This window comes from Balaenoptera musculus, chromosome 2 (assembly GCF_009873245.2).
Source record: "Balaenoptera musculus isolate JJ_BM4_2016_0621 chromosome 2, mBalMus1.pri.v3, whole genome shotgun sequence".
In the NCBI taxonomy this organism is placed as follows: domain Eukaryota; kingdom Metazoa; phylum Chordata; class Mammalia; order Artiodactyla; family Balaenopteridae; genus Balaenoptera; species Balaenoptera musculus.
This window is the reverse complement of record NC_045786.1, coordinates 174,341,528-174,485,706: the sequence shown is the minus strand read 5'-3', so window position 1 is coordinate 174,485,706 and position 144,179 is coordinate 174,341,528. Positions and strand designations below refer to the sequence as shown.

At 46.4% G+C, this 144,179-nt stretch overlaps 4 protein-coding genes and 1 non-coding gene across 18 annotated transcripts in view; 3 read left to right on the top strand and 2 right to left on the bottom strand.

The window, feature by feature from the left end:
* The window catches only part of ASPG (asparaginase), a 25,012-nt gene extending 12,837 nt beyond the window's left edge, over nt 1-12,175 (bottom strand). For 8 of the 10 annotated variants that reach the window (XM_036844245.1, XM_036844247.1, XM_036844246.1 and 5 more), the window contains exons 1-6: nt 12,072-12,175; nt 7,153-7,261; nt 6,417-6,537; nt 4,716-4,841; nt 3,119-3,202; nt 2,369-2,495 (exon numbers count right to left, since the gene is read on the bottom strand). In XM_036844245.1, coding sequence (XP_036700140.1) covers nt 2,369-2,495; nt 3,119-3,202; nt 4,716-4,841; nt 6,417-6,537; nt 7,153-7,261; nt 12,072-12,153 — 649 coding nt within the window. In that variant the 5' untranslated portion in view covers nt 12,154-12,175. Of the gene's footprint in view, nt 1-2,368; nt 2,496-3,118; nt 3,203-4,715; nt 4,842-6,416; nt 6,538-7,152; nt 7,262-7,663; nt 7,728-7,770; nt 9,489-12,071 lie in introns of those variants that run through there. The other 2 variants (XM_036844253.1, XM_036844249.1) reach the window with 2 other exon arrangements.
* Nucleotides 12,176-22,718: 10,543 nt separating this feature from the next.
* Nucleotides 22,719-22,825, top strand: LOC118891396. The gene has a single exon (XR_005018979.1). It is a non-coding gene; the product is annotated as a U6 spliceosomal RNA (small nuclear RNA).
* A 19,371-nt stretch (nt 22,826-42,196) lies between these two features.
* TDRD9 (tudor domain containing 9) lies at nt 42,197-117,423 on the bottom strand. Of its 4 annotated transcripts, XM_036844120.1 has the most exons (31): nt 117,068-117,418; nt 115,176-115,340; nt 109,055-109,158; nt 93,198-93,262; nt 91,384-91,438; nt 91,149-91,233; nt 89,715-89,772; nt 86,513-86,617; nt 81,351-81,448; nt 80,666-80,797; nt 79,533-79,698; nt 79,381-79,444; nt 79,241-79,304; nt 78,791-78,835; nt 78,054-78,107; nt 75,726-75,842; nt 74,078-74,185; nt 72,010-72,110; nt 67,927-68,100; nt 66,396-66,507; nt 65,101-65,313; nt 64,727-64,816; nt 63,968-64,228; nt 62,901-63,056; nt 61,023-61,093; nt 59,537-59,646; nt 58,876-58,972; nt 57,532-57,670; nt 52,408-52,526; nt 45,146-45,218; nt 42,197-43,870 (listed from the first exon to the last, which is right to left on the bottom strand). In XM_036844120.1, exons 1-31 carry the CDS (start codon nt 117,125-117,127, stop codon nt 43,769-43,771), a joined length of 3,363 nt encoding a protein of 1,120 aa, XP_036700015.1. In that variant the 5' UTR covers nt 117,128-117,418; the 3' UTR covers nt 42,197-43,768. The 4 variants fall into 4 exon arrangements, with proteins under 4 accessions (XP_036700015.1, XP_036700018.1, XP_036700017.1 ...); XM_036844123.1 differs by lacking the exon at nt 80,666-80,797; XM_036844122.1 differs by lacking the exon at nt 74,078-74,185 and having other exon boundaries at nt 117,068-117,417.
* Nucleotides 71,158-71,556, top strand: LOC118890815 (60S ribosomal protein L36a). The gene has a single exon (XM_036844127.1). The coding sequence runs from the start codon at nt 71,186-71,188 to the stop codon at nt 71,504-71,506; it is 321 nt and encodes a 106-aa protein (XP_036700022.1). The 5' UTR covers nt 71,158-71,185; the 3' UTR covers nt 71,507-71,556.
* Nucleotides 117,424-139,804: 22,381 nt separating the features above from the next.
* RD3L (retinal degeneration 3 like) lies at nt 139,805-142,000 on the top strand. Of its 2 annotated transcripts, XM_036844126.1 has the most exons (4): nt 139,805-139,980; nt 140,138-140,244; nt 140,629-140,934; nt 141,297-142,000. In XM_036844126.1, the coding sequence occupies exons 3-4, from the start codon at nt 140,636-140,638 to the stop codon at nt 141,592-141,594; spliced, it is 597 nt and encodes a 198-aa protein (XP_036700021.1). In that variant the 5' UTR covers nt 139,805-139,980; nt 140,138-140,244; nt 140,629-140,635; the 3' UTR covers nt 141,595-142,000. The 2 variants fall into 2 exon arrangements, with proteins under 2 accessions (XP_036700021.1, XP_036700020.1); XM_036844125.1 differs by having other exon boundaries at nt 139,805-140,244.
* The last annotated feature ends 2,179 nt before the right edge of the window (nt 142,001-144,179 follow it).

The window sequence follows — 144,179 nt, the reverse complement described above, 5'->3', positions numbered from 1 at the left end:
GGGGAAGGGCGGGGCCAGCACCCACCCCCCACCTCCCACCGTGCACCCCTCCTCACCCAGCACAGCTCCCGCTCCTGAGCCCCTCGCCCCTCGTCTGTAACGGCCTCACAGAGGGGAGGGAAAACACAACAAAAAGCAGTGAGAGGGCGCCGGCCGCCCCAGTGCTGGTGTCGGGCCCCCAGCTCCCCGCCTCCCCAGGGGCCCCGCCGGGCACACCCCGGGCAGAGGCTGGTGTTTCTCAGCGCCAGGTGCCGGGACCAGCCCGGGGCCCTCACACACCACACGGGCACCCTGGCTGGGGGGACACAATCCTCCTGGGATCGCGGGCTTGGGGGTCCAAGGGCGGCCTCTCCTCTCGGGGCCAGGCTCAGCCCCACGCCTGTCCAGCCGCCCGGCCCAGCCCACACCAGCGTGCCCTGCACCTCAAGGCCAGCCCGGGCTCGGCATGGCACAGGTAGGGGCCTGGGGATCCAGAAGAACTCCGCACCTGCCAGTGGGCTGCGTCCTGGGAGCTCCCCTCTGAGCCCCAGAGAAGGTGTGACTCAGCCCCCACGGGGGACGCAGGCTTGCACAGCGGCCGCCCCCTCCTTCCCGCCCACTCCTCCTTCCTCAGCTGGCTGGCACCAGGGCAGGAGGGGCTGAGTGCCACTGCCCACCACAGCAAGGAAGCGATCCATCTGCCAGCACCAGCACGTGGGCCACCTCCTCCAGGAAGCCTTCCTGACTCTGGCCCTCAGCAAGCACAGGGACCCCCGCCTGGCCCCCAGAACCCGGGCGTGCTATACACACCTTAGACGCACTGACCGTTCTGGGCCTTACCAACCCCCGGGGCGCTCCAGCAAGCAGGGTGGGTGGGCAGGGGGAGGGAAATGCAGGGTAAGACCCCCAGAATGAAGTCAGGGCTCGGGGCCGCAATGCCTCCCTGCATGGTCCTTCCCTCCTCCTGCTGTAGCCCCACAACCGCCTGGCAGAGGTCCTGCCCGCCACCACGCCTGGATGCCCGCGTCTCAAAGGCACAGGGCTGGGGCGGGGCTCTCGCGTTATAGGACCAGCCCCCCAACCCCAGAGAGGGCCTGCTCCTCCGGCTGCTCTCCAAGGACAGCTTGCGGCACCCCCCAGGGCCTCTCCAGGCTCTCAGTCCTCATCACCTTCCTAGGAAAGCCCCTGCGGGTCCCTGCCTGGCTCGGGACATTCCAGGAAGCCCTGCCCCTAGGAGGTCAAGGCCCCGGCTGCCCACAGCCTACCCTCCCCAGGGCTTGATCTGCGCTTCCTTTCGGGGTGGGAAGGGGCCTGCTACGCCAGAAGGCCTCTCATGCTGGCCTTCTGGAACTGCCCCCTCCAGGCTCCCACGGGTCCTGCCCGCATGGGCAAGGCCACGGCGCCCTCCTGAGGGGCCGGGACGACGCAGGCAGGCAGTCCAGGGAGAAGGGCTGCCTCGGTCCTGCCCTCTGTGTGGCGAGCCCGGCCCCGAGCAAGGCTTCGAGGGCCCTACATTCCCCCAAAGGAAGACGGGCTCTGCCAGGCCCTGGAGGCCCCCAGAAGGGTCCCGGGGCAGGATCCCACCGCTGGAGGGGTGCGGACAGGTGTCCAGGCCCAACACCTGCCCCAGGACCCCCCGGCTTGGTCAGGAGGAGACACGGGGGGCGAGGGGGCAGCATGTAGACGGCAGGGGCTGGGCGGACAGCAAGGCCACTGGAGCGAAGCCGTCACGCCGCCTCGCGGAGGGGCAGCCCGGTGCCGGGCGGGAGTCGGAGGGGTTGGCCACGCCCACGGCGGACCCGGAGCGGGGCCGGGGGGCCCCGGAGACACACAGGAGAGCGGACATCCCGGGTGGAGAGAGTCTCCACGGCCATGAGGGCGGCTGCGCCGGGTGAGGCCTGAGCACCAACCCAGCAGCGCTCGCCGAGGACTGGGCCGGAGACGGCTTCTCGGCAGGGCCAGCGTCGGCGGTTCCCCGGGGTGGGGGGCTCAGGGTCCACCACCCACGGGAGGCGTCGGGCAGCCCCACGACGGGGGCTGGGCGGCCTGCCAGGCCCAGGGCACGGAAACGCCCCTGAAAGTCCCCAGGACGAGGTCGCACTACCAGAACCACGTCCCCGGGAGGCCGAGGTGAGTGGCAGAGCCACTGACCGTCACTGAGGGACTCCTGGGCCACGTGGCCGGGGAAAGGCCCAGGAGGCTGATCGCCCGAACGCGGCCCCGCCTGGGACGGACCCCCGGCTCGGAGCCGGGCTTACCTGCGGGGGCCTCCCCACTCTGAGCAGCGCCCCCCGCCCCCGGCTTCTCCGCAGCCCAGGGCAGAGCCCCAGCCGTGCTCTCCCGCCCAGGAGCCCCGCGCAGTCCCCGCTGCAGCTCCCTGCTCGCTCACTCGTGACGTCAGCGCCCACGGTGGCCAGAGGCGGCAGGTGGGGGGAACAGAAGGCCGCGAATCTGCGCGTGTCCACCTTGGTCGCCCGGTTGCCCCGGAACAGCTGGTTCTGGAAGAACAGGCAGACCTGCGGGGGCGGGGTGCAGCTCAGCGCCGGGCAGCCCCTGCCCTGCTCAGGAGCTGTCCCCGTGGGGCGCGCTGGGCGCCTCGGCGGCGAGACAGGCCCCGACGGCGTTCCGTGAAGGCCCTCCCCAGGGCGGGCGACCCCCTCCCAGGGCTCCTCTCCCCGTCCCCTGAGCTGTGAGGGGGGATCTTGTAAATGTCTCCCTGCGTCACCACGTGACCGGGAAAGATGAGGAAAAAGAGCCGCTCCACAACCACGCCCGTACGACCTACTGATGGAAACGTACACACGCACGTATGTATGTAGTGTAAATAAACATATACCATATCATGGGTGTGAGACAACTTAAATACACGTAAACCACACACATATATATACATGACCCGGAGAAAATCCACCACGCTGCCAGCAGCAGACGTCTCGGGGGCTGAGAGGCAGTGACTGTTTCCTGCTGCCTTCTCTGTTTTCCCATGTTCTCTACGGTGACGGTGTACTTCACGTTCAAGGGGAAAGACAGATCTTTAAAGCCTGCCAGACGCCCCCCCACCGTGTGTCCCCGAGCACCACACCCCGAGCCCCGGGCCTGGGTCCCCAGGAGCACGCAGGGAGGAGGGAGGAGGCGGTACCTCGGGGATCACGTACTGGCCGGCTAGCAGCAGGGCACCCAGCAGGTTCTCCCGGCCGTCGTTCCACAGGGCATGGATGGGCACCTGGGGGGAGGCCACGGAGAGGAGAGGGGCTGAGGCTCCGGCAGCGTAGGAGGGACTCCGTGCGGAGCCCGGCAGGGTCCAGGAGAGGCGGCAGGCAGGCTCGGGGCGGTGGGGACCGCTGCTCGGGGAGCTGCCCCTGCTGGCCATGCCAGTCTGGCCCGCACCCCAGCGCCCTCTGCTCCCCGCAGGCCCCAGTGCCCGCTGCCGGAGGCCGGCCGATGGGCTCCTGCCCAGGGACCCGCCACTGCCCAGCCCAGCTCCCTGGCCCCGGGGCACAGAGGCCCTGCTCCCTCACTGCCCCGGCCAGTTCTGGACCGGGTGGGCAGAGGGTGGCCAAGAGCTGACCGTGGGTGGACGCGATGGCCAGAAGCCTCACGCGGGGCCTCCGAGCACCGGGTCCCAGACCTGCTCCCGTGTCTACGTGGAGACCAATGTCCCCAGGGCTGACTCTGACCCGTACCCAGATCCCCACCACTCCTGCCCAGGAAGGCAACAAAGGGCTGGACTGCTGCGGGGTGTGCAGACGGGCCGGCTGGGCAGGGGTGGGCCCAGGGCCTCCAGAGGAAGAGCCCTGGCCTGGGGCCACAGTCCTGGGCCCTCATAAGGGGTGTGGCAGCGGACCAGCAGCCCCGGGCCTTGAGCCTCAGTCTCCCCTGCGTTATAACAGGGACGCTCCGTCAGGGCCAGCGCGGGGGTTACAAGAGCACAAGCGCGATCCTTCCCGGGGCCAGCAGTGCTCATAATCCTGCCCTTCGTCCCTTGGGGGAGGCCTGATGGCGACCTACACCCAGGGGCTCAGGAGGGTCTGGGAAGAGCCAGGGTCAGCCTGCACCCCAACCCTCCACTCGAGCTCCGAGTGGGACGTGCTCGGCAGCAGTGGGGTGTGTGCGGTGCGGCCCTGGGCCTCCCCTGAGTGGGGCCGCCCCACTGTGACACCCGCAGGGACCGTGGACAGAGCAGGGCAGGCAGCTGGGTCGGCACCTGGCCACGGGATTTCCCGACCTCTGACCCCGGGGAAGGCTCTCCAGGGCCTTGGGGAGGGCTGGCCCGATGGCGCCACCGCAGGCAGCCTCTGACGCAGGCCCTGATGGGGGTCCAGGCTTCCCCCACCACTCCCCTTCAAATCCAGCAGTTTTCTAGAATATTCCACCTGTTGGCTTTGGGGGTTGTGCTGGGTCAGGGTGAGAGAGGAGGGGGTAGCATGTGCCCAGGTGCCCAGGGATGGCATCAGTGGGAACCACAGTGGGAAGAGGAGGACAGCGACAAAGGGAGGGCAGCTGGACAAGGCCGGCAGCAGGCTGTGGACCCACCCCCGGGGTGGCAGGGCTGGCACCAGGCAGGACCAGGGCATTGACCAGCGCCGGCCGGCTCAGGCAGCGCAGGAACCAGCCCGGGGAGCTGCCGGACCGAGCAAGGAGCCCGGGGACCCGCCTGGGCCCCCAGCAGCGCTGAACTGCCCTGTGGCCTCAGGAAGGCCCTGACCTTATGCCCACTGGGCAGCCCGGGGTGTTACCTGGGCACCAGTGAGGATGACAGTTTTCTGCAGGTTTTCCAGCATGAAGGAGAGCACAGAGGCGGCGAAGGCCATGGTGTCGGTGCCATGGATGACCACAAAGCCATGGTACTGCCCGTAGTGTCTCTGCAGGAGGGGCGGCGAGCTCAGGCAGGCCTGGCCTCCGGGGCCACCAGGAAAAGGAAGGTAAGGGCCCCACGTGCAGCTGGAGGGACCCGGGTCACCGCTGGCCGGGGAAGCCCACTGGAAATGGAGCTTCTGCCTGGAGTCCCGGCGCCCGTGCTCTCCTCGCGCCCAGGACAGCCTTCTCCCGTCCCTCGGGCCTCCCCGCGACACCCCTCGCCCACGAGAGAACTCAGGTCGGGGTCTCTGAACATTCTTATCTGAGGATGGGAAGGTCCCCCCCGTGCAATGCCCGGTCTGGGCTCCCGAGCACACTGGTCAGCTCAGTGCTCCTGGAGGGCCCCTTGCTCCGTGACCACTGCCCCTGGGGCAGCAGGGGCTGCGGGGTGAGCAAGCCCACCAGCCTCTTGGTCCAGTGGGAGGGCCAGGCGCGGACACAAGCGATGGGCACAAGGCACAGCCAGTGCTGGGAGCTGGATGTGACATGGGAGGTGGGAAGGATGCCGACAGGCAGACATGGGGAAGGTGCCTCCAGGCACACAGGCCACCTCTGCAGGGATGCACCCCCGGCCACCACCTCCTAGCGGGCAGCCACGGCTGGGCCTCAGTGGGCAGCTGGCCCGGGTTGTGGTTGCGAGGGGCACGGTCCCGGGAGACAAGGGGGCGTCAGGGGACCATCCCTCGTGGCCCATTGAAAGACCAAGCCAGGCTGGGCCCGTAGCTGCAGGGGAGCCGAGCCACGTGGCGGGCTGGGGCGCCCTCTGCTGGCCACACAGTGAATCTGCGCGCGGCTGGCTTCTGCAGCCAGGACAGCAGTCCTAGGCGTTCAGAGAAGCGGTCAGGCCCCAACTGTAGGATGCTGCGGGCCACAGAGCAGGGAGACTGCCCCAGGTCACGGCTACGGACATTCAGAGACACAGGGGCCGGGCCCAGGGCCTCACGCGGCCCCAGGCGCTCACCGTGAGAGGGGTGAGGCCCCGGAAGCCGCTCCGCCCCAGCAGAACGAGCCAAGTGTGGAACTGGGGCCAGCGCCCAGCTGCCAGGAAGGGGCAGGCTGTGTGACAAGCCTCTCTGCGGGCAGCGGGCTTTCTTAAGGGAGGAGGGTGAGAAATGGGCCTGGCGGGGGCCAGGCTTGGGCAGGAATGGGGGCTGGCACTGGTGGCCTGGGGAGGACGGGGAAGAAAGCTGATGGCGGGCGGCTCGGGCTGCAGGTAAGGCGTCCACACTGTGTGTAAACCACGAGGCCCGTGCAGGCTCCGTGCCCTTCTGTGGGCCCTAAATCCACGAAGACTATACGGTCTAGGGTGGGCGTGGGCACGGGGTGGACAGAGTAGGGGTGGGCCAGGCATGAAGTCTGCAGGGAAGCGCTGCACGTCTCGGCCCAGGACACCAACTGGGACAAACTGACGGAACAAATCGAGACGGCCACCCGGGCCACTTCCTCGCCGGGAAAGCGGACGCGGCCCTCGATGCCCACCCTCACGGGTGCAGGTAAAAGGGCCTCGGGAGCCTTGCAGCTGAGGTGCGACCCACTTGGCTCCTGGCCCCAGCCCCGCCCACACTCCCCCGTCACCTCACCTCGATGGTCTGGGCGATCTGAACCCACTCGGTGATGGTCATGTCACTGGAGTCGAAGAGAGGCTGGCACTCCAGCACCGTGTACATGACCCTCTGGTCGGGGCAGGCGGGGCTGGCGGGGCTGCAGGAGGTGGAAAGCAGGCTCGCACTCTGCGCCCGCTCGCGCGGCGGCCCCGCTCCCTTCTGCCCAGCCAGGCCCCCGCACCCAGGGCCGTGGCCGCGGGCTCTGCATCCCCACCGGCTCCCTTCCACTCGAGGCCCCAGGAGCAAGGACCGTGGTCCCCGGGAGGGGCCGAGGACAGGCCAGGCCAGGTTGCTCCAGAGCAGTGTCCCCTCCCCCTCGGTGAGCCAGGACGACCCTGGGAGGAGGGCTGCTGGCAGGAAGGAGGTCAGCGACCGCGAGGGCAACTCCCCGCTCAGCCGGCCAGCAGTGAAGAGCACCGGGCAGCCCGGGCCACGAACTGGGAAACAGAGGGACCTTCACGAGGAGGGGGCACCTGGGGCCAGCCCTTGCCTCTCCTGACGGGCTTGAGTCCCCACGGGTCTCCCTTGAAAGGGAGCTGTAGTCAGTTCTAGAGCCATCAAAGCGGGAGCCCGCAGGGCCGGCATCCTCTAGCAGCTCGCCATGGACACACTAAGAAGCCACAGCCTGGCAGGGGCCAGTCTCAGGGTGCCCCCCACCCCATGACAGCTGGCCACGGTCCCCGGCCGGGACCCCAGAGGAGCCGACACTCACGGCAGCACTAAGGTGTCCTCGGGGAGCCCACAGGCCCGGGCGTGGCCCTCGTCGTGGAACATGGGCAGCGTCCTCAGAACCGCGGCCAGGCCCCTCCCAGGGACGAGCACTGCAGGCAGAGTGGCGCGGGGAGGCGGGGTCAGAGGCGGGTGGCCACACCCCCAGCACCACCCCCCTCCCTCCTCACTGGGGGCCAGGCCCCGGCAGGGGTGGGGGGCTGGGAGCTGGCTGGGTGAGCTCTGGCCCGCAGGGAAGTCAGAGGCTGGGCAGACGGGCCTGCAGCTGCCCCGGGCCCTGGCAAGGATGGGCAGCTGCCCCATGTCGGGACTGCTACTCTCACCCAGACAGCCCCGGGGCTCTGCCACTGAGGCTCAGGGGGCCCTGGCCCTCTCACAACTCGGACACACGTGCCCACTCTTCTTTCCCCCCTTCCCAGAACGTCCACACTGCTCTGCCCATGGACACGCTGTTGGCTCTGCCTGGAAGTCCTCTGCTCCTTTCCGCTTCTCACCCGGCAGGTGCTTCATCCCAGCTCAGGATACCACTTCCAGGAAGCCCTCCTTGATGTCCAGATGCTGGTGCCATTCCCACACGCTCCCCGTTACCCTTTTTCCCTACCTGGACTGTGTGTGACACCTTCAGGGTCCAGCCCAGGCCCTCTGCCTGCAGCCTCCCTGTCTAGAAACCTGCATCTAAGGAGGCACTGGGCAGAAATGGTGTGTGTTCTAAGAAAACCCTAAGAAGTCACAAGTGTTTCCTGGAAACAAACAACTCCTCAGCAAAGGCTCCCAGAAGAACCTTTGCACTGGGGCCCTGGCTTTTTGTCCCACCCTGTTCCCTGCAAGCTCCGTGACCTTGGGCAAGTCGGCTAAACTTCTCCAGGCATATGCACCCCTCACTGAGGTTCTGTTGGGCGTCTCCCACGGGCCTGGCTGTCGAACACCTGGAAACAGAGGCGAGAACAGCAGGGTCCCCCCTCGAGAAGCACCCTTAGCTAAAACATGTAAGACCTTCAGGACCAGGGTCAGTGGTCACCCTGGGCGACGATATTGCTCCCAGCCTTCACCCTCTGCCCGGTGTATCAGTCTCCCGCTGCTGTGTAATAAACTGCCCCAAGTAAATCCCAGGCCCAGCTCGTGCCAACCCCCAGTGAACACAGTTGCGTTGGCCCAAGGATGTTCGTGGTGCCGTCTCCGCAGCCAGAGGAGACCCAAGGGGGAGCACCTTGAACAGCCCCCCCACCCAGGAAGCGCCCTTTAGGGGCTCCATATGCTTTGCTGCAGGAGTGACAAGGCTCAGTAGACAGAGGGGACATCCGTGTGTGACTGCCAGCCCGGCCACCCTCCCGAGATGCCTGAAGTGTGACCAGGCACACACTTGCCTCCACAAAGGTCTGGACTCGCCAGCCCTGACGGCAAGGAGGCCCGAACTCCAGACCCTGGGCGTTGAGGGAGGCTCAGGGCCGCCCACCCTTCTGCGGCAGGCCCCCAAAGGTGTGCCCTCCTGACCCCCAGGACCTGAAATGCGAAGTCTTTGCGGCCGTGACTGAGTTAGAGTCCTGGGATGATGAGATGATGCTGGCTTATGTGGGTGGGTGCTGAGTGCCACCACACGCATCCTTGTAAGACAGAGGCAGAAGAGAGCTGACACCCAGACAAGGCCGTGTAAGGACAGAGCAGAGACACGAACACAGCGGCCTGCAGGATGGAGCATCTCCCGAGAGATGCTTCTGCTGCTCTAGGCCCCCGTTTGTGGCCATGGGTCAGGGCGACCGCAGGAAGCCCGCACGCCACTCTTCACTCCAGCTGCCCTCCCAGTGGGTGGCACTGGGGTGTCCATGTAAACCTGGGGATCCACTGACGGGGCAGGTGATGTGCACGGTCACCTCCACCCAGAGCGAGGCCATTGCTAGTGGACGGTGGGGCACTGGCTTCCGGGGACACTCCACGCCTCGGGGCGGCAGGAAGGTGCAGGGCCAGCGAGCCCCACACGGCCCAGACCCTGGTGTCCCCGCCTGGGGAGCGTGTGGGTGGGCAGGCAAAACCAGCCCAAGAAAAGGCTAAACCCTCCTTCTGTTCTATTCGCTCTGTGCAAAATTCTGCCAACACATCATCACACGAAGCAGCCAAAAGTGTGGGGAAAACAGCCTTGAGGGAGGGTCAGGAAGTCAACAAACAAAAAATATTTTTCTGGGATTTGTAATGTTCTTGGCTTTTAAGAACTAGCAGTTTGTTGTGATTTCCTTCGTCATTCTAAATAAACACCTGTCCCCCCAAAAAAACAAAAAAAGGGGACTTCCCTGGCAATCCAGGGGTTAAGGCTTCCACTGCAGGGAGCGTGGGTTCGATCCCTGGTCAGGGAACTAAGATCCCACGTGCTGCGTGCTGCGTGCTGCAGCCAAAAAAACTAACAATGAAACAAACAAACAAATAAATAAACACCTGCTTTATCATCTAATTCTGATTTTGTAAATTGTATTCTCTCTCTTAGCACGGGCTGCCAAGCTTCAGGCCCTACAAAAGCAGAAGCCACCCTGCCGGGGCCCTGTCCCCAGGCCGTGCAGGCAGGGAGCTGAGTCACTGGCAGCGGCCCCATCAGACACACTCATCTGTAAGCGCCGTCCCAGGACAGCCGTCCCAGGACAGCTCAGGCTATAAAACGGTGAACTTGAGAGCGTGTGGCAACGTGCTCAGGAAGGGGGTCTAGGCCAAGGGCACAAGAAGCCATGGACGTCACCCCTGCGGATGAGGCTTGGCTGCCAGGCCCTCCGGTGGCCTCCTGGGATGTCCTGGCACCTTCAGCTGCCAGGCTCTGAGGCGCTACTCACCCTGCCACCCCCGCCAGGAGCCAGGCCCACGAGGCACGCCCAGGGCGTCAGGGCTCCTCAGCCGTCATGCTGCTCGGCCTTGGGCTTGGGGTTATCGGCTCATTTGGGATTCACGATGTCCCTTGACCAGTGACATCTTCCCCGAACTCAGAGAGGGGATGGGTGAGGGGCGTCCCTAGCTGCCACGGCCTCTGCCCTCCCCTCGCCGTCCTGACCTTTGGCAGGGCTCACGTGTGGGGCGTCGAGTGCCCTGCAGGCCACTGTTTACCAGCAGGCGCAGAAAGGCTCCCAACGGCGACAATCCAAACAGCTTTGCTGTGGCCGCCCCTCACCGCCCCCGCCTGGGCCGGAGCCCACATCAGCAGTGCCAGGCGAGTTAATCATTGACGCCCTCCGGATCAGAATTCCCGGGCAGGAAGGGCCTGGAGTGTCTGCGTCCCCCCAGCCCCCAGCCGGGCTCAGAGAGGGCAGAGGCCAGCAGAGCGCGGCGGCCCAGCGGGCCCAGGCCTGGTTCCTCCATCCACGTGGCTCCTTCCCCAGCCTGGGGTGCTGTCCTGAGGTCTCTTGGATGGCTCCTGCCTGTCTGGAAGGCGCTCCCACCGCACCCCATCTTTCTAGAGTCAGTCTCCAGGTCACCTTCCAGACGTGGGAGTTTACATCCTCCCTGGAAAATGCAGCGCCTGGGAGAGTGAGCCTAAGGGGCCCCGGGGAGCTGGGGTGCTGTGAGGGGACACGACGCAGTGCAGGTGGGATCCAGGTCAGAGCCTGCAGCCTGGACCCTGGAGAACAATGAGTCGAGCTCAGTGGAATCTCAGCAATCACAGTTGGCCAGGTGCCAAGGCTGGAGGGGCAGCGACAGGGGTGGGACGGGGCCCCAGACAGTCCAGGGATGCAGACAGGGCCGACCACTCCCCTCTCTCTGCCCCAGGCCTGGGGCAGCACGGGGCAGACTCCCCAGCAGCCCGGGAGGAGCAGCTGGGGGGCAGGGGGTGAGGGGGTGTGGAAACCACACTCCGCACCCCTGAGCCCCTCCCAGACAGGGCTCTATGGGGGTCTGAGTCCTGGGGCCCAGCACGGAGTGGGCCTCAAGAGACGTCTGTGAATTGGCAGCCGGGGTCGGGGGGTGGCACGAACAGGCCCAGAGGACCCAGAAGCAGTTGCTGGAGTGAGAAAGTGCTAGTGGCATCTGGGTAGCTGCTTCAGTGGAAACGGTGGCCAGGAGGAGAGGGCTGGGGAAGTGGCCCCAGGACCAAGGGCAAAGACGAACGTCCTGTTAGCACGGGGGGCGGCGGGGCGGAGGTGGGGCAGCTCTGGCAAGGCCCCCGCTATGGGGCTGGCAGAGGATCTGAGTAGGGGGACACTCCAGGGCCAGGTGTGAGGTTGCCCTGGGTGTGAGGACAGCCCGGACAGGCACCTGGGGCCAAGGAGGGAGCCCAGGGGGGCCTGTGTGGAGGGCACAGACAGTGTCCGCTCTCCCGGGAGTGCTGGAACATTCTGGAGGTGTGTGCAGTCCTCTTCCCACCCCTGCAGGGCCCCAGGCTCCCCAAACCCGGTCCCTGCCCGAAGGTGCTCTGCCGGGCCTGGGGGCACCCCTGCCCCAGCGGCCCGCAGAGCTCAGCGCCCGGCCCAGCAGTCACCGCCTCGCGGACCGACTCAGGCCAATGTCACAGGGGCAGAGAAGCGAAACGCCCAACCTGCCCGGACTCCTCGTGCACGTGAACACTTCCCAAAGGTGTCTGGTGCCCGCTGCCCGGCCGAGCCCGGGCTGGGAACAGCGGGGAACGGCTGGGGTCCCCTTGCAGCCGCTCGGTGGTCCCGAGTGAGGGGCCTCGGCAGACTCTGAACACCTGCTCACCGGCTTGTCTGTGCGGGGAAAGGCGCTCAGACAGACGCCACGGTGGTCGAGGCTCGGCCCCGGGAGGAGCCGGCGACAGCGCGGGGGAGAGGCTGTGCCCCCGGGGGGCTGACCGCCCACCGGGAGCGGCGGGGTCAGGTGCGCGGCACCGCGGGGCCTGGCGACCCCCGACAGGTCAGAGGGTGCGCGGACGACCCCCACCCCAGCCCCGGTGCCCGGACGCCGGCACCCACTCACCGCCGCGCTCGCTCCGCATGCCGATGGTGCCGCCGGTGTAGATGGCCAGGAGCCGCCGCTCGGGCCCCGTCGCGCGCGCCATGCCCGTGAGCCAGGGGACCGGGGACCGGGGGGACTGACGGAGGCGGCGGGGCGCGCAGAGGGCAGCCGGGGGGAGGGGCGGAGCCTGCCGGGGGCGGGGCGGGGGAGGGCGGGACCTGCGGGGGGTGTGGAGGGACCTGCCTGGGGGCGGATACGCGCCGGAGGGTCGGGGCCTGTCCCAGGATGGGGAGGGGAGGGGGAGGGGGAGGGGGGAGGGGCGGGGCGGGTCCGGTCCCGGGTTGGGGGATCGGGGACAGGTCCCGAGCCATCTCAGGCGATCCGATTTCAGTGCAGCGGGCCGGGGCGTTTCGAGTAGCTGTGAATTGTGGCTCAAAGGCCAGGTGCCTCCCGGACGGCGGTGCCCGAGGACCCCCCATGCGGAGCGGGGTCGCCCTCCCCTCCCAGGCAGTCCCCCCAGGCCCCGGCGCTCCAGCAGATCCAGCACTGTTGACCATGCCCTCGATGTCCAGTGTCTGGGATGGCGGGGGCAGGCAGAGACCCCAGCCGGCCCACTCACACCGTCCAGAAGGGCCCGAGGGGACCCCCTCCAGGGCTAGATAGAGCCCACCACCTTCAGTCCCAGGAGAGCCTACGGAGGGAAGGGAAGGGGGATGCAGGGTACCGGGAGGAACAAGCTGCTGGCTTCATCTCAGATGCATTGAGTCCGTGTTTCCCTCCCTGGGTGCCAGCACACCAAGGCCCTGTACCCTGACTGGCGGCGGTGGCGGGCTGGGGAAACGACAGGGACCACGACGTGGTTTGCTGGAAAACTGATTCCTCTCCAGAGAGAGCCCTTCCCGTACTTGATTTTGATTCCATGGAAGTGATGAAATAAAATTCCTATTTTCTGGGCTTCCCTGGTGGCGCAGTGGTTGAGAATCTGCCTGCCAATGCAGGGCACACGGGTTCGAGCCCTGGTCTGGGAAGATCCCACATGCCGCGGAGCAACTGGGCCCGTGAGCCACAGCTACTGAGCCTGCGCGTCTGGAGCCTGTGCTCCGCAACAAGAGAGGCCGCGATAGTGAGAGGCCCGCGCACCGCGATGAAGAGTGGCCCCCGCTTGCCGCAACTGGAGAAAGCCCTCGCACAGAAACGAAGACCCAACACAGCCAAAAATTAATTAATTAATTAATTAATTTTTTAAAAAATGTCTCAAAAGGGTCTCCATACTCAAAATGTGGGGAGCCTGTCCCACTGGAGGGAGATGTCCTCTGCGACCCTCACCTCCCTAAAAAAAAAAAAAAAATTCCTATTTTCTGGCAAGACAAGGGTAAAAATAATTCTGGCCTTAAGGGAACAAAATCTTCCTAAGAGGAACTTGCTTTTCTCCTATGCCTTTCAGATGTAAGTGTTCTACCTGGTCCTCTCTGGGAACTCTGATCCAGGCCGTCTTCTAAAAATGCAAATTTCAGGACAGTAACTCTTAACCTAAGAAAAAACAAGAGGGAGGGGAGGGATAGGTAATTTGGAACTTGACTTGTCAAGGACAGATACAAATGTCTTCTCCCTGTATATTAGTAAAAAGGGTTTAGCCATCTAAACAGGTGACCTTGATTTGTTCCATCTGCCAGAAACCCAATTTGAAGCCAACCCCTTTTGTAACTGATGAGATTTTTTGCGGGGGTAACTTTACCTTTTATTATTATTTTTTTTATTGCAATATAGTTGATGTAGATACTATATGTTATAGGTGTACAATATAGTGATTCACAGTTTTTAAAAGTTATGCTCTATTTATAGTTATGTGAAACAAAATTCATATTTTATGGCAAGACAAGAAAAATTTGAACATAAAACCTCTTCTCTGCCCTTTGGCCTCCTCACTCCCCGCACCGTGCATTGTGTGTCTGCATTAGGCACCGACCAGACCTCCCCCTCCCCCATCAGCAGGAATACCTGCTCAACCATAAAGAGGAACTTTCTCCCAGCATCGACAAGACAACTCCTCAAATGGTAACATTGCTTCTTGATCTTGTAAGGGGTCACATGACTCACCAGGATGACGCTTAGATCTGGATTATGTAAACTGTCAATAATACGTCATTTGATGTATAGAGCCTCCTGTCTCAAAAAATTTATACAACTGTGCCTTGACTTCTAATGGGCAGAAGAGTTCTCAGAGCTTTCTGAGATGCTCTTCCCAGGTTAGAGTCCTCAAATTTGGCTCAAATAAAATTTTCCATTTCTTTCTTAGATCAACTGATTGCTTTTTCATTGACAGTTATTATAAAATATTGGCTATATTCCCTGTGTTGTATGTAACTGATGGATTTTGTACTATTGTACCTGATTCATGGATGAACTTTTGGAATGGGAACTATGGGGTCTCTGTGTCTGTTTGTGTGTTGTATCTATATATATGTGTGTGTGTGTGTTGTAGATGTGTGGTGTTGCCAAATCTAACTAGTAAAAGAGCTCTATTTAACTGGCTTAAAGGGCATTAAGCGGTTCTATAAACACTCAAAAATATAAAATAAACTAACCCAAATGAATTTCAGGATCACGTTATCCAGATTAATTTTTAATGAATGAAAACAAGCTCAAGTTTGTTGGTTTAATTAATATAGACATGTCTTTAGGGTCATCAACATTAAGTATAATACTTTTATTATACCCAGGTTTACTAAAAGTCAAATAAGATCTATTTCCTGTTGGGACTTCCCTGGTGGTACAGTGGTTAAGAATCCGCCTGCCAATGCCGGGGACACGGGTTCAAGCCCTGGTCCGGGAAGATCCCACACACCGTGGAGCGACTAAGCCCTTGTGTCACAACTACTGAGCCTGCACTCTAGAGACCGCAAGCCACAACTACTGAGCCTGCGTGCCACAACTACTGAAGCACGCGCACCTAGAGCCCGTGCTCCGCAACAAGAGAAGCCACCGCAGTGAGAAGCCCGCGCACCGCAACGAAGACTAGCCCCCACTCGCCACAACTAGAGAAAGCCCGCTCGCAGCAACAAAGACCCAACGCAGCCAAAAATAAATAAATTTTTTTTAAAAATTTAGTTCCTTTAAAAACAAAAATCTTATTCCTGTTGCAAAATTTGTCAGCAAGAAAAATAACTTGATATGATGAAACTTTTAAGTAAATTAAATGTAAATAAGAGTTTCTAGGTGAATTCTTTAGGAATAAGTATGTTTTAGGACGGTCTACTTAAAAATAGTTTCTCCAGATTTTTGGTAACTTGAAACTGCTAAATTAAGTGATGGGAATTCATTGAATATCCATATCATTTCCAAATAAGATACTGAAACATTCATTGCTAAACAAGTCTAAGTTTACCTACTTTTGTCTTTTTTTTTTTAATTTATTTATTTTATTTTTGGCTGCATTAGGTCTTCATTGCTGCACATGGGCTTTCTCTAGTTGAGGCGAGCAGGGGCTACTCTTCATTGCGGTGGGTGGGCTTCTCATTGCAGTGGCTTCTCTTGTTGCGGAGCACAGGCTCTAGGCGCACGGGCTTCAATAGTTGTGGCTCGTGGGCTCTAGAGCGCAGGCTCAGTAGCTGTGGCGCATGGGCTTAGTTGCTCCGCGGCACGTGGGATCTTTCCGGACCAGGGCTCGAACCCGTGTCCCCTGAATTGGCAGGTGGATTCTTAACACTTGCACCACCAGGGAAGCCCTTACTTTTGTCTTCTTATTAGAGAAAAACTAAAGATGTTTTGTTCATTGGACAGGTCTTGTATCCCACTGAGGAAAGAAATTAGTTTCTAGACTATGTTCTTAAATTTGCCAATCAGGAAATGCTGGTATGATAAATAGTTCATAATTAACTTCTTCTTGGTTTTCACTAAGGTTTTTTAAGGTTTTAAAACTAAGGTTAAAATTGTAATTAAAATATGTAATCAAAAATTAATAAGGAAAGCACTACTGTATGCAAGGCAAAAGAAGGTAAAAGAAATGGAAATGTGTTTTTGTAAGGGAAAAGAAAGTAATTTTGTCCTAAAGCTGGTTATTTCTAAATGGTAAAGAAAATAAAGCACAAATTAATATGGATATAGAAAGTTGTAGAAGGTTTGCGGGGGGGAAAAAAAGATCTTTAGAAGGGAATTCTAGGGACTTCCTTGGTGGTCCAGTGGTTAAGAATCCACCTTCCAATGCAGGGGACGCAGGTTCGATCGCTGGTCAGAGAACTAAGATCCCACATGCCGCAGAGCAAGTAAGCCCACGTGCCACAACTACTGAGCCCGTGTGCTCTGGAGCCCCAGTGCCACAACTAGAGAGGAGCCCACGCACCACAATGAAGAACCCGCGCACCACAACAAAAGATCCTGCATGCCGCAACAAAGATCCCGTGTGCCACAACTAAGACCAGATGCAGCCAAATAAATAATTAATTAATTAATTTTTAAAAATAAAGGAATTCTACAGTGGTCAGGACTAAGATTAGATTGAATTTGAGTAAATGAATTTTGTTATTAAAAATAAGCTGGTGGGGGGCTTCCCTGGTGGCGCAGTGGTTGAGAATCTGCCTGCCAATGCAGGGGACACGCGTTCGAGCCCTGGTCTGGGAGGATCCCACATGCCGCGGAGCGACTAAGCCCGTGAGCCACAATTGCTGAGCCTGCGCGTCTGGAGCCTGTGCTCCGCAACGGGAGAGGCTGCGATAGTGAGAGGCCCGCGCACCGCGATGAAGAGTGGTCCCCACTTGCCGCAACTAGAGAAAGCCCTCACGCAGAAACGAAGACCCAACACAGCCATAAATAAATAAATAAATAAATAAATAAATAAATGAAAAAAAAAAAAAAAGCTGGTGGGAATTCCCTGGTGGTTCAGTGGTTAGGACTTGGCACTCTCACTGCTGGGGCCGTGAGTTCAATCCCCGGTTGGGGAACTAAGACCCCGCAAGCTGTGCGGCGAGAAAAAGAAAAAAAAAAAAAGGCTGGCGTAAAAATGGAGTATGATTTTCTCTTTGTTAAGAGAACAAAGTTTTCTTAGAATATCAATCTGCTTTTGATAACAGACTGTAAAGTTCCTTTACCTTTTAATTAATCTATTGTACCTTTATGTATATGCCTTTGAAATCTTTTATTGTCACTTGGTTAAGTGAATAAGTATTGTTTCACAGAGACCTATGATCCTATTTGACCAAGGGTTTTTAAAGACTTTTTGATATTTTTGACAAAGATCAAATTCTAATTGAAGTTTGTCTGACCTCTGACTAACTTTGAGGTTTCCCAAGGGCCCCCAGAACACCTCAAGAGAATTGTTTGCTCTTCTTATCAAAGAAGCGTATTAAACTAATTAGGCTTATTTGGTATGTTAAATAACAAGGGAAGCATCATCAAATGAGTGATAAACCTTCTTAGGTTATATTGTTTGGGTAAATTTTATTAAAACAGATAGTCTAGAAATTATACGGGGATGTCCCTGGTGGTGCAGGGGTTAAGAATCCGCCTGCCAATGCAGGGGACACAGGTTCAAGCCCTGGTCCGGGAAGATCCCACATGCTGCGGAGCAACTAAGCCCGTGCGCCACAACTACTGAGCCTGCACTCTAGAATCCACGAGCCACAACTACTGAGCCCACGTGCCACAAGTACTGAAGCCCGCACACTTAGAGCCTGTGCTCCTAAACAAAGGCAAGCCAACCCAATGAGAAGCCCGCACACTGCAACGAAGAGTAGCCCCTGTTCACCGCAACTAGAGAAAGCCCGCGTGCAGCAACGAAGACCCGACGCAGCCAAAATATAAATAAATAATAAATATTTATTTTAAAAAAAGAAATTATATGGAACTCCTAAAAATCGGGTATATCCTGATAAAATGTTATCAGTTATAATTCTAGTTAACATCTTAAAATGTTGTATGTCACAACAGTAACCAAGTTTGTCAATTGCATTGTAATCAGATCTTTAACCATGCCTTTTAAAGTCTTTTGTCATTTATAGATAGTTATTGTTTTACTCAGATGCTTTTGCAAAAATGCTCCATCTTCAAGAAGATTCATATAAAGGACTTTTGGACAAGTACAGGTTTCTGATCCTTTTCAGGTCATACTGCTGAGCTGGGTAAGAAATTAAAGAATTCTTTAACCTGGTGACTTCATAAAGCTGTTAAAAGAAGATTAAGGATTAGTCACATAGACTGAGCAACCTGATGAGTATGGTTATAATTTTTTGGGTTTTTGTCTGGAATATTACTGGTTTTTAATCTGTGTTTTCCAGATATAAGGAAACCCTTCCCCTTAAGCTACTTATGACTTAAATTTGGTAAATTATACCTTTGTAATTAGAACTGAAACATTTATCTTTTCTCTCTACCTGATCCCTCCAGAAACTGGAAACTCTTAAGTTCCCAGCAGCCTTTCCAGGTGAACAAGGAAGGCCACCTCCTGACAGGTGCAAGAATCTCAAGATATTTGTGGGACCTCTAGAAGAAAGGAATCCACCCAAATCTATAGCTATTACAGGCAGAATCTGATGACAAGACCTTGGCAAGGCTTTCCTGGCCTTGAGAGGTCTTTTAAAAGTTCAATTTGAGATTCTTTATAAAAAGTTCCAGCACAGCCATATTGTAAGAACCCGTATGATCAATTACACTTATGGAAATAATCAGGCCAAGTTTATGGAAACCAGACTATTTTGCAAATTAATTAGTCTTAATTTGGCTATATCTGGTAGAAATGAAGGTAACTTTAGAAAGAAAAATATTACATTTCAGTGAACATTAAGTTCTAGTGTTGTTGTCTTTAAGGGTGTTTTTGTTTTTGTTTTGTATTTACTACATAAGAATCACTTCCCAGATGGCTCCTTGTTGCTATGTTACATTAACGTAAAGTTTAACTGAATTATATTAAAAGGACATTCTAAGTTTGTTTCTGAATCTTATCACAATAATCTATCTTTGGATGAAGATCGGATGCCCCATGAACTTCGATCAGGAGATTACGCATACTGGAAAAGGCATCAGATAAAGGATTCTTTACAGCCAGGTTGGAAGGGACCCATCAGTCCTCCTCTCTTGAATGGACTACAGCTCCTGTTTCTGACACGCTACTTCAACTAACTAAGACCAGCACTACCAGACCAGCATGAGAAGACAACAAACATCTGAAGTAGACGCCTGACCCAAGATGGTATGCAAGACCAGGCTTGTATACCAATTACTTTGATAATTGTTCACACTTTTGCTTATGAACCCAATGTACTTCTCCCTTGGGCTCAAGGTCACCTATGGGTAGTTTTGGAGACAGTCCCTGCTGATCTGCCTGTAATGTGAGCACAACGGGTTTGATCAATTTTCCAATGGTATGACCATTTGGTGGCAATATTTGTTCCTTCACTTGGAATAGAATATAACATTAACCACAGATGCTTTAACAAAATTCACTCAGCAAGCTTTGAATGGTAGTAATCAAGCCATTAGCTTGCTTGATTCAGAAGTCTTCATGATGAGAAAATCAGTCCTGCAGAATCGTATAGCCCTAAATATTCTCTAACTGCTTTCCAAGAGGGAACTTGTGTTATGACGCATACTGAATATTGGGTTTTTATACCTGATGAGTCTTCTAACATAACTCATCTTAAGATACATATGAAGAATCAAATTTCAGCTCTGACGAATCCTCTTCCCAATTTAGAGGAGATACTAGGAAAATGGTATGGTTTAGCAGAATCTTTGCTTAAACCTTTACTAATGACATTATTACTGTTATTGTCAATTTTGATTACAGTTTGTATAACATAGAAAGTGATAGTTTCTTGGGACTTCCCTGGTGGTCCAGTAGCTAAGACTCAGGGCTCCCAATGCAAGGGGCCTGGGTTTGATCCCTGGTCAGGGAACTAGATCCCGCATGCATGCCGCAACTGAGAGTTTGCATGCTGCAACTAAGAAGTCTGCATGCCGCAACTAAGACCTGGAGCAGGCTAAATAAATAAATAAATAAATATTTTTTAAAAATAAAGTGATAGGGCTCCCCTGGTGGCGCAGTGGTTGAGAATCTGCCTGCCAATGCAGGGCACACGGGTTCGAGCCCTGGTCCAGGAAGATCCCACGTGCCGCGGAGCAACTGGGCCCGTGAGCCACAAATACTGAGCCTGCGCGTCTGGAGCCTGTGCTCCGCAACAAGAGAGGCCACGATAGTGAGAGGCCCACGCACCGCGATGAAGAGTGGCCCCCACTTGCCGCAACCAGAGAAAGCCCTCGCACAGAAAGGAAGACCCAACACAGCCAAAAATAAATCAATTAATCAATAAATTTAAAAAACCCCAAAAACAAAAAATAAAAAATAAAAAAAATAAAGTGATAGTTTCTTGTCTTTCGGTCTGTGTATCACCTACTTCCATTAAGATGATATCTAAACAACTTGAAACTATTGCTCACACCTATAGTTCTCTATAAATTAATGAACATGCACAATGCACATGCAAGGTAAAATTGGCATAAGTCCTATTGGACAAATTGGAATTCACCATTAGTCCTTGCCAAATATCTTACTAGTGCAACCCCTAAAGGGAAAGAAAGAACTGGGTTTACTAAGACCCAACATTGAGGGACATGATGGACTCAGGGCAGGTAAGCAGCCGCCCTGATATTGAGGGACCAAATATTTGACCACCTAATGCTTTCTATCAAAAGATTAATGATCAAAAGGGGGAAATTGATGAAATAAAATTCATATTTTATGGCAAGACAAGAAAAATTTAAACATAAAAATTTTCTCTGCCTGTTTGGGTTTCCTCCCTCCCCCATAGTGTGCATTGTGCATCTGCATTAACCAGACCTCCTTAGTAGATAACATTCCTTCTTAATCTTGTAAAGGTCAAAATGACCCACCACATTCTTAACTTCTTAGGAGATAAGCTTCCGTCTTAATCCTGTAAGGGGTCATGATGACCCACTACTCACTTTGAACATGCAGATCTGAATTGTGTAAACTGTCAATATGTCCTTTGACATATAACCTTTTTTCTCAAAAAAACTTACATAACTGTGTTTTGACCTCTAACAGACAGAACAGTCCTCAGAGCTTTATGAAAGACTGTCTCCCAGATTATAATCCTCAGGTTGGTTCAAATAAAATTTTCCACCTGTTTCTTAGATTGATTGTTGATTAATTTTTTTCATTGACAGAAGTTATTTTTGATAACTGACAACAATGCAAAAGTAATTCTTGTCTACACACAAGCAAATGAACCTGTCCAGTGAGTGTTTGTGTTAATCTGCTCAGGCTGTCACAACAAAGTACCACAGACTGGGTGGTTTAAACAACAGAAGTTTATTTTCTCACAGCTCCGGAGGCTGGAAGTTCCAGGTCAAGCTGAGCAGGGTGGGTTTCTTCTGAGGCCTCTCCTTGGTGAGTGGATGGCTCTCTGCACACACATCTGTCTCTTTGAGTGAAAAAATTTCCTCTTCTTAAAAGAACACCAGTCAGATTGGATTAGGACCCACCCTAATGGCCACATTTTTTTAAATTTTCACCTAATCATCTCTTTCAAGGTCCTGTCTCCAAATACAGCCAGTCACATTCTGAGATGCTGAAGAGTCAGGGCTTCACTGTGTTAATACAGGGGGAGACACAGTTCAGCCCCTCCACTCAGAAAGCCCAGTTTTGCATCTGTTTGCCCATTCACATCACCGTTCCTGCTTTATATGTGTGTCTGTCATTGGGCTTCTCCCCGGAGCGGGTCCTAACACCTGCCTGGGCCCCTGCCTGTGGGGTAAATAGACTCTTTCATACGTGCTCCTCTGTCTGTATGAGCCACAATTCACCTTGGGAAGCTGTTCCTTTACAACCCACTGGTTAACCGTAAGTCCCAGGAAACCAAGTTTGTATGTCGGGCAGGGCTTTTCTGGTGATATCGTAACAGTGGCTTCTCTTTCAGGGTGTGTGACTGAATGTCATTTGCAGACACCGTCTTTAGGCAGCTCAGCTCCTCTGCCAGCCTTCTTCACTGTTCTGCTTTGATTGTATTTTTGCTTATGGTTACCTATGTCTAAATGTTCTCTTACATAACTGTTTATGTGACACGTGTGTGGGTGCTGCTGTGTGCCAGGTGCTTCTCTAGGCCCTGGGGACTCAGCCCCTGTCCTCCTGGAGCACACCTTCTAGTGGGGAGGGGCAGCAACAGACGACCCTCCCCCAGTGTCAGGTGATGACAAGTGTTGTGAGGAACAGCAGGGGGCAGAGTGATAGATGGTCCTGTTCCCAACAGGGTGGCAAGGGACAGTCTCTCTGAAGGCTGATGTTTGAGCAGAGCCTAAGCAGAGAGTAAGCATGCCAGGCAGAAAGAGGCAGGTGCCAGGCCCCCAGGCAGGCACAAGCCTGGGAGTCTGAACAATGCCCAGGAGGTCAGATGCTGGCTGAGGGGCCGTGAGGCCAGGTAAATACCCTGGGTTTAACCCTAAATGTGACTGTCAGCCCCCAGAGGGCTGGCTGGTGCGTCTTAAGCTCTGCTGTGAGGACAGAGGCAGACAGGAGGGGTCAGGAGAGCCGCTGAGGGCTGTGCGGTCAGGGTCCCGCAGAAGGGTGACAGTGGCTGGGGAGGAAGTGAGACGTGGTCATCCCGGGAGCATGTTTTGAAGCTTGGGGTGTGAGGCAAAGACAAGACTCAGGGACAACTCGTGCTCGCTCTGGCAGCACATATACGAAGACTGAAACAATACAGAGAAGATTACCGTGGTCTCTGCACAAAGATGACACGCAAATTCGCGAAGTGTTCCATATATTTGGGGGAATATAGCCAATATTTTGTAATAACTGTAAATGGAAAGTGACCTTTAAAATTGTATAAAAGGGACTTCCCTGGTGGCGCAGTGGTTGGGAATCCACCTGCCAATGCAGGGGACACGGGTTCGAGCCCTGGTCCAGGGGGATCCCACATGCTGCGGAGCAGCTAGGCCTGTGCACCACAGATGCTGAGGCCCGTGCGCCTAGAGTCCGTGCTCCGCAGCAAGGGAAGCTACCACAGTGAGAGGCCCGCGCACCGTGGCGAGGAGTGGCCCCCGCTCGCCGCAGCTGGAGAGGGCTGGTGCACAGCAGTGGAGACCCAACGCAGCCAAAAATAAATAAATAAATAAATTTATTTAAAAATACAATAAAATAAAATTGTATAAAAATAAAAATCACTATAAAATTTTTTTAAAAACACACCACTGGACAATGGATTAATGCGAAAGTGGAAAACAGTGACCCATGGACCAAATCTGACCCACCACTTGGGCCAGTTCCAATAAAGTTTTTTTTTTAGTAAATTTATTTACTTATTTATTTATTTATATTTGGCTGCACTGGGTCTTTGTTGCTGTGCGTGGGCTTTCTCTAGTTGTGGCGAGTGGGGTCTACTCTTCATTGCAGTGCGTGGGCTTCTCATTGCGGTGGCTTCTCTTGTTGCAGAGCACGGGCTCTAGGTGCGTAGGCTTCAGTAGTTGTGGCTCACAGGCTCAGTAGTTGTGGCGCACGGGCTTTCTTGCTCCGCGGCACATAGGATCTTCCCGGACCAGAGCCCGAACCTGTGTCCCCTGCATTGGCAGGCAGATTCTTAACCACTGCACCACCAGGGGAGTCCCCCAATAAAGTTTTTTTTTTTTTTAACATTTTTATTGGAGTATAATTGCTTTACAATGGTGTGTTAGTTTCTGCTTTACAACAAAGTGAATCAGTTATACATATACATATATCCCCATCTCCAATAAAGTTTTATTGGAACACTAAAAAAAAAAACAGGGACGACTCAGGTTTGGACCAGAGCAGCACCTCTGATGGAGATGTTCTTTCCCAAGTCCAGAAAGCCTGGGGCAGGAACTGGGGCCATACTGGGTGCCTTATGTTTGAGATGCCACCTGGAAAGCCCAAAGGAAACAACAGCTGTATATTCTAGAGTCAAGAGCACAGGGATGACATTTAAAGTCATGGCAACAAGGTGTCTCGGAATGGAAGCAGGGAGACCGAGGCCCAGCCTGAGCTTGGCATTGCAGCTGTGAAGCCAGGAAAAGGGAAGCCAGGAGAGTCAGGGGTGAAGGTGGGGTCCACATGCCAACACCAGGGCTTGAGTGTGTGTGTTGGGGGGTGCCCAGACCCTGAGCAAGATGAAGGCCCTGGGCAACCTGACCCCCGGTCGTGGAGCAGAGGGGACAAACGACCCCTGGAGGGCTGCTTCAGTGCCCATCGTGCCCCTGCCGGCCGATCTGGCTCCTCCCACAGGGATTGGGCTCCCCGACTCTGTGGTTGGGGGGATGACATGTGGAGCCCTCTCCCTGGGGCAGGGAGCTGTCCCCAATCCTCTCTCTCTCCCTGGGGGCAGGGAGCTGTCCCAGACCCTCTCCCTGGAGTAAAGAGCTTCCAGGATCCCTCAAGGCTCCTCCGCTGGTCAAGCCTTGCCAGTGGTGCCCAGACTGGGAGGGGGGTTTGGAGGACCTGGGCAGGGCCATCAGTTCTCCTCAAGGTCACCCCAACCCCTGCCTTTATCTGTTTTACTTCTCAAGTTGTTCAGAGGAACTTGTTTCTTGGACCCCCAGGGATCCCTCGTACCCTCTTTTCTCTCTCTCTTCCCGTCCACACCCTTGCTAGAGCCAGTCCCTGCACCCGGCGCAGGGGTGCTCATGGTCAGAACCCCTCCTGGGGCATTTATAAAATATGAGGCCCGGCCCCAGCCCAGACAGCGGGATCACAGTGGGCGAGGCATGTCTGGGGCTTGGAAGCTCCAGGCTGGTCCCGATGCACCCACAGCCCCATCTACTTGCTCCCTGCCCACCCGGCACTCGTACCCGTCTTCCGGAGCAGGGCTCTCAAAGCCAGCCCTGGTCTAGAGCCTCACCTGGAACTTGGAAACGCACACTTGCCAGACGGCCTGACTCAGAAACCCGGGGGTGGACCCCGACAATCTATGCTCCGATGCCCCCGTGGGGGGACAACGACGCAAGCACAAGTCTGAGAACCACGGGCCTAGACCAGGGGCCGCAAACCATGACTCAGGGGCCAAATGTGGCCCAGCTGTCCCCGCAAATGAAGCGTTACGGGGACAGTCACGTCCACACACTCATGTACGGTGTGGGGAGCGGCCGGCGGAGAACCGGTGGCCACGTGGTAGCTGGCCTTCCGGTGGCAGATGGGGACCCCCCTCCACTCAGCCCGCCCACTGGGGCAGGCTTTCGTCCCTGGTTGTCACCTCCGCCCTCACGGGTCTCGAGCAGCGGTCTGAGGGCCCGGCCTCTGCAGACAGACACGTGGGGACTCCATGGGGGCAGAGCAGCCGCGGGTCCTGAAGGTTCGGTGGGCGCCGGGGAGGCAGCCCCCCACCAGTCCTCTGGGAAAAGCACGCCCCCCTCTCGCCTGAGGCCCTGGCAGACACCGGGGGGCCACAGGCTCCCTCAGCTTCGCCCCCTTTAACAAACCCACCCGAGGGGCCAGGCACTGCGGGACACCCTCACGAACACGACTCCTTCGGCCTGGGACGCCCCTGTGTGTCAGATGAGAGCCCTGAGGCTCCGAGAGGCTCCCGTGGCCAGTGGGCAGCGGGCGGGCCCGTGGACAGCACGTGGGGCGGCAGCCCCTGTACGGGGGCCGGGGGCACCGGCTCAAATGGCTCAGTGCAGACTGAGGGCCGCCAGGCGGGAATGATGACATAAGGTGATTTTTAAGGCAAGAAAAGAAAACTGTAACGTAAAATTTTCTCTGCCGTTGGCCCCCTTCTGCGCGCCCTGTGTGTCTGCATCACACACTAACTAGACATCCCCCCACCCCACCCCACGAGACACAGGAATGCCCGCTCGCCAAAAAGGCCGTTTCCCCTGGCGCCAGCAAGGTCACTCCTTAGGAGATAACGTTCCTTTCTCAATCCCGCAAGGGGTCACGATGACCCACCACTCCCCTTGCTGGACTCTGTAAAGTGTCCACACGTTACCTTGACGTGTAACCCTTTGTCTCAAAAACATATACAACTGTGCTTTGACCTCTACGGGGAGGGACAGTCCTCAGAGCTTCTGAAAGTCTGTCCCCCGCGTTAGAATCCTCAGGTTGGCTCGAATAAAATTTTCCATTTTTTCTTAGGTTGACTATGGATGAATGTTTTTGTCAACAGGAGGCTGGAGAACAGAGCAGGGAGAAGAGCCGCACCTGGGACACGGGGAGAGGCGCGGGGAGGGAGAGGCCCCGAAGAAGCCCTCCCGGTGGGGATGGGAACCGAGGAGAAGAACGGGGCACATCCTCGGCTAAGCCCAAACGGCCCCCCGAGCTCAGAGACCCAGCTCGGGCCTTCCTCCCCGGACGCCGCGGCTCCACACGCCCGCCGTGGACACGCTCCTGCCTGGGCCCGGTCACTGCGGGGAGTGGCTGCTTCCCCCCTGGGACTCAGCCCCGGGAGGGTGGCAGCAGGCCACCCGGCATGCCCGCCAGGCCGCTGGTAACTGCACGCCAGACCCAGGCCTTGCCTCTCACGGCCTCGGGCCACTCTGAGCTGTCACAGGGCAGGCCACTGCTCCGGGGATAAAGGGCGGTGTGGAGGACGAGGGACAGGGTAGAAGGGACCCAGGGTGACCCGGGCGCCAGGCTGAGCCTTTCTGAGCCGTGCAGGGGGTGGTGTCGGGCTGCAGGGCAGGTCCCTGCGGGGTGTGGCTTGCAGAGAGATGCGACTCTTCCTTTCACTTGAACTCTTAGGGGCCTTTGTAGGGGGATTAATTGGTCTGATTTCGTGCTGTCATGCCGCAGGGGATGGGGAGGCCCTGGGGGGAGAAGCGGGGGAAGGGGGGGACGGCCGGTCGGCGGAGCAGTCAGAACACTGGCACGTGCATCCACCAAGGTTGCCGGCTGACGTGGGTGCAGTTCAAGGCACCCCAAAACAATGACAACGTAACTTCAAAGATCACAGGTCACCATAACAAATACGGTAATAATAATAAAGTTTGCAATACTGAGAGAATTACCAAAACGTGACATAGAGACACAAAGTGAGCAAATGCTGCCGGGAAAACAGTGCCAATGGACGTGCGCGACGCAAGGTCACCACAAAGCTTCAGCTTGGAGAAACACACGGTATCTGCAAAGGGCAACAGCGCAGCGGCGGCCTGCAGTGTCCGCCCGGGAGCTGCACTGACGTGAGTGGTCCGTGATGAGGGCGCCCCCTCTGGCCGCCTGACCCCCTTTTAGTGAGGTTTCCCTCCATGAATTTTCACACCCCTTTTGGACTAATCTGGTAACCTAGGACGCACCATGTTTCCCTGAGTTCTGTGAGCCGCTTTAGCAAATTAATTGAACCTGAGGAGGGGGTCACGGACACTCTGATCTACAGACGGTCGGTCAGAAGCCCAGGTGACAACCGAGCCTTGTGACTGGGGTCTGACGTGTGTGTGTGTGAGGTGGGGGGACCATCCTGCAGGGCTGGTCCCTGGACGTGAGGGCTGACGGGACGTCCCAGGCACCTGCTGGGGCCCAGGGATTGCTTGCTGGAGGTGAGGGGGACACACCCCGACTGGACCTGGGACAAGGAAGCGGAAGGGACCAAATGGATGCCTTGCACGCGAAGACGGTGCCACGCGTGTGACCAGGGGCTCTGGGACGCGTAGGCCGCTGCTGCCCTCCCTCTCCCCGGAGGGTCCGGGCGCCCTGCAGGAGCCCCACCCCTGCCCCCAGTCGAGGAGGTGTGGGGCGTGGCCGGGCCCCGGGGGAGGCTGACTGGGGGGGCTCTTGGGACGCAGCCCTGCAGGGGAGGGAGGTCCAGCCCCAGGGAGACCCTGGCCAGCCCAGGGCCTCGGGGCCGGCCTGCACAGCTGTCTGGAGTCGGAGGGAAGGTGCTTTCAAGCCCTGGATGGATCGGTCACTGGTCACACACTTCCTCTGGAGGAAAGTGTGATCTTGGGGAGCAGGGGAGGGCAGGGCTTCTTCAGCAAAAAACGTCCCCAGAGAGAACTGCCAGCCGAGGGCCCCTGGCAGCCGGAGGAGAACACCTGTCACCTTGAGGGGAAGCCCGTGGAACATGGCAGCATCTCCTGCAGCATCCAACAGGCTGGGGAGGTCTGCTGCAGTAGAGCCTCCGAGGGAAAAATATCCTCCGCCCCGATCTCACCCCACACAGGAGTTAATCTGACATGCGTCACAAACCCAAATACAAATGCTAAAACTGTAACATTTCTAGAAGAGAACACAGAAGAATTTCTCTGTGACTTGGGGTTAGACAAAGATTTCTTAGGAAACTCAGAGGAACTAATCATAAAATAAAAATTTTAAATTAATAGAATAAACATCAAAATCCCAAACTACTGTTCATCTCAAGACACTGTTAAAAATTGAATAGACCACATATAATAAATAACTCAAAACGGCTAAAAGACCTAAACGTAAGACCTAAAACTATAAAACTCCTAGAAGAAAACATGGGGGAAAGCTTCATGACACTGGACTTGGCAATAATTTCTTGGATGTGACACCAAAAGCACAGGCAACAAAAGAAAAGACAGACAAATGGGACTAGATTAAACTTTAAAACGTTTGTGCATCAAAGGACACAATAAACAAAGTGAAAAGCAACCTACAGAATCAAAGAAAATATTTGCAAATCATGTACCTGATAAGGGGTTAATAGAACATATAAAGGATTCCTACAAATCGACAAAAATCAAATAACTCACTTTAAAAATGAGCAAAGGACTTGGATAGACATTTCTCTAGATTATATACAAATGACCAATAAGCGCCTGAAGAGATGCTCAACATGACTAATCATCAGAGAAATGCAAATAAAACCACAATGAGATATCACCTTATACCCAACAGTGTGGCTACTATAAAAACAACAACAACAGAAAACAACAAATATTGGTGAGAAGGTAGAGAAATTGGAAGCTTTGTGCACTGCTGGCAGGATATTAAAATGGTGCAGGCACTATGGAAAACAGTACGGAGGGTTCTCAAAAAATTAAAACTAGAACTACCATATGATCCATCAATCCCACTTCTGGGTATTCATCCAAAAGAATTAAAAGCAGTGGCTTGAGGACATCTCTGCACACCCATGCTCATAGCAGCGCTACTCACAATAGCCAAGAGGTGCGGGCCACCCAAGTGTCCATGGATGGATGAACGGAAAAGCCTAATGTCCATCCACACAATGGACTATTACTCAGTCTTCAAAAGGAAGGAAGTTCTGGCACAGGCTGCAACACAGGTGAGTCTTGAGAACATTACACTAAATGGAATAAGCCAGTCACAAAAAGACAAATACTGCATGAACCTACTTACGTGAGGTAAGACAGAAAGGAGAGTGGTGGGCGTCAGGAGCTGAAGGAGGAGGGGGGGTGCTCTTCAGGGGGGACAGAGTTTCAGATTCACAAGACGAAAAAGCCCTGGAGACGGGTTTCACAGCAATGTAAATATATTTAACATTTTGTAATGGTAACTGTTTTGTGTTTTTACTACAATAAAACGAATAGGCAAGGATAGACTAGGATAAAAATTTCGCAAAACATATACCTGACACAGCACTAATATCCTGAATAAAGAACTCCTACAACTCAGGAATAAAAACACCAACCCCCAAAATGAGGCATAAGACTTGAGCAAATACTTCACTAAGGAAGATACAGGTAAAATTTAATACAAAGAACAATTAATAAGAGGGAATTAACTACTTTAGTTTAGTGGGGTAGACAGAATTCTCAAGACTACAGGAAGAGAAGGCTCAAAGCAACCACCACTTCGGAAAGTTTGGTCATTCCTTATAAAGTCAAACCACCATCTGCTCTATGACCCAGTAATCCCACCACTCCTAGGTATTTATCCGAGAGACATGAAAACATGTATCTATAAGGACTTGTTATATGTCCTTGTCTTTTTTTTTTGATGTGGACCATTTTTTTTTAAATTTTATTTATTTATTTTTTTAATTTATGGCTGTGTTGGGTCTTCGTTTCTGTGCAAGGGCTTTCTCTAGTTGTGGCAAGCGGGGGGCCACTCACTATCGCGGCCTCTCTTGTTGCAGAGCACAGGCTCCAGACGCACAGGCTCAGTAATTGTGGCTCACAGGCCCAGTTGCTCCGCGGCATGTGGGATCTTCCCAGACCAGGGCTCGAACCCGTGTCGTCTGCATTGGCAGGCAGATTCTCAACCACTGCGCCACCAGGGAAGCCCCTGTCCTTGTCTTATAAAGGACAGCAGCTTTATTCATAATAGGCCCAAAGTGAAAACAATCCACATGCCCATCAGTAGGAGAATGGATGAATAAACTGGCGTTTTCGTACAATGGATAATAAAAGAACAAATTACTGATTTATACAACAACATGAATGAACCTCAAAAATATTATGTTGAGCAAAAAGCAGCCTGACCCAAAGAGTACATTCCGCTGTAGGATTGCACTTACATGAACTTCCACCACAGTCAAGACTGCAGTGAAGGAGGTCAGAACGGTGCTTGCTGTGCATGTGGAAGCTTCAGCGCTGATGGAAACACCCTGTCCTCTTAGTAGAGGTGCGGCTGCATGAATTCATCAGCATTCGCTGAACTATGACTCAGATCCACACACTCCCTGTGTGTAAACTATGCCTCAATTTTTAAAAAAGGCAAAAATAACCACTGATTTAGAGCTATATGAAAAAAGGAGAGAACATAAAAAGACCGGGCAATATCTTTTTTTGTTTTATGCTCTCCCAAATCAAGTCACTTTGTAATAAGCCCAAGCCACCAATAATATACAAACAATAACACTTATATAACGCTCCATATTGTTTATAAAAATGTTTCCACAAAGTTGGAAGAAGTTCTGCTTTCTGGTCATGATTTCTCAACAGTACTTCCAATTTTTTTTTCAACTATGAGGTAGTCCCTACCATTACCAGTTTGCAAGCTAACATTCAGAAAACCTTCAAAAGCATTGCCTATGAAGACGGACAGCTGCTGAGGCAAAACCTGCAGTTCTAGGAAAGAGCAGCCAGAGGGCAGTGCTGCTATTCTGATGTTTCTCGACTTCCGAGGAAAAAAAATGTTCCCCACACTGGAATTGGTTTCCTGAAACCCAAGTATAAGTAGCTCATTATGAAATGTAATTTAAGCAAGAAAATATTATGTAAGAGATAACACGCCTCTCTCTAATTGCAGGTCTTCAAAAGCACAGTCTAATTTGATTCCTCTGAAGTCTTTGCCTATCATCTTTCAACATTATACTACTTCTCTGAGGTTATAATGCCATTTTTCTCTTTTGTTTAAAAGAAAAATCTTTTCCAGTTAATGTTCTAAAACTACTGTTCCAATTCAAACACAAATCCAGGGAATAATCCATAACATGTCAGAAAGCGGAGCACTGTATTCTGCAGCACTTCCTCACGTGGTATTTAATTGCACTCTCTCAGCCATTGTTCTCTAGTTTCTAGGGAGTCTTAACTTGCCATCAGGGACTGGATCAGATCCATCTTTTGCATTCCTTAATGTACAGAGTAACTTCATGGTGGAGAGAGAAGATGCTTAGTAGAAGATGCTTTACTCACTTGGATTCTGGCAATTTGGATACTGTCTATGCTTCTAAAAGGAAGCCTGGACTTTTCAGAGTGGGAAGCAGGTGGTCAAGAGTTACTTTGAATTCAGCCAAGTCAGAATGTATAGCCTGGAAGCAAATATCCATGACTGCACTGAATCTAGACGATATCCATTTGCCTTGGTCTCTTCTTGTGATTTTTAATACTCCTCCTGTAACTGAGCACTTTGTTGATTGAACGTGTATTCTTTTACTTTTTAAGGTTTTTTTTTTTCAGTAGATATTGTATCAAACAGGAACTATGTTCGGCTGCTTGTAACACAGACCAAAAATAACAGAGAGTTTAAAAAGTTAATTTCCCTCTCACATAAAAGAAGTCTAGACGTAGGCAGTCCAGGGCTAGTGGGATGGCTGTGGTTGACAGGAACCCAGATTCTGCCATTGTATATGGGTGGTTTCCACTATCAAGGTCATCTCAAGGTTGAAGATGGCTGCTGAAGCACCAGCCATCAGGTCTGTGTTCCAGGAGAGCAACACGAAGAAATCTAAAAGGGCCCATCCTATCCCAGATGACAGAGGTCATTATCTAGAATGTATCCTTCCACATTTTTCTCTGTGCTCTTAGTCCCTTCCAGACAAGCATAAGCACAAATACACACACGTGTACGTGTAACATGGTTACTTATTTTTGGAATGAGATAATATGCACATTTCCACACCTCTCTGTTCCCACTCGCCCTTCCTTGTGGAATCCCTTCAGGGAGCAGCTCTAAGTCTCAGCTCACTCTTCATACGGCTGCAACTATTCCCTAACGGCGGCGGCCGGATCTTTTTAAAAGTGCTGTATCATTTTAAAAGTTGCTGATGTGGAGGTGGAAGGGAAAATATATATATATTGCTGGTAAAATATGAAGTGTTTTAGCTTCTTTGGAAATCAGTCTGGCAACATCTGTGAACATTGAAAACAGGCCTCTCCTTTAACTTTGATATGTCAGGCAGCTGTACAGTGTAAGGCAGAAGAGAAGTGGTGACTACCCGTCAACGTCAGGGAAGAGTTGCAGCTGTATGATACAGCGCTTTAAAACATCTTGCCCACCAGTCTGTGGGTATAAAGCTCGCTGGTTTCTATTTCCCTTACTCCTAAGGATTTTGAGCATTTTCATGTTTCTGGCCATTAAGATTTGCTCTTCTCTAGACCTTCTATTCATATAATTGTTGTTTTTCTGTTTGATTGTTGCTCTTTCCTGACGGGTTTTTTTTAAGGTTTTTGTATAGTATATATTAGCCCTTTGTCATCCACATCACAAATATTTTCCATTCTACCCGTTGATGGGTTATGGTGTCTTTTGCCATACGTTTTTCAGCGTTAATCAAATATGTTTGTATCTCCTTTTATAGCTTCTGATTTTCCCATCTAGGTTAATAAGGGGCTCCCCATACCTCAAGCAGGATTCTATCCTTGGGCATTTACTCATCCACATACATTTTAAGATATTTTCATCCAAATCCAGAAAGATACCTCATTGGGATTCTTGCTGGAATTGTACTATATTTGCATATTAACGACATCTTTCATGATGTAAAATCTTCCCAAGTATGCTTTTTCATCTGTTCAGATTTTGTTTCTGTCTTTCAAGACAATCTCAGTTTTCTTCATGAGGGTATAGATCCTCCACCTTTACTCTGAAGCATGTTTTTTCAGGATGTACATGGAAGGCCTTCTAGGCTCTCATTGCCATGGAAACTAATGACTTTTGTATACCTAGCATGCATCTAGAAGCCTTACCAAAGGATCTTGTTGTTGCAGAGCTCACACAGCAGGCACGATACTGGACTCCTGGAAAGGCCTGCTCGCAGGGCTGGCCTTTGCCTGGCATCTGGGAGCTTAGATTTCAGGAGGGTTCCCGCCGTTCTCTAACTGATAAGGGTGCCTCACTGAGCCTAAACCCTTTGCATAAACGCTGAGGTTTATGCTGAACTGGGAGACTGGCACTGCAGCACATGCGGGGCAGAGGAGGCCTAGGTGGCCAGCCTCCAAGACGACCGACCCCTGGGCCCTGAGGCTCTGAGGAGCTTCCTGGTGGACAACACTTCACACAAGCTGTCACAGCTCGTTGCTGGGCAGGTTAATGTGTGTGGCTTCCCTGGGAGAGCACTCTCGGAAGTTTGCACCTGGTGTTTTCATGGACTCTGCCCACGTGCCTACTTCCTTTGCTGATTTTACTTCGTATCCTTTTGCTGTCGTAACTCTTAGCTGTGAGTCCTGCTAGTGAATCACCAGAACTGGAGGAGGTCTTAGGGACCCCAACACATAGATTATACATCATATCAGCAAAAAAGAGCTTTATCTATGTCTAATGTTGTATCAGTTATTCCATCTTTCTAGGTTTACTGCATTTGCTAGAACCTTCAAGTCATTTTTTAATTAATTTTTTATAAATTTATTTATTTGTTTTTATTTTTGGCTGTGTTGGGTCTTCGTTGCTGCACGTGGGCTTTCTCTAGTTGAGGCGAGCCGGGGCTACTCTTTGTTGCGGTGCGCGGGCTTCTCATTGTGGTGGCTTCTCTTGTTGCGGAGCATGGGCTGTAGGCGCGCGGGCTTCAGCAGTCGTGGCGCACGGGCTTAGTTGCTCCGCAGCATGTGGGATCTTCCCGGACCAGGGCACGAACCCATGTCTCCTGCATTGGCAGGCGGATTCTTAACCACTGTGCCATCAGGGAAGCCCCTTCAAGTCGTTTTAAACAATAGCGACAGGAGACATCCCCGTCCAGTTCCTAATTTTAACTGAATGGTCTGAATGCTTTGTCACTGAAGAGAACACTTACTGTGGATCTTGGGCTTTCATTCCTTTTCAGGAGCACCAGCCTCCCAACAACTCGGTTTAGACCCCAGTCCCTGCAGCGTGGTGACAGTGAGCAACTGCGCCCAGGACGAGCCGGGCGCGCGCTGAGCTCCTCCGTCCACAGGCACGCAAGGAACAGGTGCGCAGCGCGAGCGGGGACCACTCACGGCGTTTCTCCCGAAGTCCGCCGGTCCCTGATCACCGAGTGTGTTATTTCACTCACACACAAACTGCAAAGTCTGTAGGGACGTCGCCTCCTTGCCTCACCAGAGACAAACTCACATGATGTCTTACAAAAACGGACACTTGAAAGAGGAAATCGGCCAATAAAGGTGAAAGTGAAGCAAAGATACGAAAAGCGCTGATAACACTGGCAGTGAAATCGGAGTGGACCCTAACGGCCCTAGAAGAGAGACTGCCGGGGGGACGCGGGCCCTGCGGCTGCCCTGGGGCTGGAGGTGCGCGGCCTGGGACCTGGGGCATCGGGGAGGAGGACGCCGAGGGAGCGGGGCCAGCTTCCCGGCAAGAAGGCGGTGCTGGAGGCTCGTCCCAACCTAGGAAGGGCTGTGCCAGTTCACACCGCGGAGAAGAGGTTCCGCACCAAAAGTTACAGGGTGAAAAGAGGGAAGCGCTGTTCAAACCACTGTTTTTTCACTTTCTCAGTGTTTCTAATCTTAAATTAGAGTGTACGACATGCACTAGATTGACTATTCTTTTCATTATTCTCTGTATTTGAAGCAGACAGTGTTCCACTGTTCTGACCAAGCATCTCACAGGACAGCTTCGCAGACTCAGTCTGCATTTTCGCCGCCCCGCCTGCTGTGCAAGCAAGAACTGCCTGCAACTCTCTCCTGTTTCTACTTTACTTCACTTTTTTCTTTTGACTTAGAAATGGATGCTAAATTTCATGAAATGCCTTTTCAGCATCCATTGAATAGAACCACACACTTTTCCTCCTGTATTTACGTGGGACTTGACTGATGGTTCTTGACATGAAACTTCTCTTATGTTCCTGGAATAGGCCTTGCTTGGTCAGTTATTTTTTTTTAACATCACTGGATTCCATTTGGTGATAATTTAGTTTTTTCTGTCTGTATTCCTAAGCGGGCTCTGTGTGTAGTGACATTAAAGTCACACGCCACCTTCTTCAGATGAACTGAAGGTGGCTTGAGAGAGATTAGTCAGCATTTGGGTCATCTGTTCTCTGCAGGCTGCGAGCCAAGCTGATGCCAGACCCTTTTTTAGTGGTGGAATTTTACTTCATTTAGCCTGTTTTGCTCCCGTTCTTATTTTTTCTCTTAGACTTGTGAAGGGCTTATCTATTTTTATGAAATCAGCTTTTGGATTTATTTATTCTGATTAATTTCTATTTCCTGATTTTATATCTTTACTATATTTCTCTTCCAAGCAATTAAAAAAAATTTTTTTTAATATTTTATTTATTTTGGCTGCGACGGGTCTTCATTTTGGCATGCAGGCTCTTCAGTTGCGGCATGCGAACTCTTAGGTGTGGCATGTGGGATCTAGTTCCCCGATCAGGGATCAAACCTAGGCTCCCTGCACTGGGAGCACAGAGTCTTACCCACTGGACCACCAGGGAAGTCCCAGCAATTGCTTTTCTTTGTCTAATTTCTTAAGAATACTTAGTTCCTTTTTCTTTTAGCCTGAGAATTGTACACATTTCAGTATAGAGCATCTTTTCATTGCATTCTTGGCAGTTTGTAATTTTTCTTTTTTCTTTTTTTAAAGGAATTCCTTTATTTTTATTATTTATTTATTCATTCTTGGCTGTGTTGGGTCTTCGTCTCTGTGCAAGGGCTTTCTCTAGTTGCGGCAAGCGGGGGCCACTCTTCATCGTGGTGCGTGGGCCTCTCACTATCGCGGCCTCTCTTGTTGCGGAGCACAAGCTCCAGACACGCAGGCTCAGTAGTTCTGGCTCACGGGCCCAGTCGCTCCGCGGCATGTGGGATCTTCCCGGACCAGGGCTCGAACCCGCGTTCCCTGCATCGGCAGGCGGATTCTCAACCACTGCGCCACCAGGGAAGCCCTGTAATTTTTCTTTTAATTTCTTCTTTTGATCCAAGAGTTATATAGGGGCATCTTCTTTTTCTAATTTCCAAGCAGTTAAAATTTGGAAAGGAGGGAGACACCTTTTTATTATTTATGTCCAACTTTAATGGATTATAACCAAAAACATGTGGCCTTTAAATTCTCTGATTTAAAAAAAATTGTTTCTTTGTGGTCACGTACACGATCTATTTTTGTAAACATTTCACAAACCTAAGGGAAAGGATACTTTAAATGTGAGGGATGCTGGATTCTACATACATATTATATCAGCTTTATTGGCTGTATGATTTAATTTCTATATCTTAATTGGTCAATTAGAATGCTCAGGAGTGAACCCAGGTGTGCCAAGATCACCCATTAGCACTGTATTTGCATGAAACTCTCCCAGCATTTCCAGAAACTTTCTGTTCACGCTACTCATCACTATGCTGCTTGGTGCACACGTGTTCCTAACACACCATTAATTGTGCCTTTGACATTACATAACATTCCTCTTAATTCCACACACTTGACCTTAAACATCACTTCGTCTGATGTTAACTGCACATTCTGCTTTTTGTTCTCATTTATCTGGTATCTTTGCCCTCGTCTTTATTTTCAACTTTCACCACTTTAAGTGTGTTCTCTTAAAACACTTAAAGCTGTGTTAGCTGTGTAGCGTAGAGCTGGGTTTTGTTTATTTCTCAGCTCTACATAGGCGCTTGTCCTTTGGTGGGAAAATTCAGTCCACGTAATAACTAACATACTTGATTCTGTTCCCTTCACCTTCACGTTTATTACTCATCACGAAGGGACCGCCTCTGACCACTCCCTCCCCAGTTTCCTGGTCTGCCCAGGTTGCAGCCACTGCATCTCTCCCCTTGCTTGTTTGGAAGTCCCCATTCAGGGCTCCCTCCCTTCCACGGCCCTTGTGACCATGGCCACCACGTGAAGACTAGTGTCCAAGTACTTCCCACGCCAAGATGTTTTCTTCCCCCATCTCCCCAACGCACTAACCCTGGCCCAGGAGGTCTGTGGAACACTGACGTTTATGATCGGATCCCTACTTCTAAAAGGAAGAATGGGCAGAAGGGGAGGAGAAACAGCAGCCACGGAGAGACTGGGTGAGGAAGTTACTGGATCAGAGATGCTGGTGGCCACCAAGATGGTGACACATGATGGAATTGCAGATGTGTTTTGGAAATTAAATTCTAAGAGAAAACATAAAATAGTTCAGTGACCACCTATAAATTGCTCCATCCAAGACCCTTCCCTCCACCCAGATGCCTCTCCTGACCTCCAGACGCCTCACGGCTTCTTATACATCTTTGCTCAACTACCCACGGGTGCTTCAAGCTCAAATCCATAATCTTCCCCATTCCACCAAATCTGTTCTTTATTTTCCTGGCAAAAGATGTCACCATTGACCCAATTATCTAAATTAAACCCTAAAGGTCACCCCAGAAGACTGTTCATCACTCACTTATACATCAAGCCTACCTCCTTCAGGGGTCTGAAAATCCATTCTTCTCTCTCTCCCCAGCTCCACTGCCTGCCTCGGTCCTGGAAGGTCCCCTCCTCCTGCCCGAGCAGCTGTTCTCCCAGGCTTTGGTCTCACCATTTTCTGCTCCTATTCATTCCATCTATCCATCACCCTGAAGCCGGAATTCTCTGAAGTTCAGACGTTGTCGTGACACTGCTCTGCTTAACACCCCTCACTGGCAGGCACTGCCTTCATTATAAAGCCCCACACTCCACTGTCTGCTGGCATTCTCTCAGACAAAACCCCAACCTGAACCAGCCTACCTGTCAGGCAGAGTTTATTATTAGACTTCTGGACGGTGTCATGGAACCCAGGGGCAGGACTGAGGCCAGAACAAAGGACTCAGATGTCCTTCAAGCTCCCCTGCCCCTCCCATCCCTGCTTCTCTGGACATGATGGCTTCAGCCATCACTCAGGCAGCAGGCTGGCCTTCTCCCCACAGAAGAGAACTCCAGAGCTTCAGGCCTTCTCGTTTCGGCCACTCGAGAGTGGCCTGAGGCCCTGATCGCCAATTTAAAAACCTGACGGGCACAGTGGTCCAGTGAAGGCAGGTGCCCACTTCTGGATCAATATGGGGCCCACCACACAGATGGCCTGGGAGGAGAAGCAATACTCAGAAGGGGTGTCCAGTGTCAGGAGTTCTCAGAACAGGGCTGGGGAGGTACTGCAGGGCAGACAGAACAACAGCTGCTCTCCGCCCCTTCAGTCTCCCCTCGGGCTAGTTTCCCTGCCTTCGATCCTACACCTGAGTCTTCCGGAACCTTCCAGAACCGCTCAGCCTCCAGACCGTGCAGGCGCTCCAGCGTCTTCACACAGCTGCCCCTCCGTGCCCCAAACACTTTCCTCATCAGACTCTCCACCTGCCCTCAAAGCTCAGAAGAAACGCCGAGTTCGGGGAGACTCCCCCCATGCCCACCTGCACCAGGCTAAGGCCCGCCCTCGACAAGAGCCCCCCTGCGGCCCAGGCTGCCCCGTGACAACACAGACTGCGCCCCTCCTGAACGCTGTCTCCTCACTGAACCACGAGCTCTTGCGGGCAGGAAGCCTCCTTTACTTCTATCTGTAGCGCCCTGGGCCTGGTGCCAGCAGGCATTCACCTGTTCAGAAAGCTGCCTCTTCCTAAAACTATTTACGTTGATAATCTCCTTCTGCACTTCTAAGTCAGAACTGCTGTGATTCACTAATCCACTTCACATTTAGCAAGTCGCTCCTACATCTGAACACAGCACTTTGACGTCTCCATGGCAATAAGCCCTGTGACAGGAGGCGGCTTTGCCAGCTGCCTTGAGACACGTGCACTGGCCAGCGCCATCAGGTCTCCCCGCCAGAGAAGCCCGGCCAGGGAGGAGCACCGTCTTGGTGCGTGCCCGTGGCCCTCCTGCTCCTCTAAACACAGGGCCACCCCTCAGCCCCTCTCCTCCTGACAGTATGCCGATGCCCCACTCCCTCCCCAGACTGTGGCGGGTTCTGTTCAAACCGTATTTGAATACCAAGTAGGTGCCAGGTATTTCAGATTCAGAAATTAATACAGATTCTACCCTTAAGAGACATATAATGTGAAACCCTTCTCTTAGCATTTACTAAGGGGCGGGGTCATTTAACCCTAACCCCCCAAAAGGCAATCCAAAAATGCTTGCGGAATAAATGAACTACTTAATTCTGGTAGCATAAGCAGATGCTTGGACCACCCAGGAAACGGGATACTTAATTCTGTCCAGAGACTTACAGACAGCTTTGCAGTACAAGGGGCACCGCTGGGGGTGTACAGAGGAAGAGGAGGAATTCACCAGGGGCAAGCAGGGGCAGAAATCAGTCCAAGCGGAAGGAACACTGTGTGCACGGAGACAATGTCCAAGTACATGCAATGCTCAGGAAATGATGAGAAATAGCCCCGTGGCACTGGGACCCGGGCTGCAAGGTCGTGTGGTGACACGACAGCCAAAGGCGCGCCCAGGCTGGACCAGAGGCATCTGAGCGCTGAGGTGACGTGCATGCCACAGGGTGGAGGATGGGAGGAGGGGCAGCAACTAGACATCAGGCAGGAAGCTTCAGCTACAAGGCATTCGCCTGCCATTCTGACACCATTCTGACAAAGTGTTTGTGAATCTAAAACACATTAATTAGCATTACATCAACGATGAAAATTTTCACTGAAAGAAGTATTTTCTGGAATGAATTCCACTAAATCGGTACAATTCCCTGCTCAATTTTCTAAACAGAGAATGTTTGGGGAGGTGTGTTCCATCTACAGTTGTATTAGTCAGAGCTTCTGTCACTGTGGGATTTCTTTGGAGCCATTTTTTCCCGTGTTAGATCTTATAAAGATGACGGTTGTGTCCCATTTTTTAGCTTTCTGTGGCTGCTGTAACACACTGGGGGGCTTGACACGACAGAAGTGGATTCTACAGCTCTGGAGGCCAGGGGTCTGAGAGCAAGGGGCCAGCAGGGCCCCACCCTTCCCACAGCTCTAGGGGAGGCTCCCGCTGCCTCTTCCAGCCTCTGGTGGCTCCGGGCGGTCCTTGCCTCGTGACCACATCGCTCCAACCTCCGCCTCCATCTTCACGCGGCCTCTTCCCTCTGGGTCCTCTATGTGTCTTTTATAAGGATGCTGGTTAACGGCATTAGGGCCTACCCTAAATCCAGGGTGATCTTCTCATCTCAAGATCCTTAACTTACCTAATCAGATCCTTTCTCCAAGTAAGATCACATTTACAGAGAGTCCCAGGGGTCAAGATGTGGACACAGATTTGAGGAGAAGTTCAGCCCACTACACTGGTGTCCCAAGAACATTCTTCCTCTCTGATTTTTCGAATCCAACCCTCCTCCCTCGTGTCCCTTCCCCTCTGGAACACACCCCAGTCCGGCCACCTGCTCTCAGCACCAGTGTCTCTCCCTGGGCCTTACCTGCGGTGGTCTCAACCCTGTGCCCCATGAAGCAGCCAGGATGGTCTTTCTCAGAAAATCAGTTGAGGCACGATACTATGCTCAAGCCCCTCTGTAAGCCCGCCACCTCACTCAGAATAAAAGCTGGACTCTGCCCCACGGTCCCAGACCTGGCTTCTGTCTAATGTCCCCTCCTAGCCATCCTTGCCCCAGCCTCCTGGCTGGCTGTCCAAATACACCAAGCATGTGCTCCCTCCACAGGGCCTGGGCACATTTTCCTCTGCCCAGAACACCTTTTTCCCAGATATCCCCAGATGGGATCTCTACTTGCTGTCCCCTCATCACAAAGGCTTTCCCTGACCGCTGTCTACAGGACAGTGTCACTGCCCTGCACCTGCCCCTGCCCTCTACTACAGGGTCAGCAAACCACAACCATGGTCTGACACTTGTTTTTATAAATAAAGCTTTTCTGGAATGCAGCCTCACTTATTTGTTTAAGTATCACCTACGACAACTTCTGAGCTACGACTGCAGAGCTGACGAGCAGCACAGACACTACGTGGCCCACAGAGCCCAGGACATTTACCACCGGGCCCTTTACAGACAGCAGGCACCTTCTGCCCCATCCCTTCGGTCCCTTCAACTGACTTCGCAGCTCTTACCACTGCCTGCCTGGTTGCCCGTCCTTTGCCTATACCCACTCTGAGGTCAGCACCGTGAGGGTGTCAGTGTCCGTAAGCACCTGCCCCGGTGCCTGGGGCACAGTATGTGCTCAATAAACACCCGCTGAAGGACTGTGCAAATGAAGAAACCACAGCCGCCTCAGAGGAGAGCTCGGTGCTGGTGGGATGGGAAGACAGACTTTTCCTACCTGCCCTTTAAAACCTTTTCATTTCACATCATGGATATGTGTTACTTACTAAGTAACTTTTTAAATAAAGTTACTTACTTAGCAAGTAATACATAACATTTTAAAAATAAACAACTGTTTAAAAATGTGTGACTAGAGAATTATGCACATGAAAAGCAAGGCGATCACCCTCTAAAGTGATGTGGAAGGAGATGCCACCAAATACACTACCTGGTTTGCAGAAAATAATATTTACAAAGTTAATGTTATAAAGACCGATGACTGATTTAACCAGCAATACTGACGTGACTGTATGGGGGATGGGGGAAATAAGGTACAGAATGATGGAAAGAGCTCCATCTTCATCTATTATAACAGCAATTAATTAATGACTAAAGCAGAAATCATGAAAAAGCATAATTTACTTAATAAAGTACTTATCAAGATGGAGGCAATTCCAAAAAAAACAGGTAAGAGTTAGAATGGTTTTCTTTGAGGGTGAGAACCAGAGAAATCAAAAAACTGGATTTCTTTTTTTTCTTTTTAAACAAGCCTTTTGGTACTATTTAATTTTTTAACCATTCACAGAACTTTTCTTCAAAAGCTAACAAGCAGAACGGGTGCTCGACGGCTCAGGTCCGTCCTCCTGCACTGCTAACCCCACGGTGCGCTCACTCTGCAGACACGGGCTAACCGCTCCCACCCGGCAAAGCAAAGCGCAAACAGCAGGGTCGAAATATCCTGCTTCTTTTCACAGGGCAGGTGAACTCTTAGCCTTAAAGTTGAACAAAGGACGGTGTGTTGCTAGCTTGGTAGCACCACCTCCTGCGTAAGGTGGGAAGCGTGTTCCCCAGAAACCCCCCACTGGAATGCTTCTGCTCTGAGCTGCCTCAGAAGCAGCTGAGCAAGACTGGGGCACAGGTGAAGTGGGGGCCGTGTGCTCAGAAGGTCGCATCGGGCGCAGCCGCTGCTGCTGGCACACTCAGCATCCAGCGGGCTTCCTGGCTGCCGCCCCAGCACAGCACTTGGCCGGGCCCCCAGTTTACAGAAGCTCCCTTAGACGGGGTGGTTTTCGAGTTCTCTACATGAGCTCCTGGTCATGATCCCACGTTGCTGACCAAATATGTGTGCTCTCACAAGCCTCAAACTGTCCGCCTGTAAGCAGCCGGCTCAGGTGGACCATTTCTCCGATCCGCCCACTGGCCCTTCCAGACCTTCACTCCAGCTTCTGTCACGCTCGTGTAAGAGCTAACTCAGATCTCATTTACTGCTGCATTTACAGTGGCTCTGCTTTTCTGGTGAAACCCTGCCTGACAAAAGTTGACTTTTAAAACGAAGTCTATATTCCTTTATCAGTTTTAGAAATTTGGATTTTTTTCAGAATGAAATACCTTTTAATATCCTCTGACTAATAACTGTCAGAAACAAACTTAGTCTAATGCTTTTATTGTTTTAACATAGATATACTAGTGACCAGGTAATCTCTCTAATTTCCAAAATGTGGACTACGAATTTAACTTAAGTAGAAACCTAAAATATACAAAACTGAAGTAGTTTTACCAAAATTAGGTATTTTCCCTCATGGAAAAAAAATTAGAAAATGCCATGTGGCTTTGGAAAAAACACACAGCTTTCTCCTTGTGGTAAACTGGGAGCCCTGGTTCTCCTGTGCCCCAGGTTTAAATCACTGTAACAAAATAGAACATACAAGCATGTTCTGGAACCTCACATGAAAGATTAGCTACTTATATTTACCTTAGTAAATTGAAAGCAAAATACAGCTCTTTTTCCAAATGAAGTCTTCTTTCAAAATAATTTTTCCCAAAATGTTTATTAATACAGTGATCTTCTGTTTCTAGAAAAGACAAGACTTTTCCCAATCTTCCACTTGAACAGAAATACCACTCTCCAGCCACCACCTGAAGAGGAAAGGAACCGGGACCGAGAAGGCCTTTCAGACCGAGTGGACAAAGGGAGGCAGCCCGCGGGTGGAGCCTTTAACAGGCCTCCGTGGCCCCCAGGAGGGCTGGGTACAGCCTGCGTCCCGTCTAGGAACTGAGGACAATCAGTTTGTGCAGCTGGTACAGAAAGGCGTTCTTCCCTCTGCTGCTCTCCCGGTCCGCCTGCTCCATCACCAGCTTCAGATCAACCTATCGGGGCAAAAGGACCAGTCAGGCTCTGCAATGGGACTTTTCTAGACATAAAGTAAAACAAATAAAACTATACACACACATATACATAGACACGTAAGATGGCAGAAACTACTCTTTTAATTTTCCAAAAATATTTACAGAATGCTTCTCTATTCTCACAACAATAAATACTATATATCTGCTATTTCATCTTTAAATTCATCCTAATAATATGGCAATCTTTACCCAGAAATCTCCCATACATTCCTTCCTATGTAATTGTGAACAGTGAACGTGAACAGAGGCATTAAAGCATGTAAGTTTTCTAAACCACATCAACCTCAGAATGAAATTCTGCTTTGAAATTAAGCCCTGCTATTAGCTTCAAACACCCCATGGAGGCTCTAGGAGAGGGGGCTGGGGCACAGCTCTGTGCACATGACGGAGCTGGCTCCAGGGACTGGTCCTCAGGGCTCTAACGGGGAAACCAGTCATGGAGCACATGGAGAGAAGGAACATTCTGCAGCAGAAGTAACTTCCAGACTCAGAGTGGGAAAACACCATCTCCAGGGGCGGTAGCCTACTTCCACTGCCAAAGGGATGAGGAACTAGTGCCCCAGCTGGTGTATTTATAAAGACATCCTTGGCTCTAGGATTAAAGCTTCAAATTCCTCCCTGAGTTCCTTTCCTGAAATCACATTTTACTCTAAATCTTACAGATAGGAAATGTCAAGGTGCCCAATATGGGCCGTGCTCTACTTCACAACTGCTATGGACTGAATTGTGTCTTCCAAATCCCCAATGTGATGATATTTGGAGATGAGGCCTTTGCAGAGGTTATTCAGGTTAGATGAGGTCATGAGGGTGGGGCTCCCATGATGGGATTAGGATGGGATTAGTACCCGTATAAGAAGAGACACCAGAGAGACACCACTCTCTCTGCCATGTGAGGGCACAGTGAGAAGGTGGACGTCTCCAAGCCACTCCAACCACCACCGATGTACCCTAAAAGCTATCCAGACATTCATACCTGTTTTATCCAAAATTAAAGGATAATTAGCCTGAGGTCTAATTTTTCACCAAGACATTACATAGAGTATACCATCCAGAAACAGCCTGTGTGGTCTGTGACCCCACCCCGTTAACCGAAGAACCACGCGCTTCGCCGCCAGGCTTCCTCTGCTCCCCGGGCGCCCTCCACCAACCCTGCTGGAGCCCCTGAACCCATCAAGAGTTCTGTTCCCATCAATCCTGGTGGCAGGCTGCTCACATGGCCACCTATTTCTCACTCACCTGATTCCACTCATATGGCTTTTCATGCCACTTAGGAACAATCTTCTCTCTTGGTTTCAATGGACAGAACAAACTAAAATTTAAAAAAAGAGAGTTTAAGTCACCTTAATTATATGTTAGTAATTGAAAACACTACTGTGATTTTCAAAAAGAGATTTAAATCCTATGTACTTTCCCTCAGAATTGTAACTCCAATAAGTTTCTTAAAGGTCAAAATTTATGTAATTATGATCAGAGAATATTTTAACCCCCTATACATTCAAAAACAAAAAAAAAATGGAGCAACGTGGGTCTATAAGACTGACCCTTGTTTTCTGTGTTCCCCTAGTAACCAGCGGAGGCTGCTCCGTTACCACACATCACCTGGGTTACTGAGTCAAGTTCTAGGAAATGTAAGAGGATCTTTTATACCATTTATTCTTAAGCAGCCATGACAAGTTGGAAATGTCATCAGCTTAAAAAGGCAGAGATAGAGAATTCTAGCAATAATGTAAAGAAGTCTGCAAATCTTCTTGCACCCCCCCCCCAAACAACTATAAAACTAGACAAAATCGTCCAAAAAACATGCCTGAAGACTCTGGATATTAACCAAACGCAAATAAGTTCAGAGGCATTCATTCACAAAAAACTGCTGAACTCCAGGTAACAAGAGTGGAGTCTGTGGAATTCGTGCCTGGGGCTACTCCCACCCACCACTCACGCCCACCCCACCAGCTCAACCTGGCACCCTAGTGTTCCCAGGGTGAAAACAGGCATCTTCACTGCCAGACTGAATTCACTTGATTTGGAGCAGAGGGTAAAAACCCTCATGCCTGGCAGCACTGTCAGTAAAAATGGCAACCTCAGTAGGAAATAAATGGAGAAAGCCCACAGCTCTGGCAGCCTTCGGCCCTGGTCCTGCTTGGGGCCAGCAGCAGACCAGCTGACAATCCAGAAATGCAAGAGGGAGACCCTGGAAACGGGTGCCGCAGAGGCTAGCCGGGCTCCCCACACATTCCCTAGCTGACGGAGAAGCGGCACACACACGTGCAGCGGAGACCTACGGAGGCCCCTGGCCTGCCACACAGCCCTGGCCGACTGGAAGGTGGCATGCACGCACACGAAAGCCCTGGCTAGAAATAAAAGCCAGATTTCAAAACTGCCTGAACTTTGGATGTACTACCTGACCCACACAGAGACCCACCGGCAGAGGGCAGAAGCCTTAACGACTTAGGTATTTAAGCACAACTTCTCACTAATCATTGGCTGAGCACTAAGCAATGCAGACACAAGGATGACCCCTAACAAGCCAGGCTGAAAAATAAAAAGGAGAATTAAAAAAACAGGCATTGGGGCTTCCCTGGTGGCGCAGTGGTTAAAAATCTGCCTGCCAATGCAGGGGACACGGGTTCGAGGCCTGGTCTGGGAAGATCCCACATGCCGCGGAGCAACTGGGCCCGTGAGCCACAATTACTGAGCCTGCGCGTCTGGAGCCTGTGCTCCGCAACGGGAGAGGCCGCGATAGTGAGAGGCCTGCGCACCGCGATGAAGAGTGGCCCCCGCTTGCCGCAACTAGAGAAGGCCCTCGCACGGAAACGAAGACCCAACACAGCCATAAAAATAAATAAATAAATAAAAGAGCAATGTACATACCTTAAAAAAAAAAAACAAAACAGGCATTAGTGGCCTTACAACATGGTGGGGAAACTGATTCTGCAGGATTCTGCAGGGAGTATTCAAAACCCTACATTAATATACTACATTATCTAAAATGCCCAATTTTCAGCAAAAATTATGAGATATTTTGTGAAGAAACAGGAATGTGTGACCCATACTCAGGAATAAAAAAACGAACAGCCAACAGAAGCTGACGGAGTGGACTCAGATGTGGTTTTAGCATGTAAGACTTTAAAGAAGTCACTGCAAGTATATACAAAGAATTAAAGCAAACTATGTATAAAGAAATAGAGGAAAATATGATGGTAATGACTCAAAGGTAATCTCAATAAAAATTTAAAACTATACACAGAACCAAAGAGAAATCTTAGAGTTGAAAGGTACAATAACTAAAATGGAAAATTCCTTACGTAGGAGACCAAAATCTGTAGGTGTGAGATGGACGAATAAAGAATCAGTAAACTTAAGGATAGATCAATAGAAGTTAACTAATCTGAACAACAGAGAGAAAAAGGACTGAAGAAAAATGACCAGAGCCTCAGAGACCAGTGGGACAACATCAACTGTACACAAACACATGTAAAATGGGAGTCCCAAAGGAGAGGAGAGCAGGAATAGGGCAGAAAAATCATTTTTAAAAATTCAAAGATGCAAATAGGTTATAAGTGAAAGGATAGGAAAAGATATGCCATGCAAACAGTAACAAAACCAAGCCAAAGTAGCTATATTAATATCAGACAAAATAGACTTTAAAACAAGAAATATTACTAGAATAAAAAGAGAGATTTCATAATGACAAAAGGGCTAATACATCAGAAAGATACAAAAATTATAAACATAAACGTGTCTAATAGAGCCCCAAAAGACATAAAAGAAAAGCTGACAGACTTGAAAAAAGAAATAACTCAATAATTAGTTAGAAATTTTAATATCCCAGTTTCAACATTCATAGAACTAGAGAGAAAACCAGTAAAGACAGTGAGTCCTAGAACACCAACTCAATCCACCCAACATCTACAAAACACCCCACCCAACAACAGACATGCATTCTTCTCAAGTGAACATGGACCATTTTCCAGGAAAGACTGTATGTCAGGCCATAAAACAAGTCTCAATAAATTTTAAAAGAAATTCTGAAAGACTGAAATCATTCAAAGTATGTATAATACCTACACAGAAATAAATTATATATCAACATTTTAAAAACTTGAAAAATCCCAAAATACTTGAAAATTAAACAATATACTTCTAAATAACCCATCAAAGAAGAAATCACAAGGGAAACTAGAGAATATTTTAAAAAGAATAAAAATCAAAATACAACAAATCAAGAAGTATGGGATGCAGCAAAAACAGTAATGGAGAGAAATGTATAGCTTTAAATGTCTGTAACAGAAAAGAAGGTCTCAAAACAATAATTAAGCTTCTAAGTTATGAAACTAGAAAAAGAGCATGCTAAACCCAAGGCAATCAGAAGTAAGGGAATAATAATTATGAGAGTGAACATCAATGAAACAGAAAAAAAGATAAACACTAGGGGGAAAAAAATCAACAAAACCAAAAGTTAGTTCTTTAAAGAGGTCAACAGAATTAATAAACTTTAGCTAAGCTAAACTGACTTAAGAAGAAAGAGAAAATCTGAATAGACCTAAAACACAAGAAATTTAATTAGTAATTTAAAATCTCCCCACAAAGAGAAGTCCAAGCTCAAATGATTTCATTAGTAAATTCTATCAAATATTTGAAGAAATAATATCAATCTTATATAAACTCTTTCAGAAAATAGCAGGAAACACCTCTTAACTCATTCTATGAAGCCAGTACTACTCTGATACCAAATCAAAGATATCACAAGAAAACTACAAACCAATAACCCTCATGAACACAAATGAAAACTCTTTAGCAAAAACCTATTAAAAACCTTTAACTTGTTTGCTATAAAACAAGTTTATAGGGACTTCCCTCATGGCGCAGAGGTTAAGAATCCGCCTGCCAATGCAGGGGACACGGGTTTGAGCCCTGGTCCGGGAAGATCCCACATGCCGTGGAGCAACTAGGCCCGTGTGCCACAACTACTGAGCCTGCACGCCTAGAGCTCCGCAACAAGAGAAGCCACCGCAGTGAGAAGCCTGCGCACTGCAACGAAGAGTAGCCCCCGCTTGCTGCAACTAGAGAAAGCCCGCGCGCAACAACAAAGACCCAACACAGCCAAAAATAAAAATAAATTAAAAAAATAAAAAATAAAACAAGTTTATAAAAAGAATTACACACTATGTGGAATTCATCCCAGGAATGCAGGCTAGTTTTAACAACCAAAAAGCAATTAATGTAATATACCATACAAATCAAATAAAAGAAAAAAAAACCATGATTATCTCACAGACACAGAAAAGGCATTTGGCAAAATGTGACATCCTTTCCTGATAAAAGCTCTCAGCAAACTAGGAATAGAAAGGAACTCCTTCAACCTGATAAAGAGCCTCTACAAAAACCCTGCAGCTAACATCATACTTAGTAGTGAAAGACGATGCTTTCTCCCCAAAACTGGGAACAAGGCAAAGATGTATATTCAGCTCAATACAGAGGGTTCTAGCCAGTATAATAAAACAGGAAAAAGAAATTAAGAGCATACAGATTGGAAAGGAAGAAGTAAAACTGTCTTTATTCATAGATATGATCCTGTATGTAGGAAATCCTAAAGAATCTACAAAAACTACTGGCACTAACAAACAGGTTTAACAAGGTCACAGGATAAAAGATCAATATACAAAAATCAATTGTTCATTTCTAGCAATGAACAATGCAAAAATAAAGAAAACAATTTAAACTCAAAATAGCATCAAAAAGACTAAAATAGAAATAATTTAACAAAATTCTGCACACTTGAAAACCATAAAAAGTGTTAAGAGAAATTAAAGGATATCTAACAGACATTCCAGCTCAGTGCATTGGACAACTCAATAATGTTAAGATGGCAATTCTCCTCAAACTGATCTACAGATTCAATACAATCCCCATCACAACCCCTGCAAGGTTTGTTGTAGAAATGGACAAGCCGATCTTAAATTTTATATGGAAAGGAAAAGGATCTAAAATAGTAAAAAAACAACTTTGAAAAAGAAGAACAGAATATGAGGACTAACACTACCCAATTTCAAGAATTACTATTAAAGACAGACATAAATCAACAGAACAAAATAGGAAGTTCAAAAATAAACCTTTACATTTATGGCCAGTTGATTTTTGACAGGTGCCAAGGCAATTCAGAGGGGGAAAAGACAGTTCTTCAGCAAATGATGTTATAACAACTGGATGTTCATATGTGAAAAAATGAACTTAAGACTCTTACACGTCACACCATATACAAATATCACCTCAAAATGTATCAAAGACCTCAGTACCATAAGTAAATATAAGAATTAGAGGAAAACAGAGGAGAAAACTTCTGTGACCTTGGGTTTAGCAAAGATTTTTCAGATATAACACCAAAAGCATAAACCATAAAAAAAATTTAAAAAAAGCTAGAGTGGACACCATCAAAATTAAAAACATGTGTTCTTCAGGATATGCCATTAAGAAAATAAAAAGACAAGCTATGCGATGGGGAAAATATCTGCAAATTGCATATTCGGAAGAGACTTTCAGCTAGCATTTATAAAGAATTTCTACAACTCAATAAGACGACAATCAAACCAATTAAAAAACAGGGAAAAGATCTGAAGCTACTTCACCAGAAAAGGTGTATGACTGGTTAATAAGGATATAAAAAGATCCTTTATATCATCAGTTATTAAGGAAATGCAAATTAAAACCATAATAAGATACTACCGTAACTCCACTAGATTAAATACAATAAAAAATACACTGACAATGCCAAGTGCAGGCAAGGACGTGAAGAGACTGGAACTATCATATGTTGCTGGTGGGAATGTAATATGCGAGTCACTTTGGAAAACAGTTTGTCCATTTCTTAAAAAATTAACATAAACTTACTATACAACCTACCAATTCTACTCCTAGATATCTACCCAAGAGAGGAGAAAATATATGTTCACTCAAAGACTTTACATGACTTTCCAGAGTAGCATTATTCGTAACAGCCAAATACTGGAAACAATCCAAACATTTCATCAACTGGGGAATGGATAAAGGAAATGTGGCATACACAAACAGTGGAGTATTATTCAGTCGTTAAAAAGGACACACGTTACAACACGGATGAACCTTAAACATATTATGCTCAATGAAAGAAGCCAGATTAAAAAAATAAAACATTGTGCCATGTATATAAAATTTTCAGAGAAGGCCAATCTATGGAGACCAAGAGCAGCTCAGTGGCTGCCTGGAGTGGGGGTAGGAACAGGAGTTGCTGACAAACTAAGAACTTGTGTTTCTAAAAACAGCTTTATTGAGGTACGTACCATGAACTAATTAATTTTAAGTACACAATTTAATAATTTTAGTAAATTTATAGATTTGTGTGACTGTTCTAAGGTATTTATAAGCGAACTTTTGGGGATGACAGAACTGTTGTAGAGCTGAGTTGTGGTGATGGTTAGCACAAGTCCGCAAGCTTACTAAAACCACTGAACTGCTACCCTAACCCCCACCTACCCAGAGCACAGCAAGTCAGGACACGGCCACCCTCGTCGGGGGTGGAGAGAGAGAGGGGCGTAGGGAGAATCAAAGGAGCACCAGGTGGCTGGTCCTTCCTGACGAGAAGGCATCCTGTGCTGTCGGGAGCAGAGCTGTGTAAGAACAGGGAGCATCTGCCAACGTGGTGACCTGCCGCTCCTTCCCATATGCATCTTGGGTGATTCCTTTTAGCTTTATGAGTACTTCGAATGTTTTATAGCACGGTTTCCCTCAGCTGCTGTCACGTGGCACATTCACTGTGTGCAAACACACTGAGATGACCCGTGCACTGTATGTATGTTAAACTTCAACACAAAGTTCACGTGAAAATATTTTCAGCCTTTATCGCAATGGCTAAGGCAACTCTGTTCATCTAACAGCTTTCTGAAAGGTGCGCACTGCTCCCTGTTCTCACGCAGGGCTGGATGTGCTGGGAGCCTTCTGTTTGCTCCTCCCCCGTGACTGTCCTCCCTCCTCGGCCTCCTCTGAGCTGTCCAGGCTGACCTGGGCTCATGGCTGCACCAACGAGGGCCCCTGTCCTAGGGACTCGGGTTGGGTTTGGCCAACGGGGAGCCCAGCAAGTGGCGGAGGGGGAGGGGGAGGCCAGGATGCTTATCCTGGGGGAAGCGTGACAGCAGGGCCCACTCCTGTAAGTTGGTCCTCTCCACACAGCCTCTCAGCCTCCACAGCCCAGACCCCCTCTTCCCTCCCTTTGCCCGAGGTGCCCACTGTGGTTTCCCTCCGACCTGCCTGTGCTATTTGAAAGGGTCTCTTTATCACATATTCTTAAGCCGCCCCTACTTGCTGCCTGGCTCCTGGCTGACAATCAGGACACAGGTGGCTGGTGCCTCCGTCTGGCACCTCTAGATGCCACCCCGCGTCAGAGGATCAATCTATCACGTCTCATAAACGATTCAAGGTGTTCACAATCTAGACAGCTAAGAAAGAAACCTCGTCGTCACACAACTCACCCTAAAAGTTTCTGCCGAGCATTATCCTGCAACTGTGTGATTCTTTCTGGCCCAAGACGCATCGATCCATTTGGTCCATCACACGCTAGCTTGTTTATAGCGGCTCTGAGAATATTAATCTGTAAATAAATGGCAACGTAAATACTCATATGGTTCTTCTATAATTGAATTCCACTCCACATTCAAATAATTCATAAGCATTCAGAGTTCATATTTTCATGATTATCGTCAGTATGGTTTCTGGAAGAAATTATCAAAACGACACAAATAACACCAATAACCACTATCAATAATTTAAGAAACAATAACAAAAGAAAAAAAACAGCAAGGAAGGTTCAGACTTTTCAGTGTAAGCACACTTTTTAAACTTCTATTCTAAAATTTAATAGTTTAACCCATGGGGTTACAATGTTCAAAATCTACTTGTATCACATACACAGTAAGCCCTCTGTATCTGTGGATTCAACCAACCTTGGATCAAAAACATTCAGGAAAAAAAAAAATTCCACGAAGTTCCAAAAATCAAAACCTGAATTTGCCATACACTGGCAACTATCTACATAGGGTTTACATTGTATTAGGTATTATAAGTAATCCAGAAATCATCTAAAGTATATGGGTGGTGTGCACAGGTTATATGCAAATACTACACCATTTTATATAAGGGACTTGAGCTTCTGTGGATTTTGGTATCTGAGGGGGGTCTTGGAACCAATCTCCCACAGATACCGAGGGAGGACCATATGTTCCTCTCACTTAGTGTGTGTCTTTTCTTTTTTTCTTTTTAATATTTATTTATTTGGCTGCATCAGGTCTTAGTTGAGGCACGTGGGGTCTTTCGCTGCGGCACGGGCTTCTCTCTAGCTGTGGCACACGGGCTCCAGAGCATGTGAGCTCAGTAGTTGTGGCGCGCAGGCTCTAGAGCGCGTGGGCTTAGTTGCCCCGCGGCATGTGGGATCTTAGTTCCCCGACCAGGGGTTGAATCCACGTCCCCTGCATTGGAAGGAGGATTCTTAACCACTGGACCACCAGGAAAGTCCCTTGTGTGCGTTTTTTCAATTGAGGTACAATTGGTACATGACAGTATGTTAGTTGCAGGGGTACAACAGAATAATTCGGTGCTTGTATACACTGCACGGTAAGTCCAGTTACCATCGGTCACCATGTACCTGACCCCTTCACCCTTTCAGCCCCTCTCGGCCCCTGCTGTCGCCCTGTTTGCAACGTTCCCACAGAAGCCTGAGGAGTGCCCCCAGAGCAACAACGCGCCATACTTTGTTCCAGCCTGTGCCACAGTGTTTAATGAACTTTCTGCTTTGAGTAATCTGAAATTTAGGAAGAGCAGCAAAGACAGAACAGACGTTCCGTGCACCCCTCTCCGACGCGAGCGCCTTCCACCCGCGGTCCATCTGTCACTACTGAGAGGCTGACCTGGGCACGTCACTATTAACTAGAGTCCAGGCTCCATGTGGATTTGACCACCTTTTCCACTCACGTCCTCTTTCTGTCCCCGGACCCAATCCAGGGCACCACACTGCACGTCTTGTCACGTCTCCCCGGTCTCCTTTGGTCCAGGGCAGTTTCTTAGCCTTTTCCTGTTTTTTGAGACCTTGACAGTTCTGATTTCTGGTCAGGTGTTTTGTGAGATGCCCCTTAGTCTGGGCTTATGTGACGTCTTTCTCATGATTAGGTTGGGGTGGTGAGTTCTGGGGAGAACCCCACAGAGGTGGGGGCCCTTCTCATCCCGTCCCGTCAGGATGTGTGTGCCATCGCCAAGACGGATCACCGGTGATGCTGGCCTTGGCCACTTAGCCGAGGCAGCATCTGCCAGGCTCAGTGGAAGCCAGTCACTAAGTCTAGTCCACTCTCGAAGCGGGGAGGAGGGAACAGGGGAGGTTTAAGCTCCATTTCCTGGGTACTGTTGGGAATTCTCCTGAGTGGAAGATTTGTCTCCTCTTCCCCATTTGTTTATTCAATCACTTGTTTACACCCTTTGGACACTGTGAGTTATAACCCAATACCCCATGATTTATTTTGTTGCTCTGTTCCAACCTTGGCCACTGGGATCCCATGTCCCTGTGACAGGCTGCATCCTTTTGTTTCTTGAGTGCTTCTTTACTTCCTGGCTCTACAAGAAGCTCCAGGCTCATCCTGTGTTTCCTCTGCCCATTTCTCCAAGGAGCCCTGGTTCCTTTTATCGGAAAATCCTATCAGAAACCGCAATCTGGGCCCTGGGTTTGTTCATGGCTACTGGGGTGTCATCGTTTCTTGAGCTCAGAGAGCTAGGTTATCGGTGCGTGCGTACGAAATCATGTATACACACGTAACTTACTTGCATGCAGTAAATTAAACATGAATTCCTACTGAACCATGTCTCTCAGTCACCCTGTCCCACAGGGTGTGTTCTAGCCTTCCTTTCTAAGTCCATCTCTAAGTCTAGTAATAAGAAACCTGGCTCCCGCGTTCGTTTACTCCGTTGCTCAACCCCAGTAACACGCGGTTTCAGAATTAACTTGCACTCCATGAGAAACAACTTTACCAAGAAGAAGACAGTGTATATGTGCAGTTTCTTTTTGTCTGTAGCCTTACCATTTCCAGTCAAAAGTGTTTTCCAAAGCTCCTTTTCCCCTCACCCCCTTCAATGCAATTATCCCCCAAATCCTAGTCGGTGTTGGGGTGTGTGTGTGTTCGTGTGTGGATTGCATATATCAGAGTTCCACTCTTTCATGGGGCACGGACTATGTTTTTTTTTTTTTAATATTTATTTATTTTTTCACTTATTTGGTTGCACCAGGTCTTAGCTGCAGCAGGTGGACTCCTTAGTTGCAGCACATGGGCTCCTTAGTTGTGGCAGGCAAACTCTTAGCTGCGGCATGCACGTGGGATCTAGTTCCCTGACCAGGGATCGAACCCGGGCCCCCTGCACTGGGAGCGTGGAGTCTTAACCACTGCGCCAACAGGGAAGCCCCAGACTACGGGATTTTTTGTGTTTTTTTTTGTTTTTTTTTTTTAACATCTTTATTGGAGTATAATTGCTTTACAATGTTGTGTTAGTTTCTGCTGTATAACAAAGTGAATCAGCTATACGTATACATATATCCCCATATCCCCTCCCTCTTGCGTCTCCCTCCCACCCTCCCCATCCCACCCCTCTAGGTGGTCACAAAGCACCGAGCTGCTCTCCCTGTGCTGTGCGGCTGCTTCCCACTAGCTATCTGTTTTCCATTTGGTGGTCAGACCACGGGTTCTGACGAGCACACGGAGCCGTGCACCCACCCCCGCAGCACACACAGCGCAGCTCCTTCCCTCTCCAGTCCCTGTGGTACCCTTGTGGTCCATCACTCCTCCGCCCCCAGGAACCACGAAATCTGTTTTCCGTCCCTATAGTCTGGCCTTTTCCAGGATGTCATATGAATAGAATCATACCATCTGTAGCCCCCGAGTCCTGGCTTCTCTCACTTAATAACATGCATTTAAGATTCACTCACGTTGTTGCATGAATCAACTGCTCACTCCTTTTTATTGCTGAAGAGTACTCCATTGTATGGCTATGCCACAGTTTGTCCATTCCCCTGCTGAAGGACATCTTGACTGCTTCCAGTTTTTAGCTACCATGAATTATGAATGCTGCAATCCATATTCACAAACAGGTCTTGTGTGGATGTAAGTTTTCAAATCTCTTTGATAAGTACTTAAAAGTAGGACTCCTGGGTCTTATGGCAGGTGTATGTTTAACTTTTAAGAACCTTCCCTTCTACAAAGCACTGGCTTCACTCCGCATTCCCACCAGCAGTGACAGTGTTCCTGTTGCTCCACGTCCTTGCCAGCACTGGGTATTTTCAGGTTTTTGGATTTTAGCCATTCTAATAGGGCTGCAGAGGTATGTCACTGAGATCTTAACTTGCATTTTCCTAGTGACATATGATGTTGAACACCTTTTCATTGGTTTATTGCCATCCATATTTAATTTTGTTGCTTATTTTATTGAGTTTTAAGAGTTCATTACACATTATGAACGAAAGTCCTTCCTTAGATACATATTTGCAAATATTTCCTCCTCGTGTGTAGCTTGTCTTTTCATCCTCTTAACAGGGTCTTTTGCAGAGCAGGTTTTAATTTGATAAAGTCCAACGTATCAATTTTTTCTATCACAGGTTATGCTTCGTTGCATCTACAAACTCACTGCCAAGCCCAAGGTCATATAGATTTTCTCCTGTATTTACTTCTAGAAGTTTTACAGCTTCACATTTCACGACTAGGTCTATGATCTAAGGAGTACTTTTAAGCCCCAAAGCCCCTTTACATGAAAGGGCAGTCAAGTTCAATCAACAAAGCCACATGCCCCCTGGAGAAAGGACCAGCCCGCAGGCCTCGCCCAGCGCCCCTCCCTCACCCGCTCCTGCACAGCTACGCCAACCTCAGCGACGCCATGGAACTTCCAGCACTCTGGAAGAGTGCTTCCAAACTAGCTGTCCTGAAAGACCAGCTTTGTTTCTCATTTTGTAAAATGCAAGAGAACTGAGTTACTACAACAATGAAATACAAAACAAAAGCATATAAAACATAAGCCCAAATTTTTCATTATTAAATTCAAAAGCTATAAAATTACTTTTGTCACCCAAGTCTCTAAATGGTCAGCCTTAACTTGTGCACTGATCTGGTCCCAGACCAGCACAGGTACTTCCGCTGCAGAGTCGAGTTTGCACCCAAGGGTCAGCCCAGCAAGCCCCTGACCGTGTGTGTGGGAAGGACCGAGTGGGGCAGGACCTTCCTCAGTTCCCAACAGGAACTGGCGAGGATGTCCAGCTGGTCCTGGCCAGGGGTGCGGCCTGGGTAGACACGCACGGCAGTCCTGCTGCCTGCTGCTCAGTTCTACCGCCCAGGAAGGCTTACTGTGCCAGGAGGGACCTAATGAGAAATTCAGAGAGCACCACCTGCCAGGAAACTACTTCGCACAGAAAAGTGAAACAGGCAGGTCAAGGGAGAGCGAGCGCCTCCAGGACCAGAGGCGTGCGCCTGCACTGTAAGCACGGTGTCAGACTCAGCTCCTGTTGCTGAACGGCTGTACCAGCACAACGAGAGTGAGAAGTAGCTCCCACCCTATGATGCCCTCAGCGGCCTTACCTCTATGACATCCTCCACGCTGAACTGCACGTCAAACGCGAGCTCCATGTCATGCTCCGGCAGGACAGGGGCCCCTGTAGTCGGATTCCACCCCAAACCACAGAGGACTCCAGTATAGCATCTGCCATCTCGATCAACTCTAAATGAAAAGTTTTGAGAAAAGTTAATATTTCAAAATTGTTAAGCCACTGGGTTTTTTGTTTTTGTTTTTTTTGAATGGGCAGCCTGAGTTTATTTTATATATATAGATAGTATATATGTATTTATTTATTTATTGAAGTATAGTTGATTTACAATATTGTGTTAGTTTCAGGTGTACAGCACAGCAATTTGGATATATATACGTATGTATGTGCATATATCCCTCTTCAGACTCTTTTCCCTTATAGGTTATTAGAAAATATTGAGGGGCTTCCCTGGTGGCGCAGTGGTTAAGAATCCACCTGCCAGTGCAGGGGACACAGGTTCGAGCCCTGGTCCGGGAAGATCCCACATGCCGCGGAGCAACTGGGCCTCATGCGCCACAACTACTGAGCCTGCGCTCTAGAGCCCGCAAGCCACAACAACTGAGCCCGTGTGTCACAACTACTGAAGCCTGCGCTCTAGAGCCCGTGAGCCACAACTACTGAGTCTACATGCCGCAACTACTGAAGCCCGCGTGCCTAGAGCCCGTGCTCCACAACAAGAGAAGCCACCCCAATGAGCAGCCCACGCACTGCAACGAAGAGTAGTCCCCGCTTGCCACAACTAGAGAAAGCCCGCGGGCAGCAACGAAGACCCAATGCAGCCAAAAATAAATTAATTAATTAATTAAAAAAAAAAATGCGAGCCCTGCTCACTGACACGCTTCTCTTTACTAAAGCCTCTAGGAGTTCCTGTCTGATCTTGGCACGAGAAAGAGCCACAGCTGCAGTCTTACCTCGCGGCACCATTGTGAGTGGGACGGGCACGGTTTCCCACTGATGACCATTGCCAGGAGACTTGGCACCACATCCACAGCCCGTTAACAACAGGACGTCCATCAGCGTGGTGCTGATGCAGGGCCTCAACTCCACCTCCACTTTGATCCCTTTTGCCCCACTTCAACTCGCGCTCCCGTGTGAGGCTGCGTGTCTGTCAGCTCTGTGAGCTTCTTTCTAAACTGAGTCTCAGTGTAGCTCCGCAAATCACCATAAAGCCTCCCTCAATCACACTGAAGCCGGGGGAGGCGCGGCCGGCCTCCAGACCTGCCAAGGGCACTTTTCCATCAGCGCTTTCTCTCCAAAAGGAAGCAGGGGCCCCGTTTCTCCCACTGGGTTCGCATCTTACCGAAGCCTGGGGACAAGACAAGTGAGCGCCCCATACCTGAGCTCCATGACTGGTGCAAACAGCATGCTGAGGAGCGCCGGAAGGCCGGGGATGTGCGGCATCAGCGAGGTCTCCCGCAGCAGCACGGTGGACCCTGCAGACAGTCACGGCCAAGGGCAGCGCTGGGCGCGTCGTCACGCGTGTGACACCTTCCCGCCCCACAACTCCTCCTTGTCCTCAGGCCTCCCTCCCTGTGTTGAGTCTGTCCCCACAGATGTGCCCCAGCAGACAAGTGCTCCCTGGTGTGGGTCCCCACAGCACCCCAAGAGGAACCCCTAATCCTAAGGCTCAAGCTTTGACCCCGTTTGGGGACCCGTCCTGTCTGGTTACTCTTGCCTTTCCTTTCTCCTCCTCAGGCTACCGGGTTTGCCCCTGGGCCAAGCTCTTGGATTTGCTCTCCTTTGCGGCCAAGCACAGTGGAATGCATGGATGATCAAGGAGTCAATCCACGCACCCCTGCACAGCGGGAGAGGTGACGATGCTCCAGTTCTTAAACCCCCACCAGCCAATGCACTCGGGAAACAGTCTAAAACACGGCACACAGGCGCGAGGCTGCTCACTGATCATAGGACAAACTGTTCCGGAGCCAAGGGGACAAACTGGAGCCAAGGGGAAGAAGAGAAGAGCGACACCGAAGGGACAGCAGGCCTTCACTCACCGGTGGCGTTAACCGAAAGGGAAGCTGCAACCAGCATCCTCTGGTGGAGGTCCTCGGGGCTGTCGCTGATGATGACAGAGTTGATGCTCTCCTTCTCAATCCAAACGCGCCTAAAAGGAGAGCTGTCGGGAGACGGCTGCTCCTCCGCCCGCGAGGCAGTGAGTGATGCCAAACCCGCGAGGAACACATTTCAAAGACAGTCCAACGCGCAAACACAGGCCCAACAAGTGCAATACACCACAGCCCAGTCTGCGCTAGGCTTCCTCACGCGGGAGTCCTGGGGCCGGTCCTCCACCCGCTTCGCTCTTCCGCTCCTCGTGTGATCCCGGGCCACTCCCTGGACCCACGTGCTGACCCTGCCCAAACCTCTACCTCCACCCCAGACCTCTGTCCCGTGGCCCACCCACCCCCTTCCACCTCTCAGCAGAGCCCCAGCAGGGCACCCTCCACTCCTGCTCCTCCCCCATCATCAACTCTCATCAAGCACCGGCCCGTTGGGTCCACACCGAAAGCTCTCACAAAGCTGCCCATTTCTGCGCCTCCTGTCGTGGACTCGGCACGGCCCGCGGTGGTCCTGCTCTGGAGCACAGTGAGAGCAGCCTCAGAGGTCTGCACCTGCCCGAGCACCCTTCACGCTGGGGCTCTGCACACTTTAAAGTGCTCACAGAGCACTTGGACACCTTGTGAAAACGCAGGTTCGAAAGGTCTGGGTGGGGCTGAGCCCTGTATCTCTCACAAGCTCTTGGGGACGCATCTGCTGCTGGCCCTGGAGGAGACTTTGAGAAGCCAGGGTCTACCCTGTAGCCGAAGTGACCATTTGAAGTGCACACAGTGAGGCTTCCCACGCGGCTCGTGAGGCTCTGCGGCCCCCGCACTCCCCCTCCACTTCCTCAGAGGTGACCCAAGGCCCACATGCCTGCTGCTGGGACCCTCCCCGCCAGCCCTCGCCCTGCCTGCCCTGACGGCTGGACTTCTCCTGGTCTAACTCCTCTGCAGGCTTCAGGTCTCAGATTTCCCTGGAAAATCTCGATGGCCTTCCGACTGTGGACAGGGGCCCCTCTCAGATGCCTTCGTGATGCTCCATGGCCCCTGACAAGACCCTCGTCCACCTATCGTGAACTAAGTGGCTTTCTCTGTCCTACCCTCTGCCCGCTGGACCCGTCACCTAGGGGAGGACACCGACTGTCCCCCAGCTGCTCCCAGGACACAGGCGGCACGCACAGACCTGCTGAACGTACAACAACTGCAGTAAGCACAGAAAAAACGACGGCTGTGAGGAAAGACACTCCAACATGTCTTATACAGAATGGCTTTCATGTAAGAGAGAACAGCAACCGCAGATTTGGAGCTAGTGGAGAAGCTGGAAGGAGTTAGAAAAAGTACCACATTCCTACAGGTTAGGTATAAAAAAGGTTAGTTTCTGATGAGCTCTGTAAAAAGAGGACCAGAGAAAAAAAACTTCATGGGAAACTTAAGTTAATCATACCTGAACTTGGATATTCTGGTCAGACTATGACACTTCAGTTCATAAGGGTTAAAAGGCCCATGAAGTATTGCCTGTACATGTAAAATATACAAGATGTTACCAGTAAGTAAAATGTCACTTCACATACATTTTAAAAATCCAAAAGCCAGCTCATAGTTTAAAAAAAGAAAAAAGCTACACCTTCGTCAGTCATAACATCTTCAAGATTTAATGGGAGGAAAATGCCTTAAAGGAGGTATTTTTCTGGGATGCAACTGATTCCATGGTTTCGCTAACCTTCCTCTCTCTCTATATATATAAATACATACACATACTTTGGTCAAAAAAAGGAAGGAAACACTGCCAAATACTTCAGTAAAAGTGTTCTTTTCATGGCAGCAGACTATTCCAGTTAAATAAGCAGGTCTACGACCACACAGCCAAAGGCTGGGGCAGTAGAAGAGTGAGTCCCTGTCAGCCTTCCTCCAAACGGGCCGAGCGACTGGAGCACCTCCACGGGACGAAGCTAAGCCTTGACGCTGGTTCCCAAAAGCCCACACACTGTGCTTCCCCTCGTTCTGATGGGCAAGCACTGGTCGCCGTGACTGGAGAATGCTGCCTGCCATCCGACTGCCTAGTTTTTGTTGCAAAATTCCTGTACCTCCTGGCTCCTTCTTCACCTCCTCGGAGCAGAGTCCCTCAGAGCTACCTGAGAGGCTGCCTCCTGGGCTTCAAGTCCTCAGAAAGTCTGCCGAATAAAACATAATCCTCAACTTTCAGGCTGGGCATTTTTTTCACTCGACATCGCCTTTGGAAAGGTTAGTTTTAAAAAAGAACTAGTCATGGGACTTCGCTGGTGGTCCACTGGCTAAGACTCCGCGCTCCCAATGCAGGGGGCCCAGGTTCGAGCCTGCTCAGGAAACTAGATCCCCCATGCTGCAACTAAGACCCGGAACAGCTAGCTAGCTAGCTAGCTAAATAATTAATAAATAAATAAATAAATTTTTGGGGGGGGGGAAGAAAAGAAGAACTAGTCAAAGCACTGCGCTATACTAAACCCTGGGTTTTGGTCTTATTTTTTTTTTTTTAATTTTTATTTATTTATTTATTTATTATTTTTGGCTGTGTTGGGTCTTCGTTTCTGTGCAAGGGCTTTCTCTAGTTGCGGCGAGTGGGAGCCACTCTTCATCGCGGTGCGCGGGCCTCTCACTGTCGCGGCCTCTCTTGTTGCGGAGCACAGGCTCCAGACGCGCAGGCTCAGTAGTTGTGGCTCACGGGTCTAGTTCCTCCGCAGCATGTGGGATCTTCCCAGACCAGGCCTCGAACCCGTGTCCCCTGCATTGGCAGGCAGATTCTCAACCACTGCGCCACCAGGGAAGCCCTGGTCTTATTAATATAGGCTCCATTGTGAGAAAAGTAACAGTTAAAAACCAGTAAAGAGGGACTTCCCTGGTTGTGCAGTGGTTAAGACTCCGCCTGCCAATGCAGGGGAAACAAGTTCGAGCCCTGGTCCGGGAAGATCCCACATGCCGCAGAGCAACTAAGCCCGTGTGCCACAACTACTGAGCCTGCGCTCTAGAGCCCGCGAGCCACAGCTACTGAAGCCCACGTGCCACAACTACTGAAGTCTCGTGCCTAGAGCCCGTGCTCTGCAACGAGAAGCCACCGCAATGAGAAGCCCGCGCACCACAACGAAGAGCAGCCCCCGCTTGCCAGAACTAGACAAAGCCCACGCACAGCAACGAAAAACCCAACGCAGCCAAAGATAAATTAATTAATTAATTTAAAAAAAAACAGTAAAGAAAAAACCATCATGACTACTAGCTGCAACTCAGCTTATAAATGTACAATGATTTTTTAAAAATTTAACTGTATTTTAAAATAACTCCTATAAATTACCTTGCAGTTTGGGTTACCCAGTTTATTGGAAGAAAAGCTCTCTAACAAAATCCGGATCACATACTTTTCGTCGTCTTTCAGGGGGGATGACACGGACATGTCTGTCACATATTCTACTGATTTGGAAAAGAGACCCTTGAGAACTTCATGGCTTTGCTGAACAAAATAAGAAAAGTTCATTTTGCTAAAACGAAAACCAGTATTAAAAGCACTTTATTCCAAACTAATCAAAGTACTTCATAGGCATGACCTTATTCTTAGGTGGTCTCTAGATTATTAAGATGTCAAAAGATAATTTTCTCAAGTACATTTTAAAATTCAAACAAAAGAAATAAAACAGAATTCATTAAAGGCTCAATTCATTAGCCTTTACGACCTTTCAGCCATCAGAGAACTGAAAAGAGCGAGAAGAAGAATTTTCTGTATACACAATGTCAGTTTCATACTGGGACTATTACCAGGATCCCTGGAAGCATTTCCCACATGGAAACACAAACCCAGCCAGCTCTACAGGGACGTTTCCTGCTTGTTTGTCCCTTGCCCAACTCAGCACCTCATCCCCAGCAGAAATTATAGAAGGAAAAACAAACCACCTTCAACATGAGCCTCAATGTGGCATCTCAAACCTTCAGATCAAGAAAAATAGCTTCAGAACTGATTTTGAAAGAGACAGTTGAAAGACATTTTGAAATGTTCAAAATACTTGAAACTAATATTTTATAATTACTTTCCTTAGGGAGATAAATCTTGGAATCCATTTTTAAAAAACTCCCCAAACAGAGAACACTTTCACAGCTAATCTTCATTCCAAGAAGAAGAAAAAAACACAGCTCCATAATCAGAAACCAACAAGAACGGCACTTGACCACCATAATTTGGTCTCGAAGAAACTAGAAGCCATTGACGAGGGCACCACAGACCTTAACACGCTGAACACTGTCCAGCTCTTCACCCCCCAACACCCTGAGAGGGGAAAAGGGCCCCCCTTCTCTCTCACTCCCCCGCCCCCTGCACACACACACTCAGACACACACACACGCTCCTCAAGGGAGGACGGAAGCGCGCACCTTGGACTCATAGGGCTCCTCGGCCAGCTCGGCACAGCCCTCCTTGACGAGGACGTCTCGCACGTTGATGGCGCCCTGCAGCGCCGAGGAGAGGTAGGCGTCCACGTGTAGGACGCCGTGCACCACGGAGAAGACCTTCACGAGGAGGGCACGGCCGCTGACCAGCGAGGAGAAGCGCCGGCTGGCCCTGCCACTCCAGTGCTCGCCGCACACCAGACACCTTGCGGATGGGCGCATCTTGCAAATCTTAAACTCCAAAGCCTACGGGACAGAAGCGCACAGCTGAGCCAGTTTATAAATGTGCGAGACACTCACCCCAAATACCACTGAAAAGTGACCCTGGTGCAGGGATCCTCTCCAGTGATCTCCTACAAATCCTACTGAAAACAGTTTCAGGGTAAGTGAGGATTTCATAGGTAAAAAAAACTTGGTTTTCCTTTTCGACAACAAAAAAAGTTTAGAATAACTTTTAGAAAGTGCATGTGGGAAAGCATTAGAAATTACTGCTGAATTAAAACTACTTTTTTTGCTAAGTGTGAAACACTCCATATATTTTAATTTGCTCCAAAAGCAGTACTAGCAAAAATATCTACAGCAATCTATTTTTGGGAAAAAGCAGAAACCAAATTCGGAGAGCATGACAAAACGAGTGCCAGCCCTCTGGGCCTTGGCCCTGTCCATAAGCTGAGGGGCGACCACATGACCTCCAGAATCCTTCTAGCTTTACGCTCTCAGACCACAGGAGCGTCTCGACCTTACCTGAAAGGGAAGTTCAAGAAACTGACAGGGAATCTCCATTAAGACGTCCAGAGCTACGTGCGCTCTGTTTCCATAGTCTACAAAGAACACCTAGAGGATGAGGAAAGTGCCTCAGTTAGTACAGGCCCAGGCAAACATCGTGCGCCACCAACCATGGCCACGCAACCATCCATCCCAGCTCCGTCATCACAGGATTCCTAGGGACTGGGGCTTAAATCCTCACCTCACTGAGGGAAGTAACTTTTCTGCTAGACCACTTTTCTAACTGTAATTATTTTATATTTAATTTCCACTTGAAATTAGAAAAGACTTTCTATCAACTGCTATAAGTCTGTCTCATTTCCCTTTCAGTGATTTGTTACAGAAAAACATACCTCAGCAGAATTTCCAGAAACATAAAGGATCTGTGCTCTAAAGTAGCTTTCTTTATCAAAATCAGCAAAAGGAGCCAGACAGACCAAGTCTGGATGTGGGTGAACCGGCAAGGGCACCAACTTCAGACGGCTGATTTCAGCAGTAAGCTTTTCCAGAATCTCTGAGCTTTTTTCATCAATCCTATATCCCCAGAAGTGCCCCACTTCAACCACCTAAAAAGGAGGAAGAGCAGAGATGAACTCTAGAAAGGATTTCTGTCAAGAGGGACAGAAACTCAAACTGCAGCCCTGGCACACCACCCTACTACAAGTCACAAACCAGATTCCCCGGTCGCTAAGTATTCTACGGGGGAGGGGGTGCCCGGCTTGAGCGAGGTGAGGAACGGTGTCTGGAGGCACAAGACTTGCGGGCACACAAGCACTGTAGGCTCTGGGGGGCACGTGGGAACGGGGCTGTTCCATCCCTGACCAGAGCCCAGGGCCCCCAGGTGCCCTCTGGGTGGCGAGGGCCGGGTGCAGGGTGAACGCACAGCCCCCTGGAAGAGCAGTGGGGGGACGGGGGAGTGGATGTCCTCGCCTGCTGCCGCTGCAAGACGGCCAGGGCCGCACTGCTGGAGCTCTCCGGTCTCCTGGCATCCAGGTTTCTATGGGAAGTCTTCCAGTGAAGGGTAACTACAGATTTACCAGGAAGCCCGATGCATTTTAACTGAAATTTTATTTTGAAGAAGTAAAAACTACACCCCAATGAATAATGGTGCCAATGCTAGTTTTGTGGATATAAACTGAATTACACAAGCAAATAGCACTATGCCAATTAACATTTTTACATGTATCTTGTCGCCAAAACTGATTTTAAAATGTACTAACATTTTAAAAATTAAACTTTGACTCTAGAATGAATATTTGTGTTTACACATTTGTGTTACAGCCACATTTCAATTCAGCAAGCGAGAGTAATTCAAGCTCACCCAGATTTGCTACAGGTAACCCTTAAACAAGGCAGGTTTGTTCTGCGAGGGTCCGCTTACCCGGATACTTTTCAACAGTAAAGACTACAGGACTGCATGGTCCGTGGCTGGTCGAATCTGAGGATGCGGCGGGACCACGGATACGGAGGGCCGACAGTGAGTTACCCATGGATTAGCCCCACATTGTTCAAGGGTCCAGTGTAGATGACTAAGGTACACAGGCTGTGGGCGAGGGTCTCTATACATCCACTATCTCATGTATACAACACGACAGTTCTAGGCTAAGAAGACAGAAAAGCTCTAATGATTGGATCACACCATTCTTACCTCTGTAACATCAATTGTTAAGAGGAGATCTGTAATCATCTGGGATCTGTCTAACGTGTTAAATGAGACTTGCGCAGGATCAACTGTCTGCTTCTGGAAGTCCACATTCACCCTATTGAACACAATTTATTTTAAAAGGCAATAAAAGTATTACAAAGAAAACATGTTTACATATATGAAGTTACTGCTTGAACTATTCCACTGTTTCTATAAGAAAAGAACATTTTAATAAAATACCTAAAGCCAGAGATGATGAAGTCAATCTTATCTGAAATGTGTTTCTGATGGCTTCCTGAGCTGCCTTGGGGGAGGGTGTGTACCCCAGTAGTTACATACTACCCTTCAGGAATATATTCTAAAGGTCAAGACTGTTATGGAATATCTACTCTTAAGGATATAAATTCTAAATCTAGGACCTGCAATGTTTCCTAACTTGTGGTTTCAGAGGTGAGTGACTCTGACCTTTAGAAAACTACAAGAATCCAAGCCTATTTAATGTTGTTAGGAAACACATACATGATTTTCTAATAAACCTAAGAATTATCATTCATCCCTTGAAGCAATAATATAATAAATGCTAAAATTCCAGGAGATGAAATATAAATTGATAAAAAGTTTCCTTTCCTAATAATTTTATTCTTAAATGAAGAGGAAGAATTATAAGAGATCTGATCCACCTCTCTTCCCAATTTTCCATCCCATTTATTAAATAAGAGTGACTCAGGCTAAGTTACCCAGCAGGACAGGCCTACTCCACGTTGTTACAGACTGAACCCACTCAACTCCCAAACTCGCAGAATCAAACCATCCCACACTGGATGAAACTCTATGGAACTTACTTCCCTACCTCATCAATTCCTCAAATCCCTGTCAAATTCCTCATGGGGTTAAAAAGATGACAAACAAGAAAAGGTGCAGGAGAATTCTACACACAGCACTGTGTGAATATGACCGAAAGGCCAAGTAATCTGTCAGAAACACTGAAGGGCGATTTAATCGGGTCCAAGAGAAGCCAGCCTGCAAAGTGCACGGCAGCTGCCTGGGGGCCGAGCAGACCCGTGCAGGCAGCCCCCCCCCCCCCCCGCTCAACAGGGACGGGTGGCCTGTGCCGGCAAGCAGCGGGCCGCCGCCAACTGCGCCTGCGTCTTGTCCCGCTGCTGGCTCCGCTCAGGGCGAGGGAGACCCTACTCTGCTTAGGACGAGAAAGGCGGTAACTGTAAGGAGGAAGAAAGGAAACTAACGTCAGGGTCAACCCCTTCGATTTAAACTGAAAATGACACAAATGGCTCTACCCAATCCTCCAAACAGCCTTGTACAATAGGTACCATAGCTATTAAACATATGAAAACACTGAGGTTCAGAGAGGTCAAGTAACGTGCCCAAGCACACACAGCTAGAAGACGATGAAACCAGGCTACCACGCCAGTGCTTTTAGTGTGAACTTAAGCAAGGTTAAACAGCTGTTTAAAAATAATACTGAGAATGTGAAAGCAGGTGGACAGAGTTGTGCCTGCCTCCCTTCTGAAAATACCTTGTGTTCCTGAGCTTGGAAACAGCCCCTCCTTGCACCTTCCCTTCAATCTCCTCTGCAGAATGAACACTGAGTTCAAGGGAAACTTTCAGCTGAGACATCTTAATGGCCATATACACCGCAGGAAGAGTTTTAAACCTCTCTGTTGGATTGCGTGAAAACTCCACAAAGGCTCTGTTCCACAAATGTAAATAAAAAAATAAGTTTATGAGGCATGTTAATTTCTCTCAAGTTTAGAGATTTTCAGTAACATCTCTCTTCAAAACACCAGCAACTCTTCCTTCTGTTAATTAATCAAGAAGATGTATTTAAGGGAAAATTATTCACTTAAGAGAAATAAAAGTTACAATGACGTACCATTAAATTAAAACCAAGTATCATCCTCATGTATTACTCAGTATAATGCAGAATAAAGATTAAGTTCAAAAGGAATTTTCGGCTAAGAAATCTTAATTCTCATTAGAACAAAGTGACAGATTTGGGTTTTTGTTTTCCTCTATTTTATTGTAAAATAAAAATCAGACAGAGAAAAGCACACAACTGAGAAGTTCAGTGATCTTTCTGATCTCCCTCCAAAAAACCACCCAGTTTATCACCCAGTAATGTTGAGGCACGCCCCACCTTAAGACCCACCCACGTCGCAGTGTCCTATTATCACATCCCTCCCTCTTGGGGAATAAGAATCAAACATGCAGTAAGGGGACTTCCCTGGTGGCGCAGTGGTTAAGACTCTGCCTGCCAATGCAGGGGACACAGGTTCGAGCCCTGGTCCGGGAAGTTCCCACATGCTGCGGAGCAACTAAGCCCGTGCACCACAACTACTGAGCCTGCGCTCTAGAGCCCATGAGCCACAACTACTGAGCCCGTGTGCCACAACTACTGAAACCCGTGCACCTAGAGCCCGTGCTCCGCAACAAGAGAAGCCATGGCAATGGGAAGCCCATGCACCGCAACGAAGAGTAGCCCCCGCTCGTTGCAACTAGAGAAGGCCCGTGCACAGCAACGAAGACCCAACGCAGCCAAAAAATAAATTAATTTAAAAAAAAAACATGCAGTAAGGGTGCCTGCCAGACACTTCCTGGTAAAAAGGAAAAAAGCTTCAAGTTTACATTTGTTTATATATGCATGTCAAAATCTCCCGGAGCAAAACATCATACTCAGAAAAACAGACTTATGACCGCTTCAACTACTGCCATGGAAATGCGTGATTTTGGGTGACCTGGAAGGACCCTGAGCTGATGAAAAGCGGCCTGTCGCGTCCCACCCCGTCCCGTCCTCTGGCCTCTCTGCAGCCTCCTGTCTCCACTGCACTGTCCCCTTGCCCTCGGCTCCCTTTCAACCCTCCTCCACCGACCCTGGGTGAGCTCACAAGTGAGCACGTGCAGTCTCCTCCTGTCCTCAGCTCCCTTTATTCACTTCCATTTCTGCCATCTTTCTCTAGAAGGAGCCTAAGTCTCTCCTTAGAAATAACTTCTTTCAAATGCTCTAGAGCACATTTCCAAGACTCTCGTCTTCCCTGAGTACTTTCAACTCAGCACGTGGAGAGAGCCAAGCCCGTGACATTCCCCGCGCGCGCCCAGCCCCCGGCCCTGCCCTCCCGCCCCCCCCCCCCCCCCCCCCGCTGAAGTCCTGGCCCTCGCTGGCTCCTCGCCCGTCTTCGTCCTCCACAGGCCATCAACAGCCGAGTCCAAGAGCTCTTCCCTCCCATCCGCTGCCTCCTTTTCATGTCAAAAGTCACCTCGGCTTGGACAACTGCCAAGTTTAGCTGGACGGCTTCTGCTCCTCTTCATCACTCCCCGATTAAGTTCTACAAAACACAGTTCTAGTCAGAACACTCAGGGCTCTCTAAATACCCACTACTGACGTTCATACTCGTCAGCTGGTTACAAATACCATCCGAAAGACAGCGCCTGATGCCCACTCTTCAGACTCAATCTGACACAAAACCAGCTCCTGGCAAGAGGGCTCTGGCTGTGCCTGGCACAAATCCTACGCTTTCCCAAACCACAGCTCCGCTCACACTGGGCTCCTGCCCCACCTGCCAGGGCTGCCTCCCCTCCAGGCCCCTCCAACTCCTCCAGAGGCAGGCCCAGGTGAATGTCACTGCTCCTACTCTGAGCCTCAGATACAATATCTTCTTCCAACCCCCCAGGCCTCTCCCAGGACACTTCACGATGGGCAAACATCTGTGAAACTGATTTTACTCTCCACGCCGACCACTAATTTGAAAACGTCTCACAGGAGGAAACCGTGCGCCCACGTACGACCTGTGCTCCAGTGCCCTTGGCCCTGCACACAGCAGGCCCTGCTGGATCCCAAGGCGGAGGACAGTCTTGACTCAATAACTATTTTATGTCATTCTCTGCCTTTAATATTTGATGCACAGAACTGATAACCAGAAGAACACTGTTACATTCCCAAGTAATTGGTAAGACATTGGTATTACGACTGAACACCAGAAATCTATGAGGAATCGAGTAAAATATAATTAAAATACCTATATAGATATCCCTGACAGCAAGAAGAAGAAACGAACACCGAACACAATCCAGCAGTAAGGATTAAGGAAAGAGGCCGCTGCAAGCTTAGTGAGAGCCCAGACAGCACCATCCAAATCAGTCCAAAGAGCACCCACGCACACAGAACTGGAGTCTCAGTGAGGCAAACGGACTTTCCATATTCAAGAAAGATGGTTTAGCTACGAGAATCCAATTTTAAGTAAGTAATTTTGTATATGTGATTAAGAATTTGACTGCTAATTTATATTAGAATATTTAAGAAAACTTGAGACACTGTAAGTTTAATTAAATCTGTAACGGTTGTTAGCAGCACCTAGAAAGACTTTACTTATTACAGTTATATATTTGCCATGTGAGGCCTTTACATGCTTACAAAGAAAATCAATATATTAATCACAGGAATGGAACTTAAAATGTGTGAGGCAATTAATCCAAAATTTAAGCAGAATGAATATGCTCAACTTGAGCTATTGGACATTAATCAAAGAAAAACTAAAAGTATTTCTTATTTACTAGATTTACAAAGCTTTGTAAATTAAATAAAATGTGTAGGACACGAGAAAATTTTTTCCAATTTTAAAAATTAAAAATCAATTTAAAAACCGTAATAGCCTTTTCTGTGCATAAGCATTCTCTCTTGGAAATGAAAACTCAAAGTGATACTCCAAAACCACTTACTTCTTATCTGCAATTAAAATAGGCCAAATGGCTCTTTCCGTGCCGATAGCGCTCTCGCAAACATGGTGAACGTTCCTAAAACCCGCCGGACTTTCTGTAAGAAGTGTGGCAAGCACCAACCCCACAAAGTGACACAGTACAAGAAGGGCAAGGATTCGCTGTATGCCCAGGGAAAGCGGCGGTATGACAGGAAGCAGAGTGGCTATGGTGGGCAGACTAAGCCGATTTTCCGGAAAAAGGCTAAAACTACAAAGAAGATTGTGCTGAGGCTTGAATGTGTTGAGCCGAACTGCAGATCTAAGAGAATGCTGGCTATTAAGAGATGCAAGCATTTTGAGCTGGGAGGAGATAAGAAGAGAAAGGGCCAAGTGATCCAGTTCTGAGCTTCATATTTTGTTTTGTTATGAAGACAATAAACATTTGAGATTGTTTACTTAAAAAAATAAAAAAATAAAAAAAATAAAATAGGCCAAATGTAACTGAGTTTTACAATATTTGTCTTCCAAAAATATTTAGAACATGTAAGTTCTAAATGACTATCAGCAGATAAACTCTCCTGCAGGCATCTCTGGCGGCCGGCGACTTACTGTGAAATCTCGGATGGACGCGCCCGAGTGCAGCGCACTTCCAGAGCGCCAACCCTGTACCTCATCACGCTACTGAACCTTCTCAGCATCAGACGTCCTTTAGGAGGAACGTGGTTGAAAGAGAAGATAAATTGCTCCTGACAACAAGATAAACCACAGCCACGCTTTAAGAGCTGTCCTCAGCAGCCCTTCTGACGACCCATTTCCACACGCCCCCAGTTGAAAGAATCGGCCCCTGTAAACATAACATCTCGTGGTTCTTTCGTAATTGCAGTGGATTACAAAAATACACTACTTACTTTGCACCATCAAACACGATGGATCTGACTTGGCCGCACTGTCTAAAGAGAGACTGCAGTTGTTTATAGTAGAGAAATCCATAGGGAGGAACATGCTTCAGCTGTAAAACACCACACTGCATTAACAGGAGCAGACAGAGCTCACAGTCATAATGTTCACAAAAACAGAGCACGCTGTCTTTAAGCACAAGACATAGACCCGACAGCAGGGTATTTAAGGACTAATGACTTTTAAATTATAATTAAGTTTTAATAATACATGTTAAACAAAGGCTAATTCTTCCCCTGTTAGAAGAATCCAAAAGTCTGAAACAGAAAAGTTAAGACTTATTTTTCATTTTTACCTTAAAATAACCAAGCTGACTAAATACATCTTTTTAAAACATAGTATTTCTATATAGGCAGCAGCGGGAACTTAAACGTTAAAGGTTAATGCACCACTTGGTGGAGGAGGGGGTGCGTCCTCACCCCGCAGGCAGCGCTAACCGGACAGGAGCTGCAGCAACCCCTCCCTGTCCGTGCGCTTTCTCCCTCCCATCAGGGCGATCTGTGTTCCGAGCTCCGGCGCGAAACTGGGAGTCCCCTGCCCCGTGACCTGCTTATCTCAGGGCCCAGCACAGCTCCATGAGAGGCAGTGGGTGGCTGAAAAGCAAGGGCTGGGGACTCAGGTCTGAGCTCCTGTCCTGGCCTGTCAGGGTTCTGCAGGCAAAAAGTTACGGAGCCACCCCAGGACCCAACAGCCACATCCCTTATTAAGGGGGACAATAAGTCCCCGACTCAGAGAGTCAACGTGAAGCTCAGAGAAGAATGCGTAAAAAGCACTCGACAAAGGCCCTCTCAGGTGATAAGCACTATGTAAGCACCAGCCACACTTAGTTTTTATAACGCACACAGCAGGTGACTTTCTGGCCCCCAGAGTGCAAGGTGAACAGGCTGCCTGGTGGCTGAAGGAGGCAAGCACAGCCCACGTCTGAGGAAACGTGCTGTGGGGCCCCCCCCACCCCGCTGCACAGGTCGGGAGGGAGTACCACCAAGGCGTGAGAGGAAGCCAACCAGAAGGGCTTGCTCCGCCATGAAGGTCAGTACGAGCAGAGGCCCGGCCACACTTCCTCGAGAGCAATAAGGAGCTAATGACCGCCCCTTCAGGTAAAACCCGTCCCCAGGTACAAACTGCATCTCAGCTGCCTCTCGTCCCCAGTGTGAGCACCAGCGCCTCTCCAGTGCTCTGCAGAGACCCTCTCCCTCGTGAACTCTTACTTCTTCAGTAACAGTGTGATGGAAACAGCAAGAGGAGTAAGAGCTGGCAATGACGGCATGTTTACTTTAGGCCAGGAACTCTGCCAAGTGCTCTACACCCCCTTTATTAGATATAGGCCGGTAATGGAACCCAGGGTCCGATAAAAGCCCAATTCCCAAATGCTTTATGCCAGTTGCCTACCCTGAAGTGATCCTGTGCTCAGGTTTAAACAAAGGGTCCACAAATGTTGATCTGATAGTCAGTGCCTGGGACTGACTATCAGATTTGCCCAAAGCTCATGTTAAACACTAATTTCCAGGCCACACTTTCTAGTTCAGATTCTGTGCCACGGGGCCTCAAATCTGAATTTCAAAATAAACAAACACTCTCTAGGTGATTCTATTAAGCATGAATGGGGATCAGAGTTTAAATCACAGTACAAAGGTGCCAACCAAATAACTCTTTACTTTGTGTAAAATGAAGTTGTCAATTAACTAAATGTTCTTAAATTTATGGAGAAGTATCTTAAATCCTTCAAAATGGGACATGAGCAGTCAAGGTTAGCCATGAATACCTAACTCTGCAAGGCTTTCTTTTTTAAGGCCAGGTCTGCAAAACAGGAAGCGAGACTGAGGAACTAGTGGATGCATGTGAAAAGGTCAGACAAGCCATGAAATTCACTTTAGGGGAAAAAATCCACTTAGTACTTATAAAAAATAGAGACAAGTGGGGAAATAAGATGTTCCGTGTTCGCCACATTGGAACGAAGCTCATCCGACAACTGGGCACCCGGCCCCCACCCCAGAGCAGGCTGCCCATCTCTCCACCTACCACAACGGTTGTCTTTGGGTCTTTGCCTGCCAGCTCCCTCACTGCCATCTCTTCGTCAGGCTGCCCAAAAGTAAAGTAATTTGGATAAAAAGCACCTGCCAATACAACCTGGAAGAGAAACTTATTTTCATGAAGTAACAGCATTATTTTATCACTTTATCTCACCAATATACTAATCTCATCCCAGAATGACATCTACACTATAAAAGATGAGTTCAATGCTAAAAAAAACACAGAAACACTGGACCTTTAAACCAATCAAGCAGAAAGTCACAATTCTGGTTACTTCACCATAACCGAAACACTTTCTACATGTCTTTCCTCCAAGGAGCCTGAGTTCTTCTCAGAATGAGGTTTAGAAAAGAGTGGTGAGTTGAACAAGGATACAAATGATTGTACACACAGAGCCCTGGGGGTTAGCCAACTTCTTCTACATTTTCCCTGACACACTTACTTCTGTGGGTCAGGCCCTTTCCCAAATGTTTAGATAAAATTACAATTAAGACACTTCAATTTAGAGCAGCAGGCTTGCATCCAATATTCACTTCTAAAAGCATGCTGCGAAGAGTCCCTTCTTCAATAAAAATAAACCATGTGAAACATACACCCATGGAAGACTCTCTCCTGAACTTCAAGTAATTTTACATCCAGAGAAACACTCCATTTCCCAGCATCCCCCAGTTTACAGGATCCACCTAGAACCCAATTCTGTATGCGTCAGCCAACACACGGACACATATAAGAGGTACTCCTCCTCTGAGCCCCTACATCAGAAGCACTGGTCACCTTTCTAGGACACACTTCCCTCTACACAATGCCTAGAAGGTTCCATCCAACAAGCTAATTTGATCATGGCCTCCAAAGTTAAAATAATTTTTCAGTGCAAGGGAAGAGCCACATAATAATATTAAGAGCATTTTTACTTTCTTAAAAGCCAAAACAAAAGGATCTCTCCAGAAGCAGTAATAGCATTTCGCAGTCTTGAGAAACACTCCTCCAGAGATTAGAAATGGGTCTGGATCAGCAACTCAATGACATGGAAAACCTGAACTAGGTAAGACCAGAGTTCTTCCTGGTGCCCAAACACAGCATGAACACTACGGACCTAAAATCTCCTGTGAGGCATGATTTGTATCAGAAAGGGGAAATAGGGCTTCCCTGCTGGCGCAGTGGTTAAGAATCTGCCTGCCAATGCAGGGGACATGGGTTCGAGCCCTGGTCCGGGAAGATCCCACATGCCGTGGAGCAACTAAGCCCGTGCACCACAACTACTGAGCCTACGCTCTAGAGCCCGCAAGCCACAACTACTGAGCCCGCGAGCCACAACTACTGAAGCCCGTGCGCCTAGAGCCCGTGCTCCGCAACAGGAGGAGCCACTGCACTGAGAAGCCCGCACACCGCAACGAAGAGTAGCCCCCGCTTGCCGCAACTAGAGAAAGCCAGGGCGCAGCAACAAAGACCCAACGCAGCCAAAAATAAGTAAATTAATTAAATAATAATAAAAAAGGCCATCAGATTTCTAATTAATAACTGTAAGCTTTCCAAATCATTAAAAAAAAAAAAAAAGGAGGAAATAAGCACTGTCAAAACCACGAGACCTAATAAGAAGAAAGAACCAGGAAGAGACATCCAGGAAACTCCAGAGTACCTGCAGGATGAATCGTTGCTTATATGTATACTCTTGGTCCATGACAGGCCGCCGGGAATCAACATACATGTTGAACTGTGAGATTCTAGTCTTCAATTCTTCATATAATTCAGCCACCTAAGAAAAACACATTGGGAGATGATGTCTCCAAGTGATTATGTTATTCAGAATAGCAAACGCACTAGAAAAGCAGTACATAATGGGGAAAGAATTAGTATGTCTATGGGATGGAACACTGCAGCTATTAAGAACCATATTATTAGGACTTCCCTGGTGGCGCAGTGGTTAAGAATCCGCCTGCCAATGCAGGGGACATGGGTTCGAGCCCTGGTCTGGGAAGATCCCACATGCTGTGGAGCAACTAAGCCCGTGTACCACAACTACTGAGCCTGAGAGCCGCAAGTACTGAGCCCACGCACCACATCTACTGAAGCCCGCATGCTCTAGAGCCTGTGCTCCGCAACAAGAGAAGCCAACACAATGAGAAGCCCGCGCACTGCAACAAAGACCCAATGCAGCCAAAAAATAAATGAAAAAATTTTAAAACTCATTTAAAGAACCATCTTATTAAAGATTAATTAATAAAGAATGGAAAGGATGCTTAATACAATATTAACAGAAAATACCAGGATACAAAGCTGTATATGCTTCATGATCCCAGTTTATAAACACACACGCACACACAGGAAACCACTGCAAATGCACAAACACAGTCATCTACAGGTGTCAGAGGAACAGGAGACCATGATCACAGCCTTTGCTTTAAGTCCTTTAAACACTTCCGAAACCTCTGCCATAAACGTATACTTCCTTTGTGATTAAAAACAAGCTAACAGGGGACTTCCCTGGTGGTGCAGTGATTAAGAATCTCCCTGCCATCGCAGGAGACACGGGTTTGAGCCCTGGTTCGGGAAGATCCCACATGCCATGGAGCAACTAAGCCCGTGCGCCACATCTACTGAGCCTGCGCTCTAGAGCCTGCGAGCCACAACTACTGAGCCCGTGCACCTTGAGCCCGTGCTCCGCAACAAGAGAAGCCACCTCAATAAAGAGTAGCCCCCGCTCATCGCAACTAGAGAAAGCCCACGTGCAGCAACAAAGACCCAACGCAGACAAAAATAAATAAATAATTCTATTAAAAAAAAAAATCGAAAAAAAAAAAATCTTCCGTAAGGCTGTAGTATTGATACATACAACTTCTCTAATTAAAAATCAACTAAAAATTATGCAAGTCACTTTCTCTGATCAAAATGCAATAAAAACAAAAATATTAACAAAAAAACAAGATACCTAAAAATATTTCTTTCTACCTGGAAACTCAAATATTCTTCTAAAAACTCTGAATCAAGGAGGAAACCGACACTAAAATAAGTTACAGACAGGGATAACAATGAGATCCCTACATGTCACAAATCAATGAGATGTGCCCCAAACTGTGCTCACAAGAAAATTCACAGCTTTAAATACTTTTAATTAGAAAGCGTGAAAGTATTAATAAATTAAATTCTCATCTCAGTAAGACTAAAAACGTAAACCAAGAAACACAGAAAAACTAAATTAATGGAAAAAATTAAAAATCAATTCTTTGAAATCCTCCACCTTCCCCCTCCCCTCAAAACACCTGCACAATAAAACTGACAAACCAAACCAAGAGTAAGTTCTCTGAAAATAAAAGTAAAACAGACAGATTATCTTGCAAACTGTGCAGTAAAGGATTAAGTCAGCAGGCCCAGGTGTCCACACCTTGGACATTCCAAAGAAAGGTTTGGCTCCTGGCAGTTCACCTCCAGGCCCTTGGAATATCCCGCCTTGTAAGAGTGACTTTGTTTACCTGAGGCCTTGGACACAACAAGCAGTTCATGGTAGCAATGTGACCTTTGTATGGTGGGGCCATACAGTATCAGTAACCTCTGGAGGGGCTAAAAACTAAGGAAGTTAAGGTCAGCCATGTGGGCACCCCACACTTATGTAACCAACCCTCAATAAAACCTTGGACGCCAAGGCTCGGGACAGCCTCCCTGGCTTGCGGTACTTCACGGGGGTTGTCACGCATCGTGCTGCCCAGACGACTCCACCGGGAGAGGACAGCTGCAAGCTGGCCCCTGGTCTCTCCTGGCTCCTCCCCACCCGCCTCTTACCTTTGCTGACCTTAATCTGTGTCCTTCAGCTGTAGTCAACTGTAACCATGAATGTTAACACATAAATTCTACCAAAGTTGGAAACGAGGATGTACTTCTTGGAATACTCTCTGCTACCCTGGGTATTGCTGGTACTTGATAAACATTTGATAAGTCATCTTTACTTGTATTCAAAGAATTTATAACTTACCTCTCTAATTCTCTTGATTTGAATGTAATTTAACCGTCCCCAGTCAAGTTCATCCTTTAAATACATAAAAGGATAATATTCAATATTAATGTAACAAGTTACAGCTAATTTGGCTACTGTAATACATGTATCTCAGCTAAAAGTATATCCCAAAAAGAATATATACCAGCAAGAAAAATAATATGGCTGACTCTGTAAGAGGTGGCTTTCACGAGTAACTCATGTAGTTATTTTAAGGATACATCTAGGCATGGCAAATTTAAACACACAGACCTATCAACCATCTTTTGAACCTAGTCAGTTTAGAAGGAGAAGAACAACATGCAACCGCGCCCACCCAAAAAAATGAAGGCTAACAGGTTGGTTTTTTCAAGCCCATTATCTAAAACTTCGCTGAAAACAGCAGAAGGAAAAGCTTCGGGTTTCTCAGTTTTGAGCCAACACGCCGAGGCACGTCCCACAGGTATTTAGTGCTGGCAGCTAAGAGGCTCCTGACACAGGAAGGGTCACTACTACCCAGGGGTGGGCGAAAGGCAGCGTGGCTGCCTCTGGGAAGTGACTACAGCTGAAGGTGGGCCCAGGAGCTGCCCTGGCCTGCGGGCTCTGAGGACCGTCCACAGTGACCTCCGCTCAGGCTGAACGCTGCCAGTTCACACACAGCGCTGAGGCTGAGCTAGAGAAGGCTCGGGAAGCTTCCATGACATGGGCAGCCATCCACAAAGAAACAGCTCACTGACCTTCGGATGCCGCAGCTCTCCTCTATGTCTGCAAGTCTGCCAAGCCTAAAAACAAATGAACCAGAGTTTCAAAATACTTTATTCGCTAACCGAATTTTTTTAAGTCCAATTTCAACACATTTTGACCACAGAAAATTTACAAATTTAATTTTTCCAATCTACTTCATAGAATTGGACTCCCACCCTCATCTTCTTCTCCCAACACAATTTTTTTTTTTTGTCTGTGCCGCGAGGCTCGCAGGATCTCAGCTCCCCGACCAGGGATGGCACCTGCGCCCCCTGCAGTGGAAGCGTGCAGTCCTAACCACTGGACCGCCAGGGAAGTCCCCATCTCCCAACACACTTTGCTTACTACTGGACATCGGCACCCCTCACGGCGCTTCCGGTGGAGACGGCGTGTGCTGACAAGCGGTGGCAGCCGCCTTCACAGCTCGCACTGGGAAAACCTACCCTGAACGCTTCGACAAGCGCAGCACAGTCACTCTTACTGTTGCCACAGAAATCCACTTTGTTCCTGTAAACAGACGACAAAGAGTGTCACTGGACACCATTAAAACACTATGACTTTTAAAAATATGAATGTTAAATACCTATATCCATCAAGATGCTGCCTAAAAGGCATCACAAAAAAATTCTTCAAAGAAAGAGATGCCGCTAACAAGAGAAAAAACAAAGAGAAGGTAAGACTGTTGGAGCAGCCTTACATTACCCTCCATTACCGCTTCTCGGCTCCCACACTCACCTATAATAACACACTCATCTAGACATCCAAACACATGTCCGAGGACTATGAGTTTACCGAGCTGCTGATTAACAGGAAGTTGGGCTAAAACTCTTCCTAAGAAGGTCAATTCACCATCATGGGGGTTTTCATCTTCTCTCTGCCTGCTCACCGCAAGTGCTCCAACCTTTATAAAATAAATTAGTGCGATTAGCAAGCACTGATTTATTCACACTCTTTTCTTCCTTAAGGCAGGGAGTTTAAAACAGGAAACGACCAAATTTTGGTGAATAAGGTTCTAAAAGATACCTAAGTCAACTTATGAAAGATTGATACTGAAGTTTTTTAATTCGTTTTTTGATACTCAGAACACATTTTATTATTTTTTAATGCTGGGAGGTGACGCTCAAGCTACCCCCACAAAAGTCTACTTAAGTCCCAGATTTAACGAACATGGCACGCACAGCACTAAACCAAACCTCCAACCACCACGTCACGTGGTCACTCACAGCCAAAACGTACAGACTGTGCACAGAAAACGACGTCCTCAACTTGACTAAGTGTATTTTACGGACGCCCAAGCAGGTACCCAAGGTATCAGAGGCAGCCCCAGCTCTGAGGGCCCGAGGCAGAATGTCCACAGCCCCAACAGGTGGCGGCGCCCAGGCCGGGGCACTGGGCACTCACTGCAAGCAGCGAGAGCGGAGCGCGGGTCGGAGGAGAGTCAGAGAACGCGCAGCAGCAGAGCAGGGCTCCCAGCAACAGGAAGAGGAGAGGCCAGCACGAGGGTGAAGAGCAGAACCAGAAGGCAAGTGGGGAGGAGGCTGGCGGAGCCAGGGCGGGAGAGCAGAGCTCCACGGCTGCATCTCCCATCCAGCGCTTCTCAGCCCCGCCAACAAACCGCAATCCCTCGTCGGGGGGCGGGGTGGGGGGTGAGAGAGTAGGAGCTTCAGCTTCAGACAACTAACAAAGCTGGTCTGAACAACATATATAAAATCTGGAATCAAAAATTAGTCATGACATGCTTTTCCAAGCAAATGCTGATTACTTACAACTGTCAAAATACCTTAAAGATATACACAGTATGAAGCTTTTAAAATTCACCCAAAAAATCTTAGCTTTTCCTAACACGAACAAGTATCAGATGGTCCCACCTCCTTTAGCAGAAGAATGGTGCGTTCAATGTCACTCAGGCTAGGTGGAGAAAGGGCTGTTGCCAGCAGAGCCCTCGGTTCACCCATATCAAGTAATTTCACTTTCAATATTGTGCTTCCTAATGGACAACGCTGAAAAGAACAAAACTTAAATTTAGAAACAGTAAAAATAAGTAAATCAATTAACCTATTCACATGACTAGTACTTTAGAGAGAGAAGGAGAGAAAAAGAAGAAAGGAAAACAGAAAGGGGTGGGAGAAGAAGAGAGAGAAATGGGAGATGAAGAGATGGGGGAAGAGAAGGAGAGGGAGAGAGATAAAGAAGGCAAGATGGAAAAGGGAAAGTGTGAGAAAGAAAGGAGAGGAAGCGGGAGAGAGGGAGAGAAAGGAGAGAGAGGCAGGAGAGGAAAGACAGAAGCCAGTTCCACAGCACGAACTATAAAAGCACACAGCAGCAGCGTCTGTGGACAGTCCTCCTATGGGGCCAGAAACGTGACATGGGTGTCAAGTCCCTCACTGGTGCTTAGTGAACAGAAGTCAGTTCTGTGATTAAAGACAAGTTTGATCAGAACTAATTTTTCTGGGATCAAAATCACATGACACTCAAAATTATATTACTTAAACTATTCAGCAAAACTGTCTACAAAAAACAAACTATGTCATAAAGATGACCAAAGTTTATTACCAGCATCTCAGGAATGACATGGTCGGGGATGGAGCTGTCCCAGAAATCCTTGTATATGAGTCTGTAACAGTATCCTTTAGACACTCGTCCAGCACGGCCTGCAAAGGAGAAACATTCAAACTGTGGCATTAATTACTTTAACACTAGCATAAAGATATATTTAAGAATAACCATTAAATATTAAGAAAAACTTCCGTTATCTTCTACCAAACCAGGTCAGTTTGGTAAAAACTTCAGTATAAGTCAGTGTTAGAAGTGATCTTCTATATACAGATTAAGTGCTGACTCCTACTCAGTGATGTATAGTGGAAAATCCAATGCATATTTCTAAAGAGAACCACCTTGGCCCCAAGATACAATGCCAATCAAAACATTTAAAATACCACACATCTCCTGCAAATGCATAGTTCATACTGGTAAAAATACAGAGATCACCAAACGAAAGTAATCAAGTTGGCAAGAGAAGCCCCAGTGAAACGGCTGGTTGTTACCCATCCCAACACCTCTGCAAAGGCGTCCTTCAAGACAATGGCTTCATATGAAATGAGTGATCACATGCAAACAGCTCAAAACCAGGCCTGGACCACGGAGACCATCCTATAAACGACTGTTCTCTTGTGATGGTATTGCTTGTGCAATGGAAACTCCTTTATCCCCAAACATAATAAAATCTGAGAGAGAGGAGACAGGTGGGGAGGGGGAATCCTTCACAAATACTCAGCTTTTAAAAAACGGGGCAGCCCAGGGAGGAGCTTTCCTTCCCCACCTGTGGAGCCTGGACCCCTGCCCCCTTCGGCCCCCACCCACCTGTCCTGACACAGGAGACTGAGTGCAGAGTCCAGACTGCTGCCTCCGCCACCATCTACCCGCCGTATCTTCAAATGACAGGACTGTCTAAATGGAAAATCCCAAGGTAATGACAAAACCAAAGTCAACTCCTAGAACTAATCGGTGAAATCAGCAAGTCACAGGGCACAATACCAACACACAAAAATCAATCACATTTCTATACACTAGAAAGGAACATGTGAAAACCGGAATTAAAAATGCCATCACAATCATTATAATCCCTCCAAATTAAACTGAATACTTAGGTGTAAATCTAGCAAAACATATACAGGGATCTGTATGCTGAAAATAACACAATGCTGATTAAACAAATCAAAGACGACCTAAATAAAGGGAGACACACTATGTTCAGGGATACGCAGCTTCATCATAGCAAATATATCAATTCTCCACAAACTGATGTACAGGTTAACACAATTCCTAGCAAAATCACAGGAGGCTTTTTTTGTGTGTGAATATAGACAAGATTATTCTAAAGTCTATATGGAAAGGCAAAGTAGAATAGCTAAAACAATTCTGAAAATGAAGAATAAAGTGGGAGGAATCCATCTGTTTCGTGATAAGTCTTACTATACAGTGATCAAGACAGTGTGGTATTGGTGGAGAGAAAAACACACAAATAATAGAACATAATGAAGAATCAGAAATAAACCCAGACAAGTACACCCAAGCGATGTTTCACAAAGGTACAGAAGCCTTCAATGGGAGGAGAACAGTGGTGCAGGAACAACTGGGCATCCATAAGCAAACCTCACACCATCTACAAAAGTTAATTCAAATGGATCACAGATACAAATGCAAAACATATCTATGAAATATCTAGAAGAAAACACAGGAGAAAAACCTTTGCAACCTAGGGCTAGGTGAAGAGTTTTACACATGACACCAGAGGCATGATACATAAAATGAGAAACTGATAAATTAGACCACACCAAAATTTAAAACTTTTTCTCTATGAAATACCCTGTTAAGAGGATTAAAGGACAAAATATAGACTGGGGGAAATATTTGGAAACCACCTATCTAATAAAGGACTATATCTAGTATATATAATATAAAGAACTCCCAAAACTCAACAATAAAAATACAAACAATCCAGTTAGAAAATGGGCCAAAGACTTGAACAGACATTTCACTGAAGAGATACAAAAGACAAATAAGCATAAGAAAAGATATTTAACCTCATTAGCATTAAGGAAATGCAAATTAGAATTGCAACGAGATATTATTATGTACCTTTTAGAATGGCTAAAATAAAAAATAGTGGTATACCAAATGCTGGCAAGGATGTGAAAAAAACAGATCTCACACATTGCTGGTAGAACTGTAAAATGGTACAGCCACCATGGAGATAGTTTGGGGCAGTTTCTTATAAAAGCAAACATACACTTACCATACCACCCAGTAATTGCACTCCTGGGCTTTTATCCCAAAGAAATGAAATTTTATGTCCACACAAAAACTTGTACATCAATATTCACAGTGGCTTTATTTGTAATCGCCAAGAACTAAAAACAGCTCAAATGTCCCTCAACAGGTGAATGGTACTGTTGACCTTAAAAATAAAATAATAATTGGGACTTCCCTGGTGGTCCAGTGGTTAAGACTCCACGCTCCCAATGCAGGGGGCCTGGGTTCGATCCCTGGTCAGGGAACTAGATCCTGCATGCCACAACTAAAAGATCCCAAGTGCCCCAACTAAAAGATCCCGAGTACCGCAACTAAGACCTGGCGCAGCCAAATAAATAAATAAATAAATAAATAGTCTAAATAAATAAATAAATAAATAAAAACAGTAATTTTACCAGCAAAAATGGGTTTATTCAGAAATAGCAGAGAATTGCAATTTGGGACAAGCAAGCTATGGTAAAAACCATAGGCAAGTCCTATATAAAGAAGAGGAACATTATTTTATAGAGAAAAAGGAGGAAGCTGGGAGGGGTTGTTTTGAACACAAGTCCACTGGAGAAAAGCGAGAGTTCAGGGTGGGGACAGTTTCTCATTGGCCGAGTTGCTGGGGCAGATGATTTCTTGTAGGAGATACAAGGCACAGGTTTTCCTGTTGGGGCCTATAACTGATGCTTCTTTCCTGTTGCTGGTTCTTGTTGGCTTCTGAAGTTGACAACTCTTCCTGTAATTGAGCTCCAGTGGTACTTCAGGTGGTACTGCACAAGAGCGCCCCCTTCTGACCTCCCCCCTCCATTTTAGTGAGGTTTCCCTTTACTAATTTTCAAAATACAATGGAATATTATTCAGCAATAAAAAGGAAACTTTTGACACATGCAGCAACTTGGATGGAGCTTAAGGACACTACAGATAGTGAAGGAAGCCAATCTTAAAAGGTTACATGCGGTATGATTCCACCTAATAATGTCCTTGAAAGGCCGCAGCTACGGCTATGAAGAAGGGGTTTGAGGTCGGCAGAGAGTGGCAGGGGACAGTGTGACTAAAGATGCAGCACCACGCAGCTCCTTCAAGGCAGCTGGAACAGCTCTGTGTTCTGACCGCGGCGGTGGCTACACATGGGATCAACTGGAGAGAAGCCTGCACGGTGTGAACCTGGGCAACTGACTAGGGTCCGCGGTCCAGCCCTGTGCTGACATCAGCTGCCTGGGCTGACGCTGCACCGAGGTAGGAGGTGTCACCACTAACAAGCTGAGATGCTGGGGCTAGGGTTCAAGGGACTCTACGTACTATTTTTGCAACTTCCTGTATGGGAAAAATTTTCTAATCATACAAACTTTGAACATACAAAAAGACAAAGGATACAATTCCTATAATCTCAAGACTGACCCAAAAATAATCACTTTAAACATTTTTGTATATCTATTGGGTTGGCTTTTTTCCATTATACCTTATGGCAAAAACCAAACGAACTTTTTGGCCAACAATATTTCTAGTCACTTCTTCTAAGCATAGTTTTATGTTCTGGGTTTTTTTTGGTGGGGGGGGGGCGGGGGGCGGGGTTGAGATGATTATAACAATACATAAGGTTTTTCCAAGGTGATGAGAAGCTCTCTATGACCGTATATCAGTGACTCCTTAATCACTCTCTTTTTTTTAAATTAATTAATTTATTTATTATTTTTTGGCTGTGTTGGGTCTTCATTGCTGCGCGTGGGCTTTAGTTGTGGCGAGCAGGGGCTACTCTTCGTTGTGGTGCGTGGGCTTCTCATTGCGGTGGCTTCTCTTGTTGCGGAGCACGGGCTCTAGGCACGCAGGCTTCAGTAGTTGTGGCTCGCAGGCTCTAGAGCACAGGCTCAGTAGTTGTGGCGCACGAGTCTAGTTGCTCCGCAGCCTGTGGGATCTTCCTGCACCAGGGCTCGAACCCATGTCCCTTGCACTGGCAGGCGGATTCTTAACCACTGCGCCACCAGGGAAGTCCCTTAATCATTCTCTCTTAATCCCTCTCCAGGCAAGTCATTTCAAGAGAGGTAACACGGCAACATGGTTAAAGCTGCAGGCTGCAGCCGGACGTCTGGGTCCTAGTCTCGGTCCCAGCACTTCCCAGGGTAACCCGAGCAGGCTACTCCTTCTGTGTGTCGACTGCATCACTGAGAAGTCGGGGTGTTAACAGCACGCTACCTCACTGGGGGAATGAGGGGTAAATGCATAAGTACACGGAAAACACTTAGACTCGTGCCTGGCCTGTGGCGAGCATTCAGTAAATGTGGCCTCTATTCTGTTTTTTGATGTGGTAGCTTTGTGACCCAACCCAACAGGTATTCTTGGAGCAGTCCTTCAGCTGTCCTCCCCGAAGGCTCTCTCATAAAGCACAAGCTGCGTCTCAGTCCATGGCGATAAGGTTGTGCCCTGGAGCCACTCCCCACAGGCAACTGCACGGCCACTGTGGACAAAGCCCCCCCCACCCCCCGGCCCCGACAAACGACTCCACACCCTCGTCTCCCCAGCAATACACCATGTGCACTCGCAGGAAAGGCTGAGCCCTCCGTGGAGCCAGCTGAGCTCAGGAAAAGATCATCCCAGAAGGATCAAAACCTGGAGAGAAGTCAGAGGAAGGATGAGCAGCAGTTACCGAGCACCCCGCTCGGCTCCCGTGACTAGTCCCCGCGGAAGATGGCGGGACGCTCGTCCAGCAGGTGCGACGGCTCTTACCTGCTGCAGTGCACACGAGGAGGGTCGTGGATTTGAACAGAGTCTGCCAGTATGAGATGCTGCTGCTTAGAACTTAAAACCGGTTCCAATAAAGGAAATCTCTGAATAAGACTAAACGTACAAAAAGCAAAAAATTCAAGAAGACACCCGAATGTGCCACCAACTCCTATTATTGTGCTGGAACGCAAATGCCTTACCTTTTCTCTGATCACAACTGGTTTTAGAGGCCCAACTCAATCGCAGGCTCTGGTAATTCGTATCTTCATCACAAACCAGAGTTCTAGTCAAACAAAAATCTATAACTGTCATTTAAAAAAGGGAATGTAAATACCAGGCTAGCAAGAAATAATTGCGTAACAATCACAATGCATAGCGATAAGACAATTTATGAAACACACAGCCTTTAGAATTCGTGTACACACAGAAGCCTCTGGAAATGCACCGGCCATTCCCGACTGCCTAGGACGGGGAGGCTGGGGTCACATTCTTTCTTCTAAGTCCTGAGAGTCTGGGCAGAAAGAACATATGCCCTGTAAGAGCCACACGTCATAACACGAGCCTACGCGGGCTGCAGTGACAGGCCAGCCGCACGGGGCTGCGCAGAAGCACGGCTGAAGTGGGGGACTGCCAGGCCCCAAGCCCGTGTGTGTGCTGGCGGGGCGGGGGGACAGCTGCTCAGCATCTCCGTGCTTCAGTGTCCTCCCCTGCAAAACCCAGGGACAGGAGCCCCGGCAGCTCTTCCCAGGACAGGCCCCGCCCCGTCCCTCAGAGGAGAGCAGGAGAGCCCGTGGGCTGGTGCTGGCGCCTGTCCCCGCCCGCCACGTGCTCGGCCTACCCCTCAGGGCCACCTCCCTCCTCAAGAACCTCCTGCTCATTAACTACCCCACCACGACCACCCCTCCTTGCTGGCTCCCCAGGGCTCTTGAACACTCCTCCCGCCATAATGTTTGGGGATCTCAATTCCCATAAAAACGGTGCTGGCAGCACCCCGGCCCTCGGTTTCGTGACCCCATCTTCCACCTGTCTCAGCATCTCCTTCCCACCGCCCTGCCTGAGCCCCCTCCTCAATCTCAACTTCACGCATCCTTCCCTAGCAGGAGACCTCTTCCCTCTGCCCGTCCTGTAACCCTACCGCAGCAGTCCTTAATCCCTACAAACGGACCTGCAATCTGTGCGTGTCAGGACCTGCTCAACTGTCCCTGCCCCTCCGCCTCCTGACCTTCCTTCCCTCCTGACCGAGCCACGGGCTCCCAGCCCCCACCGTGACCGCTCCACACATCCGCCTCGACCCCTGGCCTCCCGTCACCCTGCTCTGCTCAGCTGACTCGACCCCAGGCCTGCTGGTCACAGCTCTCCACCTACACTGCGCAGCCCAAGTGGCAGGAGAGGGAAAAAGAGAAACAAAACGGGCTGCAGGCTGACGGCGCCCTTTCAGCTCCCGGTGGCCAGCGGCCCTCGGGACTCAGGCTGCCCCGTCCATCCAGCCTCCTCACACCTCCAGCACTCTGTCCTGCTCGCTTTCAGCTGAGGCCCGGCCTCTGGCTCACGGCGAAGGCAGAGGCCATCACAGGACCCTGCGCCCCCTCGGCAGCACCCCTCCGCCCACACCGGCCTTCTCCCCAGCACGGGGCCCGAGCCCCGCCCCCACGGCCGGCGCCCCCGCGTCCTCTGCGCCTCTGGGCCCCGCGCCGCCCGGCACACACGTTCTCCCGGCCCCGCCACCGCTGCGGCCGCGGCCCCGGCTCTCCGCCCGCCCGCCACGGAAACCGCCTCCGGAGCGCCGTCTGGCTTCGCGGCCCCCCGGGGCCTCGGCGCCGACCCTCCGCGACCCCTCCAGGCCGGCCGCGCCTCCACAGGCTCCCCGCCTTGAACCGCCCCTCGTGCTCCCCGGGCGGCGCGGAGCCCTGGCCCTAACCTCCTCAAGGCCGCCACCGGGACACCCGCCGGCGTCTCAACAGCCCGGGCCAGTCTCCGCCGACTCCCGGGGGTGGGCGCACGGCGGGGAGTCACCACGAGCCGTGAAACCTCCGCACCCGGCCCTCAGCAAGTCAAGCCCCGCGGGCTGCGCCCAGGAACGGCCGCTTCCGCCTCTGCCCCCGCGCTCCCCTCCTAAGGCGCCCGACTCCCACCCGCCCCCTCTCCTCGGCCTCGTCTCCGTCTCCCCCACCCCCGTCCCCCCCCACAGGCTGTCGAGCGGACCTGACGCGCCGTCGCTCCTCCCTCACAAGTCGCTGACGTCCCGGCTCCCTCGGGAAAAGCTGGAGTCTCCGACGCCCTGGCGGCCTCCCACCTGGTGCCCTGGTGCCCTGGTGCCCGTGACCTCCCTGACCTCGCCCCGTCCAGCTGGCCCGGCCTCCCGGCTGTCCGGCGCTCTTCCTTCAGGGACTTGGCGCCTCCTGTCCCTTCTACAGAAACGCCCCTCCCGCAGATGCCCCCCACCGGCCGCTGCCCCGCTCCTCCACCCCTTCCTCTGGACATGCCGCCGTCTACCTGACGGCACGTGGTTACCTGTCTAACTGATGGCCCGCCTGTCGACACCCGCCCCCCACGTGTCAGGAGAACGGAGCCTCGCCTGTTGGCGCACTGTCCCCCCAGCACCTGGACGGCCGCCGGCACAGACGGAGCGCTGCCGGGGCGCCGGCTCATCTGTCCCAGCCACGCTGGCCACCTTGCTGCTCCTCGCACCTGCTCCCCACGCTCACTCCTCACCCAAGTCACGCCGTCCTCAGCTATCACGTCCTCACAGAGGTGTTCCCACAGCGCCCCATCTAAAAGGTCATTTACCCAATTCACTGTAATCCCTTTCTCTGACTTATTTCCCTACATAACATTTACCTCGACCTGAAATTGCACCTATTTTTTCCCCTGCCAATTGCCTGTCTCTCCCACCGAAGACAACGCGCCTCACTCGCCCCGTCCGCCTGCCCACCACCGAGAACAGCGCCCGGCAAGCGTCAGGCTCCCGAACATGAACTAACGCAACCCCACAAAGTGATCACGGACACACACGTGGGAGACCAGACTACGAGTGGCCTCACCCCGACCTGACGCGGTGTCTTTCTCAACGACCTGCAGCCACTGGGCGGACTCGGGCTCCTCCCTCCGGTCACTATGTCCAGCGGGGGCAGCCCCAAAGCTCTCCCACTGCCCGCAGCGCCCGGGAACGCCCCGATCGCTTCCTGTGTGTGTCAGTAGCCGCGCCGCAGAGGCTGCCCGGCTGAACGGACCCGTGAGCTCAGAGGAGGGCGGGGAGAGAGAAGTACAGGAGGAACTTCGGAACCCACTTTCCTACATTCTCTCCTCCAGAACAGGGGAAGAGACGGGGAAGAACAACTCCTGAGGGACACACAGGCTACAAATTCTATGGTTTACGCTGTGAGGAAAACAGCAGGATCTCACCGTATTTGACGTCTGGAACCGTGACAGAACTCTCCGCAATGTTGGTGGACAGAATGATCTATCAAACATCAAAAAAAAGAATCTGACATGCTCACTATATACAGGAAATCATTAGGTATTGGGCTCAAATTCTGAAATGAGCCATTTTTTCTATTTTATACAGAAGTCACAGTTAGTCAAGGGTCCTGGGGGCGGGGGACGAGGAGGAGGAGTCAGTGCAGTGTGGGCTCAGCAGCCAAACCTGCTCTGAATCCCAGCTCTGCTCCACCCCAGCGTAGGACCCTAGACTACTTAACCTCAGTTCTCTCATCTATAAAATGGAGATAACAATAGTATCCTCCCTATTACTTGAGTTAATAAATGTGAAATGCTTAGAACTGCTCCAGGCGTGAACCAAGTGCTCAATAAGTATTAGCTATTACCTGTAGTACCAGCATCCAATCATTGGACACCTACTTCGTGTCAGGCACTGTAGCACTACCACAAGTTAAGTATGGACATATATTATTAAAATTAACCTTCCTAACAGCTCTGCAAGGTAAATATTATCGACTCTACTTTCCAACAGTAAAATTAAGTCTGAGAAGCGATGTGCTCAGAGGCACACACCTACAGGGGACAGAGACCCATGGCATCTATCCAACTCCCCACGCATGCTCTTAACCCCTACACCTCAATGTTAAGATACAGCCTTTTCCTGGTGGAATCATTCCAGGGGTCCAGTGGAAGCCCCTGATGTACAGAAAACCAGGCCCATGCAACACAGAAGGTTCATAAAAGCAGCAGGCAAGAAACAGGGCAAAGACAGCTCTCCCTGACCTCAGATATGATAGCTTCAGGGGGTCCTGGAATTACCCAGGGGCACAGAGCACAACCAGGCTAAAGTTCCCAGGAAGGTCTGCAGTACATAAGAGCCCTGAGTCGCCATGCAAGGTCTAGGCTGCCCCTAGAGATGCAGAACCTTCTCACTGGAATCAAGGGGGCTGGGCTGCATGTCTGGGGTCCCTGATGATCTCAGGCAGCACTAGAAGGGTTGTGATAAGACAATCCCATCATTCACACACACACAAAAAATTAAAGAAATACTCTTAAACCAGGACTAAGAATGTGGGTTCTAACCAAAATCTCCAGAGCAGTGCCAGGGACAAGAGAACAGTCCCCCAGTTTGAGAACTGCTGGGAGTAAGAGGCACTGAAATCCACTAGAAATAATGTCCTGAGGCTGAGGAAATAAAAAACTTTAGCAAACTGATTTATAAAATAAAGACAAAATGAAATAACAGACTTGGCTCATCAGGCAAGTGCTTGTTTAGGTGACTAACCACCAGCTACAGAACATATCGTACAAACAGCTGGAATGTCAGCACTTCTCATTAGCAGAGTCTCTAAGGAAAATGTACCTAAGTGCTCAGAACTGGTCTCCCAGCTGTCCTACCTTTCTGTACCCAGGCACTGGACTTAAAAACACGTTATTCTGTTCTTCCAAAGTCACACTTGAATGGAGTGGATAGACCTGTAACCTAAGAAAGAAGTAAATGAAATAAAATATCCATAAAGAGTAGATATATATGAAAATGAATAACTACTCATTGAGATAATTAAAATTATTTAAGCTAGAAACAACACAATGCTTTACAAGTAAAAATACAACAGTATCATTTTAAACACACCTTTTATGAACCATGTTTGTGAGAATTTCATGCATATAGTTTATTTCACCCAGACCTAGGGAAGAAAAGAAGTGGAGGGGGAAAGAAAGATCTGTATTTATTTCTAAAAAACAACCTTTAAATTAAGATGACATCTTTTATAAATACGGCTCTACCAATTCATTTTATCTGACTTTTTTATCCTCTTCACCTAAATATATCAGAATTACAAGTGAAAAATGCATAATGACACTGACTACCAGTAACTCAAAAATATGAGAAAAACCATATTCTTTCTATGTTTTCCTTTCCACAGCAATGACTGCCTGTGAGTGCTGGCCATATGAGATGAGTAATTTTACATTCCTCTCTTCCCCCCACTGGTTTTCCAAATGTCCTACTTTGATTATGCAAAATTTTACAACCAAAAAATAATATTTAAAAAGTCTTGGTCACAGAGATGTGTTAAATTTTTTTCATAAGGTTCATATTTGTAAATAAAGCATGATTGCAGATATAATTAGTTAAGATGAGGTCACAGTGGAGAAGAATAGGCCTTTATTCCAATAGGACTGGTGTCCTCGTAAGAAGACACCCACACAGAAAATGCCATGTAACGATCAAGGCAGAGATAGAAGTATTGCAGCCACAAGCCAAGGAGGGCCAAAGACTGACAGCCAAGAAAAGCTGGGAGGAGTCAAGGAAGGATTCTACCCAGAGCCTCAGAGGGAGCAGGGCCCTGCTGACACCCTGATTTTGAACTTCTAGTCTCCAGCAGAGTGAGAGAATAAATTTCTCTTGTTCTAAGCCTTCCGGTTTATAGCACTTTGTTACAGCAGCCCTAAAAAAACTAACACAGAACCATTCCCAAAAGATCAATTAATGAAATAAATGTATTGTCAAATGAACTCACATAAACACATAACAGAAAAACAACAAACTAAACTGTAGAATATCATTTATACATATTTTATTCAGGCAATGATCAGCAGTTAGGAAGCATTTATTTCACGTCAGGTGTTCTTAAGATAGTACTGCCCTGACTCTACTTTGGTCATTTCTTCCTTGATACAATATTATGCACACAGCAATCACTGACAAGTATTTATTGGGACAAATGCAACTCCACACCACTGTCAGCTAATGCTTGTTTTCTGGAAATAAAACTAATCCGTATCAACCTAAGCAAAACATGATCAAAGTTTTAAACTCTCATGTTGCATTCCAAAGTAAAATGTTACTCTTATTCATGCTTTTTGTTCTCCACCACAATTAGCACAAATACTCATATGTTCTACATATTACCTTCCAACAACAAAAAATACATGAATTATTGTCATAAGGTTTCATCAAGCTATACCACTTGATTAAAAAATCAAAATCATCATTTTGAAAAAGTACAATTTAACAAAAATTAATCTTTAAGTATCTTAAGAGATTATTTTGTCAAATACTGAAGAAAAAGGAACTCAAGGGCTACCTTGATGATTTTCATGGTATTACAATAATGATATTATTATTAAATAAGCTTTAAATACAGATTGATGACAATCACTTCACATTTATAACCATATATATGAAATAGCAAATTTAACATAGCCAATTTCTTCTGAAGGGGGTCAGACTGCCCTCAAAAAGTTTAACTCTTCATTATCAACGTTTTTAGCAACACAAAGGTTATAGTAAGAATCAAACTGAAAAATCACATTTATTCACATTCCCAGAGTCTAAAAAGAATAAACCTGCACTACAAATACCATTTTTCACAATATGTGCTAGACACAAACTAGTCTCCATCCAGCGCAGAGTCTAGACCACGAAAGAATGACACTCACCCGGCAAAAACACCAACACACTGCTCCGCTCTGACACAAATGGGGTGCCCGACCAGGTCTTGGTCCTGTTAAAATGGGAAGTGCACAAATATTAATCAAGGCTAAGTAGCCATTGTTTTTCCAGAATCCTCATATTATGGCTTCTGACCCTGAAAGGTTCTTACATCTAGGTCATCGAGTATAATTTTCCTTCTTTTACATAAGAAAACACAGAGGCCCCAGGACGTGAGACACTGTCCAAAGCCCCACAATCACCCAAGGGACCCCAAGCCTCTTGACTACTTTCTCCCATAAAAACTCACTATCCGGGCTTCCCTGGTGGCGCAGTGGTTGAGAGTCTGCCTGCTAATGCAGGGGACACGGGTTCGAGCCCTGGTCTGGGAAGATCCCACATGCCGCGGAGCAACTGGGCCCGTGAGCCACAACTACTGAGCCTGCGCGTCTGGAGCCTGTGCTCCGCAACAAGAGAGGCCGCGACAGTGAGAGGCCCGCGCATCGCGATGAAGAGCGGCCCCCGCTTGCCGCAACTAGAGAAAGCCCTCGCACAGAAACGAAGACCCAACACAGCCAAAAATAAATAATAAGTAAATAATAAATAAATTAAAAAAAAAAAAAAACTCACTATCCGCAAAAGTCTTCTTTGAAATTCAGTTACTGTAATCCAGAACCTCAAAATACAAAACATTTAGAAAAACTACTACAAACAAAACTTAAACTCTAAGGAATCCAAACTATTATTAGAAAGCATTTTTATAGACCAAGATCTCAAACTGTCCTCTCGCCTCCCTGCTGCTATCAGCATATTTATGTTGTGTGAAGTCAGAACTTTCATTCCTCCACAAACCCTTGAGCCCCTCCCCTGTGCCAGGCCCTCCTCCGTGCAGGCAGGCACAGCAGAAAGACAGACAAGGTCCCCACTCTTTGGAGCTTACATTCTAGCTAGAGAGACAGACAAGAAACAAGGAAATCAGACCCTTCAGTTCAGCAGTAAGACCGTGACAAGAACAAACAGGACACAGAGCCATGGAGCTGCAGGTACTAGTTTACCCCTCTCACCCCCTCCTCTTTCTTTGCAGTTACTGTTCCCAGGCACAGCATGGATTGTTGTTTCTTGACTGTTCCAAGAAAAAAATAAAGGTTAGAGTGGAAATCAATGAAATAGAAAAAGAAAAACAAAAACCTAGCTCTTTGAAAAGATCAACAAATTGACAAATCTACTTAGTTTGACCAAAAGAAAAAGAGAGAGTCCATATACTACAATCAGAAATGAAAGAGAAGACATTACTACTAGTCCTAAAAAGACACAAACTACTGAAACTGACCCAAGAAAAAACAGACAACCTGAATAGATCTATAACAAACAATGAGATTGAATTAGTAATTTTAAAACTACCCATAAAGAAAGCCCAGACCCCAATGGCTTCAAAGCTGAATTCCAAAAAACATTCAAAGAAGTAATACCAATTCTTCACAAACTCTTCTAAAAAACAGAACATTTCCCAACTCATTTTATGAGGCCAGTATTACCCTGATACCAAAACCAGACAGACATAAGAAAACTACAGACCAATACCTTAAGAATATGAATGTAAAAATCCTCAACAAAATACTAAGTAAACCAAATCCAGCAACATATAAAAAGAAGTATACACCATGACCAAGTGGGATTTATCCCAGGGGTGCAAGGTTGATTTAACATCTAAAAAATCAATAAAGACAAAAATCACATGATTATCTCAATAGACAAAAATCATCTAACAAAATCTAACACACTCTCATTTAAAAAACACTCAGCAGGACTTCCCTGGTGGCACAGTGGTTAAGAATCCGCCTGCCAATTCAGGGGACACGGGTTTGAGCCCTGGTCTGGGAAGATCCCACACGCTGCGAAGCAACTAAGCCCGTGTGCCACAACTACTGAGCCTGCGCTCTAGAGCCCATGAGCCACAACTACTGAAGCCTGTGCACCCAGAGCCCACGCTCCACAACAAGAAAAGCTACCACAATGAGAAGCCCGCACACTGCAACGAAGAACAGCCCCTGCTCGCCGCAACTAGAGAAAGCCCACACACAGCAACAAAGACCCAACGCAGCCAAAAATAAATAAATAAATAAACAAAGTAATTAATTAATTAAAAGAAAAGAACATTCAACAAACTAGAAATAGAAGTGAACTTTCTCAACCTGATGAAGGTCATCTACAAAAAGCCCTCAGCAAACATGATAACCTAACAGTGAAAGATGGATGTTTTCCCCCTAAGATCAGTAACAAGACAAGGGCATCCACACTTGACACTTCTTTTCAACAATGTACCGGAGGTTCTAGCCAGGGCAGTTAGGCAAGAAAAAGAAATACAAGGCATCCAGATTGGAAAGGAAGAAATAAAACTATCTTTATTCAATAGATGACATGATCTCATATACAGAAACCCTAAGGAATCGTCCTAGAACTAATAAATGAGTTCAACAAAGTTGCAGAATATAAGATCAATAAACAAAAATCAATTGTCAGGGACCTTCAAGATGGCAGAGGAGTAAGACATGCAGATCACCTTCCTTCCACATCAAAAATACATCTACATGTGGAACAACTCCTACAGAACACCTACTGAACCCTGGCAGAAGACCTCAGACTTTCCAAAAGGCAAGAAAATCCCCACGTACCTGGGTAGGGCAAAAGAAAAAAGAAAAAACAGAGACAGAAGATTAGGGACGGGACCTGCACCTCTAGGAGGGAGCTGTGAAGGAGGAAAAGTTTCCACACACTAGGAAGACGCTTCACTGGCGGAGACGGGGGGTGGCGGGGGGAAGCTTCAGAGCCACAGAGGAGAGCACAGCCACAGGGTGCAGAGGGCAAAGCGGAGAGATCCCTGCACAGAGGATCCATGCCGACCAGCACTCAGCAGCCCGAGAGGCTGGTCTGCTCCCCCGCCCACGGGCAGGTGGGGGCTGGGAGATGAGGCCAGGGGCGGGAACAGATGCCCTCAGGAGACCTACATGCAGAGGAGGGGCCAAAACCAAAGCTGAAGCCCAGGAGCTGTGTGAACAAAGAAGAGAAAGGGAAACCTCTCCCAGCAGCCTCAGGAGCAGCAGATTAAATCCCAACAATCAACTTGATGTACCCTGCATCTGTGGAATACCGGAAAAGACAACGAATCGTCCCAAAATTGAGGCAGTGGACCTGGGAGAAACTGTAGACTTGGGGTTTGCTGTCTGGGACTGATTTGTTTCTGATTTTTATGTTGATCTTAGTTTAGTTTTTAGCACTTGTTATCATTGGTGGGTTTGTTTACTGGTTTGGTTGCTCTCATTTTCTTTTTCTTTTTTTTATTATTATTTTTTTATTTTAATAATTTTTTAATTTCTTTTTTTCTTTCCTTTTTTCTCCCTTTTCTTCTGAGCCATGTGGCTGACAGGGTCTTGGGTGCTCTGGCCTGATGTCAGGCCTGAGCCTCTGAGGTGGAAGAGCTGAGTTCAGGACACTGGACCACCAGAGACCTCCCAGCCCCAGGTAATATCAATCGGCGAAGGCTCTCCCAGAGATCTCCATCTCAATGCTAAGACCCAGCTCCACCCAACGGCCAGCAAGCTCCAGAGCTGGACACCCCACGCCAAACAACTAGCAAGACAGGAATACAACCCCACCCGTTAGCAGAGAGGCTGCCTAAAATCATACTAAGTTCACAGACCCCCCCCAAAACACCACCAGATGCAGCCCTGCCCACCAGAAAGACAAGATCCAGCCCAACCCACCAGAACACAGGCACCAGTCCCCTCCACCAGGAAGGCTACACAACCAACCTCACCCACTGGGGGCAGACACCAAAAACAGGAACTACGAACCTGCAGCCTGAGAAAAGGAGACCCCAAACACAGTAAGTTAAACAAAATGAGAAGATGGAGAACTATGCAGCAGATGAAGGAGCAAGGTAAAAACCCACCTGACCAAACAAATGAAGAGGAAATAGGCAGTCTACCTGAAAAAGAATTCAGAGTAATGACAGTAAAGATGATCCAAAATCTTGAAAACAGGATGGAGAAAATACAAGAAATATTTAACAAGGACAAAGAAGAACCAAAGAGCAAACAATGACGAACAACAAAATAAGTGAAATTAAAAATTCTCTAGAAGGAATCGATAGCAGAATAACTGAGGCAGAAGAACAGATAAGTGACCTGGAAGATAAAACAGTGGAAATAACTACCACAGAGCAGAATAAAGAAAAAAGAAGGAAAAGAATTGAGGACAGTCTCAGAGACCTCTGGGACAACATTAAACACAACACATTCGAATTATAGGGGTCCCAGAAGAAGACAAAAAGAAAGGGTCTATGAAAATATTTGAAGAGATTATAGTTGAAAACTTCCCTAACATAGGAAAGGAAACAGTCAGTCAAGTCCAGGAAGCGCAGAGTCCCATACAGAATAAATCCAAGGAGAAACACACCAAGACACATATTAATCAAACTATCAAAAATTAAATACAAAGAAAAAATATTAAAAGCAGCAAGGGAAAAGCAACAAATAACATACAAGGGAATCCCCATAAGGTTAACAGCTGATCCTTCAGCAGAAACTCTGCAAGCCAGAAGGGAGTGGCAGGACATATTTAGAGTGATGAAAGGAAAAAACCTACAACCGAGATTACTCTACCCAGCAAGGATCTCATTCAGATTCGATGGAGAAATTAAAACCTTTACAGACAAGCAAAAGTTAAGAGAATTCAGCACCACCAAACCAGCTTTACAACAAATGCTAAAAGAACTTCTCTAGGCAGGAAACACAAGAGAAGGAAAAGACCTACAACAACAAACCCAAAACAATTAAGAAAAATGGTAATAGGAACATACATATCGATAATAACCTTAAATGTAAACGGATTAAATGCTCCAACCAAAAGACACAGACTGGCTGAACGCATACAAAACCAAGACTCGTACATATGCTGTCTACAAGAGACCCACATCAGACCTAGGGACACATACAGACTGAAAGTGAGGGGATGGAAAAAGATATTCCATGCAAATGGAAATCAAAAGAAAGCTGGAGTAGCAATTCTCATATCAGACAAAATAGACTTTAAAATAAAGAATGTCACAAGAGACAAGGAAGGACACTACATAATGATCAAGGGATCAATCCAAGATAGAAGATATAACAATTATAAATATATATGCACCCAACATAGGAGCACCTCAGTACATAAGGCAATTGCTAACACCTATAAAAGAGGAAATCAACAGTAACACAATAATAGTGGGGGATTTTAACACCTCACTTACACCAATGGACAGATCATCCAAACGGAAAATTAATAAGGACACACAAGCTAAATGACACAATAGACCAGAGAGATTTAATTGATATTTATAGGACATTCCATCCAAAAACAGCAGATTACACTTTCTTCTCAAGTGCGCATGGAACATTCTCCAGGATAGATCACATCTTGGGTCGCAAATCAAGCCTCAGTAACTTTAAGAAAACTGAAATCATATCAAGCATCTTTTCTGACCACAACACTATGAGATTAAGAAATCAATTACGGGGGAAAAAAAACGTAAAAAACACAAACACACGGAGGCTAAACAATACGTTACTAAATTACCAAGAGATCACTGAAGAAATCAAAAAATACCTAGAGACAAATGATAATGAAAACAAGACGATCCAAAACCTATGGGATGCAGCAAAAGCAGTTCTAGGAGGGAAGTTTATAGCTATACAAGCCTACCTCAAGAAACAAGAAAAATCTCAAATAAACAATCTAAACTTACACCTAAAGGAACTAGAGAAAGAAGAACAAACAAAACCCAAAGTTAGCAGAAGAAAGAAATCATAAAGATCTGAGCAGAAATAAATGAAATAGAAACAAAGAAAACAAGAGCAAAGATCAATAAAACTAAAAGCTGGTTCTTTGAGAAGATAAACAAAGTTGATAAACCATTAGATAGACTCATCAAGAAAAAGATGGAAAGGACTCAAATCAATAAAATTAGAAATGAAAAAGGAGATGTTTACAACAGACACCGCAGAAATACAAAGTATCCTAAGAGACTACTACAAGCAACTCTATGCCAATAAAATGGACAACCTGGAAGAAATGGACAAATTCTTAGAAAGGTATAACCTTCCAAGACTGAATCAGGAAGAAACAGAAAATATGAACAGACCAATCACAAGTAATGAGATTGAAACTGTGATTAAAAATCTTCCAACAGGGCTTCCCTGGTGGCGCAGTGGTTGAGAATCTGCCTGCCAATGCAGGGGACATGGGTTCGAGCCCTGGTCTGGGAAGATCCCACATGCCGTGGAGCAACTGGGCCCATGAGCCACAATTACTGAGCCTGCGCGTCTGGAGCCTGTGCTCCGCAACAAGAGAGGCCGCGACAGTGAGAGGCCCGCGCACCACGATGAAGAGTGGCCCCCGCTTGCCACAATTAAAGAAAGCCCTCGCACAGAAACGAAGACCCAACACAGCCATAAATAAATAAAAAATAAATTAAAAAAAAAATCTTCCAACAAACAAAAGTTCAGGACCAGATGGCTTCACAGGTGAATTCTATCAAACATTTAGAGAAGAGCTAACACCCATCCTTCTCAAACTCTTCCAAAAAATTGCAGAGGAAGGAACACTCCCAAACTCATTCTATGAGGTCACCATCACCCTGATACCAAAACCAGAGAAAGATACTACAAAAAAAGAAAATTACAGACCAATATCACTGATGAATATAGATGCAAAAATCCTCAACAAAACACTAGCAAACAGAATCCAACAACACATTAAAAGGATCATACACCATGATCAAGTGGGATTTATCCCAGGGATGCAAGGATTCTTCAATATATGCAAATCAATCAATGTGATACACCATATTAACAAACTGAAGGAGAAAAACCATAGGATCATCTCAATACATGCAGAAAAAGCTTTTGACAAAATTCAACACCCACTTATGATAAAAACTCTCCAGAAAGTGGGCACAGAGGGAACCTACCTCAACATAATAAAGGCCATATATGACAAACCCACAGCAAACATCATTTTCAATGGTGAAAAACTGAAAGCATTTCCTCTAAGATCAGGAACAAGACAAGGATGTCCACTCTCGCCACTATTATTCAACATAGTTTTGGAAGTCCTAGCCACGGCAATCAGAGAAGGAAAAGAAATAAAAGGTATACAAATTGGAAAAGAAATAAAACTGTCACTGTTTGCAGATGACATGATACTATACATAGAGAATCCTAACGATGCCACCAGAAAACTACTAGAGCTAATCAATGAATTTGGTAAAGTTGCAGGATACAAAATTAAGGCACAGAAATCTCTTGCATTCCTATACAGTAATGACGAAAAAATCTGAAAGAGAAATTAAGGAAACACTCCCATTTACCACTGCAACAAAAAGAGTAAAATACCTAGGAATAAACCTACCTAAGGAGAGAAAAGACCTGTATGCAGAAAACTACAAGACACTGTTGAAAGAAATTAAAGATGATACAAACAGATGGAGAGATATACCCTGTTCTTGGATTGGAAGAGTCAACACTGTGAAAATGACTATACTACCCAAAGCAATCTACAGATTCAATGCAATCCCTATCAAATTACCATAGGCATTTTTTACAGAACTAGAACAAAAAATCTTAAAATCTGTATGGAGACACAAAAGACCCCGAATAGCCAAAGCAGTCTTGAGGGAAAAAAACAGAGCTGGAGGAATCAGAATCCCTGACTTCAGACTATACTACAAAGCTACAGTAATCAAGACAATATGGTACTGGCACAAAAAGAGAAATATATATCAATGGAACAGGATAGAAAGCACAGAGATAAACCCACACACCTATAGTCAACTAATCAATGATAAAGGAGGCAAGGATATACAATGGAGAAAAGACAGTCTCTTCAATAAGTGGTGCTGGGAAAACTAGACAGCTACATGTAAAAGAATGAAATTAGAACACTCCCTAACACCATACACAAAAATAAACTCAAAATGGATTAGAGACCTAAATGTAAGACTGGGCACTATAAAACTCTTAGAGGAAAACATAGGAAGAACACTCTGACATAAATCACAGCAAAATCTTTTCTGATCCACCTCCTAGAGTAATGGAAATAAAAACAAAAATAAGCAAATGGGATCTAATGAAACTTCAAAGCTTTTGTAAAGCAAACTACAAAAAAGACGAAAAGACAACCCTCAGAATGGGAAAAAATATTTGCAAACGAATCAATGGACAAAGGATTAATCTCCGAAATATATAAACAGCTCATGCAGCTCAATATTAAAAAAACAAACAACCCAATCAAAAAATGGGCAGAAGACCTAAATAGACATTTCTCCAAAGAGGACATACAGATGGCCAAGGAACACATGAAAAGCAGTTCAACATCACTAATTATTAGAGAAATGCAAATCAAAACTACAATGAGGTATCACCTCACACCAGTTAGAATGGGCATCATCAGAAAATCTACAAACAACAAATGCTGGAGAGGGTGTGGAGAAAAGAGAACCCTCTTGCACTGTTGGTGGGAATGTAAATTGATACAGTCACTATGGAGAACAGTATGGAGGTTCCTTAAAAAACTAAAAACAGAATTACCATATGACCCAGCAATCCCACTACTGGGCATATACCCAGAGAAAACCATAATTCAAAAAGACACATGCACCCCAATGTTCACTGCAGCACTATTTACAACAGTCAGGTCACGGAAGCAACCTAAACGCCCATCAACAGACGAGTGGATAAAGATGTGGTACATATATACAATGGAATATTACTCAGCCATAAAAAGGAATGAAATTGGGTCATTTGTAGAGACGTGGATGAATCTAGAGACTGTCATACAGAGTGAAGTAAGTCAGAAAGAGAAAAACAAATATCACATATTAACGCATATATGTGGAACCCAGAAAAATGGTACCGATGAACTGGTCCGCAGGGCAGAAATAGAGACACCGATGTAAAGAACAAACGTATGGACACCAAGGGGGGAAAGCATCCGGGGTGTGGGAGTGGTGTGCTCAACTGGGAGACTGGGATGGACATGTATACACTGATCTGTATGAAATGGATGACTAGCAAGAACCTGCTGTATAAAAAAATAAATAAAATAAAATGCAAAAATTCAAAAAAAAATAGATAACCAACAAGGACTTACTGTATAGCACAGGGAACTATACTCAATATTTTGTAATAACCTATAAGGGAAAAGAACCTGAAAAAGTACATATATACATACACACACACACACATACACACACACACACACACATACACACACACATATATAAAACTGAATCAGTATGCTGTATACCTAAAACACAACATTGTAAATAAACTGTATGTCAGTTTAAAAAAATTGGGAAAAAAACCCAAATATCAGAAGCCTATGTAACACTATGGGCCTTATATAAAGGTATTAAAGGTAAACACAAAAACAAAATTATAAACCTTCCTAACTACCAAGAAAAAATTCAAAACATAAAAAGAAAAGGAAGGACCATGCAATAAATATGACATATTTGAGGCTGAACACATAAGTCATACATCAGTAAGCCTGGATGGCTGAAGCCAATGAGCAAAAGAAAAAGATTTTCAAGTGGCTCACAAAGCAAAACCAACTCTATGCTATATGCAAAACTCACACTTAAACCCTAAGCAATTCAGAAAATGAAAACAAATGGATGGCAAAGATTTTAGAGGCAAAGACAAACAAAAGAAAGCAAGAGTTGCAATCCTGATATATGACAAAGTAGAATTCAGACTCCACAGCATTAAGCAAGGCAAAGAAGGGCACAGTATAATGCGGAAGGCCATAGTTCACAACGACACTGTGACAGTTATGAGTATCTAGCAGCAAAAGACTGGAGCAGCCCTCTTCACAGAGCAGAAACCACACATGATGAAGGGAGAAACAGAAATACACTAATAATAGGAGACTTTCACACACCAGTCTCATTCCACGACCATTCCAAGGGTCAAAAAATATATTTAGGGACTTCCCTGGCGGTCCAGTGGTTAAGACTTCGCCTTCCAATGCAGGGGGTGCTGGTTTGATCCCTGGTCGGGGAGCTAAGATCCCACATGCTTCAGGGCCAAAAAACCAAAACATAAAGCAGAAGCAATATTGTAACAAATTCAATAAAGACTTTAAAAAATGGTCCACATCAAAAAAAAAATTCTAAAAAAAATAATAAATAAATTTAAAAAGCTAACAACATAATGGATAGTGTGCAACTTATGACCATATGTCAAACTTTCCACTCTGATAATAGAAAATTGTCATTTCAAGGGCATGCAGAATATTCATGACAACTGACCATGTGCTAGATCACAGAAAAAAAAACCACTTAAGTTCCATGAAGCAAAAATAATACAAATAATATTTTATGATAACAATTCCATCAAACTTGACATTATTAGTAAAAAGTGCTTAAAGGCCCTTTAATCAAAAAACTTTAAATTTCTCTTGGGTCAAAGGGGAAATATAAGCCAAAACTGAGACTGTCTCAAAAATAATAACAAAAACACTACACATCAGAACATATGGGATACAATCACAGAAGTCACCAGATAAAAATTCATGGATTAAATACTTCTATCAATAAAATAAAAGGATGAAACTAAAATAACAATCAATTTAATAGTTAGAAAACAGTAACAAAGTAAACCAAAAAAGTGGAAGGAAGGAAATTATGGCAAATAATAAATTAAAATAGGGTTCTTTAAAATGTTTTAAATAGGCAACTAATAAACAAATGAACCTAGGTGTAAAATAAACTGATTACCAAACAGAGAGAATTATTATTTAAAGTAATATTTGAAAACAGCTCTCTCTGACTGTATATCCAGTGGGATATATTCTAAGAACAAAAGGAACAGCAAAGCAGTTTTATACTTCACTCACAGGTTTAGTTTTAGAAGGACTATCACTATTTACTTGTTAAACTATTTTATTATTATATTATGGGGAAAAACAAAAAAGTAAGTAATGCTTTAGCAACCAAAAGTTTTGGTGTTTAAGAAAAGCACTAAAAATGTAATCAAGCAGGACCCTATGGGGCCTTCCCAGGACAGAAACCACCACCCCACACACACCATGTCCTCCACCTGCCTCTTATTTGTAGAAAAACTTTAGCCTCCTAGGCCTTCCGAGAGTTCCAAAGAGCAAATTTAATCAGAGAAGTGAGAAAATGCAGAAACAAAGGAAAACAGTCAAGCAAGACAAAATAATAGCTTAGCCATTAAACAAAGTCAAGGACCTTTAGTTCCTCCTCAAGGGTGAGAGGTACTATTCTGAGCCACGTCCTTTGAGCTGTTTTGCAGATACTGAAACCCCCACCAAGTGGAAGAAGTTAACTGCATGGTGACCACAAGCCTGTAGACCCCAGACCAGTTGGAACCAGAAGGCTGAGGATGCTGACTCCCGATTAGCTCTCCACCAACCAATCAGAAGAGCGTCCACGAGCTGATCGTGCCCCCACAACCCCCTCCCCGACTCTGTCTTTAAAAACCTGTCTTTAAAAGCCTTTAAAGGCTTTCAAGGAGTTCGGGCTTTTTGAGCATTAGTTGCCTGGACTCCTTGCTTGGCGCCTGCAATAAACCCTGCACTTTCCTTCACCACAACCAGTGTCAGTAGATTGGCTTTACTGCACATGGGTGAGCAGACCCGAGTTTGGTTCAGTAACAAACATATAAAAGAAAAGCTAAGAAAAGAACAATATTAAATTTGAGTTGAAATATCATTTCATGTATGGCAGTTAAAAAATACATTACCAACAACAACAACAAAAAAACCAATCGAAAAATGGGCAGAAATAGACATTTCCAAATAGACGTTTTTCCAAAGAAGACATACAGATGGGCAACAGGCATATGAAAAAATGTTCAACATTGCTAATTATTAGAGAAATGCAAATGAAAACTACAATGAGGTACCACCTCACACCGGTCAGAATGGCCATCATTAAAAAGTCTACAAATAACAAATTCTGGAAAGGGTGTGGAGAAAAGGGAACCCTCCGACACTGTTAATGGGAATGTAAGTTGATGCAGCCACTATGGAGAACAGTATGGAGGTTCCTTCAATAACTAAAAATAGAATTACCATATCATAGAGCAATCCCACTCCTGGGCTTATATCTGGACAAAACTATAATTCAAAAAAATACATGCACCCCTATGTTCACAGCAGACTATTCAAATACCCAAGACATGGAAACAACCTAAATGTCCATTGACAGGTGAATGGATAAAGAAGATGTGGTACATGTATACAATGAAATATTACTCCAGTGGAATATAACCTATAATGGAGAAGAACCTAAAAAAGAATATATATATATATACGAATCACTTTGCTGTACACCTGAAACTAACACAACACTGTAAATCAACTATACTTCAATAAAATAAATAAATAATACATTTCCAGATACAGCCACTGAAAAGACTTAGAAGCAATGACAGACACCCCAGCAGCAATGAGCACACTTAGAATCCAAATGTTTTCTAAAAACATTCCTCACTACAAGAATCAGTTCCTTGGAGAAATGATTCTTGGTCTAGTGCAGGGAAAGAACACGGTGAATGGCCTGGAACACCTTGTGCCAGAAAGCAAATAAATGCCCCAAAACTAAGGAAGTCGTGTCAAATAATACAGGAGCCAACTTACCAAAGGCTCCCACTGGCCAAATTTTGGACAATTGATTGTTAAAAAAATAAAACTGATTATAATTAACTTTGACACTTTAAATAAATAAAATCCATGAGTCTCAAGAGAATGAGAAGACAAACCACAGACCAAGAGGAAACATTTGCAAAACACATACATGATAAAAAGACCTGTTATCCTAGATATATATATAATGCTCTTAGAACTCAACAATAGGAATATGAACAATCCAAGTAAAAAATGGGCAAAAGCCCTGAAAAGACACATCACCAAATAAGACACACAGATGTCAAATAAACCTATGAAAAGATGCTCCACAACATATGTCATCAGGGAAATGCAAATTAAAACAAGATACCATTGCATACCTATTAGAACTGTCAGAACACTGACAGCACCAAATGCTGGTGAGGATGTGGAGCAACAGGAACTCTTGTTCATTGCTGGTGGGAACGCGAAACAGTGCAGCCACTTGGGAGCACAATTTCGCAGTTTCTTACAAAACTAAACATACTCTTACCATATGATCTAACAAATGCGCTCATTGGTATTTACTCACATGAAATGAAAACTTACATCCACACAAAAACCTGCACTTGGATGTTTATAGTGGCTTTATTCACAATTGCCAAAACTTGAAAGCAACCAAGATGTCCTTCAGTAGGCGAACAGATAAACAGACGGTGGTGCATCCAGATGATGAAATACGATTCGGCACTAAAAAGCCCTGAAAAGACATGGAGGAACTTTAACTGCTTATTTCTAAGTGAAAGAAGCCAATCTGGAAGCTGCAATATGTACGATTCCAACTCTATGACATTCTGGAAAAGGCAAAACCATGGAGACAGTAAAAGGTCAGTGATTGCCAGAGGTTATGGAGGAGGAAGGGATGAACAGGTCAAACACAGAGGATTTCTAGGAATCTTTAGGGTTAAGAGTGAACCCTAAACTATAGTCTCTGAGTGATAATGATGTGTCAATTGTAACAAATGTGCTACTCTGGTAGGAGACTTGATAGGAGGGGAGGCTGTGCATCTGTAGGAGAGGGGGTATACAGGAACTATTTGTACTTTCTGCTCAATTTTGCCTTGAACCTAAAACTGCTCTAAAAAATAAAATCTATTTAAAAGGAAAAAAAAAATCCACGAGTCCACTGTGACATGAAAAGAGAGAGAGGTAAGGAGAAAAGAGGCAGGGTAATAAAAGGAAAATGCCTCTTTATAGAACAATCTCAGAGAATAGTAAGAACAAGTGATAAAATCAGAACCTCACTAATGTACCAATGACCCAGGCGAGAGCATCAGTGGATACTATTGGATGAAAGGTCGCTGGGCAGCACCCAAGCCACCACCATTCAGACTCCCTGAGTCCACTGAGCCTCAAGCAAGATCAATGAAAAGACAGCCACACCTATTCACAGCAGTCAAACCACAGGAAAAAGACAAGGAATGAGGCTGAAAGTTAACCAGGCAAAGGCAGATTTACCTACAAGGAACAGCTGAACCAAAAGGTAACCTCTCACCATAATAAGAGAAGCCAGAAGACTATGGGAAAATATCATAAAATATTGAAAGACAATAAAAAATGGGTGCATTTAATATATGTAAATTATATCTCAATAAAGTTACTTAAATTAAGAAATTAGAAAAAGTAAAAAAAGGAAAGTCTAAGATGAAAGAATGATGAATAAAATGATATATATTTGAGTAAAGCCAAACACACTGATCATATTAAAAAAAACAAAAAAACTGTGGGAGCTTAAAAACAGAGCTGCATGTAAGTTGGATTTTCCAACTCATGTGTCAAGCACTACTCAAGGCCCCCGACATACGGAGATCCTGGCACATCCCTGACCCCATCACTGGAGAAACGGTGGAGTCAGAATCCGAACACACGAAAGTGAAATGTCTGGCAGGAAATCTATTCTGAAGGCGCAGAATACAGCCACCTCACTGCAAGGTACTGTTCACCAGTAATGTAAGACAATGAATACCTTGACACTTTCTGTATGTTTATGTTACACAAATAACAACTAAAAGACGAGAAATACCATGTCTGTGTGTGTCTAGGGCCTATAAGAGAACAGCTTTCCCAGCAACCGAGTGCTGGTTACTATGAGGAGGTGGAATCTATATTCTGTTTGTTGTCCCAATATATAAATGGTATTTATGAGCTGTAGCCAAATGAGCACATTAAAAGGTCTTCATATGGTATAATATTTTGAAAATTAAAGACTCTAACTACCACTTGTAACCTAAAATTGTCCTTAAGGGAAAATAAATATGTTCTAGGTTTCAAAGAGCCAGCTAAATGAAAAAACGTCTGGATTACAATGGGAAACTGCTTAGAATCGGGAATATATCTTTACAGTAAACGGAAACAAAGGCAAAGAAAGGCTTTCAACAGTTTCTCCTAATATGGTCCTTTAAGTTTTACCTTAGGACTCTGAGTGACTTGACTGACATGACTTCCTTTTTTTTTTTTTTTTTAAGATTTTTATTAGCTTTTGGTTTTATCTATTTTTAAATTTATTTATTTATTTATTTTTGGCTGTGTTGGGTCTTCGTTGCTGTGCACGGGCTTTCTCTAGTTGCGGCGAGCGGGGGCTACTCTTCGTTGCGGTGTGCGGGCTTCTCATTGCGGTGGCTTCTCTTGCTGCGGAGCATGGGCTCTAGGCGCCCGGGCTTCAGTAGTTGTGGCACATGGGCTCAGTAAGTTGTCGCTCACGGGCTCTAGAGCGCAGGCTCAGTAGTTGTGGCTCACAGGCTTAGTTGCTCCGTGGCATGTGGGATCTTCCTGGACCAGGGCTCGAACCCATGTCCCCTGCACTGGCAGGCGGATTCCCAACCACTGTGCCACCAGGGAAGCCCTGACATGACTTCTGCGTGTCTGGAAAAACTATTCTATCTTCAGGCTGCAGTTTCTAGCTTTAAACACAGTCAGTCCTAAACTGTTCTTAGCATGATTTTAACTACTTTAAAATAAAAGTTTCCAGTAAAAAAATTTGCAAGATACTGACTTTATTTTAAAACATACACAGTGACTACTGAAACAGTATCTACAGTTACTATTATAAAAACAGTAAAAAGCTTCAAAACGAATAAAGATTTCTTAATTCTCAGATACATTCAAGTACACTGCCAAGTGGAGCATCTCTTACCCACTCTCCTTCATGTCCAAGCCATCAAACATCTGAATGAGGGAGACAGCGACTTCATAGATGTCCTTGGTTATCACTGGCTCCTCCAAGAGGTGAGGGGAAAGCTAGAAAGAGGAAGAGGAAAAGCCAAAACAGGATCACCAAGGAAACTCTGGGGTCGGATGGGTGACCCGTGAGTTTACCACCATAACAAATACCCCGAATAAACATGGCAAAACTGGTTTGCAGCCAGTATCTGGTGCCTGCTAAGCATCAAGCCCTTCTCAAGGCCTGACACCCACGGCACACACGTCGCGGGAGCAACAGAGGAGTCAGGGTCCACACATACAGAAGCGAGACCTCTGGCGGGAAATCTATTCCTAAAACAAAGAAAAAGTTGCTCCAAATGCCGGTGGAGCCAGGAAGAGCTTCTGGTCAGAGCCAATGCTCATGCCCTCGACCTCAGAGAGCCTGAGGACTGCACCAGCATCACGTGGAAAGTAGCCCTAAAAATCACAAGTACCAGGAAAAGGCAACAGCCCATCTGTATCTGCCAATTTACAGTAATAATATAACCATGTCATATTATAGCTACCAAGGTTTTTGAGGGGGTCCCTAGACTACTTTTAATTGTGCATTAAAACAAAGCCACATGGAGCCCCGTTCCTTTAAACTTGCCCTTCAGGTGCTTCTCTGGAACACTGGGGTTCAACCACATCCACAGACCCCCTGGTGAGGTTAGAATTACCAGTCTGAGCTGAGAGCGTTCACAGGACCAAGGCCATCACTGCGTATCTCTCCAGAATATTCAGCATTACGTTATGTTATTGTTGCCATAGAATCTATTTTATAGCCATACTGAGTTTTTTCACCAAGAATAAGACAGCTTTTTTGTTTATTTAATAATTTTACTTACCAAGTACTGTATGCAAGACGCAACATTTGATTTTGTGAAGAACAGATCAGAAGACTTCAGGAGAAACTCCTTTTCCAATTTTTACTTAGAGTAAATTAAGTCAGCTAGTATTCAAATAATCCATGTTTCATTAGAATTACAATTCTACTAATATAAGTATGACAAATTGACTTTTATTTAATCAATAATTTTGAATAAGCATTCTTGACATTCAACCTTTAAATAATTTTCTACTTTACCCAAACAATAACCAGTATTTACCATAACACAACGACACAAAAAAGAAGTAGAAGAAAAGGTATACTTTTCACAAACTCCAACAGTAGATCCAAACCCATCAAGAATTGTTTTCCTACAAGCAAGCTGCGGGAAAAGCATGACATCAGTTCACAAGTGATTTCACTGAGTTCTAGAATACAAGCCCAGAGAATATTTTTTGAACACACTGCTAAGATACCAAACATAGCCCTGCTTTCTCCAAGCCAGACTTGACACAGGTGACAAAGGACATAACACCAGTCACAGCCCACCCATCCACTTGTTGAACCCATCCCCTTCTGTTTGCGGAGAGGAAACCAGGAGGAGACACGACAGACAAGCGTCCGCATTCCCGGAGGGCACGGTGTGGCCAGGCAGCGGAGTGAAGTGCACTGCAGAGGGCGTGCTCAGTCGGGAGCAGGACCGTGGAGGGAAGCGCGGCTATCCACACAGGCGGGGCCAGGGTAGCTCCAGTCAGCCCGCCCACCGGTGCCCAGTGTTCAGCGACCATGATGTTTCTGTTCCAAGCTGAGGCCCCGGAGCCCCGCCTGTCTGCCTCCATCCCAGTCGGCCTGTCCGGGAAGGAACCCGCCCCAACCATCCTCCCAAATCCCCTTCAAATGGATTACAGCAAAACCAAGCAGAGTTCTAGAACCGTGATGCTCTAGGGTGGTGGAGCGTGCTCCAAAAAGAACCCACGGGGAGGCCTGGGGAGTGGGCCATGCTCTGCTGCTGGACCAGGCTGCAGATCACGGGTGGCCACAATTCATCCCAGTGCGCGATTACATTTTACGTCCTTTCCTACGGGCCGGTTCTGTGAGGGTTTTTTGGCAATTAAAAAAAAAGTTGAAAATGAAGCATGAAAAGCGCTCTTCAAAGGACACTGAAAGTAACAGCCAGAGTTGGTAACAGAAAGACCAGGAGGGCATCATGGGACCCAAGGGAAGGGTGAGTTTCAAGAAAATCAAAGTGGCCAACAGTGTCAAATATTAGAGGGCTCAGGGGGTGTAGGGCCGAGTGCTCTGGACTTCACAAGGCGGTTACTAGTGACACTGGGGGGTGCAGGCTTGGCTGAGAGGCGGCAGTGAGTGGGGGGGCGGGGGGTAGAGAAGTGGGCACTGGGAGTTCAAAGTCTGGCAAAAGCTATGAGAAACAGGGCACCTAACGTGGGTGTCTTTTAAGATGAAAGAGACTCAGCGCTGTTTAAATGTGGAAAAGATGCTAGGAAAGACACGGAGAGGAGGGCAGTGAATCAGACGAGGCCCCTAAGGAGGTGGGAAGGGATGAGACAACCACAGGGTGGAGAGGCCACTGCTCTGGAGGAGGAGGACCTTCTCCCTCGCAACACGGACAGCGTGCTGAGTAATCACACGACAGCACGACTAATCACGGTAATAAAACTGTGATTTTAACAAAGGCCCTCTGACTCCAAAAATTATAATAGAATCCACATAAAGCACCTTTTCTGTAAGGCTTAAAATTAATACGGAGTTAAATCTTGAGTATCAGTTCATTGAAACCCTAAGTGACACCGATCAGGACAGCACTGGGGCCAGGTGTCCTCTAGCAGGTGAACACGATGCACCCATCCGCCACCAGGGCCCACACGGGCTCGGGGCACGTGCCCAGGCCAGACCCCACTCCTCAGCACATTCACAAGGAATGCAACACAAAACACACATCAACAGAAGTCAATCAGACATTGGCCAGGTGAAAAGACTAGTAAAGCATTATTACTCTCATATTCCAAAATGGGTCAGACAAGGCACAATGTTTAAATGTTACAAATACGGGCCCTCTCCCCTCCACCTTGAATACGGGCTGCACTTAGAGAGACTTGTTTCCAACCACGGAGTCCAGTAAGAAAAGGAAAGAATGTCTCTCCTTACCCTGTTCATAACCTTAGGGGGGTGACAGACAATAAACAAACAAACTAACCTAATATATATATACACATATATATGGAAAAAGAAAAGGAGGGCAGAGTCACATTACAAGGGAGCAGCCTGGTAACCACCACCGGGGCCAGGAGATCCGGGCCGCGTCACCAGCGATGAGCCGTTTTGCTGGTCACGATGTGACGGAACAACACTTCACTCCGGTGCTCTTCCTCCCCCAAACTCACAGCCCCGGTCTACTCATGAGAAAAACATCAGAAGAATTCCAGTAGTGGGGCACCCTACAAAATACCTGGCCGGTTCTCCTAAAAATCGCCAAGGTCATCAAAAATAAGAGAAGTCTGAGAAACTGTCACAGCCCAGGGGAACCTAAGGAGACATGACAGCTAAACACAATGTGGGATCCTAGAGCAGAAAAAGAACATTAGGGAAAACCAGTGAAATCCAAACAAACTCAAGTTCAGCTAATAGGAACGTACCAGTGTTAGTTTCTTAGTTCTGACAGGTTTGGGGTTTTTTCTGAAGTGCTACAAAGTGAATGTTAACTGTAGACTCTAGGTGATGGACACATGGGTGTTCACTACAAAATTTCTTTCAACTTTTCTGTTTTGAAATACTGTCATTTTAAAAGCTGGGAGAGGACTTCCCTGGTGGCGCAGTGGTTAAGAACTCGCCTGCCAATGAAGGGGACACGGGTTTTGAGTCCTGGTCTGGGAAGATCCCACATGCCACGGGGCAACTAAGCCCACGCACCACAACTACTGAACCTGCGCTCTAGAGCCCACGAGCCACAACTACTGAGCCTGCGTGCCACAACTACCAAGGCTGCGTGCCACAACTACCGAAGCCCACGCGCCTAGAGCCCGTGCTCTGCAACAAGAGAAGCCACTGCAGTGAGAGGTCCGCGCACCACAACAGAGAGTAGCCCCGCTCACCGCAACTAAAGCCCATGTGCAGCAACAAAGACCCAATGCAGCCAAAAATAAATAAACTAATTAATTAATTTTTTTTAAAAAATTAAAAGCTGGGAGAAAAAAAAGAAGTGCTACGTTCTAATGGCCATCACTGGCCTCCCTCTGACATAATTAGATTTGACAAAATATATCTTCTAATGAGGTGAACCCTAGTCGGCCAACTCATTGTAGTAGAGACTGTTTAACATTACAGATTTCTTTTTTTTTTTTGGCCGAGCTGCGTGGCATGCGGGATCTTAGTTCCCCAACCAGGGATCAAACCCATGTCCCCTACATTGGGAGCCCAGAGTCTTAACCACTGGACCACCAGGGAAGTCCCTACAGATGTTTTTAATAAAAGTCAAACTCTTATACAGAGCAATTTGGCAACATCCATCAAAATTCCAAATGCACACATCCTCTGACCCACTTCCAGGAAGGCACAACCTACACAGGGGTCCTCGAAAGAGGTGTTTTACTCCCATCCCAGGGATGTCCAGAAACATTTTGGGTTGTCACAGGGGAGTGGGGATGGGAAGGAGCCCTACTCGCATCTGGTGGGTCAAGGCCAGCAGAGCTATTAAATATCAAGCATCCTACAATGCACAGGACAGCCCCCACCATACAGGATTACCTGGCCCAAAATATCAATTGTTCTGAGGCTAAGAAACCCTGGCCTACAAGATATACCTTCACATGAACAAAGATGTTCTCTTTAGCACTGTTTTTAATAAGAAAAGATAAGAAACACTGGAGATTAGTTAAATAAAGAATAATCTTTACTACATGCACCCCAACATTCATAGCAGCACTATTCACAATAGCCAAGGCATGGAAGCAACCTAAATGTCCATCGACAGATGAATGGATAAAGATACGGTACATATATACAATGGAATAATACTCAGCCATAGAAAAGAATGAAATCATGCCATTTGCAGCAACATGGATGGACCTAGAGATTATCATACTAAGTGAAGTAAGTCAGACAGAGAAAGACAAATACCATATGATATCTCTTACATGTGGAATCTAAAATATGATACAAATGAACTTATTTGCAAAAAGACTCAGAGACATAGAAAACAAACTTCTGGTTACCAAAGGGGAAAAGGGGTGGGGGAGAGTTAAATGAGGAGTTTGGGATTAGCAGATACCAACTACTACATATAAAATACATAAACAGTTAAGGTCCTACTGTATAGCACAGGGAACTATATTCAATACCCTGTAATAAACCATAATGGAAAAGAATATGAAAAATATATACACACACACAATATATATATAACCGAATCACTTTGCTGTACACCAGAAACTAACACAACATTGTAAATCAACCATACTTCAATTTAAAAAGAAGAATAATCTTTATATTTATATTCACATAAAAGAATGTTATGTTGCTCTAAAAAGGGAATGAAGAAACTATATGACATGTAAAAAATGTGAAAAGGTAAGTGAAAAAAAACAAGATGCACATAGAATAGAATGCTATCATTCTGTAAAAAAGAGAAACAATACATCCATATTTGCTTGTAAATATGGAAAGATGCAAAGAAATTAATGACAATAATTTAGTGGGGGAACTGGGCAGACAGAGGACAGGAGTAGGAAGGAGATATTTTATACCTGCATATACTCTTCGATCTTCAAATCCTATAAATGTATTACCCACGTGAAAACAACTGTAAATCAACTGCAACTTTTCATAAGAATATATTATCACACACTGTTCCCACAATGCAATCCTCCTTCAGTTTAGAGCAATACAACTTACATTAGAAAATTTAATTTAACAGAAATAAAATTACCTCTACCCTCAGCTGAATCTACAATTTTGTAGCTGACCAAAAGCTGACATTTTATCCTTCAACATCAATAAAGTATAAAACCAGTTTGAATAATTTTCACCGGGATATACAATGTGAGTGCTTATCATGCTCACAGTTTAGGACAACAAACCCCGGAGTTCCCTTCCTCTTATTCTTCGCCAGTCCCATTCCACACCATCTCTCTGCTCCAATTTTAAGCCTTGCAATTGTAGCTAATAAATGCAGGTTTGATCAAATACAAAAGTACATTCACTGTAAAAGAAACAATGCATTCCAACATACCCTGCTATGATGAATGTGCTCCAAATCATTAAGATAATACTCCTCAACTGAATAGGGCTTTCCTTCCACTTCAAAAATATAAGCAGGGTTCATCTTGTTCTGAACAGGAACAGCAAAGTAATCTGCAAACTCTTTACAGTTGATGGTGGCCGACATCAGGACTACCTACAGAGTAAGAGAAACCATTAAAACAGACAAAATGATGATGATAATAATAACTGAAATGAAATACTTTTACAATTCCAGGCTTGTCTTCTGTTTTAATAATTTTCAAAACTTTAACTGAATACTTTGATTTGATCTCCAGTGTAATTCAAATTATTACAGTTTAAAGAATGCTCAGAGATGCCAATTTTTAAATTTCTCTTCAATTGCTTTATCAAGTGAGAAACTACATTTCTCCAATAAAGCTAAATTACAACTATTAACCTAAAAGGACACTTTGCATCAGAAAGCTAACTTAAGGGCTTCCCTGGTGGCGCAGTGGTTAAGAATCCGCCTGCCAATGCAGGGGACACGGGTTCGAGCCCTGGTCCGGGAAGATCCCACAGGCTGCGGAGCAACTAAACTCGTGCGCCACAACTACTGAGCCTGCGCTCTAGAGCCCACGAGCCACAACTACTGAGCCCACGTGCCACAACTACTGAAGCCCGCGTGCCTAGAGCCCGTGCTCCGCAACAAGAGAAGCCACCACAATGAGGAGCCCGCGCACTGCAACAAAGAGTAGCCCCTGCTCACCACAACTAGAGAAAACCTGCACACAGCAACAAAAACCCAACACAGCCAAAAATAAATAAATTTATTAAAAAAAAAAAAAAAAAGAAAGGTCCAGATTCCGGGGACTTCCCTGGCAGTCCAGTGGTTAAGACTCCACGTTTCCTATGCAGGGGGCACAGGTTCAATCCCTGGTCAGGGAACTGAGATCCCACATGCCCCATGGCATGGCCAAAAAAAAGAAAAAGAAAGGTCCGGACTTGTTGAACAACCTTCAATGTCATCTTTAAGATTCAAAAAAAGGAATGAAATAGCCAAATTCTCTCATTCATTTTATAGTCATCTCAAGCAATAAGACAACTTATTGCAAATTGCGGGTTCCATTTAGTCAGCACCCACCAGGTGAGACTGTGAGCGTCCTAAGGTAGATGTCCCTACCTTGGGGCAGGGTGGGAATGTCTCCCTAAACGGACAGAGAAATGAAACACTTGAAGACAAAATATGTCATGATTTAGAGGGCATCTGTTTTCCAATAACAGCAAATCCTTCCATAGTTCCTTTATATAATGAATGACATGCACCCAATCACTGCTGCTTCTGAAAGACTCCTACTTAGCATGGCTGGATTGACCTATGTCTAAACTGCATAATAATTACAAACCTTTTGCTATTTTGGCCTAGTTCACTTCTTTGCCCTTTTTGTTCAAATAGAATGTAAGCAATGTTTACCATTGCCACGGACTTTCAGTTAGCTCCTAACTCAAGTCTCCTATAATAACAGTGCATATAACTATTCTCAAACTTCAATGTGACTCAGTGCTACTTTTAAAACAGAGATTACAGATATAGTCACACACCCTCAGATTATGGTACCTATTCAACCAAAAGCAGTGCTCTAATACCCAGCATTTCATTAGAGTCAACTATTATCAGATCATTTTCTGCAGCCTGGAGAATATTTTACAATTTAATGCAACATAATAACCAAAAAGGACTCCACAGTCTGATCATACGAGAACGCCCTTTAGCCAGCTTCCTAGCAAGGTCTGGAGGGCTACACAAGACAATGAATTTTAAGAGTCACTGCTTTCAACCGTTTCTATTAAAATAAAGAGAAACAAAACTAAATAATAAATCTTAACCCTAAATATTTCAGTTACTCATGAAATCAACTTTACCTTCACAAAACGTGAATTTGTTCTTAGAAGTTTGCGGACGACCAACAACAGGAAATCCATTTCTTCAGTTCGCTCATGTACCTGCAAAATAGAAAGGGGGCACCCCACGTGGGAAGGCACACGGCACCGCTGAGTGACCGGAGGGAAAGGGGTTCAACGGTGCGCCTAGGGGCCTGGGGACTAAGTCTCTGCGCTAAACGCCGTCCCTCAGGAAACTATCACTCCTGGTTAAGAGGAAGCAAAGAACGGCGGCCCACAAACCAGAGAGCACACACAAGAGGCGTGTGCGTCACTGTGCCCCCCAGCCCCCCGTGCTTCTCTGTAGGGCCCTACTGGCATCTGGACAGAGGAATGTTTAGCACTCTCAGCCCTGCCCACTGTGACAACACAAAGCGTCCCACCACCGAGGAGCAGCAGACCAGCCTCCCTCTGCCGCTCCCGGCCCACAGCACCCCTCTGCATGGGCGTATTTACACTACTACTTCAGCAAGGGAGTGCAGGGCGGTGGCTATGCCCGGGCAGCAGTGCCCCCTGCCTGGCAGGCTGGAGCTCACAGGGTGGGCTCGGGAAGAGCTGGCTCAGTCAGGAACAGGTAGCGCAGGGCTGGGTGAGGAGCTGAGGGCAATAGGAAGCCCCGCGGTAGCACCCGGGGAAATGGGGCTGCGGGGTCCCCCGGGGGCCTGCTGCTCAGACAGCGCCCTCCTGGCCGAGCCACCCCGAGGGCCTGCCCCGAACCAGCCAACACCCAGGGCTAAGTCACGTGTGGCCATTTCTCTACACTTAGTCGGGCTCCCCAAGGCACAAGGGGACAGCAGATTCTACTCTGGGACATTTCTCTGCCCAAGTGGAGAGATTAACTACTGAGTCTGAAAGAGGGGGCTCCCTTCTCCTCCAGGCGAAAGGCTCCATTGTTTATTCTCTAGCCGGCTCCTTCCCGGCCGCACTTCCCACTGAAGCAGGTATGGACAGAAAGAGTACAGAGAAAAGAAAAAAAAACCAGCAGCTGGAAAGTATTTAACGTTCCTGCATAACGGCTGGAAACCCTAACAGACACCTTATTAATCTAACTCTCATTTCGTTCTATCACCAAACCCCAGAGCACTTCCTCAACACAAACATCCTGCCTCGCGTACTTAAGCAAGAAAAATAAAGGCTGTGCTCAGGCAAGAGCCCCAAAGTGACCTCTCCTTAGCGCTGAGACTCCCCTGGCCTCCACACCACCACTACAGCCTCCAGAGCTCTGACTTCACACAACCCGGCTTCTCCCAGTTGCTGGAGGCCGGGCTGCCTCCCCCTCCTGCCCTGAGGACCCCACTCACCCCGTATCCCAGGATGCCCACAGTCCTCTCCCTGCCCCAGGCCCTTCTGCGTTGCCCATAATTACACATATCTCAGTAGATATGTGTCTCCCCAGCAGAGTGGCTGAGAGCAGAAACTACAACTTCTGCATCTTTACAACCTCAGCACCTAATGAGGCAAGTACTCAAAAAATGTTTACTAAACGAATGATTCACCTGAAGCTAGTTTATTCTTTTTCAAGAGCTAAGAAGTTAAGGACATGATCATTCCATTTTCAACTGCCTGGCCATCTTCAACTTCTTAGATTTCTTTTGAAATTCAAATCATCCTGAACAATAGGAACAAAATTCTTTGTAAAACTGAAACTTCAGGTCTATCCAACCCATTAATTTGTTAAGCAAATAGTTATTAGAGCACCTACGAGGAGCTGGGGACACGGTGGTAGAGCAGGAAGCTGCTCGTGTAACCGAGTGACGAGGCGCTCCCCTGTAGGACAAGCTCCTGCACAGTGTAGCCGACTTGCGTTCAGCTACCATCATGCAGCTTCAGGAAGGAATGCACCCAGTAACGCAGTGTGCATGGGCACGTCCACGCCACTCAGGCGTGTGTGTGCAAAGACACCTCCTAACACAGTCAGAGAGTTGCTGGATCTACAGAAATAAATGGAGGCAAGAGAAGTAGAGCTCTGGAGTGAACTACCCCACAACACCATGCTATCTGGAGGCCTCAGTAAAAGGCTCAGCAACAAACGGTAACTAATGTGGACTTTATAATACCACCTTTGGGCATACTGCCTAAGTTTGAATTTCATCACTACCTAAAGACACTCAAAACTGCCAAAAGTCATAAAGAAAAATTATGAACCATACTGCACATCACACTGTATTGCAAAGAATAACAACATATTTTCCACCTTTTTTTACTCTCCCAAACAACCAACAGTAATTTAAAACCAAGTAAATGTACACAGGCTAGTAAATGCACCCACTCAGCTTTACCTGCAGTATCAATGGAAGAAATTGTCACATACTGAGGTGTGGGGAAGTCATTCTGCCTTATACATGACATGCCTGGACTTTATGCTAATTAGAACAGCCTTGTTTTGTGGCCTGTCACACAGGCATTGTGCATCTGCTTTAACCATTAAAGAAGAGAATGCATTTAAACATAAAAATGGAGTGACTATGGTTCAGGCATCCAGAATGGAGCCGGGTGGCCCTTGTGGATGTGGTTTCAGACACGTTCCTGCATCACTTGGAACCTGAATTTTCTGAACTGTATCAGACTCAAGGACACCTTCAGCCATTCTCAATACAGTATCTGCCAGCAGCTGCCAACTGCAACCTTACGGTCTCAAGGTCTCCGCTTATAATTATGCAACCATTTCAGACCCCAACCAATGCTTGCTTAACTAGCACCCTTACTTCTCTCCAGCTCCAATCCTAATTCTCAACAAACAACTTGTATTTTTCAGTTTTTGCCTTTATAAGCCCCCCATTTTGTAGTCCAGCAGAACACAGTTCAAGTGCTTCTTTAATCTGTGTGTCCCAGGCTATAGTCCTCAGTTTGGCTCAAATAACACTCTTTTCTATTCCTATTATAGATTGTTTACTGATTATTTCCATTGACAGTATGTTTCGGTATTATACTGATCACACACATATCAAGAGAATGGAGAGACCTTTCCCTAAAGGGCTGCTCAGGGGGTTTCATTCCAGCCTCTATCAGGTACTCCAGCCCCACCTCACAGTCTCCCACTAATCCTATTTATTTGCTGATGTTTCTAATGCCACAAGAAATAAGTAAAGCTTCTCAAGGCATAATTACTGATGAGGTTTAAAACTCAAGAGTTAGGGGTAGAGGCATTTCCAAAGCTCCTTGGAAAACTGTTTGAACACAGCATCTCCCCACCTCAAAAAACTCTATAAACAAAATCAGGAATTCCCTGGTGGTCCAGTGGTTAGGACTCGGCGCTTTCACTGCAGAGGGCGCAGGTTCAACCCCTGGTCAGGAAACTAAGATCCCACGAGCCGCATTGCGCGGCCTAAATAGAACAGAATAGAATCAAATCAAAATCAATTAAATATTCCATCCTTACTGAGAAAAGTCGAGAAAGCTAAGACTGGCACAAAGACAGGGTTCACAATACTTTATTAGAGTTTTTTTAGAAAAGTGAATAGATCAATATCATCTATTTACTTTATTCATTTTCTTAAAAGATATTATGGTCCTTGTTTTACTAGATGGAAAGTATCTGTAAGGCACTAAAAATACCTACAGACAATTAAAGTTCTTTTAATTGTCTGATGTGGCTAACACTCTAAACCAAGGTCAGCAGCCTTTCCCTGTAAAAGGCCAGAGGGCAAATACTTCCAGCTTCACGGAACATATGGTCCTGTCCCAACTACTCATCTCTTCTGTAGAACACCAGCAATCGTAAACAAAGAGCAAAACTGTGTGCCGATAAAACTTTACTTACAAAAACAGGGGCCAACTTTGGCCTGAGGGCTGTAGTCTGCCAACCCCTGCTCTAAACAAGGAATCTTTTCACAGTCCTCAACATCCCCACCCACATTTGGGAAGTAAGAGCAAAGTATAAAAACAGAAAATCAACATTCTAAGTAGAATAAGCAGATATAGACCCAAAGTACTTTTTGACACGTTACAAGTAACTTGCACTGTGCTCTCTTATCAAATAGGAACATGAACATAAGAGCAGAGCACTTACTTCATCAATGAAGACATGCGTGAATTCCATCAAACTCTTGGCACTAACTATTTTCTGAAGCAGCACGCCGGTTGTCATATAAATTAACTTGGTATCTTCTGTTGCTATTTTCTCCAACCCTACCTAAAATTGGGGAAGGAAAAAAGAAAGGAGAAAATTTTCAGTTTAAATGGTTCACATTTAACTACCAAAAAATGCTATGTTCATTTCATAATGAAGGTAAGAAAGGGAAAAAAAATTATCGTATATCACAAAAAATATAGGGCCTAAATTAAAACTGAAATTCTCAAGTTGATTTTTCTTCCTTCTTCTTCTTCTTTTTTGGTGATGGGGGAAGAGATTGGCCTATCTAGTCGTACTTCCCATATCATTTTTATGTTAAAATGATTATGTATGAAGACATCTTCAACATAAAGATATAATTAATAGATAAAATTTTATAAAAGTCATTCTCAAGTCTGAGCATTCTCACTTCTTTTCTATTCAACTGAGAAAGAAACTAAAGTTATCAATAGTTTCAAGAACTTCAGAGATTCACTGTTTTTAAAATTATGCCATAATTCTTCTCTATAAGCAACTGATTTCATTTTCTTTTCCAGCAGAAAATAATCACATCTTATCATCAACTTACATAAAATAAAAAATTAACAAAGAGGGACTTCCCTGGTGGTCCAGTGGTTAAGACTCTGCGCTTCCGACACAGGGGGCGTGGGTTCAATCCCTGGTCGAGGAACTAAGATCCCACATGCCATGTGGCATGACCAAAAAATAAATTAAAAGAAAAAATTAACCAAGAGCGAGATGGCTCCCTCTCTCAGTCTCACCTGATAGCCCACCAGACCACCCAGGGCCCAGGCGCGCTCTCTACTGATCCACCTGGCGATGCTGCTGGCCCCGATCTTCCGCGGCTGGGTGACCACAATGTTGCAGTAGGTAGAGCGTTGGAGGTAATGATCCAAGATATACTGCGGGAGCTGAGTACTTTTACCACTACCAGTGGCACCGTGTATGATTACCACAGAATTACTTTCTATCAAAGAAACGACCTAGGATTTAAAAAAAAAAAAAACCTTCACAATTGCCACAAATTTAACAATGATGTAATAAAGTATTACCTATGATCCAAAAGCTTTATCTCAGGAAGACTTTCAGAATTTATTTTCTTTTCATCCTTAAAAGTTAAATTATTACCTAACCACCTAAGCATCACAAACGAGAGAAAGAAGGTTACTAACGGTTGCTGAATTTGAAACCAATTTGACCACTGTGAACAATAACTAATTGCCACAGAAATTCAGGCCAAGTTCACTGAGCCCTATGTCTCAATTTCTTCGTCTATAAATATGAAAACACCAAAATGAATTTCTATAGCTCTTGCTAAGTCTAAATTTCTATTATTTTAAAATTTTGTAATGAACCTCCGTGTAATTCTACTGAGAAACATGAAAACACAGCTGTTATTACACTCAAGTGGCTTTAAATTCTCATTTGAAACTCTTCAGACACATTTTTAAACAATTAACTTCTACTGTTCCACGTACAGACCGTACGGAGCAGCTCTAGAACGCCAACCCAATTTCTCCCCACCACCCCCCACCTCCACCCTAAACATGCGTAAGCTCTTATCACTCTAGCAATTGCTGTGGTCAGGGAATACAAATTAATTTGAATATTGGCCTCTTAAAAATTAATAAAGTATATCTACTCTACAAAAGCTGCATGATTCGATCTAAAGCAAAATAAAAATTAAATTTAGAACATTTACAGTTTAGTCTTATCTATAACCACTTCTTCCACTAGTATAGTTAATTAAGGTTTCAATACGCTTACTTTTACCCATGTTTAATAACATGTAACTAATTAAAAGTGTAATCATCCTGCTGCTATACTGCCCAACATTGTTCTTAAAATAATGTATCAATGACTGATCAATCACCAGGCAAACAAACCAGGCAGAGTGTAAAGAAAACCCAGTGGAATGCTAGAGAAGACTGCGGCTGAGGGCATTATTTGCTTTCTAAAAAGTCTGGGCAGTGGGTATTTCAAGAAGCAGCTCTCCTGGGGCCCAGCAGGTGTTTACTCACACTTATTTCAGAGCAGGGAAGACTAGATGAATAATTAAATATGAGGAGATGAGCTCAGGGGAAGGCTGAACAAATGAAGCACAGCCGAAAGGAAGGCCATCAACACGCTTATTACACAAAACCACCTCCCCGGGGTGCCTGCCCAGCACCTCATCACTTTCAGACCAGAAACCAAGGGCTGGGTCGCCGGCATTTAGTCAAACAACAAAATTACATTATGACAAAAATAATTTTACCTCTTCCTTACATCGATTTATAGGCAAATCAGGATATTTATAAGTTGTCTCTGGGATGCACATCACATTGCTTGATTTAGCTAAAGGTGGCCTTGGACCTGGATTCAGACAAAACAAATACAATGCTATTTCTTATATGAAAAAAGACAAGGTAGACAACCTACTGTTTTATCTATATATACAGCAAGCTGTACACACACACAAATACACATTCTACAGGCTAACGCTGTGAGCAGGGTAATTAGAAAATTCCCTTAGCACCCACTGCTAATAACTTATACAAGCTGAGCACCACCTTACCCTCCGTGAGAGCAATCAGTGCTGTAGGCTCAGCACTACCTGCTAAGATAAAAGATCTGCAGAGCACAGTACTCATCACTTGACAATGGCACAAAAATGATTAGCTTAAAGAACAAACTTTTACTTGAAATTTCACACCAATTTGTTAAGTGTTCATTCCTTGCTACTAAAATACATCAGTAGTAGACAACCAAACACCCTAAGGATACCTTGGGAACAAGCACCCTGGAAGGGACAACTTTACTCTGACAAAGACACACCTTGGGGGGCTTCCCTGGTGGCGCAGTGGTTGACAGTCCGCCTGCCAATGCAGGGGACGTGGGTTCGATCCCTGCTCTGGGAAGATCCCACATGCCGCGGAGCAACTAAACCCGTGCGCCACAACTACTGAGCCTGCGCTCTAGAGCCTGTGAGCCACAACTACTGAGCCCGCATTGCCGCGGAGCAACTAAACCCGTGCGCCACAACTACTGAGCCTGCGCTCTAGAGCCTGTGAGCCACAACTACTGAGCCCGCATGCCACAACTACTGAAGCCCGCGCACCTAGAGCCCGTGCTCCACAATGAGAAAAGCCACCGCAATGAGAAGCCCGTGCGCTGCAACGAAGAGTAGCCCCCGCTCACTGCAAGTAGAGAAGGCCCGTAAGCAGCAACAAAGACCCAACACAGCCAAAAATAAATAAATAAAATAAAATAAATTTATTACTTAAAGAAAAAAAGAAAGACACACCCTGGGGAGCTCTGCCCAGCCCTGTTACTGAACATCCTCCTGTACATACACGCACTACACTCCGGATGCCACAAACTCTTGACAAATCATCAAAATTCACAGGATACAGACTTCTATTGGGAAGGAAGTTTGACTTCCAAAGTAAACTTTGAAAGCTTCCCTGTCTCTCCCAACTCAGCACTGAGCTGGCTCCCTCCCCAGGTCTCCCCTCAATGCCCCCCTCCCTGTTCCTCCCAGCCCTTCGCTTCTCTGCCCCAGCCTCTCCCTCTGTTCTGCCATCACCCTTCCCACTTGACACACGTGTCCATGCTTTGCTTTTGCTCTCCTACATTTTCCCCTACACATACTCTCAGTTTCAAAATCGGTCTAACTATATAATTAAAATATGGCTATTTTCCTACAGTTGAATCAAGATGTGCAGTACTTGTTCTGAATTTTAAGAACAGAGGAGACCGTTCTGATCTCTCTCAAAGCAAAAACAGCTTCTCTTTGGAAGCAGAGTTCCTTCTAGGGCATCGCGGCACTGACTTCGGGGGAAAGTTCTCTAAGTCCTGCCCTCAACAGCTTTCTAACCTTCTAGTCTCCTCACTACTGACCGCCAAACTCCAAAGCGTGCATTTCTGTCCACTCTCACATCTCACTCTCCTTCCGTTGCTCCACTTAGCTTTTAAGAAACACAATCACTGACGCTGTCCTGTGTTCCCACTGGTATACTTGCGCTCAATCTCACCCCTTCCAGAAGCACTCTCAGCTAAAAAGCCCTTTAATTTAACCATACTACCTTCAAAACATGTAGCAAAACTCAACGTGTGGGACTTCCCTGGTGGCGCAGTGGTTAAGAATCCGCCTGCCAAGGCAGGGAACAGGGGTTCAAGCCCTGGTCTGGGAAGATCCCACATGCCACGGAGCAACTAAGCCCGTGCGCCACAACTACTGAGCTTGCGCTCCAGAGCCCACGAGCCACAGCTACTGAGCCCACGTGCCACAACTACTGAAGTCCTCGCGCCTAGAGCCCGTGCTCCACAACAAGAGAAGCCACCGCAATGAGAAGCCCGCGCACCGCAACCGAGAGTAGCCCCCGCTCGCCGCAACTGCAGAAAGCCCGTGTGCAACAACAAAGACCCAACGCAGCCAAAAATAAATTAAAAAAAAAAAACAAAAAAAAACTCAATGTGTGAACAGTTCCTAACTTACAAATGGTTCCAAGATTTTATTAAATTATTTAGAATTCTAAATGATGGCTGGGTACCCAGGCCAGTCTACAAATGCAAGGACTGAGATGATATATGCATAAATAGGGAAAAAATAGCGACCTTCCCATTCTTGGTGTTGGTAGGCTTATCAATCAATAATAGGCCTTCTTAACACAAAAGGAAGGGATGAGACTCCAAACAAACGAGGAGAGACAGAGGGAGGAGCTCCTGAGCTGTGACACCGCTGGGAGACGCAGTGACAGGGAGTGGGACGCAGGGTGAGAGGGACAAGGCCTGCACGGGGAAGAGAGGTGACACAGACTCTTTAGAAAGACAGAAAGGCAGCAGCTGTATTTTTTGCTCAGAACCTGCACCCGTGGCTCACGGTGCTGCTAAACGAGCCACCACTTTGACAACACTGATGTGACTTACATTCCTTGATTACACACATTTTGAAGGTTGCTGCTTAAAGACAGAAATGCTACAAGAAAAGAATTGCAGAAGTCCTAACTGTATTGTCTAAACCACAGCCCTCTCTCTGTTTAACAGGAAACACAGGCTGACATTTTTAGGTCACTGGCTGCAGCCAACCGAGCGTAAATCAAGTCCAGCCTCCACATCCACCGCCAGAGGGAAGACAGGAAGCAAAAGACATGTTCACGGCTGTGCAGCTCTTTCACCTGTGCAGCAGCAACCAAATCAAAGGAGGAGGCCAGGAAAATAATACAGGTAAGTTCTCAAAGAAAAGAAAATGGGTAATTTAACGCAAATCAACAAACCACATACAGCAAAGTGTAATCCAAAAGTGATATGAGAAGTACCTCAACCTCAAATTTTATTTTCCTGTTATCTCTTTATCCAAGGTTATTAACATTAAAATATCTCACATGAACTGGAAAAAACTGGAAACCATGAAAATTGCTAGTTTCTCAAATATAAAATCTAACCAAAAAAATTCAGGAGTCAGGGTTCCAAACAGTGTATAATGGATTTTAACTGGAGAACATAATAACATTTCTTATCATAAAATCTAGACACTGTATACTACAGAAAATAAGTTTAATTACTACATTGCTCATTTAAGCATAAAATTAAATCTTCAAAATAATTACATATCACTTTCTCCAAGTATGGGTTGGTATTCCAAATACAAAATTAAACTTAATTTGAATATTTCCCTTCTCAGTTATTGAAAACTCCATACAGGCCATTCTCTTAAACTCAAAAGAAAAGCTATCAAAGGGATGGAAACAACCACCAAAAATATCACCAAATTAAAAGGGAGGTAGCACTGTGGCAGTTAATCACAACTAAGGACACCATCCCAGGACAAATTCAAAACTGCTATATGAAAACAACAGAAACCCTGCAGGAGTCCACAGCTTGGAACCAAGGTCAAGCTGTTCAGAAATGCTACTAAATCTCAATTTTTAAAAAATGATTTACTTTAAACTATATAAAATATTCTAATGTAATTCACAGAAATTCACGGAATGTGCGTTCTTGGATTTCTACTTAGAAATAATTTTTTAAAACAGTTATATAGATGAAATAACACCTGTATCACGCCAAAAGCAAAGGTATTTTTTTAATTATTATTTTTTAATTTATTATTTATTTATTATTTATTTATTTATTTTTTTGGCTGCATTGGGTCTTCGTTGCAGTACATGGGCTTCTCACTGCGGTGGCTTCTCTTGTTGCAGAGCACGGGCTCTAGGCACACGGGCTTCAGTAGTTGTGGCATGTGGGCTCAGTAGTTGTGGCTTGCGGGCTCCAGAGCGCAGGCTCAGTAGTTGTGGCTCACGGGCTTAGTTGCTCCGCAGCATGTGGGACCTTCCCAGACCAGGGCTCGAATCCATGTCCCCTGCTGGCAGGCGAATTCTTAACCACTGCGCCACCAGGGAAGCCCCAGCAAAGGTATTTTGAATCAAAGTATTTTAAACTGGATATAACAAAATTTTCATGTTGAAACCTTGGGGCTGGACTGGAATTAGAGGTACCAGTGCAATCTCACAGTTTTAATGTAAATAGAAAGAATAGGGATAGAAACAGCTGTGTGTACACACACACACACACACACACACACACACACACACGAGAACCTCATCTCTTCCCCACAGGCACTGCCGCACTTCAAAGCATGGAGTGGCACCTCCTGCCTCCCGTGGCCCCTCTCCTCCCTCACATCCCCATCCGTGCATCACCTGGTCACTCACATATACAAACCTCAAGCACACCACTGCTGGTCCTGGAGCATGCCATAGGGATTGCCACTGTGTGGAGGTGGCTAGATTACAAATGAGTGCCTGCAAGTGCAAGTGTCTGCTCTTGTAACTTTTGATTTGGATTCATATTTGAAACTGCTATTTGCTTTCTCTGTCCATGGCATCTTAATATATTTGGAGCTTTTCACTAGGCAGTCACATAGCTTTGAGTGCACTTGGAGGATTCACTCAACGACCAATGTTTATCAAGGTGTGTGCCAGGGACGGTGTGAAGCAATGAGAATATAAGTTAAAAAGACCTGGTCCCGCCCCTTACAGAGATTATCATTTAATCATGTAGTTACACAAATAAATGCTTTTGGAGGTAAATGCTCTGAAAGATAAACTCTCTGGGGACTTAGGACAAGGGTTTCTGACTTGAGCTGGGGTATCAGGAAAGTAACAATTGAGCTTGGAGCTGAAGGATGAATAGATGTTACAGAAGTTACCTAGACAGTTTGGGGATCAGGGGAGGGGAAAATGTGTGCAGAGGGCCTGTAATAGGAGAAAGCCTGGGGTGTGGGTGGGCAGGGTCAGTTGGAGACTGAATAACAGCCCTCCACAGAGACCCTCACCCTCCTCTTCAGAACATGTGGTGACTGTGCTGCATCACATGGTGAAAGGAACTTTACAGATTAAGCTGAGGAGCTTGAGGTGGAGGGGCTGTGTGGGTGGGTCTGGTGTAATCGCAGGGCTCTTAGCGGAGTCAGTCGTAGATGTGAGGACAGAAGCCGGAGTGAAACAAGGAGGGGGCAGTGAGCCAGGGAGTGCGGGCGGCTTCTCGAAGCTGAAGAGGTGGGGAATGGGTTCTTCCCCAGAGCCTCCAGAAGGAACCAGCTGTGCAGACCTCTGGATCTTAGCCCACACTGCTTTTGGACCTCTGACGTTCAGAGCTGTAAGAGAATACCGTAAGTGTGTGTTGTTTTAAGCTACTAAGGTTGGGATCACGTGTCACAGGAGCAGTAGAGGACGAATGCGGTTGTGTTGGATGAGGCTGGATGAGATATAGGCCCAACTGGTGACAGGGCCTGGGGCCGTGACTAAGAATTTTAGCTTTAATACTCAGAGCAAGGGGAAGCTGTTGAAGGTTCTCGGTTCACCTTGGCATGAGTGTGTGCGGGTGGGGGAATGTCGAGGGGTGAGGTCAGTGTTTGGAGAAGACCGCTCTGGTAATTCTGGAGAGACTGGACTGGTGGGGGCCAGCATGGACATGAGGAGAAGTCCAGGCGAGACTGGATGGGGACTGACGACTGGGGTGACGGCATAGAGTGGGGAGCCGGTCGTGGGATGGCCGGACAGGACCAGGTGATGCACGGATGGGGATGTGAGGGAGGAGAGGGGCCGCAGGAAGCAGGAGGTGCCGCTCCATGCTTTGAAGTGCGGCAGTGCCTGTGGGGAAGAGATGAGGTTCTCTCGTGTGTGTGTGTGTGTGTGTGTGTGTGTGTGTGTGTGTGTGTGTGTGTGTGTGTGTGTGTGTGTGTGTGTACACACAGCTATTTCTATCCCTATTCTATTTACATTAAAACTGTGAGATCGCACTGGTACCTCTAATTCCAGTCCAGCCCCAAGGTTTCAACATGAAAATTTTGTTATATCCAGTTTAAAATACTTTGATTCAAAATACCTTTGCTGGGGCTTCCCTGGTGGCGCAGTGGTTAAGAATCCGCCTGCCAGCAGGGGACATGGATTCGAGCCCTGGTCCGGGAAGATCCCACATACTGTGGAGCAACTAAGCCCGTAACAAGAAGGATCACATCATCAAGAGTCATCTGAAAACTAACACACTTCCCCAAAAGGAAATATTAAATGACAGATGTCTTTCCACAATAACACATAGCTATTTCAGGCTTCTATCAAAGTCCACACACTCCCCTACACAGATAAAAATCACCAGGCCTCTGTTCACTGGCATTTAAGAGACTTCTAAGGCTTCCCATAAATAAGCAACGATGCAATAAATGTTCTTACACGTACTACGTTGTACTTTTCTTAGAATAAGTAAATATTGAATCAAAGGACACACTATCACTTTGAACTATCACTTCTGGTAATAAGGTACTGGGCTGTTCACACAAATATTCCTTCTGAGGACAACTAAAGATGCTAGATGAAATATACAAACATCATCTTTAAAAAACCGAAAGCTTGGCAAGAGAGAGAGGAAACACCAGGCCAAAGTCTATAGTAAGCCAAGAACACAGAGAGGAAGACAAAGAATTCAAAGCTGCTTCTGCCTTAGGAGAAAGATAAACAATGAGAAATTAACCTGCATATACTAGAGTGACCAAAAAAATGAAAAATACAAAACTGCATGAGAGAGTGGGGCATAGATAATGGCTCAGAATTTTCCAGAATTGATGAAGGATACCAATATTTTATATTGTCAAGAAGCCCAAATAAATACCAAGAAGAATAAGGATTAGTATACTTTTACGTATGGACTATATTTCATAATTTTCAAAAAGGCTGGAAAATATTACTCTAACCCCAACTTCTGTCCCTAAGTCCCAGCATAAGTACACAGGGTAGAAAGAAAGGAGGCAGAACTTCCTGACTAGGAAGTCAGGTAGGAAGTTTGTGACGGATAACCTTTTATAAAGCAAAAAAATCAAAAACTTACTTCTGTCATATGAATATGGCCTAATGCTAATAAGACAGTCAGCTCACTAAAAGAAAGTGCATACTCACAGAAAGTAACTAGCTTAAACCTAAACTCTGAACAGCTGTATCCTTGTATCTCCTCCTTCGGAGGAGGAGAGGTTAAGAAGGATCTTCACCTTTTATTGTATACATTTATGTACTATTTAAATTTTTGTTTTAATATGATTATTATTTTTTAAACTATTATAATTTTAATAACAATAAAATAATTTTATAATAATGTATTATTATTAAAATTATAATAACAATTTTAAGTAATTCTAATTAATAGTAAGGTCAGGGACCGTTATTAGTCTTCCAAAGGACAGACTATTTAGACACTATACTTAAGAGAGAAAAACATGAGCAACTCACAACACATCACACACTCACAATTTATAATCTATCATATACTCATCCCCCCAAAATCCTGAATTAACAAGCAATATGGATTCTTTATTGATCAAAATACATTTCTTAAAGACTTTTAAGAAGTTAATGTTTTAACATGTGAACAACTCACATATCATATTTTATGATATTTAAAGATACTCGTTTACCTGGCCCACTGGTTGAACGACCACTGCCATACATATCAAACTCTTGTGCTTCAAGTTTTCTGTATTTGTTAATATACTCCGTCTCTGAGCTCTTTTGGCTCAGTGGCCTGCAAAGAATATTAAAAGTTAGTATACTGTTTACAAAAAGCTAAGAAATTCCCACATGCTAGCAGAATTCTTGAATAGTTACTTTTTCATTAAGTCCTATAAGAAAAACTGCAAATCGTCAATAAACAAATGAAAATACACTCAAATTCACAGTCAGTCACCAAATAGATGCAAATTAAAACAATGAGAAACCTTTTCCACCCTCTGAATTGGCAAGAAGAACAACTATGCTTAGGTTACGAGGAGAGGGAGGCAGATGGGTACAAGCGGTTACTCTGCAGAGCACTATGACCTGTCCTATTAACCTCTGAACACATCTCCCGCCAGCCGACACTTCTTTCCTCAGTATCTTCCCCAAGGGCAGTATTCGCACCTGCAGACAAGGAAGCACATGCAAAGACACATATGGGAGCTGTAGGGGTTCAGAACGAGCCTCCCCAAAATGTGTCACTTTTGTATGAGGATTATTTTGAACTAAAGGAGGTCAAGATGCTACAGGTTCAGGAGAGCACAGAAGCAAAACATCCTCTGACATAAATCGTAGCAATGTGTTTTCTTAGGTCAGTCTCCCAAGGCAATAGAAATAAAAGCAAAAATAAACAAAGGGACCTAATCAAACTTACAACCTTTTGCACAGCAAAGGAAACCATAAAAAAAAAAAGACAACCTACAGAATGGGAGAAAATATTTGCAAATGATGCGACAGACAAGGGCTTAATTTCCAAACTATACCAATGGCTCACACAGCTCAGTATCAAAAAAAAACAACCCAATCAAAAAATGGGCAGAAGACCTGAGTAGACATTTCTCCACAGAAGACATCCAGGTGGCCAAGAGGCACATGAAAAGATGCTCAACATTGCTAATTATTAGAGAAATGCAAATCGAAAGTACCATGAGGTATCACCTCATACTAGTCAGAATGGCCATCATCAAAAAATCTACAAATAATAAATGCTGGAGAGGGTGTGGAGAAAAGAGAACCTTCCTACACTGTTGGTGGGACCGTAAAGTGGCTGTTTTCCAAAACGCAGCCACTATGGAGAACAGTATGGAGGTTCCTTAAAAAACTAAAAATAGAGCTACCATATGATCCAGCAATCCCACTCCTGGGCATATATCCGGAAAAGATGAAAACTCTAATTTGAAAAGATACATGCACCCCAATGTTCACTGCAGCACTATTTACAATAGCCAAGACATGGAAGCAACCCAGATGTTCATCAAAAGATGAATGGATAAAGAAGATGTGGTACTTATATACAATGGAATACTACTCAGCCATAAAAATAATGAAATAATGCCATTTGCAGCAACATGGATGGACCTAGAGATTATCATACTAAGTGAAGTCAGAAAGAGAAAGACAAATACCATATGATACCACTTATATGCGGAATCTAAAATATGATACAAAATGTTTGTTTAAAAAAGATGTTTCTTAAGGTGATAGAATTTTGTTACATCCAAGAAGTGTTATTTCATCAAAAGAATGTTCACCGCATATGCTGCATTTCATACATTCTGTAAAATCTCAGGTATAGGAGATATTTATAAGAATTTTGGCTGTACATGTGAAAACATACAGTTACTTAATTAAGAGTATGATGTCCACACTTTGGTGCATGTAAGACACTATGCAAAGTTAAATGTGTAACAGACGTTTTTAAGAGTGGTAGAATTTATTGCCTCTGGGTAGTGTTTTCTCAGTTAAAGGATATGTGCTGCAATTCATATACTTTTTAAAGATGCACATATAAAAGACGTTTCTAAGAGTCCTACATGTATATGTAAATAAGTACAGAAGTTCTTGCACTAAAAATGGGATTCACACACTGTGGTGCATGTAATAAAACATGTATAGTCACCTATGTAAAAGATATTTCAAAGCGAAATAGAATTTTGTTATATCTAGGTAATGTTTATTCAGTGAAAGTATGTGTTAACCTCACGTGCTGCTTTTAATACACTCTGTAGAGGCCAGAAAAAAATAAAATAAAATAAAAAAATTTTTAAATAAATTAAAATTAAATAAGATACAAATGAATTTACCTATGAAACAGAAACAGACTCACAGACATAGAGAACAGACTTGTGGTTGCCAAGGGGGATAGGGCTGGGGGAGGGAAGGATTGGGAGTTTGCGGTTAGCAGATGCAAACTATTATATATGGAATGGATAAACAACAAGGTCCTACTGTATAGCACAGGGAACTATATTCAATATCCTGTAGTAAACCATAATGGAAAAGAATATATGTGTGTGTGTGTGTGCATATATAGAGAGCCCCATCTATACAGCAAGGCCAACATCTAATTACCAAACATCTGCTCTCCTTCTTATCATCCTATAAATGACCCTCCTGGGGAATTCCCTGGCGATCCAGTGGTTAGGACTCTGCACTTTCACTGCGGAGGGCCCAGGTTAAATCCCTGACCCGGAAGATCCTGCAAGCCATGCGATGGGGCCAAAAAAAAAAAAAAAAAAGACCCTTCTGTCCTTGGAAGCCCCTGGCCCCTCTCCCACTCCTTAGTTCAGGATGTCATATATACCTCCTTTTACCGTTCTGTCTTTGAACCTCTCCAGTATGTGGGGTCTCTGACCCTCTCAGGTATGTGGGGTTCCTGAACATGTGAAATTAAATTTTATTTTCTCCTGTTAATCTGTCTCATGTCAATTTAATTTTTAGACCAGCCAGAAGAACCTAGAAGAAGAAAGTTTTCTTCCTCCCCAACAAAGCACTCATTCATTCAGCAAATACTTACTGAACACCTAGCACGTGTGAGGCACTGTCTTAGGCACAGAGATACAGCAGTAAACAAAACAAAGCCCCTGCCCTCACAAAACCAGCATTCCACTGAAGGACGCAGAACAAACATGCAAGATGCTCATCGGGGATACGAAGGGAAAATAAAACAGGGCAAGGGTATAAAGGACCCTCCAAGGAGACGATACCTTTTCCTGACACCCGTGGTGGTTAAAACCTGGAAAAAAATGAATGACAGAGGGACAAGCTAAACTATGGCATACTCTTACTTAATATGTATCATTTTTAAAGAATGTTATGGCTATATTCGTGCTAATAGATAAAAATGTCCGAAACATTAAGTGGAAAAAAAAGGCAATTGCTATGATATGCAAAATATGCTATCAATTTAATACTCTTTGTTATCAATGTCTAATGTAAATGCACTGCTATCAGTATGATACCAATTCTTGAAATTTTAGGTTTACTTTAATAAAACGCTATTTGCATTAAAATCTACTTCTGCCTGATATTTATAGTCATATCAGCATACTTCTGGTTACTGTTTACCTGATATTTACTCATTAAGTCACTCAACAAATTAATAATTAAGGGCCAACTCCATGCCAGGCACTGTCCTAAGTACCTAAAGCAGTGAGCAGACTGCCCTCATGGAGCTTACAGTCTAGCTGGGGGACGAGAAATAAAGTAAAGCATGGAGTATGTCAGACAGTAATAAAATACAGAAAAATAAGGCCGGAGAAGAGACAGGGCGAGGAGGGTTGCATGTTGATAAGGTGACACACAGGCAAAGATCAGAAGAAAGAGAAGGACTGGGCAGCTCTGTAAGGGCAACATTCACAGGAGAGCAGGACCCCTGCGGCAAAAGGCCAGGGAGGACAAGAGACCCGTGTGGCTGCAGCAGAGAAAGCCCAGAAGAGGTTTGGGCGGTGGGCAGAGGTACGGGGAAGAGCCAGGGGTTGGGGAGCGGGTACCAGAGGACTGGCACGGGCTAATTTTAAAGATTTTGGCTTTTGCTCTGAGTGAGATGGGTTTTGAGCATAGACAGAGCAATAAAAATATCTGATTCCTATTTTACCAGGATGGCTCTGACTGGGTGAAGTAGGGTGGGGTGATGGGGGTTCAGACACAGCAGAAGCAGAGAGACCACCTAACAGACCAGCATAAAAACCAAGGCCAGAGATGACATCGTTCGGACTAGAGTGGCAGCAGTGAAAGTGCAGCCCATAGAATATGCTGACATATTAGACCTGGGGTCTGAAAAAAACAAAGGAGTCAAGAATGAGTCCAAGGTTCCCGTTTCCAGTAAGATGGCGTAAGCACGCTGCACCCTGTGCCTCCCACAGAATGAAGCTGTAACCCCCGGGCAGAATGCCCGAGCAGCTGCTGGAGGACTTTAACAAGTAAAGAGTAAGAGGCAGATCAGGGAAGAAGGCCAGAATTCAGAGCACCAAACCAGCGGCAGAAGCTCATCATTTTTTATCTCTGGTGGCCCGACCTGAACTCCCGAGCTACAAAATGCACGTGGCACTGGCACAGGACCCCAGCACCAGCTCTAGCTGTGCCCTGGGGGGCAGGAAAGGGGACTCCAAATACTCAAAACGGGGGCAGTGCACACCTTACATTTTTCTTTTCTCCATTCTCTCACAAGCCAGGTGCGGCAGGAGCATCAAACTCCGAGGGAGGGAAACTCCCTCTACAAGAGGGTGGGGCAAACTCTCACTGCCTTTTTTCTTTCTCTGCTCTCCCACTGCTTGGCCTGGGAGGCAGACATCACTGCAGGAAGTGCCTGGCAGAGCAGGGCAACAAAGCCCCTGTCTTCTGGCCAGAGGACCAGAAAAGGGAGGCCCTGGGCTGGGAAAGCACCAGGGAGACTGCAGACACCTGAGAACCTTTAGGAACTGCTGGGCACACCCCTGGGCTGGCAGGCGTGCCCTGACCCCAAACAGCCCATCACAGACTTTGAGAACTGAGCTACAGGACGGCCACTAGATGGCACAGTGCAGGACAGATCCAGACAGCCCTGCAAAGGCTCTGAAAACCAGAGGGACCTTGAATCCACTGCCCATAGGAAGCTGGCTGGAACTTGCAGCCTGAACACAGCTGGTCAGCTGCATTCCCCACAGGATTTAAACAAGACCCAGAGTCCCATAATATAATATAATATTCAAAATACCCAGGATATGCCACACAGTTACTGGGCATACGAGGAATCAGGAAAATCTCCTGGGTGGAACAATGACTACTTACTTTGAATAATGGTTATCCAATTTGGGGACCCCTACACCTCAAACCAACCTCAAATCAATTTCAAACCAACTCAACACCCAGGGGTACTTATTTTTTTAAGCCTAAAAAGCTGATCTTCTTCTGTATGTTATAACTTTGAAGTAAAGAAGGGCTTAAACAAAAACACAAGAAAGGAAAAGTCAAAAAAGGAAAATATCAACAAACTGAACTAAACTATAATATAAAACCTATGAACGATGTCTATAAAGGTTAAAGAGCAAGAACAGCGGTCACTCTAGAGTGAACATCTGCAGCACAGAACGCAGACGTACACTAAGAACTCTCTTAAGTCAGTAAGATATGGATAACCCAATAGAATATGATTTTTAACATGAAAAAGTACATCTTAGTGTGTTTCAATTAGAGTATTTTAAAGAGGGAATAATATTGGGAAAAGGAATTTAACATCACAGTTTCTCAAATATTAACTGCATCTTTAATAGCCAAAAAAAAAAAGAACCAACCAATAATTCAGAACTTTGAATTCAGTAGCAAAGGAATTAAAAACAGAAAGATATTAGTCCCCTCACAATGAAAAATCTTCCTTTAATTGCAATCAAATGCTGCTGAGAACTGTAAAGGCCCCCTGACCATAAATATATACAAGTTGTATATAAACAACCTGGCTCCTTAGCCTGCCCTTCGAGATTCCAAAATTTTATCTTTTTAGACTTAAGTATTTCCTTACACATCTTAAACTTTTACACACACACACATTATGAATGATATGATCCTATCTCACTTCAAGTCATAAAATTTTTTGCTGTTCAGCTAAGAAGATAAAGCCTAGAAAACCATGACAAAGACCAAAAAGAAATTAACCTAACTGCTTCACAGTTTAAGCTTTATGTCTTCCACACAAAATAGCCTAATGAGGTTGCAATTCATTAGAAATAATTCATGTATTCAACTTACTAAAATGTGTGACGAATAAAATCCAACATTAATCTGGTTATACTCCCAACAAACAGGAAGGATTAATGCAAAGGTACTTCCTTACCTTGATCTACAAATATTTCTGTTCTCTATCTACACGGTAGTAGGGGAACTACTGTAATCAGAGAATGACATTTGAGCTCTATTTCAATCTAACAATCTCAGGAAATAGGACAGAAAAAATAAAATGTATAATAATACAAGTAGCACACACTAAGTACTAGGAAAATTGGCTTACGTGAGGAAGATCAAAGGAAAATGCACTGAATGTGAGCCAAGGTGTAAGAAAAGTTCTGTTAAGGTCAGACTTGAGTCTCAATAGCCAGCTAGGCGCTAATAGGTCAAGCTGAGGAGGGAGCTGGCCGCATGAAGCGCTTTGTGTGGCTTCCTCGTTGGTCTTTAAACCTCTGCTCAAAGGACAGCCCCTACCCAGAAAGGCCTTCCCTGACCTCCACAGTGAACTGGGGAGGCCTCGAGTGTATCATGACCACTGCACTGGGTGATTTGGGTCCTCGGGTTCATCTTCCCACTAGAAGAAGGGCTCCATGAGGGCAGAGAATAGGTCTGTCTGGTCCACTGCTGCATCCCCAGTCCCTAACCTGCATCTAGGACACGGCACAGTCAAAAGTATCTGCTGAGCTAATGACAGCTGCAAATAAGTGGAGGACAGAACAGAACCTAGTCATAAGGGACTATTAGTTTAACAGTAAAGAGAAATAAAACCGGAGTTCAAAGAAACAGGGCACGGGGGCCAAGGGAAAAATGTTTTTCCCTCAGACAGAAGAAAAAATTAGTTGGTATTGAAACTGAGCCCTGAAAAAAAGAGTTACAGTATAGGGACTTCCCTGGTGGCACAGTAGTTAAAAATCCACCTGCCAGTGCAGGGGACACAGGTTCGATCCTTGGTCCGGGAAGATCTCACATGCCGCAGAGCAACTAAGCCCGTACGCCACAACTACTGAGCCCGTGTGCCACAACTACTGAGCCTGCGCTGTAGAGCCCACGAGCCACAACTAATGAGCCCGCACACCACAACTACTGAGCCCGCGCGCCACAACTACTGAGCCCGCACGCCACAACTGAAGCCCATGTGCCACAATTGCTGAAGCCCATGTGCCCTAGAGCCCGCATGCTGCAACTACTGAAGCCCGCAAGCCTAGAGCCTGTGCTCCACAACAAGAGAAGCCACCGCAATGAGAAGCCCGCGCACCGCAATGAGGAGTAGGCCCCGCTCGCCGCAACTAGAGAAAGCCCTCGTGCAGCAACGAAGACCCAACACAGGCAAAAATAAATAAATACGAGAATTACAGTACAGGTACGTGGAAAAGAAAAACGAGCATCTCAGAAGAGAGAGTCAGTGTGACCAAAGCTGAAGTGCCGGAGGGAGCACGGCCTGCATGGGGCAGTCAGGCTTGGCTGACGCAACAGACAGACTCAGGTAGAGCAAGAAAGCAAGCCAGGGAAGAAGGGATAGGCAAGGCTGCAGAGGGCCTGGAACAGAAAGTCGGTTTATGCTCCATATCCAATACATTTTTGATATTTTTGTTACCATTTCAGAGGCAAAAAATTTAAAAGTTAAAGCAATGACAAGGAGGTTATTCAAAGGGAGAAGCAGCATGGCTCACCATAACTGCAGTGGAAAATCAGGTAGGGCCGTTCTGTCATGATAAACTTTACTCCCCTCCCTTTCACAGTACTGTACACAACGTAATATGAAAACCTTCTAGTTACAGATGATGAATCCTGACATCTGGGTTTTTCTAACATATAAGCAACAGGAGCTGGAGGCTGACCACACACATCACTCTTGATCACGCATGACATGCAGGTCTGATGTAAACGAGGTCTATTCTTCACAGTTCATTTGAAGGAAAAGGCACCAGAAGAAACAAATATTATTAAAGGGAAAGCCACTACACAGTCATTTAACACAGAACTAGAGAGTAAAGAACCTGTCCATGCTTAAACCAAAGACACACACCTCTCGGGAACAGAAAATTAGCACAATAAAGACCAATTACACATCGGTACTCGCCCAAACTGTGAGTATAAGTTTCACTTTCAGCTCCAAAAGAAAACACGAAAATGATTTTCTATAATGAACTATAAGATTTCGTTGTGAACTTGATATGTTCTCATGTCTCTATTTTTTTTCTGACCTTAATCTATTATTGCCTTATCACCATGTTTTTAGAGATTATAAAGTATATTTTAAAGTTATCTACGTAAGTGTATATACTGTCCTCTAGCATTACAACTTGTTTAAACATACAAATTTAAATACTATTTAGAAAGAAAAACAAAATGTGTACAGAACACAACATTTACTAAATATTTCACACATGACTGATATCAGCATTCTTTGCCTACTTTGCTCGATTGTAACGAGGTTTCTCAGAATGTATATTGTGCAAATAGTCAAGTCTGATCTACTTTTCCTGCTTTCATTAGAGGGGACAGTGACCTGGCTTCTAAACGGCCTCAAAGTTAAGCTGAAGAATAAAAGCAACATGGTTATTTTTAGAGCTCTACAGGCATAAAAATACAGCACTAAACTGTGACCTGCAGCTATGCACAGCAAAGCATCACATCATGCGACAGTCTTCACTTTAGCTGGCAGCACATCTGTGGTGCTTCAGACGACCTTTCTTCATTTCTTTATCAAAGACATGTCTAAATGCATTTAGGACAAGAATCTGTAGCTGCCGGCATCTTTTTCAAATACACTGAGCTACATTGAAAAGGCAAACCATTATATAATTTGTAAAGATTAAATAGTAAGTTATTTTTGTCATTTCTTCTAGCTTACTTACAAGGTGAATTAATGAGCATTCTCTCCAAATGAAGACATCACAACCTCATTCCTAACATAGAAGGTTAGTTATTTCAAATACAGTTTCAGTGGGTAAAGGAGGAGGCTCATTCTTTCACCAGGGGACACATCCAGGAGGAGGAGGTATGCCTGAGTGAAGCACAGCTTCAGCACCAATTCCAGGAAACTCTTTGGCAACATCACCACGTCGGATCCATCAACTTCACAGGTAATCTTTAAACCTTTTCTGTACAAAACATAAGTCAAAAGTATGTTTGCAGATAGCACTTTCCTATATGTTAATATTTTAAAGCCTCCTAAGAACTTTTAATAGCAAGTGTTAGTGGTATTTTCAGAAAATGATCAGTCTGTAGATTATCTGACTGCATTTCGTTTCTCCTTAGCTACATAAAAGTATTTTCAAAGCCTGGTTTTTGGCACTGACCTAGTTAGAAATTAAGACTTTAATCCATTCTAATCTTGTTTTGACCTGTATATCTAACCAGTGAAAAATTCATGCACTTTTCTGGCAAAGTTACTGTAAAGAAACAAATATTTGCTCATCAGAACCATAATATTTTATGCAAATAAACAAGTGAGAATATTTCCATAGGCTAAAAATGCCACTTTTTGGCTGGATGAAATGGCCAAAATACAATTCCTACAAATCCACACACTACCCTGACTCAGAAGTAGTGACAAAGACTCTGCTTCGGGAATTAAAATGGCATCTAAAGGAACGAGAGAGATTAATACAAGAGATCGAAAATGAGCAAAAAGTGAAAAAAACAAGTGTGGATTACAATTGGCTGAGAAACTATCAGAATCCCCACGCAACCATCCCAGCTACTGAACAAAGACAACTTGAAGTTCTTTGCTCACAGGTTCAACCTTGTCAAACTGGAGCTATTCTCAGCAGGTAAAAATACTACGTTCTCTTCTTGTGATATTTGCTATCAAGTCTAAGCTCCTCGTATCTTTAGACTGGAAATCGTACTGTATCATATAAATTTTTTAATCATGTGTATCAACTACCCAGCAACCAAAATCACTAAGGATGGGCCGGACAAAAAAAAAAACTGTTGATATCTCACTGGCTAGGAAATGTTTTAAAGTCTCTTTTGAAATTTCTTTACTAGAAGTATAATTTTAAAGCAATGTGCAGTTTACTCAAAAGGTGGGTAACTATATGGTTACATTACCTAAGCTGAATTTTGGAGACAAAGGGCTATGACAAAAGAGATTTTCTGAATTGAATACTGATAACTGCTTTGCCTCTAGATTTCGAGAAGTTCTGGCAGAAAATGATGTACTGCCATGGGAAATTGTCTACATCTTCAAGCAAGTTCTGAAGGACTTCTTAAGTAGTACTGACAAAGGCAGTCAGCAAGAGGGCCTGGAAGAGTCACAGAGCACAGCCTGTCCTGTTCGCTCCGTGATCCCAGGAGAAAGCTCCAAGAGTCCAGACAAGGATGAAATACCCACTATTTCAAGTTACGTAGACAAAAACACAAAGAACAGGTTCCCAACATTCTCACATAGGATATGGAACCTACCATATTATTACCCATCAAGTTAAATTACTTGTAACCAGAGGAGTTTTTGACAGTCTTAGTATCAGAACCCTTAATATTAAGAAAAAGAGAAAGTGATGTGACTTAATGCTACTCTTTGTTGCAAGATCAGAAGTTAAAATTCCCGTGGATGTAGCCTGTTTTAAACAGTGTTCCTTTTTTAACCACTCTAAAAATGCAATGTTTTCATTGAACAGTATGCTTTTAACTAAAGTGTTTCCTAAATATTTTCAAAAAATGTTTGAAGTATTTTCTTATACCTCAAACACATCCCAACAGGAACTAAGGCATTTTATTTTGAAATATGAAATATGAAATTTGTATGAAAGTACCAAGTATGAAATTCGATAAATTAACTTTGACATTAACTTTGCTTTTATTCTAAAGGGAAACTGTATAGAATAAAATAAATGATTGATGTGAATCTTATCTTTACAATATAACACTGAATCAGTCATTCTCTGTGGGGGAGGGGGAAGACGGCAGTGAGGGAAAAAATAATGTGCAGCTTGAAAACAAAGCAGTGCTTCATCCCAACACTGAGATTCATTTTTAATCTTAACCAGCATTAAGGGAAAGTATTAAAAAAAAGCTCTAGATTACATGAGCAAAAAAGAAATGGACTAGTTTAACAACATTAGTAACAGCTACTCAGAGAAAAACAGTCAATGCCAATCTATAATTTAAACCAATATTATGTTCATTTAAAATAGCAAAATATTTAATATATAAAATTCAACCTCTCAGAATTTCATTAAAGTAGGGAACTATTCATTAGTCAGATTTATTTCTATGATTAAGTGCTAGAATCTATACCATTCTTAAAAGTAAATCCAAAGAACCTAATGTTCATAACTTAATATTTGGAGATTTATTCGAGTGAGTTTTTTTCCATTAAAAAGAAAAAAAAAATCAAGGTAGGAGCTAAATACACACTCCAAAGAAAATACACACTCTGACTATGCATTTTTCCCTACTCTTGGCTAACTTCAACACCATTCTGAATTGGCCTCAGTTTGGTCTTAAATCCTAACCATGTCATAAATGGTGTCAATCTACCCAGGGTTTAATAAGACAAGGTAAATGGAAACAAACTCAAAGTGGATTTAAAACAAAGACACCTCTCACTCCTGTTCCCTTTTTGTTCATTTTTCAGGACATAACTATCTACGGCTTCTTCAATCACTGTAAGAATTTGTAGAGTGAAAACTATTTGTGGGAGAGAGAAATGTTCCCCAAAGGGCATAACTGCTCATCGTGCAGTGAACGTATGAAGCAGCAAACAAGAGTTTCAGTATTATTACCTTAATGATGGGAACAGAATTTTTTAATTAATTTCTACTGGTGTATAGTTGATTTAAAAGGGTGTGTCAGTTTCTGCTGTACAGCAAAGTGAATCAGTTAATACATACACATATGTCCACTCTTTTTTAGATTCTTTTCCCGTATAGGTCATTACAGAGTACTGAGTAGAGTTCCCTGTGCTCTACAGTAGGTCCTCATAGAATTTCTGTTTTAAACAGAACCTGGAGTTTGTCTATGGAATCCAGTACTAGAGCCAGGAGCCTCACCACGCATACCAGGAGATACACGCCATGAAGAGGCCCAGAACATTTTCCTCCCTCCAAGGCACATCAAACAGCCACTGAACAAAAGAAATGACTGAGCCCGTGGCACTTTCAAGAAAGGGCCATCCTCCCTGTTCAGACAGGAAGAAAATAAGTTTTAAAAAATAACTCCTATCAAAAAGCTTACAGTGGGCTTCCCTGGTGGCGCAGTGGTTGAGAATCTGCCTGCCAATGCAGGGGACACGGGTTCGGGCCCTGGTCTGGGAAGATCCCACACGCCGCGGAGCAACTAGGCTCGTGAGCCACAACTACTGAGCCTGCGCGTCTGGAGCCTGTGCTCCACACCAAGAGAGGCCGCGATAATGCGAGGCCCGCGCACCGCGATGAAGAGTGGCCCCCACTTGCCGCAACTAGAGAAAGCCCTCACACAGAAAACGAAGACCCAACACAGCCATAAAATAAATAAATTAATTAATTAATTAAAAAAAAAAAAGCTTACAGTGACTGAAGAAGCTGTAGACGTTAGGTCATCCCACTAGGCCAGGATGAAGACGAACCCCACACCACTCTAAGTCACCCACGATGCAGTGAGTCAACTGTACAACCAGACTTTTAAAGGGACTGGAAAAATACAAAAGGGACTTTGGTATTCTGAGTTTCTACCTCTCACATTTGTTTTTGGCAATAACCTAATAACCATGTTTCCTATGTCAGTGTTGGTGTATATAACTGAAATCTATAGTTGTTTCTAAAAAATTGACAAATCAGGTAGAAATTACAACACAAATAACTTCCTGAATGTTAACAGATCCACACTTTTATACACTGGGCTATTTATAGTACCTAAAATTGGCAAAAGAATGAGAGTTAAAAATATAAGGGGGGGTGCAGATGTGGGAGAGGACTACTAGGAAAGCTTCAGGTATGTTTTACAAAGATAAAGTATTGGCACAGTAGCTAAAAGTTTTAGGTAGGGAATAGTAAGGAATAAATACACCAACCCACGTAAAAGGATTCTGATA

Coding starts and splice junctions, on each gene's coding strand:
- RD3L (XM_036844126.1), top strand. CDS start 140,636: ATGCCACTTTTTGGCTGGATGAAATGGCCAAAATACAATTCCTACAAA. Junction 140,935..141,296: donor ACTGGAGCTATTCTCAGCAG/GTAAAAATACTA, acceptor CTTTGCCTCTAG/ATTTCGAGAAGTTCTGGCAG.
- TDRD9 (XM_036844120.1), bottom strand. CDS start 117,127: ATGGATTTCCTGTTGTTGGTCGTCCGCAAACTTCTAAGAACAAATTCA. Junction 109,159..115,175: donor AGCACATTCATCATAGCAGG/GTATGTTGGAAT, acceptor TCCTCTTTCTAG/CTTTCCCCTCACCTCTTGGA. Junction 52,527..57,531: donor GCGTGGAGGATGTCATAGAG/GTAAGGCCGCTG, acceptor ATTTATTTACAG/ATTAATATTCTCAGAGCCGC.
- LOC118890815 (XM_036844127.1), top strand. CDS start 71,186: ATGGTGAACGTTCCTAAAACCCGCCGGACTTTCTGTAAGAAGTGTGGC.